Genomic DNA, 136,469 nt, shown 5'->3' on the forward strand with positions numbered 1-136,469 from the left:
AGCACAAATTGTAATTGGATGTTAATATATCTGCTTCCATGAAAGCAGGAAGTAGACCAACTGCAGGATTTGTATCAGCTGTAACAAAGAACGTTTTTTCTATAAAGAGACCCTGAGCAGTAAGAAAAAAAAGGAAATCCAGACTTACCTGGGGCTTTCTCCGCCCCTCCCCCCCCCCCCCCCCCTGTGAGGTCCCCCGGCATCCTCTTGGTCCCTTCCGTGGTCCCGCTGGCGGCTCCAGTAATCCGGCGACTTCAGCTGAGAATCGCACGTGCACAGCACTCATACAGCGACCGGTGTGATGGCGCGCATGTGCGACTTCTGCCGTAGTCAGGAATGATACCGGATCCACCAGTGGGACAACGCAAGGGACCAAGAGGACCCCGGGGGACCTCGTTGGAGGAAGCCCTAGGCTAGTCTGGATTCCCTTTTTTTCTTACTGCTCAGGTTCCCTTTGAAGAGTTATTATGCTGTTGCTTATCATTTAGAGCAGAGATGAAGTTCTGAGTTCAGGTCCGCTTTAAGATCTGATAAGACATTGGGGTTAAAAAATGATTTTATCAGAGACTAGACTACAGACTATTGGTTCAGGCAGTAAATGGCACATCATTCCCCTGACTATTCATTACTCTCCTGTACTCATTCTATGAATGCCTTTGGGTCCAAAAACAGGAGCAGCGTTGACCTCGCCATAGAAACAGATTGGAATGCGGTTCTCGGTTATTGGCTAATATTAAGTTATTGCAGCCATTAGTGCTCAGCTGGGATTAGCATATGAACACCCAGGCTGGAACACCTGATTGCAGTCATTTCTCACAGCCCAATTTACATTATGCAAATACACCTTAGGAGATACACTCTTCTATTCAAGCCATGGATTTGCATTAGGTGACTTTTTATTATGATTGTAATTACATGTATTTTTGGAGAGATAAAACAGGAGATACAGACTAGCGATGGCTTGCTATTAGTAGTCAGAATAATGTGGCACAGGAGCTTCAGGCAAATAAATACAAGCACATATTGGCTCTATTGTGATTTTTCATTAAAAAAAAAAGGGCACTTACGTATTATAGTGCAAAAAAGGGATCCGCAAACCAGAGCAGGATGAGGTAAAAAAGGCTGAAATGTTTATTTGAAAAATCCACAGACAAGGCAATAAAATCACAGGATCAACAAGTTGATCCTGTGATTTTATTGCCTTGTCTGTGGATTTTTCAAATAAACATTTCAGCCTTTTTTACCTCATCCTGCTCTGGTTTGCGGATCCCTTTTTTGCACTTCTCTACTATTATGGCCTGGCTTGTCTGATCCTGCACCGACTGGTATGATGGCTAGGGGTAGAGCGTCATGAACCTCCTCACTGCACTTACGAATTATACTGTCTGAAGAGTTTGGCAGTTCGTTGTTTAAGTTTTGTTTGCTCCACTACCAAGAAAACAGGAAGCAGTGTATGTATCAGCGTCTATGCAGAGCAGGAGACCGGCGGCTAGTGAGTGATCGGCGATTGGAACCAGGGAGGCGAGTTACTATTTACAGTGAGCGCTTCCCTGCAGTCCGAGGGGGGAGCACGGGGAGAGGAAGAGAGGGAGAGGTTGGGCTGTCCTCCCCGCGGCTGCGGCTCCCCCCTCCATTACAGCGCAACCAGGGCGGCCGCACAGCCCTAGAAACGGGCCTGAGCAGCGCACCCGGGAGGTAGTCTTCTGTTGCAGGGGTCTCATTACAGAAGACGAAGGAGCAGACACGCTATACACCACATGTGTCGAACTCCAGGCCTGGAGGGCCAGATCCATGCCAGTGTTTAGGATGGACTGAGAAAGAGAGGTATGTGTTCTACCTGATGGACCACACCTTTCCTGATTCAGACCCATCAATTCATTTGAGCTGTATCAAAAATGTATGAGGATCTCGGCCCTCGAAGGACCAGTTTGACATACCTGCTATACACCCTCCTGACCGCTCTGTGTGTTACTGGCCAGGGCTGGAGACTCTATTAAGACGAAGGAGCAGCCCAGCTATACACCCTCTTCACCTCTCAAGATGCAGGGGACACCCCTCCTTCAAAACCCTTTAACTTGGCAAAGGAGCATTACAGGGACACGGGGCCTGATGTAATGGAAAGCCAGGACTTTCAGCTTTTCAAAAAGAGCTAAATCTTGGTAGTGGAGCAAACAAAACTTAAACAAGAAACTGCCAAACTCATCAGACGGTATAATACGTAAGTACCAAAAAAAGTCATAAAATCTTTTTCAGTTTATTAACCGGTGCACTTATCTAAAATCTGTCTGTATAAAGGTGCCCATACATCTAGCGATAAGGGGCAGATTCGACCAAGAGACAAATCTCTCTCTGATCGAGTCTGATGAGAGAGATCTGTCAGCTGCCCATACAGCGCAGGCCAATTCCCGATCAATTCCATGCTAATATCAATCCGAAATCGGCCTTGTGAAGCCATATCCACCGCTGATCCCCTAGTGCAGGGCTGCCCAATAGGTAGATCGCGACCACCTGATTGGTAGATCACGGCCTCATGGCCGCGTCCCATTGAATTTTGCAGCCAGCAGCTTAAAACGCAGTTTCTGACCGTGCGGCCTATCAGGAGGAGAAAGCCGCGGCCAATCAGGGGAGGAGAGTGGCGCAGCCAATCAGGGGAAGAGAGAGGCGCAGCCAATCAGGGGAGGAGAAAGGCGCAGCCAATCAGGGGAGGAGAGAGGAGCGGCCAATCAGGGGAGGAGAGAAGCAAAACTTTCAACTCCACTCACGCTGCCCACCGGAGCCTCCCTCAGCCGCCGAATTTCATATCTGCCCTCCAGGCAGCCGCAGCTGAGGGAGTGAAGCCAGGACACCACCGAGGGAAGCAAGTTCAAACGTGTGCCCGGCCCTATACCCAGCTAACCTATACTAAAAGCACATATACCCAGCTAACCTATACTGAAGGGACATATACCCAGCTAACCTTTACTGAAGGGACCTATACCTAGCTAACCTATACTAAAAGCACATATACCCAGCTATCCTATACTGAAGGCACCTATACCCAGCTAACCTATACTGAAGGGACCTATACCCAGCTAACCTATACTGAAGGGACCTATACCTAGCTAACCTATACTGAAGGGACCTATACCGAGCTAACCTATACTGAAGGGACCTATACCTAGCTAACCTATACTGAAGGGACTTATACCGAGCTAACCTATACTGAAGGGACCTATACCTAGCTAACCTATACTGAAGGGACCTATACCTAGCTAACCTATACTGAAGGGACCTATACCTAGCTAACCTATACTGAAGGGACCTATACCTAGCTAACCTATACTGAAGGGACCTATACCGAGCTAACCTATACTGAAGGGACCTATACCTAGCTAACCTATACTAAAGGGACCTATACCTAGCTAACCTATACTGAAGGGACCTATACCTAGCTAACCTATACTGAAGGGACCCTAGCTAACCTATACTGAAGGAACCTATACCTAGCTAACCTATACTGAAGGGACCTATACCTAGCTAACCTATACTGAAGGGACCTATCCCTAGCTAACCTATACTGAAGGGACCTATACCTAGCTAACCTATACTGAAGGGACCTATACCTAGCTAACCTACACTGAAGGGGCCTATACCTAACTACATTTCCGGTGGGGGGGTCCGGGTGCATTTGAAACGTCGGTAGATCTCCTGGCCTCGGCGAGCTCGCGAGCCGAAAAAGTTGGGGCACCCCTGCCCTAGTGTATAAATGTACATGTATGTGTACATTTATACACTACCCGTCCTGTAGCACGTTGCCCATCTGAATCCTCTGCTCTTCCATTAGCCATATACATGCCGCCGGCATGGCGAGTGTGTGCTGTCACACACGCACGGCGTATAGGGCTAATGGAAGAGTGGGGCGACAGACAATGGAGAGGCACTGCAACAAAGGAAAGGCAATGTATAAATGCACACATCTACAAGTACAGTTATACACTGGGGAAACAGTGGCGGGGGGTTCATTGCGTTCATCACTCGTCCAGTTATTACTTGCCGTTACCGCTGCTCACCCGATCAACCATGACGGCCCGACATCTTGCCCAAAATTGGTGGCATGCACTTGTCTGCACTGATTTTCATCCGGTTCGATAATAATTATGGAATCGGATGGTTGATCAGCCCCCAAGTCGTTAGATGTATGAGTACCTTAACAGGTTGCCATGTCAACGAGTTTAAGGTGCAGTCAATTATCTGCTCTGTTGGCTCCTCAAGGAAGCAGATGAAGTTCTGCCACTATATAAGGGCTCGTTCACACTGGGGGCATTTTCGGCCTTTTTTCAAGCACAGGCGATTTTTAAAAATCGCCCACAGAACGCTTGTGCAATGAGTCTCTATGAGAAGGGTTATATCAGCGCGGTCGTGCACTGTGCATTCAGCAAAGCGGTGCCTGTACCATTTTGGGGGTATTTTTGCTATAATGGAAGGTTTAGGAAGAGCGCTAAATGCTCACAAAACCGTTCAGTGTTCTCTGCAGAATTTTTTCCCAGCCGGGTGGCATGAATAAGTAGCCGGGTGGTGCATGACAGGGGAATGTAGGGTTGGCATAGCTCTGCTTATAGCACAGGAGGAGAATGAGGAGGCAAGCCAATGACAGCCGGGTGCTCCCCAAAATTAGCCGGGTGGAGCACCCGGCTAAAAGGGCCTGGGGAGAACACTGCCGCTTTATGCGGCGATTGTGTTTGCATTTTTTAGAATGAATACATTGTATTTACTGAAGAATTCACTTCCTGACTTGCGTCAGGGAATGATCTCAAAACCATTCTGGCAAAGCGCTTAAAAAAAACACTTCTTCAAAAAACGCAGCACGCAGGGGAGCGCCGGGAGGGGGAAAAAAAAAACAGCGAACAAAAACGCAAAACACTTGCATTTTCGTTTTTAGGTGTGATTGAGGCCAAAGAGGTCATTTTTTTCTCTTTTTTTAACACCACTGGCCACTACGAGATCCAGCCAATACTCGATGACTGCGTGAAATGACTACACTTTCACTCGTTTTAAGGTGGCCACACACTTTACATTTTTTTAAATATTCAAGAATTGCAATCCATTTTTCTGACTGATAGTAACATTTCAAAAATCTGACCAATGTACCACACACGTTCAATTCTTCACCAATTATGAAAAAATTGCTTGGGTCTGTACATTAAACAACTGTCAATCTACCTTACATCATTCAATTTTCATAAATTGCTCAGAAAAATCCAACGCTCCCGATCTTGTTTGATCGAATAAAAACGGGAAATTCGATCAGATTTCACAAACGAATTAAACCTTTAGATTTTTGTGACAATGCAATAATTTGTATTTTATTGCTGTAAAATTGCATCATTTTATTGTATGGTGTGTGGCCACTTTTAGGGCCCATTCACACTAGAGCGTTTTGCCACGATTTTGGCAAAACGCTCAAACAATAGCGCTTTTTAAAAACGCTAGTGTAATAAAACCCTATGGGCCTGTTCTTACTTAGGCGATTTGCGCTAATTGCCGCAAATCGCCCAAAATCGCGAATGCAAATGCGTCTCCTGCACCATTTTCAGGCGATTTCCCGGCGATCGCGTTTCAGTGCTATAGAAGCGTTAAGGGCCTGTTTCCACTACACGCAGATTGGATGCAGAAAAACTGACTCCAACAAATGCCTCTGGGCTTGTTTCCACTAAACGCGATTTTTTTTTGATGCAGATTTTCCCATAGGCATTCACTGGAGTCAGTTTTTCTGCATCCAATCTGAGTGTAGTGGAAACAGGCCCTAAACGCAATCGCGGAAAAATCGTCGCAGTGTTCAGTGATTTCTCCGCTGAAGAATCACTCACGCAAAATTTTGTGCTTCCAAGTGTGAATGGGCTCTTAGCCTTGTTGCTGTCCTATCTTGGCAAGCTTAATTTTGATAGGTATCAGCAGAACTCTGTCAAGCTTCAATCAATCAAACTCCAAGCACTGTACTGTTCGATGCAGGGCAAAGTTATGGATTATCAATCCCCCACTGCTCCTGTCCTGCCCCCATCCCACAGAGAACAGCACAAAGCATAAACTGCACAGAATTGATTGTATGAACAATAGATTACTGGCAGATTTAATTAGTGATCAAAATCGATGTGTGTATAACCAGCTTTAGATATTTTTGTGCCTACTCTGGTGATAAAATTAAGGCTAAGGTTTAGCAATGACTGGAACCAACTGTGAACATCACAAACAGAACTCATAAACTTTTGAGCAGAAAAAGGCAGGGATTGTCTCCCGACAATGTGTCGGGCATACCACTGGCTGTCGCTGGTGTTGGGCGAACAGTGTTCGCCACTGTTCGGGTTCTGCAGAACATCACCCTGTTCGGGTGATGTTCGAGTTCGGCCGAACACCTGATGGTGTTCGGCCAAACTGTTCGGCCATATGGCCGAACTAAGAGCGCATGGCCGAACGTTACCCGAACGTTCGGCTAGCGCTGTGATTGGCCGAACGGGTCACGTGTAGTGTTGGGCGAACATCTAGATGTTCGGGTTCGGGCCGAACATGGCCGCGATGTTCGGGTGTTCGAGCCGAACTCCGAACATGATGGAAGTCAATGGGGAACCGAACTTTCGTGCTTTGTAAAGCCTCCTTACATGCTACATACCCCAAATTTACAGGGTATGTGCACCTTGGGAGTGGGTACAAGAGGGAAAAAAATTTAGCAAAAAGAGCTTATAGTTTTTGAGAAAATCGATTTTAAAGTTTCAAAGGGAAAACTGTCTTTTAAATGCGGGAAATGTCTGTTTTCTTTGCACAAGTAACATGCTTTTTGTCGGCATGCAGTCATAAATGTAATACAGATAAGAGGTTCCAGGAAAAGGGACCGGTAACGCTAACCCAGCAGCAGCACACGTGATGGAACAGGAGGAGGGCGGCGCAGGAGGAGAAGGCCACGCTTTGAGACACAACAACCCAGGCCTTGCATGAGGACAAGAAGCGTGCGGATAGCAATTTGCATTTTGTCGGCATGCAGTCATAAATGTAATACAGATGAGAGGTTCCAGGAAAAGGGACTGGTAATGCTAACCCAGCAGCAGCACACGTGATGGAACAGGAGGAGGGCGGCGCAGGAGGAGAAGGCCACGCTTTGAGACACAACAACCCAGGCCTTGCATGAGGACAAGAAGCGTGCGGATAGCAATTTGCATTTTGTCGCCATGCAGTCATAAATGTAATACAGATGAGAGGTTCCAGGAAAAGGGACCGGTAACGCTAACCCAGCAGCAGCACACGTGATGGAACAGGAGGAGGGCGGCGCAGGAGGAGAAGGCCACGCTTTGAGACACAACAACCCAGGCCTTGCATGAGGACAAGAGGCGTGCGGATAGCAATTTGCATTTTGTCGGCATGCAGTCATAAATGTAATACAGATGAGAGGTTCCAGGAAAAGGAACCGGTAACGCTAACCCAGCAGCAGCAAACGTGATGGAACAGGAGGAGGGCGGCGCAGGAGGAGAAGGCCACGCTTTGAGACACAACAACCCAGGCCTTGCATGAGGACAAGAAGCGTGCGGATAGCAATTTGCATTTTGTCGCCATGCAGTCATAAATGTAATACAGATGAGAGGTTCAATAAACAGGGACCGGAAACGCTAACCCATCACAGATGTTCATTGTTCATGTTACTTGGTTGGGGTCCGGGAGTGTTGCGTAGTCGTTTCCAATCCAGGATTGATTCATTTTAATTTGAGTCAGACGGTCTGCATTTTCTGTGGAGAGGCGGATACGCCGATCTGTGACGATGCCTCCGGCAGCACTGAAACAGCGTTCCGACATAACGCTGGCTGCCGGGCAAGCCAGCACCTCTATTGTGTACATTGCCAGTTTGTGCCAGGTGTCTAGCTTCGATACCCAATAGTTGAAGGGTGCAGATGGATTGTTCAACACAGCTATGCCATCTGACATGTAGTCCTTGACCATCTTCTCCAGGCGATCGGTGTTGGAGGTGGATCTGCACGCTTGCTGTTCTGTGTGCTGCTGCATGGGTGTCAGAAAATTTTCCCACTCCAAGGACACTGCCGATACCATTCCCTTTTGGGCACTAGCTGCGGCTTGTGTTGTTTGCTGCCCTCCTGGTCGTCCTGGGTTTGCGGAAGTCAGTCTGTCGGCGTACAACTGGCTAGAGGAGGGGGAGGATGTCAATCTCCTCTCTAAAGTCTCCACAAGGGCCTACTGTATTCTTCCATTTTGACCTGTCTGACTCTTTCTTCAAGCAGTTTTGGAACATTGTGTTTGTACCGTGGATCCAGAAGGGTATAAACCCAGTAATTGGTGTTGTCCAGAATGCGCACAATGCGTGGGTCGCGTTCAATGCAGTCCTAGGCCGAAGAGGTCATAGCCTAGGGTCACAAAAACCTGTTTATTTGGGCAATTTCAATGGTAGTGATGCTGACGTACATAAATCTCAGCCATGGCCGTTAGCAACGTCTGAATTTCACGAAATGTCTCATGCAGGTAGAAGACATATTGTTGGACTTGGATTCCAAAGATGGGGTCCCTACATCTCTGCAAACCAGAGTTACAGGGGTCCAAAATTGGTAAAATCCCCCATAGGCTTTCATTGCCTCTCTATTTCACTTTCCAAAATCTCACATCTTTTCAAAGGGCAATTGCTCAGCAGTGGCAAATTTTCTAGCATTGTAGGAACTGTTAGGGGGATCATGACTGGTGAGTTTCGGGCCCCTAGGCCGAAGAGGTCATAGCCTAGGTTCACAAAAACCTGTTTATTTGGGCTATTTCAATGGTAGTGATGCTGACGTACATAAATCTCAGCCATGGCCGTTAGCAACGTCTGAATTTCACGAAATGTCTAATGCAGGTAGAAGACATATTGTTAGACTTGGATTCCAAAGATGGGGTCCCTACATCTCTGCAAACCAGAGTTACAGGGGTCCAAAATTGGTAAAATCCCCCATAGGCTTTCATTGCCTCCCTATTTCACTTTCCAAAATCTCACATCTTTTCAAAGGGCAATTGCTCAGCAGTGGCAAATTTTCTAGCATTGTAGGGACCCTTAGGGGGAACATGACTGGTGAGTTTTGGGCCCCTAGGCCGAAGAGGTCATAGCCTAGGGTCACAAAAACCTGTTTATTTGGGCAATTTCAATGGAGGCGAGTCTGACGTACATAAATCGCAGCAATGGCCGTTAGCAACGTCTGAATCTCACGAAATGTCTCATGCAGGTAGAAGACATACAGGATCTTCTCAAAAAATTAGCATATTGTGATAAAGTTCATTATTTTTTGTAATGTACTGATAAACATTAGACTTTCATATATTTTAGATTCAAATACACACAACTGAAGTAGTTCAAGCCTTTTATTGTTTTAATATTGATGATTTTGGCATACAGCTCATGAAAACCCAAAATTCCTATCTCAAAAAATTAGCATATTTCATCCGACCAATAAAAGAAAAGTGTTTTTAAAACAAAAAAGTCAACCTTCAAATAATTATGTTCAGTTATGCACTCAATACTTGGTCGGGTAATTTTGGAAAGTGAAATAGGGAGGCAATGAAAGCCTATGGGGGATTTTACCAATTTTGGACCCCTGTAACTCTGGTTTGCAGAGATGTAGGGACCCCATCTTTGGAATCCAAGTCTAACAATATGTCTTCTACCTGCATGAGACATTTCGTGAAATTCAGACGTTGCTAACGGCCATGGCTGAGATTTATGTACGTCAGCATCATTACCATTGAAATAGCCCAAATAAACAGGTTTTTGTGACCCTAGGCTATGACCTCTTCGGCCTAGGGGCCCGAAACTCACCAGTCATGTTCCCCCTAAGGGTCCCTACAATGCTAGAAAATTTGCCACTGCTGAGCAAATGCCCTTTGAAAAGATGTGAGATTTTGGAAAGTGAAATAGGGAGGCAATGAAAGCCTATGGGGGATTTTACCAATTTTGGACCCCTGTAACTCTGGTTTGCAGAGATGTAGGGACCCCATCTTTGGAATCCAAGTCCAACAATATGTCTTCTACCTGCATGAGACATTTCGTGAAATTCAGACGTTGCTAACGGCCATGGCTGAGATTTATGTACGTCAGCATCACTACCATTGAAAGTGCCCAAATAAACAGGTTTTTGTGACCCTAGGCTATGACCTCTTCGGCCTAGGACTGCATTGAATGCGACCCACGCATTGTGCGCATTCTGGACAACACCAATTACTGGGTTTATACCCTTCTGGATCCACGGTACAAACACAATGTTCCAAAACTGCTTGAAGAAAAAGTCAGACAGGTCAAAATGGAAGAATACCAGCAGGCCCTTGTGGAGACTTTAGAGAGGAGATTGACATCCTCCCCCTCCTCTAGCCAGTTGTACGCCGACAGACTGACTTCCGCAAACCCAGGACGACCAGGAGGGCAGCAAACAACACAAGCCGCAGCTAGTGCCCAAAAGGGAATGGTATCGGCAGTGTCCTTGGAGTGGGAAAATTTTCTGACACCCATGCAGCAGCACACAGAACAGCAAGCGTGCAGATCCACCTCCAACACCGATCGCCTGGAGAAGATGGTCAAGGACTACATGTCAGATGGCATAGCTGTGTTGAACAATCCATCTGCACCCTTCAACTATTGGGTATCGAAGCTAGACACCTGGCACAAACTGGCAATGTACGCAATAGAGGTGCTGGCTTGCCCGGCAGCCAGCGTTATGTCGGAACGCTGTTTCAGTGCTGCCGGAGGCATCGTCACAGATCGGCGTATCCGCCTCTCCACAGAAAATGCAGACCGTCTGACTCAAATTAAAATGAATCAATCCTGGATTGGAAACGACTACGCAACACTCCCGGACCCCAACCAAGTAACATGAACAATGAACATCTGTGATGGGTTAGCGTTTCCGGTCCCTGTTTATTGAACCTCTCATCTGTATTACATTTATGACTGCATGGCGACAAAATGCAAATTGCTATCCGCACGCTTCTTGTCCTCATGCAAGGCCTGGGTTGTTGTGTCTCAAAGCGTGGCCTTCTCCTCCTGCGCCACCCTCCTCCTGTTCCATCACGTGTGCTGCTGCTGGGTTAGCGTTACCGGTCCCTTTTCCTGGAACCTCTTATATGTATTACATTTATGACTGCATGCCGACAAAAAACATGTTACCTGTGCAAAGAAAACAGACATTTCCCGCATTTAAAAGACAGTTTTCCCTTTGAAACTTTAAAATCGATTTTCTCAAAAACTATAAGCTCTTTTTGCTAAAAAAAAATTTCCCTCTTGTACCCACTCCCAATGTGCACATACCCTGTAAATTTGGGGTATGTAGCATGTAAGGAAACTTTACAAAGCACGAAAGTTCTGGTCCCCATTGACTTCCATTATGTTCGGAGTTCGGCGCGAACACCCGAACATCGCGGCGATGTTCGGCGAACGTTCGCGAACCCGAACATCTAGGTGTTCGCCCAACACTAGCTGTCGCCAGGAGTCCCCCAGTATAATTTTAACTGATCCCATGCCTGTAACAGCTTCAGCTAGCACCAGGCTAGCTGGTACAGCTGGCCGGCATATCCCCCGATTACTGATGATTCCCCCCCCCCGATCGCCCGCTAATACATTACCCAGCCTAGATCCAGATCTGTGTGTATAATTTATTTTCTCTGTAGTACATCATTTCTGCAGAGATAGTTTTTTTTTTTTTTTTACAGACTGAAGACCAAATATCCCTCTCAGTTCTGGTGCCCTTTAGCCATTATGGATTAAAATTGTTTTATATTTATACTTACGTCCGTTAAAAACCCATTGTTTTTTTTTTGCTGTGTGAAAAACATTGCTCTTGTGGCATGCAGTAATAAAGAAATGCGTAAAGCCTTCATACTTATTGTAATCACATATTAAAAATAGACAATACAAATCACACAAACTAAAATGTTAGAATCCTAATGAGCACCAGCTGGCATCCAGTTAAAGAAGGATGAGGCCATTAAACATAAATACTCTGTCCTAGATAATGGAATCCATGAAGATCTTAGCAGACTGAAAGACACCTCCAAAATATAGAGGCACAGGTGGGCAGATGTGACGCGTGTGCTGGCCTCTAATCTTTCCATACATGCAAAAGAAGATGTATCATTAAATACAGCAATAGGGCTGGTTCACACATGCTTTAAAAATCTTACTGTTTTCCAGACTGTACAGAATTGGATGAACAGACAGGAAAATGGATTAAAGAGGAAAGAAAAAGTATGTGAACCCTTTGGAATTACATGCACAAATTGGTCATAAAATGTGAAGTCACAACAATAGACAATCACATAATACCACACAAATAATGAAATGTTTCAGTCATCTTTACAGGATGGTTACTCCTAGGGAGAGTAGCAGCAGTGCTGAACTTTCTCCATCAATAGACAATTTGTCTTACCGTGGACTGATGAACTGCAAGGCTTTTGGAGATATTTTTATAACCCTTTCCAGCTTTATGCAAGTCATCAACAATTCTTAATTGTAGGTCTACTGAGAGCTCTTTTGTGCGAGGCATCATTCACATCAGGCAATGCTTCTTTGGAAAAGCAAACCCAAAACTGGTGTGCTTTTTATAGGGAAGGGCAGCTGTAACCAACACCTCCAATCTCATCTCATCTCATTTACTGGACACCTCACGGCAATTAGGCCTCAATTCATAAAAGGCTTTGCAGTAAAAAAATCTGGGCGGGAAAATACCGCATTCGATATTTTAGACCTTTGTGTGCTAATTCATAAAGATTTTCACAGCTGCCTTTGAAGTTCGGTAAATTACCGCAGCCCAGTGAGCGGTACAGCAGAAGAGTGGCGATATCTCTCTTTTGTTACAAGCTGTAATTCTAGTTCCTTGCACAGACTTAGAGACTTCGGTTCCCTGCACAGACTCACAGAGAGTTCGGTTCCCTGCACAGACTCACAGAGACTTCGGTTCCCTGCACAGACTCACAGAGATATCGGTTACCTGCACAGACTCACAGAGACATCGGTTACCTGCATAGACTCACAGAGACTTCGGTTCCCTGCACAGACTCACAGAGAGGTCAGCTCCCTGCACAGACTCACAGAGAGGTCGGCTCCCTGCATAGACTCACAGAGACTTCGGCTCCTTGCACAGACTCACAGAGAGGTCAGCTCCCTGCACAGACTCGCAGAGACTTCGGCTCCCTGCACAGTCTCACAGAGAGGTCGGCTCCCTGCACAGACTCACAGAGACTTCGGCTCCCTGCACAGACTTACAGAGACTTCGCATTGTTAAGACCTTACCAGAGGTGTCGGTAATTATCATCTGAAGGCTTTATGAATTGACATTTGCTGACAATTTACTGACATGTATTGGAGGTAATTACAGCCAAGTCGGTAACTTACCTCACTGCTCGGTAATTTCAGTTTTTCATGAGGTAACAGCCTTTATGAATTGACACTTTGCTAAGTGCTCAGGAAAGTCTGCTGTTTTCAGCATTACGACATGTGGTAATGCTTTATGAGTTGAGGCCTTAGCTCTTGGAGATGTCATTAGTCTAGGGGTTCACATACCTTTTCCACCTGCACTGGGAATGTTTACATGGTGTGTTCAATAAAAACATGGAAACGTTTAATTATTTGTGTGGTATTAGTTTAAGCAGACTGTGATTGTCTATTGTTGTGACTTAGATAGAGATCAGATCACATTTTATCACCAATTTGTACAGAAATCCATATAATTTATAAAGGGTTCACATACTTTTTCTTGCTACTGTTGTAGAATGCAGTAAATTATTCAGGATACCTAATTTTACATTAAATATCCCGGTTTCAGCATCAGAACCACATCCTATAGCTATATATTGGTATGTAACCCAATCCTCCCACTGAGGCTTATGCTACATACACACTTGAAAGATTAATGAAAGATCACAGACTAATTTTACCCCCTTCCATGTAATATGAGAGCCATACTCTACACAGTCTATTATATTGAGCTGAACTCCCTATCAGATAAGAATCTTTGCAAGATGCTGCACACAAAGATTCTGTACACATTCAAAAGATCAGTATCTGCAAAAGATCTGTTCCTGCAAAAGATCTGTTCCTGCAAAAGATCCGTTCCTGCAAATTGCATTCATAGTCTATGATATCTGCAGATCTTCATACACACCTTGTTTAAAGAGAATCTGTATTGTTAAAATCGCACAAAAGTAAACATACCAGTGCGTTAGGGGACATCTCCTATTACCCTCTGTCACAATTTAGCTGCTCCTCGCCGCATTAAAAGTGGTTAAAAACAGTTTTAAAAAGTTTGTTTATAAACAAACAAAATGGCCACCAAAACAGGAAGTAGGTTGATGTACAGTATGTCCACACATAGAAAATACATCCATACACAAGCAGGCTGTATACAGCCTTTCTTTTGTATCTCAAGAGATCATTTGTGTGTTTCTTTCCCCCTGCAGCGATCTTCCACTGAAGTGTCAGGCTGTTTCTTCCTGCAGAGTGCAGACAGCTCTGCCTGTATGTAATTCCTCAGTATGTGAAAGCCCAGCCAGCTCAGAGGAGGATTTATCCAGCTTGTAAAAGATAACAGAGAAGAGAGAAGCTGCCCTAATCCTAAATAATACACAGGCAGTGTGCAGAGAGGGGCCTGGAGGGGGGAGATGCATCACAGAACCACAACACTGAAGAACTTGGCAGCCTTCCAGACACAGGCTGACAAGTCTGACAAGAGAGAGATAAGTTGATTTATTACAGAGATGGTGATAGTAGAACGTGCTGCAGTAAGCCAGAACACATTAGAATAGCTTTTGGAACTTGTAGGATGATAAAAAACAGGATGCAATTTTTGTTACGGAGTCTCTTTAACAAACATTCATCTGCATATCTGACAATCATCTGCAGATCTGAAGATCCAACCTGGTGGATCTGGTCTACAGATAATTGTCCGTTAAACAAGGTGTGTATGAGATCTGCAGATATCATAGACTATGAATGCGGTTTGCAGGAACTGATCTTTTGCAGGAACGGATCTTTTGCATGTGTACAGCATCTCTGTGTGCAGCATCCTGCAAAGATTTTTATCTGATGGGGAGTTCAGCTCAATAGAATAGACTGTGTAGAGTATGGCTCTCATATTACATGGAAGGGGGTAAAATTGGTCTAAGATCTTTCATCAATCTTTCAAGTGTGTACACACCATTAGCCTAGGGTTTTCATTATGAGCAAATCTCTCTCCCATTCCCCTATCCCCCCCCCACCCCCCCAGAGCATTCCTGGAGATCAGAGATCTTTTCTACTGGCTTAACCTCCCTGGTGTTCAATTTCCCCAGGATTTCTGTGCAAAAAGTGATCTGATTAATTTTCATAACCTTTTTTTCCTGTAACTTGCCAAAATGTTTCAAGCAAGGGTCTAGTATACAGTGTAGGAGAGTATGGACGTGTATGCATGTCAATACCGTTCGCAGCATGTTTTGTATCGTCATGCATACACGTCACTACCGCCAGGGAGGTTTTAAGAACTCGCAGTAAACAAACATTCCCCAGTGATTACCTGACAGGACTAAAGTTGTTGCCATCTGTGATAAATTTCAGAATGTAAATTGGGTTAAGGCAAGATTTTACAATTGGCAAACACTGACTAAATAATTTAAACATTAATATTGTACAAAAAAAGCTATTTTATAGATTACGTTATTCTCATTACAGTTCCACTTTAAAGGACAACTGTAGTGAGAATATGGAGGCTGTCATATTTATTTCCTTTTAAACAATACCAGTTGCCTGGCAGCCCTGCTGGTCTATTTGGCTGCAGTAGTGTCTGAATAACACCAGAAGCAAGCATGCAGCTAATCTTGTCAGATCTGACAATAATGTCAAAAACATCTATTCTGCTGCATGCTTGTTCAGGGTCTATGGCTAAAAGTATTAGTGGCTGAGGATCAGCAGGACAGCCAGGCAACTGGTATTGCTTAAAAGGAAAGAAATATCACAGTCTCCATATCCCTCTCACTTCAGTTGTCCTTTAAAGGAAACGGAGATGTTGAAAACAAAAGATCTGATACTTACCCGGGGCTTTCTCCAGCCCCATAAGCACCGCTGAGTCCCTCGCCGTCCTCCCGCGTGCCTTCGTTCTGCCGCTATCAGCTCCGGTAACTGGCTAAGTCGGCGCCAGTCGTGGTCTTCTGGGCATGCGCTGACCTTCCGTGCATGCGCAGAAGACCACGACTGGCGCCGACTTAGCCAGTTACCAGAGCTGGTAGCGGCAGAACGGAGGCACGCGGGAGGACAGCGAGGGACTCAGCGGTGCTTATGGGGCTGGAGAAAGCCCTGGGTACGTTTTAAATCTTTCATTTTTAACATCTCTGGTACACTTTAAGCCCTCTATTTAGTAGAGACCTTGGTTTATTTCAGTGCAGGAAGAGCAGGTTTATGCTAAGCAGTGGTTTGGAGCTGCATTAGCATGACTGGGAACAAGTATAATTTATAAGCGGATATATGCAGTTGAGTATTTACCTGATCTTCAGCATTAACACTCATAGTTCACAGCTCTTTGCCTTCTTAAATTGTGTCATAACTTGTGAAACTTTTGTATGCATATTTATAGATGTTACCAGAAGTACCGAAAACCACTTTGCTAATTGTTACAGCTTGTAATTTGACTTCATTAAGGAAAGTGAAAGCCAAAGGCCAAAGTGTCACAAGTCCTGTGAATGTGTTGCTTCTCACCGGCTGGCCTCCGGGACAGGAAACCAAACTCATCACAGGCAGGTTAATTGTGTTTTTCAGATGCAATTGTTAATTTTCAAGACAGGTCAAATTATCGGGCTGGAAATTAAATTTCCATGAAAAAAAGTGATTCTGCTGCAGAGGGGTCAATAGAGAAGCAGATCTTAAGGCTAATTGTAAACATTTGTTAAAAAAAGGCACAGGTGATGTGTCCTTTTGTTTCATGTCATCAATCATAACTTAGACAAGACAATGATTAACAAGCACACTGTGATTACCTTACAGCAAACCTCAAGCCAAAATAAACTTAGGAGATAATGAATTGTCTGTGTAGTACATTTGATAGATAGAACATTAGTAGCAAAGAAAATCATCTCATTGTTTTCCAGTACAGAAAGCGTTAAAGTGAACCTTAAGCCTACAAAACAAATGAGTTTTAATCACCTGGGGCTTCCCTCAGCCCCCTGCAGCTGATCGGTGCCCTCGCCGTGTCTCTTCGATCCTCCCGTCCACGCCGGCGGCTACTTCCGGTTTCGCTGTCACCGTCCGTCAGCAAGGAAGGCCGCAATAGCAGCATAGGGGGAGATATTGTTGCTGGTAACGCGAAGAATCACGTTCCCAGCCTGACGGACGGTGACGGCAAAACCGGAAGTAGCCGCCGGCGGGGTTGGGAGGATCGGAGAGACACGGCGAGGGCACCGATCAGCTGCAGGGGGCTGAGGGAAGCCCCAGGTGAGTAAAACTCATTTTTTTTGTAGGCTTAAGGTTAACTTTAAGACACTCCATTTGTTATCTATGCAAAAGAGCTTTTCTGAGCTCTCACCTTGGTTGAAAGACAGTCCTGTTTTCTGAAGCACTCTCGCTGTTTCTTGTTTGTTTAAAATGGACCTGCATTTAGAAGTTCTTCTCTGCTCTAAAACACAACAGCATAATAACCTTTAAAGAAAAGCATTTCTGTGTTACAGCTGATACAAATCCTATATAAATACATCTGCAGTGTTTCTACTCCCTGCTTTCATGGAAGCAGACATATTGTTAACATCCTGTGCTTTCAAATGAGCTTATCTGCTGTGGCAGTCAGCTGACACAGGGGAGAAATCAAATTACAACTTGTGATTAGATACAGATGAGGGGGAATCAGACAGGCTAAACTCTCTAAATACATACAGAGTGCATTTCTCTAGGTTTTCCTTCAGTCACCGGGTCATTAGCTCTGCTCTGTTTTATAATTTAAATACAGAGTGGTTTGTAAACTGCAAATATGACAGAATGATGCAATGTTATGGGAAAAAAAATTATATATATATATATATATATATATATATATATATATATATATAATACTAATGTTCTATTAATTATCAAAAAGCACAATCAAAATAAAAAATACTTACCTCTGGCTTCCTCCAGCCCCTTGCAGCCATCCTGTGCCCTCGCCGCTGCTCTGGTGGCTCCTGGTCCCCTCCTGTGCAGATGCAGTTCGTCATCTACTTGCGCTTCACCATGCGGCTCACTAAGTCGCACTGACGTCATCCGGACTGAACTGCGCAGAACTACTGTGCCTGATCAGTACAGTCCGGATGACGTCAGCATGACTCTGTGAGCCGCTTGCACAGGCGCAGTGGGCAGCTTGCGCCGAAGGGGACCCCGGGCCACTGGTGGGGAGCGGGGCTGCAGTGAGGGCACAGGACAGCTGGCAGGGGCTGGAGGAAGCCCCAAGTAAGTGGATTTTTTTTTATTTTAAATGTGCTCGGATGTGTCCTTTAACTATATTACTGCAGCAATGTAACCAGCACAGGGATTGGGGAGCGAAAATAGTATAGTAAGTACTGTAGAGTCTAACTGCCTGGCTGTCACGCTAGTCATTTGGCTTCTACTATAAGTCATACGTCTACAACAAGCATATAAAGCTAGCTTAGTGAGAACAGCCGTTTGCATTATCAATCGGGGTCAATGATTTAGAGAGCATTTGTGCAGAGGATAACCACGACAGTCAGGAAAATAGCATTTTCAGTAAGGCGTGGCTTCATTTTTATTACTATCAATCCATAAAGCTTGGTACACAACTTGGCCAAGGCGGCCATGAAAGGGATTCGGAAGTAAAAAATGTAATTCAGGTTTTGTACATACCACTGTAGAGGGATGGCTCTGGCCACCATAGAGCAGGGGTGCCCAAACGGTTTAGGCCAAGGGCAAAATTGCCATTCTTGAGAGTGCTAGGCTGGGGGGCTAAATTAGTGAAATTAAACACAGTTCTTGCTGATTGCCGTTAGGTACACTATGCCTGCGACAGTTTGTCACAAAAAACATTTCCGCTGGAAATAACCCAAATACCATGTGCAGTTATTCTTCTCCTTAACCCTCCTGGCGGTAAGCCGCGCAGGAGGTTTTCTCCAGCCCTGCTGGGCCGATTTGCTGAATTTATTTTTTTTTTGCTGCACGCAGCTAGCACTTTGCTAGCTGTGTGAGCACACCGATCGCCGCCGCCCCGCGCCGATTCGCCACGCCGCAGAGCCCCTCCCCCCCAGACCCCGTGCGCTGCCTGGCCTATCAGCACCAGGCAGCGCTGAGGGGTGGATCGGGACTCCCTTAGACGTCACAACGTCATCCTGCCCCGTCGCCATGGCGACGGGGGAAGCCCTCCAGGAAATCCCGTTCTTTGAATGGGATTTCCTGATTGCCGATGGCGATTGAAGAGGGTAGAGGGATGCCGCTGCACAGCGGCTATTTAAAAAAAAAAATTTCAAAAAAACGGCTGCGCTGCCCCCGGGCGGTTTTTAATAGACCGCCAGGAGGGTTAACAGGCTCTTGCCCACTACCACTATGGACGCTATGACGACAGCCATCCGTTTTGCGCATGTGCGCCTCCAATCTTTACTTCTGCTCTAAGCCACCGTAGTGGTCTCTACAGCGCCTGCGTGGAAGTCCCCACGTGGTGGGCCGTATTCGGCGCACGCGCCCTTGCTAATATCTTATAGTGCGCTCCAACTATAGATATACGCCCGCTAACAGCCTATTGGCTGCACAATCCGTTGCCATGACGCCAAATCAGCGCATGCGCCCTTAATATTACTACATAGTGCGCCGTTTTCGGCGCACCAACTATAGTTGCACAGTTATCAGCAGCCTATTGGCTGCACGATTGGTTACCATGGTGCCAAACCCCTCCCACCCACGCCCGTCCGACCCTTCCGATTGGCACTAACAGCCACAGGCAGTATATTTAAAGCACCAAGCGTCCTCATAACATTATAGAGGCGCTATACGTGCTATTGCCGAATTTCTGGTAAGGATTCTATTTGTTTTTCATTCACCTATTTCTCACTTACTTACTTCTACAAAACCTTTATTGACAGTCTCTGCACTTCTGCACCTTATCATACATTTTACTATGTGTACCCCACACGGGCTCTTATTCTTATGTGTTGCCCTGTTTTCCTTATATCAATCCGGGCCTCTTTCTTCTCCCCCCCCCCCCCCCCCCAATAAGATGATGTTACCTATCATCACCACATTGCACTTTACTCTAATTCTTATCTCCATTTTTGAACTCTTAGCATTATATGCTTGTTTATTCAGACAGTTTTCGTGTCTGCTTTCCGGAGGCAAGTCCACCACTTCCTCCAAGCACATCTTTAAAATTTGTATCAATTTTTATCCTGCTGGCGCCTCTGTTCTCTTACTGCGATATCTGTGCAGATAGTACCCTGGCTGGAAATCTAATCGGGAACCCAGCCCTGCAAGTGCTAACCACTCCACCACTGTGCTGCTGGTTTCTTCTTTGTCAAAAATGATTTTAATGGTAAATAGTACAGCAGATAGCTGTAGGGCAATGACAATGTATTACCATAGTTATACAGGTGAAAGGCATTTGTTTTCCTGACTCATCACATTTATTTTGGAGGATAGTTATTCCTGTAGTATCCAAGATCTTAAACCCTTTTTACTTCGTGGCTTGAGGGAATATTAGAGTGGAGCTCATTGGCCTTATGCAAGTCGGATTTATGGTTCTGTGGAATCAGTATGCTATAGGTGTGTGCTTAACCAGTGACATTGGATTAATTCATTGGCTCACAGAGACAAAAAAAAAATTGCTTTTTTATGCTCACTGTTTTGAAGTGATGCATTATGGGTGCTCCATTTCAATGAAGGGGAAGTGACCATATGCAGTTCTATTTTAAGACGGCAATCCCATATTTTATGGCAATCCTTGAAACAGAAAGTGTGCCAGTAGGAAGGCCAGAATGCCCATAACTCAAATAGTCTGAACTTCCCTGTTACATAGGAAGTAGTATAAAAAACAAAATCCAAAGTTAAATATTTTAGATTTATTAAATTAAAAAAATAACGCATTTAAACCCTGATAACTTTCATATTGATCTCATTTTTAGAGTGCTTAACTCCGCTTAGATTTGTACTTTAGTCACTGCTCCATGTCAGTTTCATTTTGCAGGGTTTTCATAGCGAGTCCCCAGAGAGTCATACTAGAAAAAAATGGCCCATCTGAGCCTCTGTAGCCATTGGACGATGTTCGATTATTCAGTGACTCATTGCAGTTATTCTCCAGAGTCACTAAAGAGGAGCGTATCATGGAGATGTCAGAGTGCAGGCTCTCCTCAGACACCACCACCTGCGTGAAGGTGTAGGTCTCGCCTGTGTCCGCTAAGTGAGGTTTTGTGGCTTTTGTGCGCTCTGCACTCCTCTTGTCCTGGCCCGTATCGTCATGAATCATACTTTGTAGCTTGCAGTAGGAGTTTGCTGTGCCTTCCTCATAGACACTCCTGTCATTCTCCACAGAATGTCCCTGTTCTTGTATGAATGCCACTGAAATATTCTCTGTTAATGAGTCTGTATTCTGAGATTTGCTCAGACTGGAAGACTCCACAGGGTTTGTGAATTCTTCAGCGGCGTCCTGTCCACCCTCTCCGGCTTTGCAGTGCATCTTCTTATGCCGTCTGAGGACAGCCGAGCGAGAGAAACTTTTGTTGCATACATCACAAGTGTATGGCTTCTCTCCTGTATGCGAGCGGACGTGCCTGCGCAGGTCCCCAGAGCCGCCAAACTTCTTCCCTGGAAAATAGCCACAGGAGTAACGTTAAAGAGGAAGGCAGATGACTCTATATCTGCTCTATGGAAGCAAATGCTGTCTATGAACAGACCCAATATAAGGCCTAAACCTTAAATCAGAAGAAAGTGCTACTTTGCCTGAACCTCGAATCCTACACAGTTCTCTCAGCTGCTTCTTTTCCACAACCAACACTGTCCTCTTTACTGCAGCCTTATGGGCCAAATGGCAAGACTTCACAACTCTCTTTTTTTAAAGCTGCTTTTACACTTATGTGGTGATCCCTCGGCAGGGGTACCTGCCAGGGGATCACCGCACTGCACGACTCTGTATTCACATGACCTTGCAGCAGAGTGTGCAGACAGGGTCATGTGCATAGTGTTCCATACACAGACAAAGATTGTATCCTTCTCTCTCTTTGCACACAAAGGGTCATGTGCATAGGCCTGCCCCCCCCCCCCCACACACACACACACACACACTGACGTAGTCCCTGCCGGTGAGGTAATATGTCACCGGGATTCCCGTCAGTCCATGTAAATGTGCCGCACCACACTTCGGCGTTTACACTTCCTGCGTCGCCATAGACTTGCATTACTGCATAATCTGTGTGGTCGGCACACAGATCAAGCAGTAGTGTACAGATGACTTTGCAGCGGAATTGCTGCGAATTAACTACTTCTGACGCATCATAGACTTTCATTGCCCATGTGTCACAGGAGCGTAGCACATGGGGATGCAACACACTGCCTCAATTCACTAAGCTTATCTCCTGTCTTTGATAACATTTCTGAATGGTTTCTAGAGTTATCACCATGGTGATAAGGCATGTAGTATTCACTAAACAATTAACTCAGGCAAACCTAAACTTCTGTCTTCAAGTTAAGGCGAGATCTCTAAAGTTAACATTTCAATCCTTAAAATAACTACAGAATTCTAAAGTTAAAGTGGACCCAAACCAAACATTTTTTTTAATTCAAAATATTTAGTTGCACCACTCTGACACATACAAAGATAAATAAACACTCCTTCATGCCTATGAGCATTTCAGTGCATGCTTTTCACTCTTCTCTTTCCATAACGAGGGTTATACAGGTGGCAGACATTAGCAATTCCTCCTTTGCCAGACACCATCTACTCCACCAGTTTGCCGGATTTTGTCCCGGCAATATGAATTAAATGTAATTGCGACCTCCTGGCCGCAATAGCGGCATAGGGGGCGATATACAGGCTGGAAACGCGAACAATCACTCGCGTTCCCATGCCTGTCGGCCGGTGACGGCCAAACCGGAAGTGTTCGCTGGCGGGTGCAGAGGCATCGGAGCGGAGCTGCGAGGGCACCGATCGTCTGCAGGGGGCTGAGGGAAGCCCCAGGTAAGTTCATCTAATTTTTTTTTTTTTTGTGGCTTTAGGTTCACTTTAAAGGAATACTGTAGGGGGGTCGGGGGAAAATGAGTTGAACTTACCCGGGGCTTCTAATGGTCCCCCGCAGGCATCCTGTGCCCGCGCAGCCACTCCCCAATGCTCTGGCCCCGCTTCCGGTTCACTTCTGGAATTTCAGACTATAAAGTCTGAAAACCACTGCGCCTGCGTTGCCGTGTCCCTGCTCCCGCTGATGTCACCAGAAGCATATTGCACAGTCCCAGTATGGTCTGTGCCTGCGCAGTATGCTCCTGGTGACATCAGCGGGAGCGAGGACACGGCAACGCAGGCGCAGTGGTTTTCAGACTTTATAGTCTGAAATTCCAGAAGTGAACTGGAGGCGGGGCCAGAGCATCGGCGAGTGGCTGCGCGGGCACAGGATGCCTGCGGGGGACCATTAGAAGCCCCGGGTAAGTTCAACTCATTTTCCCCTTAACCTCCCTCTACAGTAGTCCTTTAAAGGAAACCTGAAGTGATAAGATAACTCTCTCACTGTGAACACTTATCTCTACACCTTAAAAAGATAAGCTTCTTTAGTGAATTAACAATGAAAATACCGATCGATGTGTGGTGATAAGTTTTCTTTTGCCTATTATGTCCAGCATGATTGAGGCCAATATGCATAAAAGGGGCCTAAAGGACAAGTGAGAGGGATATGGAAGATGCACTATTTCGGCCTACATCCAGGGGGCGCTGCACTCACCACATGTCAGGCAGGTGTACGGCCGCTCTCCCGTGTGGCGGATCCTGTGCTTTATCAGCTTGCGCTGCATGTTGAAGGACTTGCCGCAGTCATCGCAGGTGTACAGCTTGTCTGCGGCGTGAGTCTTCTCATGCTCTTTCAGGTTGCTGACATTGCTGAAGCCTAGAAGAAAGACGGACCTGTCATGTACTCATTCTCTCCTTCCTTCACAATGCAGAATAGTGTAACGAGTTACATTACCTCGCCCGCAGATATCACATAAGTGTGGCTTTTCCCCTGTGTGAATAACAATGTGGCGCTGGACATCACCAGAGACCGCAAACCTAGATAAGCAGAAAAGCGTAAGGTTGGACACATAATAATACACGGGCTCCATTACAGGAAATCTGTACTGAGAAATTGTGCACGACTGACGTCTTTTTAATTCTGTCATGCCGATCCAATGACTTTAAAGGTGGCCACTGACGATCCAATTTCTAGCTAAATATCATTTGAGCGATCAGAAATTCTGATTGGAAGTGAAATTATTCACTACACCATCAAGGAACCAATCTTTGCTTTCTATCTATCACAACCAACAAGAAAATCCAGATTTTGGTTTAACGAAAATACAATTGTTTTTATGATCATTCTTAATTGATTGTGCCCATCAACGGAGATTATGTACAACCAATCCCATTAGAATTTCTGATCGCTCTAATGATTTTTTCACTAGAAATTGGACCGTTAATGGCCACCTTTACACTACAGGAATAAAGTCTGAAGAAGGCTTATTATCTGAATAGATATGTAAGCAGGCAAAGTAACAAGGAAGTGGGGATCGTGGAGGACCGAAGAGAGCTCAGATCGCTCCCAGTTTCAGTTTTGTTGAGATCAGATGCTCTATTTTAAGTTATTGAGAGAGGAGAGAAAAACAGCTAGGAGAAAAAAAATGTTAAATATCCAATATCCTTCATTTAAAGGACACATCCAAGCTCTATGAAAATAAAAAAATCCACTTACCTGGGGCTTTCTCCAGCCCCTGCCAGCCGTCCTGTGCCCGCGCCGCAGCTCTGCTCACCGCCGAAGGCCCGGGGTCCCCTTCGGTGCAAGATGTCCACTGCACCTGAGCGAGCGGCTCTCAGAGTCGCATGGACATCATCCGGACTGTTCTGCGCAGGCGCAGTAGTTCAATGCCTGCACAGTACCCTCTGGATGTACAGTAGTTCTGTGCCTGCGCAGTACAGTCCTGATGTACAGTAGTTCTGTGCCTGCGCAGTACAGTCCTGATGTACAGTAGTTCTGTGCCTGCGCAGTACAGTCCGGATGTACAGTAGTTCTGTGCCTGCGCAGTACAGTCCTGATGTACAGTAGTTCTGTGCCTGCGCAGTACAGTCCTGATGTACAGTAGTTCTGTGCCTGCGCAGTACAGTCCGGATGTACAGTAGTTCTGTGCCTGCGCAGTACAGTCCGGATGTACAGTAGTTCTGTGCCTGCGCAGTACAGTCCGGATGTACAGTAGTTCTGTGCCTGCGCAGTACAGTCCGGATGTACAGTAGTTCTGTGCCTGCGCAGTACAGTCCGGATGTACAGTAGTTCTGTGCCTGCGCAGTACAGTCCGGATGTACAGTAGTTCTGTGCCTGCGCAGTACAGTCCGGATGTACAGTAGTTCTGTGCCTGCGCAGTACAGTCCGGATGTACAGTAGTTCTGTGCCTGCGCAGTACAGTCCGGATGTACAGTAGTTCTGTGCCTGCGCAGTACAGTCCGGATGTATAGTAGTTCTGTGCCTGCGCAGTACAGTCCGGGTGTACAGTAGTTCTGTGCCTGCGTAGTACAGTCCGGGTGTACAGTAGTTCTGTGCCTGCGCAGTACAGTCGGGATGTACAGCAGTTCTGTGCCTGCGCAGTACAGTCCGGATGTACAGCAGTTCTGTGCCTGCCCAGTACAGTCCGGATGTACAGCAGTTCTGTGCCTGCGCAGTACAGTCCGGATGTACAGTAGTTCTGTGCCTGCGCAGTACAGTCCGGATGTACAGCAGTTCTTTGCCTGCGCAGTACAGTCCGGATGTGCAGTAGTACTGTTCCTGCGCAGTACAGTCCGGATGTACAGTAGTTCTGTGTCTGCGCAGTACAGTCCGGATGTCGTCAGCGAGACCAGTGAGCCGCATGCTGGAGAACGTGGGGAAGCCAATCCGTAAGCCGGCCTGGCGAGGAGGGCATCTCCACCTGAGGGGACCGGGAGCCACCAGAGCTACGGCGAGGGCACAGAACAGATGCAGGGGGCTGGAGGAAGCCCCAGGTATGTGGATTTTTCTTTATTTTTAAAGTGCTCGGACCATCCCTTTAAAAAATGAATAGTATGAAAATCAGCTAGAAACCTTTGGGGCTTTTACTGCTGTCTGTGTCTCCACAAAGAGATTTTCCTTTGGGCCATGTAGCTTTGTAACTTTAACAAGGAAACTGAGAGTCCCAAGGGTAGGAAATCACTCCTTGAAAATTGTGCCTTTTGGCTAAACTCAAACTTTCTGACAGGAAGAGGCGTGCTTGTGCCAATGTTCCCTCCTAAAGGAGGACAAAGATCAGGACCAGTAGGTGGATCCAGCACCTCTGTGCTTGCCTTAAGGGGCCCATACACCTAACGATTTTCCCGCCGATATACAGCAGATTCGATCACTGTAATCGAATCTGCTGTGAAATCGTTGCGCACACGCTGACAGAACGATCGATTTCCGTCTGAAATCAATTGTTCCCGTCGATCCGTCCGTGCGGAAGATTTCGCTCAATCGACGGCCGGTCGGGAGTGCGTCAATAGCGGCGTTCGAACGGCCGACGCACTACAGCGGCAATACATTACCTGCTCCGGCCGGCGCGTGTCCCCACTTGCTCCGGTCACTTCTCCGCTCGGCTCCTCCAGCTTCACTGAACTTCCTGTTCTGGCAGGAAGTTTAAACAGTAGAGTGCCCTCTACTTTGTAAACTTCCCCGGACAGGAAATTCAGTGAAGCTGAAGCCGAGCACGGAGAAGTGACCGCGGAGAGAGCGGGGACATGCGCCGGCTGGAGCAGGCAATGTAAGCGGAGGGGGGGGGGGGCGCGCGGCAGCGAAAGCTCCACAGATTGTGATCGGTTTCATGCTGAAATCGATTCACAATCTGTTTGCAGTAAAGGCAGCCATACGATCCCTCTCTGATCAGATTCGATCAGAGAGGGATCTATCTGTTGGTCGGATCTGATGACAAATCGACCAGTTCATGGCTACCTTTAGGCAGCTTTGCCTGGGGTCACATTTACTTTACATAGTGGATGTAAATAAACATGGCAGGAAAGTGGAATAATAAACTGAGTCTTTTTATAGTTTGTATAAATTGTCAAGAAGCTGTAATAGCATAGAGCCGATACCTTTTACCGCAGATTTCACATATGTAGGGCTTGTCCCCAGAATGCCGTCGTAAATGAGTCTGAAGATTACCGGCCTGCAAAGAGACAACTGCGTCACACACAACAGACAAAAGAGACGCCAATGACCGATTTATAGAACAGGGAATTGGATAGTTTGCCTTTTTTTCCCCTAGGGGTTCCCTAAAGTTTGCTCCATCATGCATCACCACCATCATAGCCCCTTCCATCTCCTGCCTGGGTTGCTGTGCCATGTTCCCACCGATGTTCCCTTTACCCTATAGTCTCTTTTGTGACAAACATCCTCCAGTGGTAGACAGGTCATGTGTATGCTAGGTGGTTATTTTATGCCACAAGTGGGGCTTGCACTCTCTTGCAGGTAGGCACTTGTCTGTTTTTAAGTAGCGCTGTTCATTTCCTTGCCATGTACTAATTTAATTCAATTTTGGTCAGCTGCTCCCACTTAGCAGCTTTGCTTTTGGTGTATATGCAGAGCTTCTGTTTGGGTTCAAGGTGCGTTTGCAGTTTCTGGGGTGGCTCAGCGCATCTCTGAGCTGAGGCCATTCAGAGGCGGCCTGGTGTTGCGCTGATCCACCTTTTGCACAATTTTCAATTTTCGATTTTACTTGGTAGCGCACCCAGGCTATGCATATGCATAGGTTAGGATTTAGTTAGTGTTAGGTCCCCTCCCATCGAGGATGACTTCTGCGCAGTGGGAGGGACGAGTACTTAACAAGTTGCATGCAAGCTGTTACAGGAAACCAACATCCTCCTCTAGTGGTAGACAGGTCATAAGTATGCTCGGTGTGTATTTTATCCCACAAGTGGGGCTTGCACTCTCTTGCAGGTAGGCACTTGTCTGTTTTTAAGTAGCGCTGTTCATTTCTTTGCTATGTACTCTTTTGTGACAAATACAGTATCTTGCTTTAAAGAGCACCTGCAGCATGCTCAGCCAAGTAAGAAATATGCATGAAGGATCAGCAAGTAAAAATTCATACCGTATAACTTACCTGCTTTCCCTGAAACAAGCTATGTTCCTGAAACCCCGCCCCTCCACTGGCCAAACTACTACAGCAGTTTTGCCCACAGGCTTTCCAAACCTGCATGCAGCTCTGCTGCAACCCCCAGCTGTGTTAATGTGGCAAGTCCCCAGCTAGGGCAAGCAGGTAAGGTATATGAATATTTAATTGCCGATTCTTCATGCCTATTACATGTAGAACACTTTCCATATATGGCTGCGCCTGCTTCGGGTACTCTTCAAGATAAAACTCTTGTTTCTATGTATAGCTATTCATACACAGCACGGTGGCGTAGTGGTTAGTGCTCTCGCCTTGCAGTGCTGGGTCCTCGGTTCAAATCCCAGCCATGGCACTATCTGCATGGGATTTGTCTGCTCTCCACATCTCGGCGTGGGTTTCTTCCGAGCATTCCAGTTTCCTTACACATGCCAAAAACATACGGATAAGTTAATTGGCTTTCCCCTACATTTTCCCTAGACTACGATACATATATTGTATGTTAGGGATTAGATTGTTAGTAACAAGACAAAATACTCTGTACAGCGGTGCGGAAGATGTCAAAACTATATAAAGACTAAATAATAATAATTAGTGCTGTTTCAGACCACAAGTGTGCATTTGTGCTAACGCAGACTTTTTTTCTCTGTGTGCCTTTGTGCACATTTTTGCCCACTGCCAGTAACATTGAAATACATTTGCTTTCCATAAAAAAAATGCAGAATGCTTCACTTCTGAAAACACAACACAGTCCGGAAAAAAAAAACAGGTACAACTCAGACTAGATTTAGTGAAACGCTCCCTCTGCTGGGCATGCATTGGTAGACCCAACTTTAAGCTGTTATTGACAAAGGAACAGCGGCAAAACAGAATCCAACTTTTCATAATCAAGACAACAAATGGTTAACACGAAACGGATGTAGCGGTATATTATATAAATGTAAAACCATATCCAGTAAATATAATATAATATAAAAAAATCCATAATGCCAGCTACAGGCAGATCATGGTGGCTTTGAAATTCATTTTGTAAAAATGAGGTATGCACACCCAATATTCATAAAAAGCATGAGATCTGGGTGCTAGGTACTGTAAATAGGACCTGTGGTCCTGTAGACTAATAAAATCAATGAATTCACCTGCACACCAAAATTGATGCAACAATAAGTGTATTAAATATAGTATCAAATGTATGACAAATTCACATAGAATACAATACAATGAACACAATACAATACAGACTGAGGCACTTAACATCCAAAAAAGACACTCTGTGTATATGGTATACCATAGCAGCTTATACAATTACATTCCAATGTTCATAGATAACAGCAAGTCCAACCAGGACTATAGCATCACAGTGCAGAGGGGACCATCAGAAGGAGCAAGCTATGGTATTAGCCAAAACAGTTACTATAGCATAAACGTTGTGGATCTCAATGGAGCAAACTTGAGCATAGTGGAAGCAAGGGATGCCATAAAAAGTGTATCAGAGCGTCAAGAAAAGTCCATTACCCTGACAGCGCCGTTTCGGATTTAATCCTTCGTCAGAGGGTTAGGTTTGGTGGATTCCCACGGAGTGCTGTGCCCAAATGATGTCCTGTGCAGTCAATATACAAAACCTAAGTGATAGTACGCCCAGCCTGGACACTGGGGCCGGCCCTATGACAGTTTGCTCCATTGAGATCCACAACGTTTATGCTATAGTGACTGTTTTGGCTAATACCATAGCTTGCTCCTTCTGATGGTTTTTGTATTGTATTCTATGTGAATTTGTCATACATTGGCTTTGAAATTCATCACATCACGTTTGGACAACTGCAATGTTCTCTATACAGGCCTTCCAAACAAAGACTTACCCTGCCTGAAATTATAACAGAAGGCCACTGCAAGGCTGTTAGGAAGCCCACCCTGCGCCATTGCCACATAACACTAACCCTTCCCTCACTCCACTGGCTACCGATACAATAGAGAATTCTGTTTAATGTTGGTCTAAGCATGCATTATATTAGCTGAAAACATGCATCTGGCTCCCAAGTTTCCTCTGAAAGCTAAGCTGACACTGTCTCTAGCACAAAAGACCATGGAGGACTGCAGCATTTAGGTAAACAGAAAGTGCAGTCCATGATGATATAGTGCCTTCATTGCAAACCACAGGATATAACAGAGAAACTGTCAATATGGTATCATTTATCACAATTCAGTACACCTCTAAATAAAGAATAACCCCCCCCCCCCCAGGCTCATGTTATAGTGTTACAAGGTCTCAGGTGTGACTGGGGTGCAGGTTTGTTATATTTGGTGTCATCGCTCTCACACTCTTACATATTGGACACTGGAAGTTCAACATGGCACCTCATGGCTCCCTCGCCCTTTTGTGTCCTGCAATTTCTTACACACTTTATTTATGTTACTTTTTGTACCTGTAATGTTCAATTCTGTATTTTGTATATTAGTGTATACCACTGTACAATTATGTACCCCATGTTTGTTTCTTACTTTGTACAGCGACACGGAACATGTTATAAATCAATAAAAATAATAACTCTCTGAAGATCTTAAAAACAGAATTGTTGCTCTACATAAAGATGGCCTAGATCAGGGGGGTCAAACTCAATCATGTAAGGGGCCAAAATCTGCAACATGGTCTAAGTTGTGGTCCATATTTATTAAGATATAACTTTTATTAAACAATCTCAAGCTAAATGATGTAATTATATTGACCGTGATTGGCCTGCTCCTTCCCTTCCGCAGAGTAGCGCAGTGAAGCAGTTAAATACAGTATTTACCTGCTCCAGTGCTGCTTTGAGTCTCCTCTGATCTTCCTGACACTACGGTACTCTGCTATGTGGGTGGATTGGGGAAGATGGGGGGGGGGGGGGGGTAGATGTGTGTATGATTTACCAGTTACCAGGGGAGTCTTGGTTCAAAGTGGGCTTATGCTAATTTTGCTGGGGCAGTCCTGTGGGTTATTGCTGCACCCTGGCTCGAACTGACATAGTCAGAAGTCCTGTCACTGGTGTTCTCCTTTGGACTGGAAGGCAGTGCACTGTCTTTCTGCTTACAATGATGGATGTTGGAAGCTCTCACGAGCCACATAAAATGGCAAGGAGGGCCACATTCGGCCCGTAGGTTTTGTGTTTGACACCTGTGGATTGCATGGTCCAGAGGATTCACAGGTCCTCTTTGAGATCACCGCTCCTGCACAAAATCCTGTTTTCCATCTGGTTGCACTCCCGGAAGCATACAATCGCATCCAAACTGGGCATGTGCAAGTAAGGTTCACGTATGCCCAGTAGGATGAATCGCTCATGCAAGGAGGGAAACAGCTGATTGTATACAGCTTTGTTCTACTGATCATGCGCAGATCTTACTTGCACATGCCCAGTCCAGATATCCTTCTACACAGTGGGCGTGCAGCCATGAGAAACCTATTTGACAAACTCTTTTCAAATTTGTTTAGAGGAAGCCAGCCCTAGAACGGTGTACAGCAGGAGGATCCGTGAAAACTGGACTATTCAGAGGCTTTCCACTACTAAGTATCTCATTTTGTTTTGAAAGGCAAAAGATTAGGCTGATATTATACAACTGTGGTAACACTGAGGATCTAGTATTGGTTTACAGCAGCCAGTGTTCTCCCCAGGGCCAATTAGGTGAGCGGGCCGCCCGGCTGTTTTCAAACCCCGCCCAGCTGTTGTCATTCACCCACCTAGCTAGAAAGAAACCCAGGCAGGAGTGCTCCATTGCCTGCTAGCAATCAGCGCCCAGCTCTCGCACAATAGTGAAAGTTGATGCTGTACACTGCAGGAGCGCTCCTCTGCCTGTCATCTTACGCTTCCTGGTGGAGCAGGGATTGGCTGGGCGGGTTGTAAGGGGCGGCACCATGTACGTCAACTAGCAGCTGGAAACTCTCCCTCCCGCCCTCCAATGAATAACAGGCTTTATTTTATGCCGGCAAGCAAGCACGCCCACACATCTTTGTCAGCAGCCTGCAGGAGTTATGAGAGAGGAGACCATGTGGGTTCGGCAATCAGGGACAGTCACAGCTCCGAGCGGCTCATTCATTCTCCTTCCCCCCCAGACAGCAGATAACAACCATGCCAATGTATTTAGATAAGGAGCTGCTGGTCTAATCCAGCTACTGAGGCTAGGTTTCCATTTGTCCGAAAACGGGCCGATTCCCCGGCCACGAATTCGGATGAAATTTGGCAGCATATAGAAGTCTATGAAGAGCAACCCGAATTCGTGGCCGGGGAAAAATCTGAGGCCCTGCAGCAAAAATTCATGCGTCGCTGTCCGAATCCCATAGCCGTGCATAGCGCAGTTAGAGGGATTCGGCTGCGAGACAGGGCACAGCTGTGCCAGCATTGCATCTCCCAAGACTCATGCTGCGCACAAGTGGAAACGAGCCCTGAGAGCAGGAGAGGTGATATAACTTTAGAGCTAAGTCTGTTTTTTTTTTTTGTTTACGTTCAGTTCGGGGGGGGGGGGGGGGACCGAGGCATGTAAAGTGACAGGGTGTTTCTGAGGCAGCCTCCTGTGCACTGGTCTCTCCTCTACTTCCGAGTCCCAAAGTGAAAGTTAAGAAAAAAAAAAGTGCAATCTATTCTCCTGCTGTGTCTGTATCTCCTCCCAGCTTGCATCCTGTCTGTAGTGCTCCCCCTCCCCCTTCAACAATCACACTGCAGGAACAAAGTGGACCTGAACTCTTGCACAGAAGGAAAACAGTGAAATGTACCCTTCATGTATTTAGAGTCTAGCCTGTCTAATTACCCCTCTTGACTAATCACAATTTGTAATTTTATTTCTCTCCTGTGTCACCTGACTGCCATGGCAGATAAACTCATTTGAAAGCACAGGAGGTTAACAATATGTCTGCTTCCTTGAAAGCAGGAAGTAGAAACAGTGCAGATTTATTGTAGAATTTGTATCGGCTGTAACAATTAAATGTTTTTCTTCAAAGTCTATTATGTTGTTGCTTATCTTTTAGAGGAGAGAGGAAGTTCTAAGTGCTCATCTGCTTTAAAGGGACCTGAGCACCATAATCTGAAACAATTTCTCCCTAATGCTAGGTACACACGATGCAATTTTCTGACAGATTTACTGTCAGATGGACTATTTCCAACATGTCCAATCTGATTTCTGATCAAATTTCCGCTCGATTTCCCATAGAAGTGAATGGAAAATCGATTGAAAATCAGATTGAACATATTGGAAATAACTGATCTGACAGTAAATCTGCAACACACACAATTGCTCACTACCAGTTAAAGCAATTTCCTACCTCTATCTTGCCAGCAGGCCCCAGCCTCTCTCACTTGCTGGGGCCCCCCAAACCACCATGCGATACCCAGAGGGAAATGTGGGCGAGCCCTGGGAGATACCTACACGCTTACGTCCAACCAAGCCTCTCACCTGAATGCTAATTATGCAGATCCTGCTAGATCGGTATGGCAGGCAAAGGGTGTATGACCGTGCACCTGATTGGCTGACTGGCGCCTGCTGGCCAGATAGAGGTAGGAAAATGCCTGAACTGGTAGTGAGCAATTGTGTGTGTTGCAGTTTGCATTCAGTTTAGAGGTGATGGGGGTGAAGTCCCTGGAGGTGAAAGAGCCAGGGCTCGCCCACATTTCCCTCTGGGTATCGCATGGTGGTTTGGGGGCCCCAGCAAGTGAGAGAGGCTGGGGCCCCTGTCGTGCGAACCAGTGTTTGTAGTAAATCTGTCAGAAAATTGCATCGTGTGTACCTAGCAGGTACATTGGCTCGTCTCCTCATCCTCCCCCTGTGCTTAATGCAGAGTTGCACTGGTTCTGCTCTTCCCCATGGCTCCCCACCCGGCTACGTTTTCATGTCACCCAGCTGAAAAAAAAATCCTGGGGAGAACACTGAGCAGCACTCAGGTAAAAACGGGTTACAATACAGACTTCCCACCAAAACAAGTATGTGCTGTGTACTATGGAACATAACATAATGTAACAAAGGGAATAGTAGCTTTTATATAGCCAGGAAAAGCATCCTACCTGCGAGAAATGTTTCCCACAGACGCTACATTCAAACGGCTTCTCACCTACGTGAAAAGAAAGAAAAATCATAAGCATGAAGATGAAAGAAACATGATGTATTTCCGACTAGCTGAGGCAATCCAAGTTTAACAGCCTGATGAGCATTTCTGTGCCTGCTTGTATCTACATAAGCTCTGGTAATAGTTCTAAGTCTCCTGGGCAGATGTTTGCCCCACCATTTCACCCTTCCATGGGCACACTGCCTGTATTTATTTGTTTAAAGCGCATCTGAAGTGAGAGGTAAATGGAAGCTGACATATTTATTTTCTTTTAAACAATGCAGATTGCCTGGCTGTCCTGCTGAGCCTGTGTCTCTAAGCCATAGACCCTGAACAAGCATGCAGATCAGATTGTGGTAGAGGGTGATCGACACACAGAAGAGGGGCTCTATTTGTGGCTCTAGATACATCTCTGGCACTGTATTTGGCCTGAGGAAGTGAACGTTGGAACCCCGAAATGCGTTGCCTGTGCATAATTAAACTTCATATGTGTATGAATGTGTTATTTAGGAAAGCCACCTCTCCCTTTATTATTTTAGCTATTTTTAACACAGTTTTACATATCATTCAACTCCTCTTCCCCCCCTTTATGCAGATCAGGTGCTCTGACTGAAGTCAGACTGGATTAGCTGCATGCTTGTTTCAGGTCTGTGATTCAGCCACTGCTGCAGCTGAAGGATGCCAGGCAACTGGTATTGTTTAAAAGGAAATAAATATGTCCGCCTCCAAGGCATTCTCTTGGAGCCAATTCCTGATTGCTCTTACCTCAGTGGAAGGCTGGCTGGCAGAGACCAAATGCACTCTAAATGTGTTGCATTTGAATAAATGAGTGCCCTAAACCTCACCATAGGCTTAATATATTCTGGTACAAGTATGTAGTCCAATAGCGACCTGATTCTGATCATATATTTGATCATTTACCTGATCTATAACTAATCTATGCAAGAAAGGTTTAGTTCGCACACCTTTGAATAAATAAAATGTCTGCATTTATTGCATGATTATGCACAAGAATTGACAATTGTTTCTGGGCCACAAAGGGTCCTCTCCTTCAGAAAAGTGCAAAACATACCCTTCGTGGCCCCGAAACAATTGTCAATTCTTGTGCATAATCATTGGACGACATACTTGCACTAGAATATATTAAGCCAGATTCAGCAGAATTCTGATCTAATATCAAGTGAACCGCCACTGCCACTAGCTTTGTACTGCTTGATGCGGAACAAAGCTGTATAGCCATCAATCACAATACCCCGCCTCACAATCCTTCCACAAAGAGCACTCATTCCCAATCAATAGTTGATTATTTTGTTCATATATCAATCAAGGAAGCTCTAGGTTTTAATACATTTCATTCAGAGTAAATGTATAGATTAAGTTTAGCATAAATACATGCAAAACATGGCAAGACGTTATAGATTTAAAGTGGACCTGAACTCTTGCACAGCACACAATGAAAAGTCTTTATTCCACATATAGTTGCTGAAGAAACTGACTTCTCTTTGTTCTGTGTTTATTTAGGCAGATAAACATGTCTAATTAGTTCTTATCAGCACCTGTGAATAGACTGCAGGAGAGCTCTAAAAATAAAGTAAACTATGCCAGCTGGTGCATCAATAGCCACCGTAGTTCTCAAATGGATAAACAAGTCCAGATAACATGATCTACATAAACCATAGAATGATCCTTACCATGCAGAAGTCCCCTAAACCACATATTTCCATGCAAGACTATTGTGCTCGATCGTATATGTTTCATTCATCATAGGCAATCCAACAGTCATCACAATAACGGTATTAGAGGTTTAAGGATAAAATGTTTCCAATAGATACGCTGTAGAAAGACTGAAAGTCTGTTTATCAGCTGGCCAGCTAAACAAAACTCATGGGTTCCTGTTTTTTGAGCAGGCTGCATCACTAACCAATTCCACGCCAACCAGACCCCCTCGAACTCCCAGTACTGTATCAGGGGATTAATGATTTTTACAGGCCTACAACCTGTTTAGCGATCATGGCCATATGTCAACTAACCCCCGTGCAGAGAAGATTCTCCATGGTAAGCCCCCACTAGTGAATAGAGGTACTAATAGATTTAAGGGACACCCGAGGCGAAAATAAACTAAAGAAATAAACCATTGTATCTATCTTCCTTCTCCTAAAATGAATTTTTAAGATATTACACGGTTTTATTTTATGTTTAAATCTACGTTTTACGTTTTAACTGTTTTATTGTTTTTGCTTAATGACTCATTCATTGAAGTATGCCAGAGCTAAAATCTATTAACTACTGACCCTTTTTATCTCTTTCCTGCTCTCAGAAGCCATTTTCTGCTTGGAAAGTGTTTTGTAGTTGGAATTTCTTATCAGTGAGGGTCACACTGTAGTCACTCCCTGTCTGAGTCAGGGCTAAGTCAGCCACTTACATACCTGATATTTAACTCTAGAAAAAGAAAAAAAAAAAGAACACAGCATAGTTATTTGTGTGCAAGGCACTGTACATACCCATGTCTATCTCATCATGTCACATGTCACCTCGGGTACCCTTTAAACGTGGTGCGTGCTTGCTTGTATTAGTCAGAAACATCAACGTGTTTCATCTGTATATGTGGACTTCCTCAGGAAAAATGTAATATTTGGGTGCCCTCCAGTGGCTATTTATCTGTATGATAATGGTTGACACTAAAAAGCAGAGTTAGTACCTGCTAACGATGTTTTCAACAATCCTTCAGGGCAAAGGTGAGACGTAGCTCCTCCCAGAAACAGGAACAGACAGCACTTCCCCTATAAAAAAAGTCACATGGTTAGTCCACCCTCAGTGCGTTTAGCCAAGTACCCGACAGGTGAACATTCCACTAACCCATAACCGTGCAACTATCAGACACAGACAATTAACACCCGGGTGGGATTGTTGCCCTGAAGGATTGTTGAAAACATCGTTAGCAGGTACTAACTCTGCTTTTTCCCCACAATCCTTCAGGGCAAAGGTGAGACGATTAACAAGTAATACAACCTCAGGGTGGGACCACCGCTTGGAGAACGTTTCTACCAACCGCCTGGTCGTGTGCAGACATTGCATCAATTCGGTAATGACAGATGAACGTAGAAAACCTTGACCACGTTGCTGCTTTACATATTTGCTCAGGCGAAGCCCCTACATTATTAGCCCAAGAAGCTGCCCTAGCTCTAGAAAAGTGAGCTTTAAATGAGGCAGGAGCCTCACTTCCCATAACTCTGAAAGCTTCTATAATAGCTAACCTAATCCAATTAGCTATAGTAGATTTAGAAGCTCTCTGACCTACAGTTTTTCCTGAAATAAAACAGATAAGGAATCTGTCTTCCTGACATCTGCAGCTCTGTTTAAGTATTCCAGAACACATCTAACATCTAATGAGTGAAAAAATCCTCTCTTTTCCACAACTTGGATCCACACAGAAGGTAGGCAAAATAATATCCTGCGACCTGTGAAACCTAGACCTAACTTTTGGACAAAAGTTTGGATCCGTCTGTAATACCAACCTATCCTGAAAATAAGGACTTTTCATAGACAAGGCCTGTAGCTCACTAACCCTTCTGGCTGTAGTGATGGCTACTAAAAATACCGTCTTTAAAGAGTAACTGTCAGGCTGCAGAAGCTAATTTAAACCTCTATTCTCCTGTGTTAAACAGTTTAGAAGGAAGCCTAAAAGCCATTAGTGAAGATAAAAATCTCAGTTACCTTTGATGTGTGCTTATCAGCAAGTCTGTTACAGAGCCATAAGGACGCAAGCCGCATACTAAACTGCAAAGCATTCTGGGGCCCTCCCCTCGGCTGCTAATGAGACGTTACAGAAGCTTGTAATCAGTCCAGCGTGTAGCACTGATAAATCTCGGGGGAGAGTACTCTGCAGGAGTCAGCTATTGTTCCTAGCCACATGGCTCATTAATATTCACTGCACACTGTGTTGTTCAAGTAGGAGCTTATCTGTGATCAGGAAGCAGGCAGGACATGACGACACATTTGACAGAAAAACATGGAGCCTGCCATGAGCTGTCAGGAGCATCTATCTCTGCATATACTATATACAAATTCTGTGAAATCCAAACGTGGACAGTGAAATGCATATGTAATGTAAGTACAGCCAATCTTTAGCTACTGATATATGTGTTTATTTTCTCTGAGACCTTATACCTAACAGCTCCTCTTTAATGTAAGAAATATAAAATAACTGTCCCCTAGTGGCTCAAAAGGACCTTTGGACAGCCCCCTAATACTAACGATAAATCCCAAGGAGAAACGTATGGCTTGTAAACTGGCAGTTTCCTAGATAGAGCCTTCCGAAATCTCAGTATTGGAGAGGAAGACAAGGGGATACCTGAAAGCAGATAAGGTAGCAATCTGCACCTTAAGCGTACTCACAGAAATATTTTTATCCCAACTGTCCTGGAGAAACCAGGACTGCTGGGACTGACAAGCTATCTAACTTAGAGCCAGATAACCAAAGATGGTAAGTCTTCCAGTATTTCAGATAGATCCTCCTAGTAACTTCCTTACAGCTAGTAACCAATATAGAGGCTGCCTTCTCAGATACTCCCAACTTTTTGAGTAAGGCTAATTTAAGATCCAGACTAACAGATTCAATCTGCCTGGATGCGGATGCCACAGGATCCCTTGCAGCAGTAGATCCGGCCTGCAAGGAAGTCTCCAAGGGTTTTCTGATGCTACCCTCCTGAGAGCTGAAAACCAGCTCCTTCTCGGTCACCAAGGAGCTATCAAAATCATCCGATTTTGACAACCTCTCCATTTGCTGATGACCGCCGAAATCAAATTGAGAGGAGGAAATGCATACAGAAGTGGAAAGTTCTACTCTTGAATGAATGCATTCACCCCCCTCCGGCTTTGATCTCTTGGGTTGATAGAGAGAAAAAAAGTCTGAATCTGGGTATTGTCTTCTGTTGCAAACAGATCGATTGACTGTGTTCCCCATCGTTTTATGGTGTCTGTGAAAACACCTCCTTGTTTAGAGACCATTCTGATGACAGAATCCTGCTTCTGTTCAGTTTGTCTGCATCTATATTGAGTGTTCCCTTGAGATGAACAGCTCTCAAGGATGACACATTCTTTTCTGCCCCAGCCAAGATGTCCTCAGCTTCCTCCTGCAACCACAGGAATCGCGTGCCTCTCTGTTTGTTGATAAATGCTACTGCCGTAACGTTGTTTGACTGGATCAGAACATTGGACTGCAACCGTATCGATTGCACCTGAAATAAAGCCAGCCTTACTACTGTTAATTCCTTTCAATTGGATAACCTTTGAGACTGATTTTGTCCATTTCCCCCGAAAGGCTCTGTGAGCTGTATGAGCTCCTCAGCCCCAAGCGCTTGCATCCGTAGTTATTACGTTGTCTACAGGCCCCTTCCAAGGCCTGCCCTTCACAAGGTAGGATTCCTCCAACCACTGTTGCAGAGACAACACACAGTTGAGGGATTTTGACTTTGAAATCTAATGTTTGTGGACGACCGTCCCAATTTTCTAGGAGGAACCTCTGTATCTTCCTGATATACGCTAATGCCAAGGGAACTGCCACCATCGTGGATGACATTAACTCAAACACTGACAAAATCGTTCTTAGGGAAACTTTGTCTTCCCCTTGTAATGATTTTACTGCCAAACTTATCTTCAGAATCTCTTGGGAGGAAGGAAAAATCATCTGTTTTACTGAATCCACTAGCATGCCAAGAAACTGAGTTCTCTGACTTGGAATTAGAGAGGACTTCTCCAGGTTGATGATCCAACCTAGGGATCGGAGATGTTCCGATACCAGATTCAAATGGCTTCTCAGCTGTTCTGCTGAACTTCCTAGAATAAGCAAGTCGTCTAAATACGGAATGGTTAAAATCGATTGTTCCCTTAACGGAATTAATGCTTCTCTCAGAATTTTTGTGAACATTCTTGGGGCAGAAGTGATCCCAAACAGGAGGTAAACAAACTGGTAGTGTTCTACCATCCCATTTATTCTCACTGCAAAACTTGTGATTTTTGGTGAATCGGCACATGCCAATATGCATCTCTTAGATCCAGAGATGCCATAAAGGCCTCTGGAAACAATAACTCCCTTACAGATTCCATCCGAAAAATTTTCATAAACCGATTCAGGTTTGTTAGGTTCAGAATCAGGCACAGGATGAATTACATTACTTTGTACAGCTCCACGGAATATGTTGGCGCTTTATAAATCAATAATAATAATTCTGTCTTAGCATGTTCTGCAATATGCTCAAAATCTTTGGAACCAGAGTGGGATCTCTTAGGGCCTTTGAGATCACAAATCTTGATGGTGGAGGAAGGGCAAACTATTTGAAAACCAAACATTATTGTCTGGCAAATAAATGGATCTTTTGCCACTTTTGCCCACCTAAGAGAAAGTATCTTAGCCTTCCCCCCCACCGCCTGACACGAGCCCTTGGGATTCTGACTGGGTCTCTAGAGCTTTAGACTTAAAGCCCCCTTTCCTGGACTTGTCAAAAGTCCGCCTCCTGCCTTTACTTTGATCCTTAGAGGCATCCTTTTTGATCACTCCTTGGCTTACGAAAAATATTGTTACCACAGTCTTCTGTTTATTAACCAAAACTTTATTTTTATTCGATGTTCTTTCCAAAGCTGAATCCAGCTCTGGACCAAACAACAATTCACCTGAAAAAGGGACACCACACAGCCTGTTTTTAGATGAGATATTACCATCCCATATTTTAAGCCACAAGGCTCTAAGAGAAACATTAGAGCAATGGACCTGGCTGAAATCTAATTGCTTCAGCAGAAGGCATCTGCTAAATATGCAGCAGTATAAATGAGAATAGCAATAGAACTCAACAATTGCTAAACAGGTGCACCAGCCAGTATGTTAGCTTTGAGCTGATTAATCCACAGCTCCAAAGTTGTGGCCACACATGTAGAGGTAAAAGCTGGCCTAAACATAGCCGCACTAGCCTCCCAAGACCTTTTCAAATAAACATCCACCTTTTAATCAAGTGGATCCTTCAGCTTTGTATAATTGATTATGAATAGACAAAACAGCTACCACATCCTCAATACAGAATTTTAACTTTGAAACAGATTCAGATTCTATTTCTCTAGCGTCTGAATCCTCAGAACTAGCTGCAAACTCAGCCTGACTAATATCAACTTCAGTCACAGATACTCCAAATACAGCAACCTGAGAAGTGGAGGGATTAGCATTCAATAATGAAGACTTAATTGATTCCAATGAAGCATTAATCTCCTCTCTAAAGGATCTCAATGTATCCTGAACAGAGTGACCCGGCTCCTCCCTTACAACCCTCTGTATGCACAACTGACAGTTTTTGCATAGGGCCACATAAAATTGCACAAAGGGAATGTTTTATCATTAGGAGGATGCCTATGCTTATCTGCAGCCGCAGCAGCAGCAGATTTAGCAGAAGCCTTAGTATTGGCATAATTAACAACACAACAAGGCATGTAACTCTGCTCACAGCTATAGCACAATCAGCCCAGAAAGAGAAACCATTATCTCACCTTTTGGGCGGCCTGGTTGCTCTCAATCCTCTCAGCGTCTGACATGCTTCCAGCTGACACATCCAGCGCAGGACAAACTCTCTCTGAGCAACAGTGCTACAGGCCCGCGCAGCTTCCCCTTGAAACATACCTGGCCTGCCGCGAATGGATGAGTGGCGGCCCGGAAGCTGCAGAGAGAGTAATGAGCCGGCACTACAATTGTTACCTTCGGCATACCCGCCGGAAAGCACGCATCCGGACGCGGCCAAGCGTCCTAATGGCCGCAATGCGCTCCACGCTGCACATGGCCGCCGGCTTACCTCCGTCCTGCTCACTCCGCCGCAAGGCCGCCAAGGGGAACCCACGCCTTCCACTCTTGCTTTCCCTGGAAGCGGGAGAGAAAGGTAGGCAAACCCCAGGAAAGCTCCAGCCTGGGGCGCATGGCCAGACTGCCTCAGTACCACAGTCTCAGCCACCCAGAGAGATCCACCTGCAGCCCAGCACACAGGCTTCACCCAGAGGGGAGATGCCGACCTGCCTGGACGCAGGAACAAACAGCACTGTGGGTGGACTAACCATGTGACTTTTTTATAGGGGAAGTGCTGTCTGTTCCTGGGAGGAGCTACGTCTCACCTTTGCCCTGAAGGATTGTGGGGAAAACATTGCACTTGATCCTAAAAAAGCCCGAACATGTGTGTGAAACGCATTGAACTTTCGTGACTGATATGCTCCTTAGGAGATAGCTCTAGCTTTATTTAAAAAGTGTACCTGAATTGTGGTCAACTGTTAAACTAAACATGCTCTGTGGTAGTGATTTGGAAACTCTCCCAAACTGCATAAGTACTACAGCAAGTGTCCCCACAGTATAACCGTAAAAATAGCCCTTCTTCCACCTTTCTTTTCTCTTTTGCAGAAAGTGGGCAGGTCAGGTGTGGATGGGAGGAGGAGTTTTGCATTAGACTTACAGATCATGCGATTTGGAAAAAAAATTTAAGTAGCCACCAAGAGGATATTAAGTTTAATGAGCCTGATTCCCTAAGGGTGCTAACCTAGTTAGTACGCCTAAAGGTTTTTGGGCGTGCTAACTAGGGTGCTAAGTAGTTAGCATGCACCAAGCTGAATCAGATTGCGCGCGGTACTTTACCTATAAGGTCGCATTGGATGCGCCCTAAACGTTGCATGGGTGCGACGTTTAGGGCGCATACAATGCGACCTTATAGGCGCATAAGGTGCGCTGTTTTCGTCGCTCCCGGTGCAACGTTTTGCGTGCACCGGCGCTAATTAGCGCGTGCTAAGTTTCTTTAGGCGTGATAAGGGGCTTTTCACAAGCGTGCTAACACTTAGCACCTCTCTGTGAACAAAGTGAAATACACCCATATTGAGAATTTTCTGAAACCATGAATGGATGCTGTTCCAGTTTTTTTTTTTTTTTTTTGCAATTTAATAATTTAATGCCATTAAAAATGACCAGACCAGTTTCAATTAGCAGCCGGGTACACTTTTTACAAAACTGACAGGAAATTGCATTAGATTTCTATTATGAAATCTGTACTCTGGCTTTTACTATTTTTCAGTGCAGAAACCCTAGCTACATTCCTCTTCCTGCATTAATACTTCACTGTCCAGGGAAAATGTTGCTTGTTTTTCACACCTGCTCAAGCGGGGTGACTGAGAGAAAGCTCAGATACTCATGCTGGGAATACACGTTACGTTTCTCACGTTAGATTCGCAGCGCGATCTATTAGCCATTCGATTCCCTGCTCGATTATCTTATCTTCCGCTCGTTTTTCTTATATTTTTTCCCTTCACTTCTATGAGAAATCGAGCAGAACAGAATCAAGCGGAGAATCGGAAATGTCGGAATTTTATCATCGAAGGCATCTATCGGAAAGATTCTCCGCAAAAAACGTAACGTGTATTCCCAGCATAAGTCTTGACTAAATCTGGTACTGTCAGTGTGAAGCTGTTCAGCATTTGAATACAAATACACAAACTAAGCAATCTGAGTCAACATGCAGAATTAATCCTAGCAATATCTAGAGCTGAAGGGATTGCTTATTTCTAAACAAAGCTACTTACCTATGGGGAAGGGGGGGGGGGGGGAGGCTGCTCTGTAGCCCCTTGTCTATATGAGAGCCTCCCTCTTGCTGCTTCCTGTGCTGAAGAAACACAGGTTGAAGTACCTGCAGTGATGTGAAGTGTCACAAGCCTCTGCAATGCATGCCAGGAGATGTAGTCCATTCATGTGATTAAATCTAATGTCCAGGAGATGTAACCACATAAATGGACTACATCCCCCGGTATGTACATGCGCAACATCACTGCGGGTGCTCCACCCTGCAGTTCTGAGGCACAGGAAGAGAGAAGATGGATGCCCTCATATAGACAGGGGGGAGAGGGGGGTCGATAGAGCAGCCCTCATAGGTAAGTGAATGTATGCTGCCCACCCCAAAAGCCCATAGCAATTACAAACTTCCCTTAAGGGGAGGTTCATTTTATATATTTATTTTACTTAGGAGCACCCAGGTTAAGATGGCTTGGTTTGGTGGAAAGCATTATGAAACCAAAGCTTGGACCTTTTGCTTGTTAAGTCTACAGTTGGATTTTTTCTTTCACTATTACCTCACTGTACCTGTGTGAGAACGTTTGTGTAGCTCCAGGTTGCTGGGATGTTTGAAGCTTTTACCACACACATCGCAGGAGCAGTGTTTGGGTCCCGAAAGGTCTGTCTCTTCCAGGTTGGGACTTTCAGCTCGCTCTACCTCCACATTCTCAGCAACATTCTCCAGCATTTCAGTCTCTGCTTCTTTTTCTAAAAAGGTCTTCTCTGTGTTGTCCATTACCTCGTTGGTAAACACTGTTTCCTCTACAGTATTCTGCAGAACTGTGATGGGCTGAGCTGACTCTTCTGCTGCCTTCTGAGACCTAAGATAGTTTAATTTCTTCAGATGAATGGCTTTCTTAAGTCGCATCTCTGTAGGGAATGGAAGTGGTGGTGCCTCTTGATCCTGGGAGGAGACAAACGTATGGGAGAAAGCAGGCAATGGTTCCAGAGGCAAAGAATCTGATGGGGTCAATATAGACTCAGAAGGAGTCAAAGTCCATGGCTGCGACTCTGTCATATTGGAGGCAATGTTGGCCACTGTCGTCTGCTCTGCTGCCTTATCAGCATTTTCCTTGTAGAAGAGTTTACTGTAAAAGTCCCGCAGTTTGTAGGGCTGACCATACTGCTTTAGTTGAATCTCCTTATTACCTGAGTTGGTGGGGACAGGTGTAGGTTTGGGAACCTCATTTGAAGGCACACTGGCCTTATCTGGTAACACTGGTTGGGAATGTCTTTCCTCCACAATAGGATCTTCTATCAATGGAGTACTTAGCTGTTCACTGGGTGGTAAAGGTTGTATAGAGGTGGTAAAGGCTGGAAAATTCTCTTGCAAGGGTTCAGAGTTGCTGCACGGAATGGAAGCCACAGAGTCCACATTGGTGGTGAGTTTTAAGAAGCTGTAACACATATTCAGGACATTTTGTACTTGTAGGCACTGTGCGATGTCCAACATAGCTTGTATGTTATCGTTGTTGAGGTCCAGATGTGAGGTGTACATGAAGTCCAGTATCTGACCAATACCGCCAATGTTCTTAATGTCCAGATGAAACACGTCATTTTTCTGGACTGAGGTATTCTGAAACAGAGATCTGGTAAAGGAAAAGCAATTAGTTATGAATAAAAATAGAGGAAAGAATATTGAGCTATTTTCCTATCGTCAGCTTTTACTTCTGTCAGGTCGGTTAAATGTCAAGTTGTAACAAATGTCGAGACTTAATTTTAGAAAGGGAGGACACCTGAGTTTTTACACCAGGAGGGATGTAGCTGAAGAATCGCTGCAAACCACACTAAATGAAAAAGTTATTTGAAAAGATAGTTATTACATATATTAGTGTACCCGAAGTGACACGACATGGTGAGATAAACGTGTATGTACAGTGCCAAATTAATAACTAGGCTGTTTCTTTTTCTGCCTGAAAGAGTTACCCTTCAGGCATACAAGTAACAGTTTCTCTCTTATAGCGTAACCCTGAGGGCCCTTTCACACCGGGGAGGGGGGTGCGGTATTTTTACCGCACCCCACCGCTGGGCAATTAAAGTCAATGCTGACTTTCATACTGCCACAGTACAGTGCAATGCGACCGAATCAAGGTTTTTGCGCCGCATCCCGGATGCTGGTCCAGACCTATGTTACCACACAGCTTCTGCATCAACTTGGGGTAATCTGCGTCGGCCCAGAAGCCATGCTAGTCTATGACAACGCGGGAACTTTTAAAAATGACAGAGGCGATGTTGCAGCATGTATGCTTGGAAGCATATTTTTACAACATGCTTCCGTGCAGTTCCACATACCCCAAAGCAGGAAGTGACCGCAAGCTTCCCCAATGCTAGATGGGGAATGCCGTCGTGTAGTATCACTGTATTCCCCAAAAGGTCTGTTTTAGGGGGGTGATGCGGCTGCCGCACCGCCAATTTGCAGCGTGAAACCAGCCTTACCCTTACAAGTAAAGAGGAATTACAGCCATAAAAATCCTAGCAGAGAAAAGCGTCTGAGTGCAGAGGATAGATAACAAACGTCAATAGTTCATGTATTTTAGCTCTGGGATACTTAGCAAACTGCCATTAAGCAGAGACAATAAAGCATTAAAGGGAAGGTTCAGGGAGGGTGGGTAAAAAATAAAAATCAATTTCCACTTACCTGGGGCTTCCTCCAGCCCGTGGCAGGCAGGAGGTGCCCTCGCCGCCGCTCCGCAGGCTCCCGGTGGTCTCCGGTGGCCGACCCGACCTGGCCAGGCCGGCTGCCAGGTCGGGCTCTTCTGCACTCCAAGGCCCGGAACTTCTGTGTCCCACGCCGGCGCGCTGACGTCATGGGACGTCCGCCGGGCTGTGCTGCGCAGGCGCAGAACTACTGCGCCTGCGCAGTAGAGCCCGAAGGACGTCCGATGACGTCAGCGCGCCGGCGTGAGACGCAGAGGTTCCAGGCCTTGGAGCGCAGAAGAGCCCGACCTGGCAGCCGGCCTGGCCAGGTCGGGTCGGCCACCGGAGACCACCGTGAGCCTGCGGAGCGGCGGCGAGGGCACCTCCTGCCTGCCACGGGCTGGAGGAAGCCCCAGGTAAGTAGAAATTGATTTCTATTTTTTACCCACCCTCCCTGAACCTTCCCTTTAAGGTCATTTTAGGAGTAGGGGGATGGATACAATTTATTATAACATCAGTTTATTTTAATCTTGGGTTCACTTTAAAGATGCCCATGCATCAGACGATGTATGGGTAGATCGACCAAGAGAGAGACCTCTCTCTGATCGAATATGATTGGAGAGAGATCTATTGGGAGCCATAAATCGCATGCCGATTCCTGATCAATTTCATCATGAAATTGTTCATGAATTGTCCTCATGATGATCCACACCCCCAACTCCCCCTCTCCCCCCACCTCCGGTGCCTCGTGCAATTATACTTTCCCTGCCGCTGTACACCACAGCTATTAGCGGTTTAGCACAAGGGACACGTGTGTGACATCACACAAGTGCCCCATGTGCTATTACATAATGCGCCGTGAATCCGGAAGGAGTGTGCAGACAGCGGCAGGTAAAGTATAACTGCACGGGGAACCGGGGGAGAACATTCTAGACTGGGGGGACGGCAGCCAGGGGTTTCTGTCGTATTGGTCGTTTCCGATCATAACTTGCCATTATCACAGCGCGATCTTAACTTCAGATCCTGCTAGAGCGGGAGATTCAATGGATATTCAGATATGACGCTGATCAGATATAAAAGAAAGCCAACATAGGTATGTCATTTTTTTTATTTTATTTTCCGATATCGGTCTAAATGAATCAAGAGGGAAAATCGGACGATGGTTGGTATTTCAATTAATATTTTCCATCCTGTCCGATCTGCTTATGACCATAAAAAAAGAGAACAATTTTGAGCTTTGGATCAGTTGCTGGCAATTAATAAGCTGAATTTGCCTGTTCTGATCATTTACTCGATCGGAGATACCCCCTGGAGTGAAAACTGCATGGTCTGTACAGTACCAGGCATGAAGCTTCCACACAAGGATGCAGAAACACCACAGCTGGTGACTGGTTGCTATGGAAGGGTTTGTCAGCAGCAACTAGCAAGTAGGCCTTATATATATTCAGAGGGGAAAAAAAATCAGTAATGGATTATTAATTGCATTATTGATCACAAAGTAATTTGTTGCTTTAAACGCATTTGAAATATTCATAACTACATTTGTGCTTTAAATAGAAAAGGGAAAGAATTTATTGGCTGCTAGGATTTTACTGCTCCCCCCACGTCTCATCTTATCATCTGAGCTATTAGCACCGTATTAAGTGCGCTCTCCATATACCGCAATGAATAGCCCACTGAAAGGAACATGCTCTTTCCCATACCCCGAGAGCTCTACCCAATCAATATGCACATACATTGCTGTTTTGAAAAGCTTGTAGTTGTTAACATGCAGTATGCGTTTCAATGTCATTCTAAAAGAACAGAAAACAGTACAGTCTGTTTCCCATCATGCAACTTTCATATTCCACAATGTGCAACAAGCTTATGATCTTTTTCAAAATAGTCTACAGAAGTCTCCGACAAGACATTATGTGCAATATTTACACAGGAAGTGGTTCAGCAACATCCAAAATGCAATTCACTGCACTGAAAAACACACAGAGCCCTCCTGGTCCTCTCTTGGTGTTCTCACTTCCTGCGTACAAATTTGCCCCCTCCAGTAGCCCTTGGAAGGCTTCAGAAGCACTTATGTCCATGAATGCTTCAAAGGTTGGCAGCCCTGTACTGCACATGCATGAGTGTACACTTGCACATGCACAATAGGGAGCCACCTGGGAGCACTCAGGGACACAAGTGCTTCCAAAGCCATCCAAGGATCCCCAAAGGCTTATTTGACCAGTTGTTGAATAACTGCAATGGGGGTGACAGCGTTGGACTGAAAACATGGAGAGAGGAGCGGGGAGGCTCTATAGGATACAGAGCGTTCCATCTCCTTAGGTGAGTATATGACTTTTTTTTTTTTTACTTGAGCTGGCTTCAGTATTACTGTTCACAGCTTTTCTTAGAAGTTATATTATTGTGGCAAGACTATTGGAGTAAAGGTGAAAGTCATGCCACCTTAAAACTGATGTTTGGCTACTGTGCTCATCCTCTGCCTTTGCTAACCTCAAACACTTTTTTTTAGATCTTCCTCACATCTGTGTACTTTCCACAGCAAAGAGTCACAATAATAAAACACTTACCTAAAATACTGGCTGAAAGCAGCCAAGACATTTTTATGTGCCTTGAAGCAGACTCCCTTCACTACCAGCATGCAGTCACAGAGCAGGCCTTGGATTCGCTGCTCATGCAGCTGCTGGAGGAGGTGGCAACTGTGACTCGCAGCCGGGTCCATGCTGGAGCAGCAGCTACATATCCTGCAGAACACAAGGGAGACTTGTCAGTGACACAGCACAAGAAACATAGGCATCAATACAGATATTAAAATCAATCCAGCATTGTTACGTTGTTCGTTTACAACAGGCTGAATCAGTTAAATTTGACCTAAACCCTTGTATAGGAGAAAAAGAAACAGAGATAAATTCACCCTGTGTATGTTTACAGAGAACAGCATGTCTAATTCTTCCTTCTCAGCAAGTAATGAGCTAGTATAAGTTTGCTGTCAGCTGTCTGCCAAATTCTGAGCTGATATGTGAACAGAGGGAGTTAACACTTTCTGGGCTCCCAGAATACCAGGAAGTAACATCTCAGTCAGAGTTCTACTTGCTGTAACAAGTAAATGTTTTTCTTTAAAGGTTATTATGCTGTTGCTTATCTTTTAGAGCAGAGAGGAAGTTCTGAGTTGAGGTCCGCTTTAAAAGATACCTGAAGTGACGTGTGACATGATGAGATAGACATGTGTATGTACAATGCCTAGCACACAAATAACTATGCTGTGTTCCTTTTTTTGTTTCTCTGCCTGAAAGAGTTAAATAACAGGTATGTAAGTGGCTGACTCAGTCCTGACTCAGACAGGAAGTGACTACAGTGTGACCCTCACTGATAAGAAATTCCAACTATAAAACACTTTCCTAGCAGAAAATGGCTTCTGACAGCAAGAAAGAGATAAAAAGGGGAATTTCTTATCAGTGAGGGTCACACTGTAGTCACTTCCTGTCTGAGTCAGGACTGATTCAGCCACTTACATACCTGATATTTAACTCTTTCAGGCAGAGAAAGAAAGCAAAAGGAACACGGCATAGTTATTTGTGTGCTAGGCACTGTACATACCCATGTCTATCTCATGATGTCACGTGTCACTTCGGGTATCCTTTAAAAAAGAGAAATGACTTGCTGCATGCACTGCACAATTTACCAGCTAACTAAATGAATGCAATGCTTTTAATGCTTGCACGGATTTACCTTCTGCAGACTGGAGTTGTTAGGCAAGGTGCAATTCACTTTTTCTCCTGAGTTTTCTCCTAGGTGATATTTTTACAACTTGTCAATAAAATGATTGTTACATCACCAGCAAGCAAAACAAATACTAAAAATCATTTTGACAGAACTTTTTCACCTACATTTTGGTACTTTTTCCATTGTAAAGTGCTCAAAATGTATTCTAAATTGAAGATGAAATATTATCTCCTAGGAGAAAACTGACTTGCGTCAGGGAGTGAATTACAAAACCACTCAGGGAAAACGCTTAGAAAACCGCTTAGCACAAGAATTGCCCACTCAAGCGCCGGGAATCGAAAAAAGCGTCAAAGACCGCCCAACACTAACGGCCACGCAAATGGAACGCAATGTGAACAAGGCCTAAAGGAGCACAATCAGTAATATGATTACAGCTATACCACCGTATAGGACAGGCATGGGCAAACTCGGCCCTCCAGCTGTTACGGAACTACAAGTCCCACAATGCATTTGCCTTTATGAGTCATGACTGCGGCTGTCAGACTCCTGCAATGCATTGTGGGACTTGTAGTTCCATAACAGCTGGAGGGCCGAGTTTGCCCATGCCTGGTATAGGAGCAACTTATAAAGTATGCTGTTAAGAAAGCTTTCAAAGTTCCTCTTTACATCAAAGGACATAGTTAAAAGAAAAATTCCAATGCACAATCTGAATAAAAGTACTTGATATAATATTAGTTTTTAGAAGGCAGCACATTTCCTGTGCCCAGTATAACAACGCATACGTTTATGGACGCTGGAATGCAACCATCTCATCCACCAGGAAAACAAATGAGCTATGCCTCTAAATTACAGGATGCATTACTGAGTATGTAAGTGAACAGTGACGGCGCCAGACTCTCGGGAGTGAATATAAAAGACAACTATACAAGGATGAAGGGGAAAGTGACTGTCGTCATCAAATCAATAGAAAAGAAGAAAAGAAAAGACCAAAATACTAGAATTAGGCATATAAGTAATTACAGTCCAACGAATAACCAGGCCTGGACAGTGTAATCAGACAGAGGAGTGACTCTGAAGGACAGGAAGCATCACTGATAGCTGTGCTAAAAAAATCTACAAGATGGATGAGTGCTGGTGAGTTTAAAGGGGAACTTTACTGAAAGATACTTGTAGAAAAAAAAGGTAAATCAAGTGAGGAGTTAAAAAATGTGAGTAGTAAAAAATAAAAGTTATTGTAGATCAAGAAATGATAGATCAGAGGTGCCCACACTTTTTCAGCTTGCTAGCTACTTAGAAAAATTATGAATTAAAAATGATCTACTAGGTAGAAACTGCAGCACATGCACATCACTCCGGCAGGAGTGTGGGATCTACCCAGGAGCCCTTGCGATCTACGCAATGAGCACCCCTGTGATATACACTCACCGTGTAATTCATTCATGTTGTGTGATCCCCCCCAGCCTCCAGGTCAGCATTTTTACTGCTGGCAGGTTTGTAAAAAAAAAAAAAAACATTTGTAAACAATTGCCCTTATCTATAAACTAACAATTTAATAGGGTAAAAGTTGTTTGTTTTTAATATATGTATATGCACAGCAGCCTGCTCGCACTCTCCAGGAGCCTTCTGTGCAGGCGCAGTAGCGCTGCATCTGCGCAGAACACTCCCAGCGATAGGAGAGCAATCGTGAGCAGCGTGTGCACACAGACGCTCTCATGCAGAGGCCACCAACCTGGCCATCAGCGGCCGATACAGAGGGGACCCCAGAAGAATGGCTGTGGTGAAGGACAAAGAGGCTTCCAGGGGCTGGAGGAAGCCCCAGGTAAGTAAATCAGTAATAAAGTTCTTTTGCCTTATGTATCTTTAAGCAGTGTATTTTTGTTTTTTGTTTGTTAGCTAAAAAGGTCATTTAGAGATCCTGTCCATTGCTTAGCAACATGCACTCCCCCTGCTCACTTGGGCTGTGCTAACAGCTATATCAGCTCCTTTCCTCTCTCCTGGCTAAAGCTGTAACCGATGTTCCAAAGCAGCTGCTCTGTGAATGCTGTGATGTGCTGGGGAAGAACATAGGTAAATAAATAGGCAAGTTAAAATACTTGTTGAGACAGAGTTCAACATTACTTGCTGAGACCAAGTTTTGAACTCCTCATCTGCTCCAAAGAGAATTGCATTCTGGTTTCTGGAGGGCCCTCTGTACAGCCTGTCACACGAGGGGTCGGGTCCCAAAGCTTAAAGGAGAACTTTAGTGAGAGGTATATGGAGCCATGGAGAGGATGACAGGCATTGTTTGCCTTCGGGTGCTGATACTGTCAGACCAGCTATTTCCAATCGATTTTCCATAGAAGTGAAAGGAAAATTGATAGGAAATCAGATCGGACATGTTGGAAATAGTTGATCTGACAGTAAATCCAGGGCTGTGGAGTCAGTACAAAAATCTTCCGACTCCAACTCCGACTCCTCAGTTTATGAAACCACCGACGCCAGGTACTCAAAATGGCTCCGACTCCTTGACTCCGACTCCTTACAAAATCATCTGACTCCGACTCCTCAGTTTATGAAATCACCGACTCCGACACCGGATACCCAAAATTGCTCCGACTCCAAATCCTCGACTCCGACTCCACAGCCTTGAGTAAATCTGTCAGAAAAATGCATTGTGTGCACCTAGTATTAGACTGTAAGCTCCTCTGATACACAGTGGCATGGTTAAATACCCTCAAGTGCACAGGATAATAGCCAGTGCAGTAGAAATGTATGATTGATTGCAACAATTTTGCACTGTTAAAAAGAACCTAAAGCAAGAGGGATATAGAGGCTGCAATATTTATTTTACACAATGTATGTTGCCTGGCTGTCCTGCTGATCATCTGCCAGGGGTTTCTGACTGAAGTCTGGCTGGAGCATAGTTGTTTTAGGTGTGTGATTCAGACACTATTGCAGCCAAAGAAGTCAGCTGGATAGCCAGGCAACTGATAATGCTTAAAAGGAAATAAATATGGAAGCTTTGCGTTAGGTTCCCCTTAATTAAGCTATCAGAAGGTAGGTGGACTGGTGGAGTTGGTAATTCAGTGCCATGTCATTAGAAAACAAAAAGGCATGTCCCTTCTATTTTTTTTTCTTTGAAAGGGGGGGGGGTGTTAGCAAAAGCAAAATCTGTATTTTCTATAATTTTGCCCATCCTTTCCTAGCGTGCCCCCATAACCAGTATCAATACTACAGTACTTTAGAGACCAATGATGTGTGACACCCTCCAGAGCTGCAAGACAAAGGGTGACATAAGATCTGATCAGAGCTCACAGCAAGAACACTGCGACAATACACAGAACAGAACACAGCAGACATGATTCTTTCTCACCCGCTTAGCTCCACCCTCTGTCACCGCTGTATGGGGACAACAGAACTACACTCTGCGCAGAGCACAAGCGTCACTTCCGCCCTCACAGTGAAGCCGAATCTCTGCCACAGCCGGCGGTCAGGAAGTGACGACGCGCAGTGCCTAGTTACACCGGTGCTGCCTGGACACGTGGTTATCATCAGGGGGTGAGTTTGTATGGGCTGAGTGAGCTGATCTGTCCGTTGTGTATTGGAAAGCAGTGAAATGTTTCTGCTAATTGTGAGGGGTTGTGCATTACGGTAAAAGGAGGGTGACTTATTATTGTATTTAGTTATGTGCGTTCACCTTTGCAAACTGGGAAGGAAAGCGAAAGAACCATAGTGTGTGCAAACTACCGTAATGACTATGATTAGCCATTTTTGTGTCTGCACAAAAAGCTTACATTTAAAGTACGCATGCACTGAAAGGGATGTGGAATTAAATATATCAGCACACTTGCTTTAAGACGCACCTAAAATGAGAGGAATGATGAGGCTGCCATATTTATTTCCATTTAAAGTGAACTTTAACTGTATGAAAAAACACGGGTTTAATTTACCTGGGGCTTCTACCAGCCCCCTTGCAGCCACCCTTTGGCCGCATCAGGACACTAGATCCTCTGGTCCCCTGCAGCTCCCTACTTCTGCTTTGATGAGTGGCACTGGTCTGCACGCCTCCCGTGGATGGGAGCACTCTGCGCATGCGCAGAATGCTCCTGGTGACAGGATTGAGGACATGCGTGGCCACACGTGCGCCAACCAAAATGTGAAGCAAAACAAAAGTTTACCTTCTTAAAGGGACCTAGAGCTGACATTATTAAAAAGCGTTTATACATACCTGGGGCTTCTTCCAGCCCCATCCGCCTGGATCGCACCCACGCCACCGTCCTCCTCTGCCCACAGCTGTGAGAACTGGGTCCCGTCACTGACGTCATCGGAGCCAGCCTACGCAGGAGAAGTGCGCCCTCTACGTATCACTACAGCGACTGCTGGAGAGATATGCAAACAGCGCACTTCTCTTACGCTAGACTGCCTCCGACTGACAGAAATGTGGGGACCCGCTTCTCGTAGCTGTGGGCAGCGGAGGACAGCGGCGTAGGATCGATCCAGGCGGATGGGGCTGGAGGAAGCCCCAGGTATGTATAAACTCTTTTTAATTTACAGCTCTGGTACACTTTAAAGGAATTATCAGCCTTTTTAAGCCCGCCCCCCGATCTACTTACCCATGGTTCAGTGTCCCCGTCAGTACTGAGGCTGACCTCAGGGTGGGCCTCGTACTGCGTGAGCAACCCTGTCAATCACGTCCACATTGTCCGTAATGTACTGCGCAAGCGCAGTAGTTTTGCGCCTGCGCAGTACACCACGGACAACTTGGCCGTGATTGACAGCGGCGCAGGTACAGTACGAGGTTGGCTTCAGTACCGGCGGGGACACTTGGCTGTGAGCGGAGCTGTGTCGTGCGACATGTCGCCGGGAAGGAGCCGGAGGAAGCCACGGGTAAAGTAGATTTGGCTTAAAAAGGCTGATAATTCCATTAAAACAGAAGGTATTTGCAATAATTCAGGTTGGAGTGAGCATATGATGTCTCCCACAATGCATCACTGCTGAATATGCAAATAATCTTTTGTTGTCCCTGTAAGCTAACCACACCTCCCGAACCGCTGGAGTGCAATGATGTGTCAGCTGTCTGTAACTCTGGGTTTTTCAAGTCCTTTTCCATAGAGCTACATTAATTCATGCCATGCACTGATGGAGATCAACCAATGCGAAACGGTCAATCTGCGTGTTGGATTATTGTGGCTCTGTACAGTTAACAAGCTGACACACATTGCATTCCAGCGGTTCTGGAGGTGTGGCTAGCTTACGGGGACAACAAAGGATGATTTGCATATTCAGCAGTGGTGCATCGTGGGAGACATCATATACTGGCTCCAACCTGAATTAACGCAAATGCCTTCTGTTTTAAGAAGGCAAACTTTTGTTTTGCGTAACAGCTTACTAGTAAGAGGGCTTTTTGGTACTTTGTAGCCTCTTGCATACTCCTAGGAGTTCTAGTTCAGCATGAGCTTGCTGGGTAGTTTATAGCTTAAATAAAAAATAGAAAATCTTTAAAAAAAAAGCTGTGATGGTCACCTGACAACACATATGTGTGCTCCTTTTTTAATTCATTTTTTCATACAATTTGTATAGCACTGATATCTCCTACAGCATTTGGCACTAGTCTACTTAAGGGCACCCAGCAGGAAACCTCATAGGAAAATTCTGTTAATGGGTTTGGGTGGATGGCACCTTCTTTAACCACTTCAGGACCACAGTCTTTTCGCCCCTTAAGGACCAGAGCCTTTTTCTCCATTCAGACCACTGCAGCTTTCACGGTTTATTGCTCGCTCATACAACCTACCACCTAAATGAATTTTGGCTCCTTTTCTTGTCACTAATAAAGCTTTCTTTTGGTGCTATTTGATTGCTCCTGCGATTTTTACTTTTTATTATATTAATCAAAAAAGACATGAATTTTGGCAAAAAAATGATTTTTTTTAACTTTCTGTGCTGACATTTTTCAAATAAAGTAAAATTTCTGTATACATGCAACGCGAAAAATGTGGACAAACATGTTTTTGATAAAAAAAAACCCATTCAGTGTATATTTATTGGTTTGGGTAAAAGTTATAGCGTTTACAAACTATGGTGCAAAAAGTGAATTTTCCCATTTTCAAGCATCTATGACTTTTCTGACCCCCTGTCATGTTTCATGAGGGGCTAGAATTCCAGGATAGTATAAATACCCCCCAAATGACCCCATTTTGGAAAGAAGACATCCCAAAGTATTCACTGAGAGGCATAGTGAGTTCATAGAAGATATTATTTTTTGTCACAAGTAAGCGGAAAATGACACTTTGTGACAAAAAAAAAAAAAAAAAGTTTCCATTTCTGCTAACTTGCGACAAAAAAAAATGAAATCTGCCACGGACTCACCATGCCCCTCTCTGAATACCTTGAAGTGTCTACTTTCCAAAATGGGGTCATTTGTGGGGTGTGTTTACTGTCCTGACATTTTGGGGGGTGCTAAATTGTAAGCACCCCTGTAAAGTCTAAAGGTGCTCATTGGACTTTGGACCCCTTAGCGCAGTTAGGCTGCAAAAAAGTGCCACACATGTGGTATTGCCATACTCAGTAGAAGTACTATAATGTGTTTTGGGGTGTATTTTTACACATACCCATGCTGGGTGGGAGAAATATCTCTGTAAATGACAATGTTTTCATTTTTTTTACACACAATTGTCCATTTACAGAGTTATTTCTCCCACCCAGCATGGGTATGTGTAAAAATACACCACAAAACACATTATACTACTTCTTCCGAGTACGGCGATACCACATGTGTGGCACTTTTTTGCACCCTAACTGCGCTAAAGGGCCCAAAGTCCAATGAGTACCTTTAGGATTTCACAGGTCATTTTGCGACATTTGGTTTCAAGACTACTCCTCACGGTTTAGGGCCCCTAAAATGCTAGGGCAGTATAGGAACCCCACAAATGACCCCATTTTAGAAAGAAGACACCCCAAGGTATTCCGTTAGGAGTATGGTGAGTTCATAGAAGATTTTATTTTTTGTCACAAGTTAGTGGAAAATGACACTTTGTGAAAAAAACAATAAAAATCAATTTTCCGCTAACTTTTGACGAAAAATAAAATCTTCTATGAACTTACCATACTCCTAACGGAATACCTTGGGGTGTCTTCTTTCTAAAATGGGGTCATTTGTGGGGTTCCTATACTGCCCTGGCATTTTAGGGGCCCTAAACCGTGAGGAGTAGTCTGGAAATCAAATTCCGCAAAATGACCTGTGAAATCCTAAAGATACTCATTGGACTTTGGGCCCTTTAGCGCAGTTAGGGTGCAAAAAAGTGCCACACATGTGGTATCGCCGTACTCGGGAGAAGTAGTACAATGTGTTTTGGGGTGTATTTTTACACATACCCATGCTGGGTGGGAGAAATAACTCTGTAAATGGACAATTGTGTGTAAAAAAATCTAAAGATTGTGATTTACAGAGGTATTTCTCCCACCCAGCATGGGTATGTGTAAAAATACACCCCAAAACACATTATACTACTTCTCCCGAGTACGGCGATACCACATGTGTGGCACTTTTTTGCACCCTAACTGCGCTAAGGGGCCCAGAGTCCAATGAGTACCTTTAGGTTTTACAGAGGTGCTCAAAATTTAGCACCCCGCCCACTTGCCAGGACAGTTAACAAACCCCACAAATGACCCCATTTTGGAAAGAATACACGCTAAGGTATTCCATGAGGGCCATGGTGAGTTCATAGAAAATTTTATTTTTTGTCACAAGTTAGCGGAAAATGACATTTTGTGAAAAAAAAAAAAAACACAAAACCACAATTTCTGCTAACTTGTGACAAAAAATAAAACATTCTATGAACTCACCATGCACCTCACGGAATACTTTGGGGTGTCCTCTTTCCAAAATGGCATCATTCGTGGGGTCTGTCCTGGCATTTTAGGGTCTCTGCAATCATTACATGTATGGCCAGTATTAGGAGTTTCTGCTATACTCCTTATATTGGGCATAAGGGTAATGCACTGTGGGCTGAAAGGAAAAATGAACGTCAAACAATCAATCAATGTGGATGAAAAAATATCTGCCAAAAAATTTTGAAAAAAAAAAAGAGAGGAGGAAGGCGCCTGCCAGGACATAGGAGCTGCCGCCCCAAAAATCCAAACCCACCAGCTCGTATGCCCTGGCAAACCTGATTTATCCATTCACACCGATCGATGTGGATGAACAAATCATTGCCAGAGTTCTTTTTTGATACAAAGTGTTTGCCAAAGCATATGAATCCCCAACACCACTCCTCGGCCCATATGCCTCGGCAAACGTATCTTTTTGACTGCGGAGGAGAAATCTCGTCCTGCAGCGCTGCATGCACCGACTTGTGTGTAAGCTGACAGACGCGCAATGTTCTGTCAGGATGCACCATCAGTGCTGCAGCTGATTGGTCGGTCTGGATAGAAAAAAAGAGAGAAGAAAAAAAGACAAAACAATACAAAAAGGAGGGGAAGGCGTCTGCCAGGACATAGGAGCTGCCGCCCCAAAAATCCAAACCCACCAGCTCGTATGCCCTGGCAAACCTGATTTATCCATTCACACCGATCGATGTGGATGAACAAATCATTGCCAGAGTTCTTTTTTGATACAAAGTGTTTGCCAAAGCATATGAATCCCCAACACCACTCCTCGGCCCATATGCCTCGGCAAACGTATCTTTTTGACTGCGGAGGAGAAATCTCGTCCTGCAGCGCTGCATGCACCGACTTGTGTGTAAGCTGACAGACGCGCAATGTTCTGTCAGGATGCACCATCAGTACTGCAGCTGGTTAGTCGATCGCTCGGTCCACCTGGAAGGTTATTGGATGGAAAAAGAGAAAAAAAAAATACAAAAAAACCCAAAAAACAAGCAAGCAGCAAAGCAATTACTTCATTAACATTAATAACCTTTGAACTTTTTTAATAAAAAACTTAACATTGCAAACCAAACATTAACTTCTTTGCTTACCTGTTTTTTGTTTTTTTTTAACTTACCTCCCGAGGACAAACCTCTCCTCCCCCATGGAACAATGTGCGAAGTGCAAATCGCACAGAGTTGTGGCGAAATACATTACGCAATTTGTCCCAAGTGAAAGGAGAGGTTTCTGGCAGCCCTGTGTATCAGGGTCTCTGGAAACCCGATGTTTGGTTTCACACTGCATATTGACATATCCGGTGGGTCGAGCCCGCCGCACCGTATCGTCCAAAACAGACCTTCAGGCAATACCACAAGAGTAGCATTCGGCCTAGTAATGAACTGCGTCGCCATAGACTAACATGACTTCCGGGCCGATCGATATTGCCACAGAAGCCACGCAGTAACGTAGGCATGCACTAGCATTAAGTCAAGCACTTCCGGCGTAGGGGGGGACCGCAAAGTGTGACTTTTGCTAGGCATTTTGCCCCAACGCATCGCAGCAGTGTGAAATAGCACTGAGAGACCCTTGTGTGCCTACCGCTGTGTGTGGAGTTCCCTACTCTCTAATAGTGTACCTGCTCGTGGTACCTCTCAAAACACTCCCCTAGGCATAGGCCAGGCTGGTCAGGACAGGTGGGACAATAAACAGTGGTGTCACGCCTTATTCCAGCCCTGCTGCAGACACGACAGCGTTTTCTTCGGATTCGTTGACCTGGGGTAGTCGGAATTGGATAGGCATAATGCCTTCCATGCAGCCGGCTAGTTGCATCTTGGGGTTGGGCCACGGCACCTCCTGGATACAGGAGTTCCATCACGATCTGTTTATTAAATTGAATAAACGATCCAGTTCTCCCAGCCTTACTGTAGAGAACAAAGCTGTTGTAAATTGCCAATTGAATGAGGTAAAAAGACACTTTTTTATACCAGCGTCTTGTTTTTCGGGCAACTAAATAGGGCGCTAACCTCTGGTCATTGAAGTCCACCCCTCCCATGTTAGTATTGTACTCGTGGACGACAAGGGGTTTTTCAATGACCTCAGTTCGCCGTTGAATTTCAACTGTCGTGTCTGCGTGAATGGTGGACAGGAAGTAAACCTCCCTCTTGTCCTTCCATTTCACCGCGAGCAGGTCGTTAGCACACAAGGCGGCCCTCTGCCCCCGTTGAAGTCTGGTGGTAATGAGGCGTTGGGGGAAGCCCCGGCGACTAGGCCGCACGGTGCCACAGCATCGGATTTTTTCTATTTTTAAGTGCTGAAAGAGGGCCACACTTGTGTAATAATTGTCCACAAAAAGATGGTACCCCTTTTGGAACAAGGGTGACACCAAGTCCCACACAACCTTTCCACTGCTCCCCAGGTAGTCAGGGCATCCGACCGGCTCCAATTTTGAGTCTTTTCCCTCATAGACCCTAAAATAAGATGTATAGCCTGTGGCCCTTTCACAGAGCTTATACAGTTTCACCCCATACCGGGCGCGCTTGTTTGGGATGTACTGTTTGATGCGAAGGCGCCCGGTAAAGCGTATGAGGGACTCGTCTACGCAGATGTCCTGGTCAGGGGTATAAGCATCTGCAAATCTGGATGACAGGTGGTCTATGAGGGGTCGAATTTTGTGGAGCCGGTCAAAAGCAGGGTGGTCACTTCGATGACAGGTTTCGTTGTCATTGAAGTGCAGGAAGCGCAGGATGTTCTCAAATCGTGTCCTGGACATGGCAGCAGAGTACAGGGGAACATGATGTGCTGGGTCCGTAGACCAATAAGACCGCAACACATTCTGCTTTACTAGTCCCGTGTGAAGGAGAAGGCCCAAAAAAATTTTCATTTCGGAAACTTGGACTGGTTTCCACCGAAAAGGCTGGGCAAGGAACTTTTCCGGATTGGCGGTTATATATTGTGTGGCCTTACGGTTGGTCTCTGCCACAATTAAGTCCAAGAGATCCTGGGTGAAGAACAGATAGAAAAAGTCTAGGGCCGATCCTAGATTATCTGTCTCCACCTTGACTCCAGACTGGGCGGTGAAAGGGGGAAGTACGGGTGCGGCGGAATCAGGGGATTGCCAATTTGGGTTTGCCAGCACCTCTGGTAAATTAGGGGTAGTACGGGCCCGTCTTCTTGGTGGCTGCGACTGGGATCTTACTGCACGTGCCACCGAACCAGTTTCAACTTCCATGCTCGCCACTTCACCAGGGTCTACGGAAGTACTGGTGCTAGGTCCAGGAGATGTTGTGCTGCTGGTGCCTGCCCCACCATGAAATCTCAGACCAGCACGAACACCACTCTGCTGTCCTTGAGGCTGATCCTGCGCCACCTGCGGTCCAACAACATGGGGTGTGGTACGCCTGGCTTTAGCCGGGACCTCAACCTCGTCATCACTATCGGTCAGTGAGCCACTGCTCAATTCAGGTTCAAACTCTGACCCGGAAGATTCGTCGAATGAGGCGTCCCAATCGTCCTCATCCGACTGGGCCATGTACCTGAGAACCTCATCATCGGAATACCCCTTTCTTGCCATGGTGGGCTGCTAAATTTAGGGGGTATTCCTCTGAGACTACCCAGAAAAAAAGAGCACCTACCTAGCAAAAGGGAGTATTTGAGAGGTAGAAAGCTGTGATCACTGAGTTTTGATAAAAAAATAAATCAAAACTGAGGTTTACAGTGCCACAGCTATTGTACGGTGTTTTTTGCAGTGATCAGAAAAAAAATTCTGTCACTGCGGTGGGGCGGGCTGAACGCAAGTGCAGGCGAACGATCAGGCCTGATCGGGCAAACACTGCGTTTTTTTTTGTGGATCCTAGTGACCCTAATAGATCTGACTGCGATCAGTAATGATCACTTACAGATACTATATAGTACCAATGTTGATTAGCGACAGTGATGACGCTAATTGGTGACTGTGGTGTAGTGGGCTGAGCACTAACTGACACTTACAAAGGGGCCTAGCTAACTGGCTTAACTGCTAACACTAGTGATACTAAAAAAGTGACAGTTTTCACTGATCACTGTTTTTAGATCACTAGGATAGTGACAGGGGGGTGGTGGTGAGTGGGGAATCAGAGGCAATCAGAAACAATCACAGGACAATCAAAGGCAATCGCAGGCCAATCACAGGGCACTCAATTCACGGGACAATCAAACCCAATCACGGGACAATCAAAGCCAATCACAGGCCAATCAAACCAATCACGGCACAATCAAAGCCAATCACGGGACAATCAAAGCCAATCACAGGCCAATCAAACCAATCACGGCACAATCAAAGCCAATCACAGGCCGATCACGGGACAAAGCCGATCACGGGACAATCAAAGCCGATCACGGGACAATCAAAGCCAATCACAGGCCAATCACAGGCCAATCAAAGCCAATCACAGGCCAATCAAAGCCAATCACAGGCCAATCACGGGACAATCAAATACAATTACAGCACAATGAAATTGAATGTCAGCACAATCAAATGCAATTACAGCACAATCAACTACAATGCACTGGGAAGGTGATTGGGGGGGGGGGGGTCTGAGGGCGATCAGAGGGTGTGGGGGGTTGACTAGGTTTCCGCACGGGGCAGACTGGGTCCTGATCTGGTGGGTGGCAGACACAGGGGGTGACGATAGGAGATCAGTGAGGGATTACAGTGGAGAATATATGTAAACAATGCACTGGGGAGGTTATCAGCAGGGGGGGGGGGGCTGAGGGCAATCTGAGGGTCTGGGTGGGTGATCAGGTGCCCCCAAGGGACAGTTTAGGGTCTGCTCTGATGGGTGGTGGTGACAAGGGGTGATAGGCAGGTGATAAGCAGGTGATAGACAGGTGATCAGTGGGTAAGGCAGCTGTATACAAACGTATACAGTATACAGGGGGGTGGTCTGGGGGGGATCTGAGGGTAGGGGGGGTGATCAGGGGACCCTAGGGGCCAGTTAGGGACCTAACCTAGGGGATAGCGTCCCTAGATAGTGACAGGGAGTGATTGATGGGTTTTTGTGGGGGTGCTTGGGTGCAAACTTTGTTGTGCTGGGGTGAGCAGGGGGGGTTCTGAGGGCTGGGGTGGGCGATCGGGGAGTCTGTGTGGGTGAATATGTGTTTTTTTTTTACTTATCCTAATGGCTGCCGTCCTCTCTGATGGTCGCACGACGAGTGACCATCAGCGGAGGAGGCAGCCAGTATAATACACTTTGTTACAATAACAAAGTGTATTATACACTCTGATTGGCCAGATCGCGCACGTTTGAAACCCGCCGGCGCTGCTGATTGGCCGGCGGGTTTCCGAGTAGGGTGGGCGGAGCCTATTGCCGGCGGCGATCGCGTCATTGATGACGCGATCGCCGCACAGCCACCGCTGATGCCGCCGCCGCCGATGGGCGTATTGCGGTCGTTTGGGCCCAGCCCTTGCCGCCGCCCATCGGCTTAAGGCGGTCGGCAAGTGGTTAACTGCTACAGTAGGTTTCAGATAGGTTGTAGAAAACTACATCCATGCTATTCAGCCAATCCCAACGCTTGGTTCTGTAGAGGGCGCTCTGATTGGAGAACTGTTCCCTATGAGGTTCTCTGCTGGGTAGAATAGCTCCCAGCATTTTACACAGCATATACAGTAGTCTTGTTACTGTCTTTCAGATGTGGCTCACAATCTAACCCCTACCATAGATCTCTGTCCAGCATAGTCTAAGGACATTTTTTTTGAATGTGGGGGCCAGTTAAGTTGTCTGTATGTTTGTGGGATGTGGGAGGAAAAAAAGAGTGCTTTGAGGAAACACACAAACATGAAGAGAACATTCAAACTGTGGGAAGGGAGGCATGGTCACTCAACACCCTCCAAATCAAGAGTGTGGGGGAGTTGTATGCATGACTCTCAACTCCTTTTCCACAGAGGTCTACAGGGAAGGAAGGGGGGTTGGATTTGGGGTGGCCGACTCTTGTACTATCGATATGAGTGTCTGACCATCACTAGGAGCAGAGCAGTCCATACTGAGGTGAAGTCACATTACCACTGAGTGACTGATGTTAGCTATGAGTAAGTGAGTACGTAGCTACTTGTAATCGGGTAGCACTGCCCGTGGCAGAGGAGGGGGTTAACTTGCCGATGCGTTCCAACTTGCGGTCCACGTAACTTCACTATTTTCTCCTCCCAGTTTTAAAGGAGGATGTAGTGGAGTTACGTGGACCGCATTGGCTATAGGTGGATTGGGTTAGTTAACCCCCACTCTGCCACGGGCAGCTCTAATTTAAATTTCGAATATGAGTAGCTAGATACGTGTAGCTAATATCAGTAACACTGAGTGACTGATGAGTATGGAAAGTGGAGAGCCAGGCAGTGTGCTAAAGCTTCGTACACACGCTTCATGAAACTCTGTTGTCCCTGCCGAGAATGTAGCGCGAAGAGAGGGGTCCCCGACGTCTCAGCCAGCGATCATCCTGGTGAATTGATTCAGTGCTCCCCACTTGCTTAGTATTGTCAACCTTTCATCTGTATCAGGTTTACTTTGTTACACAGTAGTACTATAATCTACATAAGCACTCCCCACAGGGCTGCAGGGAATCCACTGAGAATGTTGTGCACATTGAACACAGAGGTGTTGTCTATCACTCATAAACCTGGTTCAGATTGTGCGTGAAGAATGTGTAAATAGAGGAAGAATCTCCTCATTCCCCTGCAGAGTACCTGCACATCACTCTTACATGTACCCACAGTGACATTGCCTAGGGCCTGATAGATGTTCTTTGTTCCGGTCTGTACCTTTTACAAGTACTCTTACCAAGGACTAGTTTTAGTCTATGACTAAAGGGAATAAATATAGTAGTCTACATATCCTTCTCACTTCAGTTGTCTTTTAAAATTCCTAAGCATTGGCAGTTAAGAGAGAAATTTCATGTTACATACTTTCAATCAACAAGATTGTAATATGCAAATTAGAGGAGTCTGAGTCGGTGGAATCCAAAACTGAGGAGTCAGTGCATTTTTGTACCGACTCCACAGCCCTGAGATTTTTACCGGAGGCAACCATAAATTAAATCTGGTATTTGCGTGTAGCTTTATTTTTTATGGGGATTTGGTTATATTAACTTGGAATACATTTTCTTTTTCTCTCAGGGCAGCAGAAAAGTGCATGCTGTGTCAGTCCGCGTCACCATGGTGTTCTTCACTTGCAATGGATGTGGGGAGTCCCTGAAGAAAGGACAAGTAGACAAGCATGCAGCCATGTGCCGGAACTGTCAATGTCTCTCTTGTATTGACTGTGGGAAGGACTTCTGGTAAGTCTCTAAATTTACCCAATACAGGCGTCGAAAGGTCCGTACACACGCCGGACTTTAGGCAACGACGGGTCCGTCGTTGCCTCCCGCTGAGTGGGCGTGCCAGCGACAGTCCGGCGTGTGTACGCTCTGTCGTCAGACTGATACGGCTGTTTCTGAGCGATCCGCCCGGCGGATCGCTCAGGAACAGCCGTATCAGTCTGACGACAGAGCGTACACACGCCGGACTGTCGCTGGCACGCCCACTCAGCGGGAGGCAACGACGGACCCGTCGTTGCCTAAAGTCCGGCGTGTGTACGGACCTGAAGTCTATCCCTAATTTCTACAAGAATAAGGTTATCCTTTTAAAATCAGATCTCTGCAATTAAAGTTTTTTTTAAAAGCTGTGTTTATTCTGGTGTTTCTCTGTAGTCGCAACTCGGGAGCTCTGCATTTGCTTTACTGAAAAAGTGTCTCATCACTGTTAGCTGTAACTGAGATGGAAGCAATGGATCTAAGGATCTCACTGAACTCAACTGAAGTGAGAGGGATATGGAGGCTGCAATATTTATTTCCTTTTAAGCAATACCAGTTGCCCAGCATCCTGGTGATCTCACTGACGTGTATCTTTCATTGCTTTCTCAAGCCTGCTGCTTCTTGTTATTGTTTTATCCTAAGGACACACACAAATAATCCTATAACACACGGTTCAAAGGCTATGCGCACACAGAGGGGATTTGTGCAAACAAAGCTGCATTGCTGTATTCCGTTGCCGTGCGATCCCTGCGCACGCCAACTTTACCATACTTAAAGGACAACTGAGGGGAGAGGGATATGGAGGCTGCAATATTTATTTCCTTCTAAAGGATACCTGAGGTGACATGTGACATGATGAGACAGACATGGGTATGTACAGTGCCAAGCACACAAATAACTAGGCTGGGCTAACTTGCTAATCCTCTGCCTCTCATACTTTTAGCCATAGACCCAGAACAAGCATGCAGCAGATCAGGTGTTTCTGACATTATTGTCAGATCTGACAAGATTAGCTGCATGCATGTTTCTGATGTAATTCAGACGCTACTTCAGCCAAATTGATCTGCAGGACAATCAGGCAACTGGTATTGCTTAAATGGAAATAAATATGGCAGCCTCCATATACCTCTTACTACAGTTCTCCTTTAAATATCAGATATGTAAGTGGTTGACTCAGTCCTGACTCAGACAGGAAGTGCAGTGTTCTCCCCAGGATCAATCAAGTGGGTGGGCCGCCCAGGTAAAATCAATTACCGCCCGGCTGGCTGCGTTCCCAGCTGCCATCACCACGTGGACAGCTATCGCACTTGGTTACGTAGCAAAAACCAGCGCAGCTTCTGAATCTGCACAGAGCAGCGCTGCAGAGTAGCAAAGTAGTCGTTACCCATAGCGTAGCGTGTCCGTCCCTTTCCTGCACATACAGGCTCTATTAGAGTGTACGACGGAAGCTAGCTTTCACTCACCGCTCCTCGCCGTTCGGGGTTACCCTGCTTGCATGTCACCGGCTCATACCTATGATGCCCTCTAGTGGCGAGGCGCCACTGCATAGCGACATAGATGTGAGTCGGTGACATGCAAAGCAGGGGAATCCGAACGGCAAGGAGCGGTGAGTGAAAGCTTCTTTGCTAATAGAGCCTGTATGCGCCGGAGGGGGACGGACACGGTGCTGCCCGGTAAACGACTACTTTGCTACTCTGCTCTGCCGGGTTATGTTTGAAAACTCGTGGGGAAGAGGAGAGGGGGCGGGACATCTAACACATCAGCTCACTGAGCTGAGATTGTGTCAGCATGGAGAGCCAGTGACAGGCAAAGCAGGGGAATCCGAACGGCGAGAAGTAGTGAGTGAAAGCTTTTCTGCTAATAGAGCCTGTATGTGCAGGAGGGGGACGGACACGCTGCTGGTAAACGACTACTCTGCTCTGCCGGGGGATGTTTGAAAACTCGGGGGATGAGTAGAGGGGGCGGGACATTAACACATCAGCTCACTGAGCTGAGATTGTGTCAGCAACACGTCACGATTCTGCTCGGCATTTGGCAGAGGGGGTCAGGGAGGGTTGCACTGGAAATATGGCTGGGTCACTCGGGGGGGCGGGTCCAGGCTGCTATGGATCTCATGGCTGGAGCAGCAGATGAGTCAGTGGAGCTGTGAGAAGCTACATGCACAGCTTGATGATACTGACATGCTGTCATAGCAATGTATTCAAAATAAGATGTCATCAATGCTGTGTGCATACCTGAACCACAATGCAGTGTTCTCCCCAGGATCAAACAGGTGGGCGGCCCTGGTAATATCAATTACCGCCCGGCTGGCTGCGTTCCCAGCTGCCATCACCGCGTGGCCGGCTATCGCGCACGCACGCTGCTCCTGAATCTGCACAGCTCTGTGCACAAGATCTCGTGCAGTCATTGGCTCAGCGGTAGTAAGAGGCGAGACCAGCGCCCAAGGCTAAGCCGACAGTCTGTAGAGGCTGTCATAGTGCACGGACACTACTGTCAAGCCTGTAAGTATCCGCATCCGCTGCCACCCCCTAAGTGTGCAATGTGCCCCCACCCCTACACTTTACCATCTGTGTGCACCACTAGCTCCAGGCTGTGTCCATCATCCATACACATGCCTCATGTGGTTGCCAGCGTACACATGGGCGCATGTGTAGGACCTAATTAGTGCATATTTAATTTTCCACACCGCCAAATTTCCCCGTGCCGCCCCACCCGGCAACTTTTTCATGCCACCCGGCTGGAAAAAAATCCTGGGGAGAACACTGAAGTGACTACATCGTGACCCTCACTGATAAGAAATTCCAACTATAAAACACTTTACTGGAAGAAAATGACTTCTGAGAGCAGGAAAGAGATAACAAGGTTCAATAGTTCATAGATTTTAGCTCTGGCATACTTCAATGAATGTGTTACTGAGTAAAAACAATAAATAAGTTAAAACTTAAAAAAAATAAAACTGTGGAATATCTTAAAAAGTCATTTTTAGGAGAAGGAAGATAGATACAATTTCATTTGTTTATTTTCGCCTCGGGTGTCCTTTAAGCAACACCAGTTCCCTGGCTATCCTGCTGATTTTCTGCCTCTAATACTTTTAGCCATAGACCCTTAACAAGCATATGCAAATCAGGTGTTTCCACTTGTCCTCCGCGTCAGGGACCATGAGACTGCTGCTCCTATTTGAGGGACAGGCAGCACGTAACAGTTTAAAAAGACAACTCCCACCCCTTAGTGCTAGACCAGTCCCTTGGGATAGGAGGAAGTAAACTTCCTACGGGGCTCTGTGAAGGATTCCTAGGTAAGTGTGGACGATTTATGTCACTTTTCCAGGGGCATCCTGGTAGGTGTATTGCTGGAGAGACACGGTAAAGGAGTAGAACTCATCTTACAAGTAAGAGTAAGCTTATATTTCTTACGTTAGCCTAGACAGATCTGACAAGATTAGCTGCATGCTTGTTTCTCGTGTTATTCAGAGACTACTGCAACCAAATAGATCAGCAGGGCTGCCAGGGAACTGGTATTTTTTTTTTAACCTTCCTGTCGGTAAGCCCGAGCTGAGCTCGGGATATGCCACGCAGGAAGATAACTCAGCCCCTGGTGGGGCTATTTGCACCATTGAAAGTGCTGTGCGCGCAGGTAGCACTTTGCTAGCCGTGCGCACAGCTTGATCACCGCCGCTCTGCGGCGATCGCCTGCACGCAGCGGCGGAAGAGGGCCTCCCCCCCCCCCCCCCGCCAGAGCGCTGCCCGGACCAATGAGTTCCAGGCAGCGCTATGGGCTGGATCGGAGGCGTCTGACGTCCATGACGTCATTCCGATCGTCGCCATGGCGACAGGAGAAGCCAAACAGGGGAACGCGTTATATACGCGTTCCCCTGTTTGCTATTGATGCCGGCGACGATCGCACTAGAGGGACACATGCGCCCTCTAGTGGTGTTTCATGTAGCTACCACTCTGGTAGCTTTACATGAAACTAAAAAAAAAATGTATTTCTGCCTATTTGGCAGAAAAAATTAACCGCCAGGAGGGTTAAAAGGAAGTACATTTGGCAGTCTCCATATTCTTCTGACGTAAGTTGTCCTGTAAGTGCATCAAGCCCCTGGATTCTTAGCCTTTACATTGAGAAAAAAATGTAGGCTTGGAACTGAATATGGAAAAGTTTTTCATTGTTGCATGCAATTTCAAGTACTGAGTGAAGAGGGTACCATATTAAACTTTGGGTGAACGTACATTGCATGTTTCTTTTAGATATTTATAGCTTTTGTTTTGTTTTTACTATTTTCAGGGGAGAGGACTATAAAAACCATCTGAAGTGCATCAGTGAGGATCAGAAATATGGTGGAAAAGCATTTGAAGCAAAAGCCAACAAAGGGGATGTGAAGCAGCAGCAATGGATTCAGGTGTGTTTTCATGGACTATGAGTAGAAGGGAATTGTATTGATACCATCATACTGTGCAGTGCTGACCAAGTAGGCACTAGATGGATTGTTGCTTATGTGTACCAGATTATTGGAAGAAATCTAGAATTAAAATTTCCCCGGATGTGAAAGTGATGAGATAGCAGAGCAGACACTGAACTGCCCTGCTCTATGCCAAATGGACCGTCACAAGCGCAGCAAACTCCCTGTTTGGAAATTGATCAGAACATTTAGAATCCTTCACCACTCGATCTTAAAGGAATTTCAGAAATATGAGCATGAATAGGTTGTACTCTTCACCTGGTAGATTTGGACCTGTCGATGCCTTACAAAGTAACAAGTCCAGTTCATCATCTGCTGCTTCTCCCCGCCGCCTACACAAATACATCTCATTGTCAGACCCAGCCATGCTTCCCATCAATAAACTGTTACCAATTGATTGAAAGTTTATCAATCTGACTTATGTGGTTGGTAGATCATTGATCAAGATGATTGAATCTGTTGGAAATATTGCCCTGTGTATGGCCACCGGAAGATCCAATAGTTATAAGTTAATATAAGAGGTTTGTAGTGGGTTACAGTATAAGCTTGGGTAGATACTAGTTACTGTCGCGGTGCCTTAGCTGCTGCACTGGATAACATTTGTAGATTTGTCGCTTTTTGCTTTAAAGGATACCACAGTCGAAAAAAAAAAAGTTTGCAGCAGTGTGTGGGGGGTTAAGATTACATACCGTTAGCCAGTCCTGCCCCCTCCGTCTGCCGCCGGTAGTCTCCTATAAGTCCCGGTGCCCGGCGACTTGATTGACCCACCCACCCGGACATACTGCGCCCTGTGCGCGCAGTATGTCCTTCCCTCTTCACTTCTGGCCGGCGCATAACGATCGGCTCAGAAGCACGGTCATTCCTCTCCATCCTATGCGCTGCGTGTGCCCTCCATTATACTTAGTGTCACATGCTAATCATGTGACGCTAAGTGTAGTGGAGCGCACACGCAGCGCAGAGGAGGCAGAGGAATGAACGTGCTTCTGAGCCGATCGTTATGCGCCGGCCAGAAGTGAAGAGGGGAGGACATACTGCGCGCACAGGGCGCAGTATGTCCGGGTGGGGGGTCAATCAAGTCGCCGGGCACTGGGACTTATAGGAGACTAACGGCGGCAGACGGAGGGGGCAGGACTGGCTAACGGTATGTAATCTTAACCCCCCACACACTGCTGCAAACTTTTTTTCGACTGTGGTATCCTTTAAACATGTTTGTGTGATAACCCATACAGGGAGTTTCCATGACCGCTCCAGTAACATACATTATAAGTTGGTAAAATCGGGTACCGATTCAAAATGATGATGGAAGTGCGTAATTTCATGATGTCTGAAGTCAGACGTAGGGTTGAAAGTCAAGGTCTATTTGTGTGAAAATATTTAGGCATAGTTTGCAGTGTTAATTAAAACAAAATATAAGGGGTCATTCACACCTATTTAAATTTGCGTATGTTTTGCATTTCGCCAAAATTGTGCTCGTCGGACATCTGAGTCCAGATTTTTTTTTCATGCATGATTCGTGTTCATTGCAAGTCGGTGGCAGTGCAAAAAAACTAAAAAAATCACATAAAAATTGTGTTTTGCATGAAAGATCCTACATAATTTTAAAGCTAATGAGGTTATTTTCATGTAAATTAAATTCATTGGTATGCGCATAAAGATCACACACACTGACAAATGGCATACAAACATGCATAAAAATTGCAAAAGCTAACCCAAAGTTTATTAAAAAAAATACCCCAGAAAAGCAAGTGGGAATGGCTCTCTTTTTGATATACCAAACCAGAGACGAAGCACCCTCATGTATTTCACCATATATATATATATATCAGTGGGAACATTAGAGAAAACACTTTTTATCAGGGCTGATAACAACAAGCAGGCTGAGCAGTGAATGATGAAACCGAGAGCAGGGTAGGTGTTTCCTCTAATGTTCCCACTGATATATATGGTAAAATACATGAGGGTGTTTCGTCTCTGGTTCACTTTAAGGATTTAAATTCTAGTAAGGACATCTTGTGATACATACATGTACTGTTTCATCACATTTTCACGCACCACGCTGCTGATTAGTTGTCTGATAAGACAGGTGAGACGGTTTGCTGAAAATGAATCTGGGCGATAGGGTATTGCATGTAGCACAGCAATCCAGAGGAGTGTGAATTGCTAGACCATCTAAACGGAATAGTTTTTTTTATCAAGTAAAATCATTTCCATATGTTATCAATACTTTTATTTCACCTGCCTTTCAGGTTGTGTCCCTTTTAGCTTTATGTAGGGAGACCATGCATGGCATCATAGTTATACTGTAGACAGGAGGATGGATCTTACTTCTTGTACTTTAAAAGTGATCTGTTTGGGTTTCCTGTTACAGAGAATACAGGAGGTGATGAAGAAGCCTAGTATTACTCCAAATTTGAAGAACATTTTAACTCAAGTGAGCACCTATGATAACATCCCAAGAAAAAAGGCCAAATTCCAAGTAAGTCTAATTTCCTTTTATTGATGCCTATTAGACAGTTATAAAACTGCAATGCATAAAACATGTTAGCAATATTTGTGAATACTCAACCATTTGACGACCGCAGTGTTACCCCCCTAACGACCAGGCTCTGTTTGGCTGCACTGGACTGTGCAGGCTTTTCAACCTCCTGCATAGCCCAGCGATCAGACTCTCCTCCTTTTTTTGTCCCTAAGGGGACATGCCGCCTGAGGTGTCCTATCGCTATGGCCGTTTTTTTTTTTTCCTTAGCCTCTATGAGGCTCTCTCTCCCTCCCCTTCCCTCCTCCCCTCCGAGATCCTGTATTGAACAGGACGACTATCCGTCCTGTTCCGCCTCTCATAGGCATTAGCCTATGAGAGGACGGCGCTCCCCGGCCAATCAGAGGCCGGGGATCGCCGATCTCGTACAGAGCTGCCGGGGACCGCAGCGCTGTACGGATGTAAACAAAGGGGATTTATTTCCCTTCGTTTACAAACAGCCTGCTAGCGCGATCGGCGGTTAGCAGGCTAATCGCAGAGCTCCGTGCACTGGCAGGGAACGATCGCACATGCACACAGCAGTTCCCTGGGAAACTACAGCCCCAGGACTTGACGCCAATTGGCGTTATGCGGTCCTGGGGCTGCCGCCGCGGCCACGCCCATTGGTGTTAGGCAGTCCCCAGGTAGTTAAAAAGAATCATGCAGTGATCTTATTAGCATCTACATACACACAGGGCCGGTTCTAAGACCTTTTGCCACCTGAAGCAATACATTGTGAGGACGCCCCCACCTCCCAATGTGTATGTGCAAAGCCAGACTGGAGAGGAGAGACACATCGGGCTGTGCATTTCAGGCACCAGCACTAGGCTTACCTCCCTCTGCTTCCTCCAAGACAGCATCTCCTCCCTGCTGGCCCTCAACAGCCCAGCTCTGATCCTCAGGATGCCAGATATGTGCTGCACTGACTCCGCCTCACTCACCTGCTCTCAACAGATTAGACTACAGCGGCGCCTCAAGTGACCCGGGGACACATAACAGGTCACATGAGGCACCACTGTAGCCATGGATGCAGGTTGCTGGACGAGTGGATGGAGATTCCATCGCTGGAACCCTGAGAGTAGGTGAGTGAAGCGGCGCCGTGCATCTAGGAATAGGGAGACTGGGAGTGCAAAGAGGCGGACATTTGGGGAAGGCAGCCACGTCTTGATGCCCTCTAATTGTTGCTGCGCTGAAGCATGTGATTCATGTTGCTTCATGGAAGAACAGCCCCTGCGTACTCAACATCATAAAACGTAACTATAAAATGGTGATCATAAAGGACACGATTAAAATTACAGTATAACACAGGTAAAAAGGTATGTAGTCCTAGTGACTCAAGCCAACCAGCTTCTTGGAAAGTACTGGGTCAGTCTATCACCAAAATAATGCCGGTTTCAAGAGGTTCACTGGGCGTGCCTTTACATGATTCCTGGTCAATGGACAGCTTCCTCAGAGGACCCATGAACAGCCCAGTCAGTGCCAGCCTCAAATACAAAGACTCAATTCCTTCACATCAAAAATAAGCAAGTGTGTGGAATCACATACTGCTCCAGTCAATATAACAAATGTCATATGTCAGTGTAAAGTTTTGCTGGGGGGCCTCATGATTTGTAATCACGCCTCTGACGTTTACACATGGTTCTGGTTTTGCGAGATCAAATTTAATCACAGGGTAACATGTGCAGCCTACATTATTCGAAGGATTGCAAATGTAAAGGCACGTACCCATGACAATACTTTTATGACGTGGGTACATGTGTGCGATTAAATGAACAATGTTTTGCGACATGCGCAGATCACAACCTTGACGGCGGATCTTGAAGATCCCCTAAGACTCCCGGGGAAGGTGCCACGATCATTTGAACGTTCGTTCTTTCCCGTCGTGTGCCATCCGGTGTTTCCATAGTAGGAAGATAGATTGCGGAACGCTCATTCGTTGGGTCACGTCGCCGCGAGTTCTCCGATCCATCTTCTGGTGAGTACGTAGCTTTGGATGTAACAGCTGCTGGATTGTAATTTATTTATTTATTTTATAGAAATATCAGTAATTCAGTACATTTTCATTTCATGAAAGTTTTAAAACTATAATTGTGCTTGTAGATTTTAAATTCTATATACGGTATGTCAAAAGCCTTCATAATGTCTTTTTTTTTTTTTTTCTCCTCCCAGAACTGGATGAAAAATAGCTTAAAAATCCATAATCAAGCTCTTCAGGATCAAGTATGGGAGATCTTTTCAGAAGCAACCAGCAGCGTAAGCATTGGTTCAAATTCTGTTCTACTTTGGAATTCAATTTACAGATCTTGAAGCAGAGCTCTAGTTTTTACTCACATACATTTACATTAAACCTGTAAATAACATCCATGAATGATCAGTGCTTGCTTGTATGCTGGATTATTTGTGTACTTGGGGCCCACCATATTTGTTGCTTGCTTAGGTTCCACATCATTGGAGTGTCTTACAGAACTTCTTATTTTACTTCTTTTGTTATATCATTTATGCCTGGTTTGCGCATCCTAGTAACACAAAGAGACGGCACACCACTGGCTGCAACCAATTTGCTGTATTCAGGAACAAGTGCACACTACATGTTACGAATATAACATTCTTCTTCAGGTCTCTTTGTGTTACTAGGACGTTTCCTGAGGCTGTAGGAGCAATCCGGCCGAGATAGGGCACCGGCAGCTACACAGGTCCAGCAGACCTGATACACTTGTTCACCGTGCACCAGTTGATGTGACTGGTTTGCACATCGGCTGCCAGGCAGATTCCGAGCCTCTTTCAGTGGAATGCCAATGTATCCATGTGCACTACAAATACATGCAGCAGTGCATTGATCACAGCAATGGTTGTGTTGCTGTTAAATTGAATGGTACAACATCTGGCTGGTAACAGACACTGACACAGCATTGTAAACCTATGCTTAATATTTTTGTCTGCCTTAAAGCAGACCTGAACTCAGAACATCCTCTCTGCTCTAAAAAAAATAAGCAACAGCATAATAACCCCTAATTTGTTACAGCTGATACAAATCCTGCAATAAATCTTCAGTTTGTCTGCTTCCTGCTTTCATGGAAGCAGACCTATTGTTAACATACTCTTTGCCATGTCAGCTGACACAGCTGAGGGATCAATTTACAACTTGTGCTTAGTCACAGATGAGAGGGAGTTACACTAGGCTAAACTCTATAAACATACAGGGTGCATTCCTCTGTTTTACTTCTATCCTGTGCAAGAGTTCAGGTCCACTTTCAAGTAACCAAGAGATCAAAAAGTTGTTTTGTTTTTTTTACTTACCTGGGGCCTCCTCCAGCCCCATAAGCATGGATGAGTCCCTCGCCGTCCTCCCGTTGCCCTCCGTTCATCGGTAATTAGCCCCGGAGACTGTCTCAGTCGGCACCAGTCTGAGTCAGCCGGGGTCTTTTGCGCATGCGCATAAATCCCCGGCTGAAATCACTGAGCTGAATACTGGAGCTGATTACCGCTAAACGGAGGACAGCGGGAGGACGGCAAGGGACTCATCCATACTTATGGGGCTTGGGTAAGTAAAAAAAAAAAAGTGGTGAATCGTGATCTGGTACGCTTTAATCAAACACTGGTGAGTCACTTTTGTTCCTGTGTGAAACATCTGTTGCTCTTTATTAATCCAGAGGGTCCGCACACTCCACTTTAGATAAATCTGCTTTATTTACAGAAGTGCCAGATATCCATTCAACAAACCAATGAACAGCTTGGGGGCCACAGAGGATCCCCTTTGTGTGATCGTCGTTTTGATCTATTTCCAGGAAAAAAAATTGATGTAGATAATCAATCTGGCATGCTGGCTCGTTTGGGTGTACAGCGGTAGTAGCATTACATTTTCCTGACGACTGGCGGCTCCCCAGCTGGTCTCTCCCCCATGTAATGTTAAAGTGTACCCGAGGTGACATGATGAGATAAACATGTGTATGTACAGTGCAAAACATATTAATAACCAGACTGACCAGGTGTCACTGATAAGCAAATTACAGCCTTATGCCGGGCATACACGGCTGCGATTATGCGCCGGATCGAGCCGCTGGCTCGATGCCGGCGCATCCCCGCTTGTCCGCACGGATCGATCCCCGCTCGTCCCCGCGAACGGCTGCTAATCAGCCGCTCATTTCTTCTGTTATTCTCCCCGCCGGTATCGAGCACACTATCGATCCGCCGGAGTATCGGACACGTCGGATATTATCAATCAGGCTCGATTGATAATCCTCCCAGCAGCCGTGTATGCCCAGCATTAAAGCGGAACTGTAGATAGAAAATAAACACATTGTTTCACTTACCTGGGGCTTCCCCAAGCCCCCAGCAGCTGTCCTGTCCCGCGCCGGTCCTGCCCGAGCCTCCGTTCTCCCGCCGCCACTCCGTCCCCTACCTCGACTTGTAAGTCGAGACCAGCGCAGCCCTGCCAAGCGTATCCTTTCTTCGCGTTCCCCTCTGCAATAGCGGGGAACGCAAAGAAAGGATACGCATGCCCAGAGCCGCGCAGGCGCAGTGGCCCGGCGGCGAAACTGAAAATAGCTGGCGGCAGGAGAACGGAGGCTCGTCGAGAAGCGGTGCGGGACAGGACAGCTGCTGGGGGCTTGGGGAATCCCCAGGTAAGTGAAACAGCGTGTTCATTAGGAATCTACAGTTCCGCTTGAAAACTTTACCTGGCAGAACTTGTGAGAGCAGGGGAGATAGAAAAAGGTCAATAGTTCATGTATTTTAAGTCTGGGACACTTAATAGACTTCCATTCATCAGAAACAATAAAACATTTAATCTGCTTTGTAAATGTTTGAGTATAAAATAAAACCATGGGATATCTAAAAAAAAAATATATATATTTTTTTAGGAGGATAAATACAATTGTTAATCTCATCAGTTTATTTTCGCTTCGGGTTCACTGTAAACCCCGGGCTATGCGGAGTGTTGCACCTACTCCTGTGTCCAGTGTGTTCTCGTCATTCGGGATCTATCTGATGGGTAATTTGGTGGCCATTGAATGAGGTATGGCCACCTTTACATAAAATATGGTAGATTGATTGATTGTCCTCATTTGAGAAGATTGTGATAGTTTAGGAGTAAAATCAATTGACATCCTTTAGCTATTCCCTGTGCCAGATACTCCTACAACAAGCGAGCTCTACTATTTAGCATCTCCTGCTCACCCATCTTTTGTAAAGTGTGGCTTTACGCAGTATGGGCTTGATTCACTAAACCGTGATAACTGATATCACGGGCCCGCTAGCGGTTTTGCACACATTTTCACGCGTAAATTCGTGATTGCGTGCAAAAACGCTAGCACGGCGGTGATATGAGTTATCACGGTTTACTGAATCAAGCCCTATGTATGTAATTTACTACATTCATTTTGCTAACTGAAAGCGGAACTGAAGATTCCTGAAAAACAAACCATTTCACTTACCTGGGGCTTCCCCAAGCCCCCTGCAGCCGTCCTGTTCCCCGCCAGTCTTCTATGATCCTCTGTTATCCCGCCGCGGTGCAGTTTCGTTACCGCCAACTTGTAAGTCGATGGTAACTACGTTTGTGTTGCCTTTTCTCCATGTGTATCCTGCTTCGCATTACCATCCTGCAGCGGATGGTAACATGAAGGATACGCGTGACCCGGACTGCGCTGGCGCAGTTGTCGTCGACTTACAAGTCGGCGGAAACAAAACTGCACCGCAGCGGGACAACAGAGGATCATAGAGGACTGGCGGGGAACAGGACGGCTGCAGGGGGCTTGGGGAAGCCCAAGGTAAGTGAAACTTTGTTTTTCAGGAATCTTCAGTTCCGCTTCTAGGTCTGCTTGAAATTACATGACATGTATGACGTTAGACTTTAGTGTCTGAAGTGTGAGTTCATTATGAAGTGCTTTTTTTCTCTCCCAGAAAAACGAGGTTGCCAAAACAGAAGCATCAAAGTCTGCTGACATGGCTGCTTCTGAGGGAATAACGGAGTCTGAAGGCGCCACAGAAGAGAACAATAAGAAGAAGAGCAAGAGGGAGCGGAAGGAGGAAAGACAGAAGAAGAATAAGAAAGAGAAGAAGAATAAGGACTCAGAGGAACAAATGGAGAATGGAATAAAGAAGAAAGGCAAGAAGCGTAAGCTGGAGGATGAGGATAATGATAGCGCTGATGTGCCCAGAGCGGAGGACAAGACAGAAAAGAAGAAGAAAAAGAAACATGAAGATGAGCAGGAAGAAGGTGAGGAAGGGGAGAGGGAGGAGCCAGTAGCATGGAAAAGGAGGAAACCTGACCAACGCATCACTTTTGCCACATTTCATGTTACAGCCTTATTCCAAAATGTATCAATTTAATTTTTTCTCAGAATTCAACTAATTTTTTTATTTTATCTATAATACATTTGCCAAAACCTCAAGTAAACTTTTTTTCACGTTGTCATTATGGGGTGCTGTGTGTAGAATTCTAAGAAAAAAAAATTAATCAATTTTAAATAAGATTGTAACATAACAAAATGTGAAAAAACTGATGCGTTGTGAATACTTTCCCCGGTTGCACTGTATATTGTTAGCTAACTTTGCATCACGGTCATCTAAAGCTTTGGCCATTGTCTGTCTGTGGTACTACCTCAATGAGCAAATATTGTTCCCGCAAGACAAATGGACAGAAAAACGAAACTGCATAATAATTGCCATATGTTTCGGCCATGCTTTTGCAGAGTTTATTGAACCATTCTAATCACTCACAGTCCATCAATATGATTATAGGGCTATAGTTGGAAACCTTAGTGCCTTAAAGAAACTCCTGCAAAGTTGTGAACACTGGGTGAACATAGATACTTCATGCATGGAAAAGACAGCTGCCCAATGGGGAAAGCATGCAGGAACGCCCCTAGTGGGGGTTTTGAGCAAGGAATCCCTCTCCTCCCGTTACCCTCCGAAATAGCGACAATCATTGTTCCTTAATTGCGGGGGGCTATAGCTCGGCGGTGGAGGGGACGGGGACACAGAGGCATGTTATGAGGCAGGGAACATGCCTCTTGTCCCATCTGCCCCCCCCCCCCCCACCGCACCACCTCAGGTCCTCTTTAAAGCCTTGTTTACATCTTTATTTTATACAGTACAGTACTTTGTATTAAATATTTGTCTATAACTGTTTTGGATTGTGGAACGAATCACTTGAATTTACATTAATCTTTATGGGCAAATTTGCGTTGATATAAGAGCGCTTTGGATTACAAGCATGTTTCTAGAACTAATTATGCTCACAAACCAAGGTTCTACTGTATTTAACTCTAGACAGCTGTAACTAAAGCCGAACTCTGGGTGGTATAAACCACCAAATAAGCGGTACAAATTAATAATAAAAAAAAACAAAAAACAGCCAAAGGGTAACCAACTATCTTTAAAAGTTAGTGCAGCACTGCATCACCCAAAGAAACGATATTGAGAGGTTATGGTCAAATGAGCGTAGAGAACTATACATCTACAGTAGCATAATATAAAAAAATAAAGTTTATTAACATAATATACACAGTTTAACCACTTCGTCCACAGGTCAGTAGATATACGTCCTCTGGGACTTCATCTAAGCCACAGGTCAGTAGATATACGTCTTGTAGCAGAAGCAGTGCTGTGCAGGATTGGGCTTGCTCCTGTGCACATTTCTGGCACTATTTGATGCAGGACTAATTGGTGAATGGGAATATAAGTTTCCTGAACTAATGAGATTGATTTTTACTATTAAAAATACTTGTATTTTCTCATTTCATAGTGAAAAACACACTTTGTAGCACTATTTCAGAATCAAATATCTTCACCATAAATTGTGACAGGAACATAATCGAAGTTTTGTGATAAGCAGTAAGAATAGCCAAACAAAATGTGTGTTTTTATCGACAGTAGCACTTTTTATTTTTAAACTAGAATTGGTAAAACTGAGAAATACATGTTGTTTTTCTATTTTTTTCTTTGTTTTCCCATTAAAATTCATAGAAAACAAAATTGTTTGAGGGAAAAAATGGCATACAATGAAAGCCTAGTTTGTCTTGAAAAAAACAATATATATTTAATTTCTGTATCATAAGTAGGGATAAAGTTATTTCTGATTAAATAGGGACATAGCTAAACTGTCAAAACTGCTCTGGTCAATAAGTTGAAAACAAGGTCTGGATGCGAAGTGGTTAAAGAGACTGCAATATAATATTAATGACCTGCTCTTAATAGTAAACATTGATTGAAATGATAATGGCTGGTCCACCTGTGGACTGCAATGGCCTAGCATGGACCTTGACCTAAATGTAGTGGTTCTGCCTTCGCCAAGCAGGCGGATGGAGATGTATGAAATTGATCAGCGCATTAAAGTCAAACTCCGCAGCCATTCTGATGGTCTGATTTACACCTCACCTAATTAAACTGAAGAAACGGTAAGATACCAGCCATCCTCCCTACCAACTTGCATGCTAATTTGTCAGACTTGGCAACTGCCATTCAGGAAATGCTTTTGAAAACAAGGAAAACACAGAGAATCTCCCATGAGGAGTTGGTTCAAAACTGCTTACTGTTTTTGCTTATTTATCAGTTGCTGTCCATGTTTCCCTATGGCCTCTTTCACACTATACACTGAAAAACTGAAGCTTTTTAACAGTGCACTGCTATGGAGAGATAGAACATACTGTATTATATTATAACACAACGCATAGCATTTCATTAAAACACATTAAAGGAATTATCAGCCTTTTTAAGCCCCCCACACCCCCGATCAACTTACCTGTGGCTTCCTCCAGCTCCTTCGCGGCGACATGTCCGCTCGTAGCCCGGTGTCCCTGCTGGTGCTGAGGCGGACCTCAGGGTCGGCCTCGGACTGCCCCTGCGCGAGGGCCGCTGTTAATCACGGCCACATTGTCCATGGTGTACTGGGCAGGCGCAAAACTACCGTGCCTGCGCAGTAAATCGCCGTGGTTGACAGCGGCGCAGGCGCAGTCCGAGGCCGACCCTGAGGTCCAGCTCAGTACCAGCAGGGACAACAGGCTGCGAGCGGAGCTGCATCGTGGGACATGTTGCCGGGAAGGAGCTGGAGGAAGGATCTGGAAGTAGATCGGGGGTGGGCTTAAAAAGGCTGATAATTCCTTTAAGTGTAAAAGCACAACAAGAATCATGTAGCAGACAGCATGGGGCTATTTTTAATCACTTTCATTTACATTTTTTCTAAACTAAGTAATTTTCCTTTTGGCATCTTAATCCTTAGCTTTTCTGTATAGGCATGTCGTGATAAAGCGGTATTCTCCCGGTCATCAATTGTGTCATCAATTCATCTGAGAATTTAGAAGCTTTAATAATCATTTCTATTTTGAGAAATAATAAAAGCTGGCAGAAAAGATTTCAATCTCTCCATTCTTATGTGATTTATTTCATGGCAAAGTGTTGAATTGGGCACTGAAAATGGTGATGTGTGGTGACCATTAGCGCTGCAGTAACTGCTGTTTTGTCATTATTTGTAGAGTCCTCCATCTCACATAATATCCCCATTTCATTTCAAACAGAACCAGAGGAGGGAGATGAATTAGAAAACACCATGGAAGAAAATGAAGAAGAGAACAGAGCTGACAAAGGTAAAAAGCCATTCAATGGCGGATTTTACTTGTTTATGTCCAGATTTCATTAAAGCAATACTAGAATGAACTTGTAAAAACTGGATGGAAGGCTCTGGATCTCCTAGAGTCTTCTCGTGTCCTTTCTCTGTGCCTTCTCAATCCACTTTTGTGTCATGACACCCCCGCCCCACCGCGAAAGATTGTTCTCACAAGGCTTGGAAGTGCCCATGTCTCCGAGTGCTTCTGCAGATGAGCAGCTCCATACAGCGCATGCGCAGGCTCACACTCAAGCATGCTCACACTCAAGCATGCTCAGTACGGACACGCTCATCTTCAGAAGTACTTGGGGACCGGACTACTTCTGAAGCCTTTACAAGGACTCCATAAGGTGTGTTTGATCAGTTGGTCTGTTAACTTTCACGTGGGGTGGGGGTAGCAGTGGACCGAGGAGACAGAGAGAAGATATGGAAGGTTCTGTGGGATTCAGAGCCTTCCCTCTACATAGGTGAGGTTTTTTTTCCCCAGGTTCACTTTAGTATTCCTTTAAAGAGAATCTGTAATTTTAAATTAAAAAACAAAAAACAGATACCTCGGGAGGGGGAAGTCTCATTAGGATCCAGAGGTTTTTTGTTTTTTTTTTCTTACTCCTCAGCCAGTCTTAGTCAGCGATGAGACCCCCAAACGAACCAAAACAATAATAATGATAGTAGCCTGCCTGCACAGGCGCAAAAGCAGCCTTCCGCTCGGGCTCCGGCAGAAATAGCCATGGCCATTTGCTCTATTCAGCTGCGCAGTAGAGTGGACCCGATCAAGCTCGGTTATTTCTGCCAGAGTCTGAGCGGAAAGCTGGCAGTGCAGCTGCGCGCAGCAGCGACTAGCAGATTTTCTGAGCCCACACCCCCGGATAACCTCTGCTGAGGAGCATGGGGGTAGCCTCTTTAGGATCCAGAGCCTTCCCGCTCCTGAGGTAAGTACCTCCAGGGGCACTTTTTTCCCTTCAGGTTCACTTTAAGATGGAACTCTAGCCCATACTTGGGAAAAAAATACTGAGGCGGCAGACTTGCTTTCCTGGAGCTTCTTCTAGTCCCATGCAGTCTATCTGGTCCTTCAATGCAATTCTGATCCTTTCCAGGGTGCTGTTGTCAGCTCCAAAAGATCCGGCTACTGCAGTGATGGCTAACCTTGGCACTCCAGCTGTGACAAAACTACAAATCCCTAAATTGCTGCTGCTGGTCATATAGCCATTGTCTATATGCAACTGAAGCCCTCTCCTACTAATTGGCTGACTTGCTCAGCTTTTGCTTGATTATCACTGCAAGCTAGGTGTATTATGTGTGCACTTCTCATTGGCTTATAAGCAGCCTGCAGGCTTTATAAAGCAGCAGAGAACTGTTTGGGAGTGAGTTTCTCCAATTGTGTGTTTGGTAAGTTTTAGAGCAGTAGGAGACAGGCCTTGGAGGTGGCAGCTCCAAGGTTTTGGCTGCGCTCACATATGGTGTTAGATGCTGGTTCTGGGGCCCCGGGCAGTGAGAGTTCCCGGGGCCCCAGGCTGGCTCATGCACCATTGTTTTTAATTATTGTAGTATCCCATGCAGTTTAGTTAGGAGGGGGGCAGATGAGAGGGAATATCCTGCACGCTGGTGCCTCCTGCTGGTCATATAGCCATTGTCTATATGCAACTGAAGCCCTCTCCTACTAATTGGCTGACTTGCTCAGCTTTTGCTTGATTATCACTGCAAGCTAGGTGTATTATGTGTGCACTTCTCATTGGCTTATAAGCAGCCTGCAGGCTTTATAAAGCAGCAGAGAACTGTTTGGGAGTGAGTTTCTCCAATTGTGTGTTTGGTAAAACTACAAATCCCATCATGCCTCTGCCTCCCTGAGTTATGTTTAGAGCTGTCAGAGTATTGCAATGCCTCATGGGACTTGTAGTTCCACCACAGCTGGAGTGCCAAAGTTAGCCATCACTGGGCTACTGTGTGCCTGTTTGTAGGCCGCCACAATCCTGATCCCATGGCCTCTGTGATTGCTTATTGAGGATGCACACGGATGGGACTGTGCATGCGCAGTAGCTGCAACCAGAGTTCTGGTCAGGGATCTTGTAGAGCAGACAGTGGCACCCTGGGAAGGTTTAGAACTACAGCGATGCAACTGATCTACTGCGAGGGGCTGAAAGAAGCCCCAGGTAAGCAAATTTGAACACACAGACCACGGTATTCTTTTACGTTTTAGTTTTGTGTAAATTGGGGAGGGGTTAAGACCTCTGCTAGATAGTTATTGTTGTCTGTGTTCCCATTAGAAGAGAGTCCTTCACTTCCTGTTACAAGTGACAAAACTAATGGAAAGAAACCACCTCTAGGAACACTTTACTGTTTTTAAACTCCTCCCCTACACTACAGGAAGTATTTGTTTAGCTGTATTTTTCCTCATTGTAGAGATTCCTATCACATCTTGCCTGTGGTCACACAGCTGGTAATATCACAAAGGACATACACCACACTAGAGATCGGACGCATATTCTAAATCTGATTATTTTCATTATGTATCCATATGTACTCATTATGGAGCATTTGAAGGACTGAAGGTTTGTATTTTTCTGATTAGTTTAGATATGGCTAGATAGTCTGTTTACCTTCTGTATTTTGCAGGGAAATTTAACTGGAAGGGAACAATTAAGGCATTACTGAGGCAGGCTCCTGACAATGAGCTTCCTATCAAGAAGCTGCGCAAGAAGGTAAGTGAAATCTATATTATCCAGTGTGAATTATTTCCTTTCAAGAGCAACTATATGTTTTTTTTTTTCCTCATAAAACTTGCTAGTATAAGCATGGCCTCTTTGACTTTCTTGGGAGACTCGAGCCCAGAATACCACCTCTTGCATGAGTGATCCACTCATTCTATATACAGGAAATTCTCCTACAGGAGAAATTCAGGAAACGTGGTTTCAGGAAACATGGTTTCTAGGAATGGTCATCGAGGTGCAAATATTTCCAAGTTGATACAGGATTATGCACGGTCTGTTTTCAAATTTATGCAACTTAACAGATCAGCTGACTCCTGCCAAGGTGGAATTTGACTGGCCCATTTTCAAGCTGCATACGTTGAATTCCACCTTGGCGGGATTCAATGGTCTGTTTCGAAGGAGCATAAATTTGCATACATATTTTGCATAACCCTGCATCAACTCGGAATAAGATTATCCCATGTGGTCTCATGGATTTACAAGTCTTTGATGGGCTCAGCTGGTCTCATGGTAGAAATGGCTTGTCTTTTTACATGATGAGTAAAATATAATTATTGGAAAAGTATCTTATTTGCATTACATCCCCAGGTTTGATCATTTTGAAGAAATAGTTTTATCACTCCTCTTTGGGCCCAAAAGCAGATTTTTGTAGGCTAAAATCTGTAAAGTGTATCTCTGTGTGAAATGATATAAGCCTCTGGCAGGGTCCTCCCTTCCCTAGTGTATGATCGTGTGCTCCTTTCCTATGACTGCCTGTGCTTGTATTACTGGGCCTACCTAACCAGCCCAAATCGCATGATCATATATCTTGTACCGTTTGCCTTGTATAACTTTGTACTATGTTGTATAACCTTGTTATGTCTGTCATCCTTGTATCATTGTATATATTTATTGTCCAACGCTGCGTAATATGTTGGTGCTTTATAAATATAATAAATCATAATAATAATAAGCATGTTTTTGTGTTCCTAGGTTATCTCTCAGTATTACGCTATATCTTCTGCACAACACAAGTCAGAGGAGGAGCTTCTCGCCACTTTCAACAAGAAGATACGCAACAACCCAAAATTCCGAGTTTTGAAAGAAAGAGTAAAATTAATAAAATAAAACTGGTATAAAAGTATTTCCACCTCAGTCACTGGAGGTAGACCCCAGTCACAGGTTTGAGAGGCTGTGTAGTCATTATGGGATGATAACTGCATCAAAGCAGATTTACTACTCTTATAGGAGTAGTTTTTGGGAGTCGCTGTTTCGTCAGATTGCTTGAATCAGTACTGACTCGTGTAATCGGAAGATAGAAGCAGCTCCTGATATCATTCTATAACTGTTCTTGTTTGTGTATTTATAGCATCCAAAAAGGTTGAGTATCGAATGTGATGCTCTCTTTATTGGAACAAAACGCGATTTACAGTCATGTGCATAATACGCACCAGGCTCCTCTCAAACAGTTGGCTCAAGTTTCCCCACTAATTCTTACTAAAATAAAACGGCGTTTAAATGACCACTTTTGTGAAGAACTGAAAATGTAAGACATATAGGATTTTCTCCCAGAGTGAAATGCACTATACATTACTTTGTTTTCCTATGTAGCTGGCACTTACAGTAGGTAGTAAAACGCTGATTCCTGACTAGTCTGTCTCTTCATCCATGGGGTTTTCTCAGTATTCCCTTCATTTTTTACAAAAGGACTCCCTGCAATGGATCTATACAAAATTTCTGGCAAGCCTTACTACTTGCGTACTATTCTAGCAGTTGCACTGAGCAACTGATGTTCAGTAAGTGCGTTTGAAAATAATCCCCAAGTATCCACGGTGAGGAGATAGACTAGTCTAAATCCTGTCAGATTTTTACTTCCTTATCAACAGCAACGTAGGAAAAAAAGTAATTTATGGTGCATTTTATTCTGGGTCAAATGGACTTTTTATATGAGTGCATACACATGTTTTAAATGGTATTTTTTTCATGATCGTGTTCACTTAAAGCGTCTTAACTTTTCTTTTAAGTTACTTGTGCCCTGAATTGTCCAGTGGCCACTTGCTGATTCCTGTGCCCAGAGGCTGCTGGGATATTAGCAGGTGTTGCCAGTTCTCCTCCTGTGTCCTCCATTTTGTACAGCAGATGATGGAAGGCAGTCATAGCAGCAGCATCATTTTAAAATATTAAGTGTATATGAGACCTGGATCTGAGTTAGAGTTTTAAATACAGACTTGCCTCAGGCTGTGATAATTACACTGTGACCAATAGAAGTTTGTACATAATTCAGAATTGCAGTAAATGTATATGTAATATTTACATACTCGCTGAACATATAGTGATTAGTCATATTTTTGTTCTGCTGCTAAGACAAGTGTGATGAGAGAGACTCTAAACAGGTCACACTAAGGCCCGGTTCACATTAGCGGACTATAACGGAACAGATCCCATGTTAATGATCTGTCGGAATGGATCCGTTCCGCCGAACGGACCGCAAGATTGATTTTTCTGGATCGACAGACTCATTCACAGAGCGCTAACCGGAACTGGGGTTCAACGAATCAAAAACGAATGCCCAAAAAAACTGACCACTGATCAGTTTTTGATCTGTCTAGTGTGAAACGACCGTTACTCATTTTCCGTTTTGCAAAGAAAGGCCATCTGCAATTATGTAATTGACTCAAATACTTGGACCTGCTAAGTGTATTGTTCCTCTTTTACAATTTTGATTAGAATTTTAAACTTGCTCAGTGAGTGTAGAGATTTAAAGTTATAGTTAGTTTTTGAAATCTCATATTCCTCATTTGTTTTTTACAGTTAAAAATGTAGTTTTTAGAGTACTGTCTCTGTCCTATTGGACACTTCTGTTCAGTCCTTGCTCTGCCTGCTGTCAGACATGACCCAGAAGTTTCATGACCTTTTATCAGGTATCAAGGAGATAATAAGCAGGTCAGACTCCGTCCCATTGGAGTGATTTGTATTCTAGCACTTTTACTAGAGCAACAGGAAGGGAAGAAAGCAGGCAAGTTTGCATAAAATAGCATTCATAAATAGTATTAGGGCCGATGTAATGTCTGATTGTGCTGCCCGGAAGCTCCCTTCCACACTGAGAAGCACGCATGCTCAGTGTGAAGTTACTGATGCTGCTGGAGGTAAAATACTAAATATCTCCGCTTCCACACATCATACACTCCCCAAATTTTTAGGGTAGGGAGGGGATACCCAGAACAACCTCTATGCCAAATTGCAACCCCCGAGCCCCGCTGGTTCAGGAGACAGATTACAGAAACCTATCTCGGGAACCAGTGGGGCTCAGGTGCCGCAATTTGGCATAAAGGTCGTTCGGGGGGGGGGGGGGGGGTTCGGGTTTTTTTTCTTATTTCACAAAATTTTTACTAAGATCAGAAGTAGAATAAGACAATTACTTGAACATGAGCAAATATCATCCTCCATGATCATCCTCCGCACCCATGCTCCCTACCCATCCTTCGTACCCAGGCTCCGTACCCATCTTGCGTCACAGGGGAAATTACACATATTTAAGTTACTGTACACGTTTAATATAAAATGTTGAGTTGGGTCAGCTGTATTGTTTGAATTACACAAGTTGTTTAAAATGACACAATTTAGGCAAGTGTTTGGAGAATGGTAGAGTGGGTGGCATGGTAAGGCAATATTTCTAAAGACTCTCCTATACAGCTCCAGGCCTGTGCTATATGTAAGAAGATTGTCATCTGGTGCTCCACATACGGTAGATTCTGTCTCATTCTTGGTACACTACAGAGATTTGGAGACTTAGTACTTTACAAATATCTATTCTGCAGTTTAGTTGAAATCTGTTCTGTCAGCAAATTACATCAACTCTCAGTACAGTCTGCCCAGCAGTGTAGATGGTAGGGATGGTCCATAAAATGCAAATAATTCCAAGGTGATGTAGGATTATGTAACTTTTAGATGTAAAGGTAAAGTGAAGTGCTGATGAAAAACATCATTGGCATCTGCACCATTCAGGGTTGGTGGCTCTTTAATACCAGAGCATGCTCAGACTATAAGGAAAGAATGTAGAAAATGAAGGGTGGAAGTGGAGGTCAGCACTGCTGTACTGGTATTTATTGGATGTCAAAATCATGCATAGGCATATCAGCATAACCTTATAGAGGTGAGCATGCTAAATGTGCAAGCTGAGGTGCACATACCGGTTGGTGGGCAGACTGTCCACCAGGACCAGTATGTGCACCTCAGCCTGTGCATTTTGCAAGCTCACCTCTGACGTTATGCTGATATGCCAATGCATGATTTTGACGTTATGTAAATTTTGGTTGCATGTTTCTACAGTTTGGAAATGGACCACCAAGATGGAATTTGGTTGACCTGTTTTCAATCTGTATACATTTTGATACAAGATTTGCATAATCCTGCATCAACTTGGAATACTTTGCATCTCATTGACCAGGGCTGTTGGAGCATTTTTTGGGTACCTGTAGTCGGAGTCGGTGGTTACATAAACTGAGAGGCTGGATGATTTTTGTACGGACTTGACAGCGATGTCAGCTTTATGTACAGATAAGGGAGAGTTTTAGTCTCCTGCGTTTTCTGTGTTCTCAGCAGGAAATGATTAGTGCCAAAGGGGATCGGTTGGTTGTGGCTGCTTTTTTTTTGTACGAGGTATGCTCAAGTCTGACCCAAAGTAAACCGTAAGTGACCATAAAATGAATAGCTTTTCTCATTAGCATGGCAGCTACCCTTATGTCATAATGGGCATATGTGTTTTTAGCATTGTCTTGGAAACCTTTTCTGCTGAATGGTGTACGTTTTATCTCAAAGGCAATGTTCAATGAATAACCACAGTCATTAAAATGAAGAGAAACTGTCCTGCTGTATTGGTACCAAATGTACAACGCAGCAGTCATCTGTTCAGACCACATGAAAAAAATAAATAATGTAAAGGTTTATTTGAAAGTATGTACGGTATCATACAAAATTACTCTCCAGTTCTTTATAATAACAAAGCTGCTGCTGGAAATGTATTTCAGCTGTGTTTCTGTTATCTGGAAGACATGCATACTGTTGATTATTCCGTCAATTTCCCAATAGGCAATCAAATGGGAACACTGGTTGAATGCACACACATGTATAGTTTATTTCCTGCAGGAACTTTTCTGCTGTCACATTATACTGGTCACCTGCATTTCCACACATCGTGAGGTGCACGGCTGTTCACTATGTCAGTTCTTTGTCATTTCTGATTGGTCTGCAAAATAATTAACTTCCAGTCAGGGGCGTAACTACAGGGGAGAGCAGCCCTTGCGCAGGAGGGCCCAGAGCTGTAAGGGGGCCCCAACTACTGCTTCATTTCCTCTGATAAAGGGTCTATCCTTTAGATCAGGCATTTTTGGGATGGGACCCCAAGCTGTGAGGGTTTCTAAAGGTTGACAAGGGAATGGGTGTGAACATTGGGGGGCATCAAAGTTTTGCTGGAGGGCCCCATGACTTGGAGTTTTGTCCCTGCTTCCAATCAACAGACAATCCAACTTTATTTTTAACAGCTTGTACCTCAATTGGAAGTGAATACAGACTTTTGTGTGTAAAGCAGGGGTCTCAAACTCGCGGCCCGCGGGCCATTTGCGGCCCGCGATACAATATTTTGTGGCCCCAAGGCCCCAGAGCTTGTAGGGGCCCCCAGTGGCTACAAGAGGAAAAAAAATTTTTTCAAATCGGCCTTATAGTTTTTGAGAAAATCGATTTTAAAGTTGCAAAGGAAAAAAATACACATTTAAAAACCCGCCGACTTTAATGGTTAATAGCAAATTTACCTTAAATGCTAGAAACCCTAAATTTGCAGGATATGTTAAGGAGATCATTAGGAATAAGAGGAAAAAACAATTTTTCAAAAAGACCTTATAGTTTTTGAGAAAATCGATTTTAAAGTTTCGAAGGAAAATAGTATACTTTTAAATGCGGTAAATGTCACTTTTAGTAGCAAGCCTAACGGTAGTGTAATTTTACATGTATCAAAAGAAAGAGCAATACATTTCCTGACAGAGTTTCCAGGGGGTCCATACGCAGCCGCAGCGCTTTGGCCAGGTATCGCTATACAGCCGTAATATGGCTGTATGAAGATTCCTGGCATTTTTTCCTATTTTCCCAATTTTTTTTTTTATGTTTAGAGTGGGCGGGCAGAGGCGGCGATCCGCCGCGATTGACGTCAGGAGGGGCAGAGCTGAAGCTGAAAGCTCTGCCCCTTCCAGGAAATGCCGGCGGATTGCCCCCGGGGCAATTTGGGGGCTCTGCAGCCCTCGTTTTGCGGCGGGGACACGTGAACTCCCTTATGCGGCCCAGCCTCATCCTGACTTTGCCTCCTGCGGCCCCCGGGTAAATTGAGTTTGAGACCCCTGGTGTAAAGCCTTAAAGTGTGCCTTATCCACCCTGGCAGGCTTGGCAGGGTATGCAGAGTGGGCGGCAGGGAGCTTTTATAGTTACCTGATTGGACGGCTGGATCAGCTGCTTCTTTCTTCACCACGGCAGCAATGTAATCCCGACATGTCGACATGTCCTCTCTTCATTCCAATCACATGATATGACTTGATCGGGATCCAGGAGATCATGTCAGCGTTACAGCACCACCTGGTGGTGGAAGAGGGGTGATGTAAGAGTCTCTGCCCTCACCCCTCTTCCACCATCGGGCGGCGAATGTCATGTCGTGATCGGGACCCAGAAGACATGTTGGAAGTTCAGAGCTGCCGGTGGAGGAAGAGAATCCGGAAATTAGATATGCCGGCAGAGGTTTAGACTGCACCAGCAGCGTTCAAATGAATAATTTCATTTAAAGCTACTAATGGGTTAAACGTAGATACTTACCTATGAAGAGGGGAACCTCCAGAGGCTTCCTGTGTCCTTGTCGCCCCCACTGAAGCCGCTCTCAGACCTCCCAAACATGTATGACATAAGCGGCTCTGTGTTACTGCGTAGCCACACTCATGCATGAAGCAGAGCGCAGTCATAACCTTCCAGAGGGTTCCGAGCAGTGGTCTCGAGGAGGACACTGGAAGTCCCAGAAGGTTCCAGGCAGTAGTCTCGGAGGATACGGGAAGCCTCTGGGTCTGGAGGATTCAGAGGCTTCCCTCTTCTTTGATTAAGTGTCCATCTTTTTTTGTCAGCCCCTGCCTCGGTTCTGGTCACATTTTTAAACACCGGCTGTAGCTGAATGCAGTGCTGTGCAGCAGATATTGATGGAAGGCCATGGCGGGGTATCCCCCTTACACACCATCAGAATACCATACTTGTCTGGAAAATACACAGGAGGAGAATGCAAACCTGCATAGCTTGTTGCAGTCAAGGGTCAGTGTGGTCCCAGGGTCTGAGCCCCTCTGTCTGATCCAATGTAAGGCTTGTTTCACAGTGGAAATGATTGTCGTTTTGATTTGGAAACTGGATGCAATGTATATTTGCTTAATGTAAAGTCTGATTGCATAAGTAAGTTGTATACATATTTTACAGAATGTTATTAAACCCAAGGTTTTATACTTCTGGCATCTTGTTTTTATTTCTACACCTGTGTCTGAGTAGAAGCCAGCTATTTGAAGATCTCTTTTCATTTGTATTGGTAACCCCCGGCTGTAGGAGTGCTTAGTTATGATTCATCTTTGCATACAGTTTCCCCTTCCTTATAATCTGCTTTTGAACTCCTTTAGCATGTCTGCTACTGTAAATGGTGTGTATTGTGACATGGGCTTAGAGACCAACTTAACCATCATTGAACAAGGCAAATTTTAAGAGCAACCTACCGTATTTTCCGGCATATAAGACAACCCCCAACTTTTCCAGTTAAAATATACATTTTGGGATATACTCGCCATATAAGACTACCCCTCTTGACTGTTGGACATTTGTACACTGTACTGTATGAACTGGTGCTGTACTATATAAACAGGCGAAGATACTGATGCTGTACTGTATGTGGTACCCAGTATACAACAAACAGTCAATCACGACAAGAGATGAACCTTACCGGCGATTGGCTGGTTGTTGGATACAAAGCCTGCTTGGGTTGGTCATCTATCCCGTCTCCACGACTATCAGAGCCGATAGCGCAAACACGCCTCTCTCACCCGCCTGGCCTGTCTTTTTTTATATTATTACCTCTTTCTCTGTCTTTCAGATCTCACACATGTGTGCCTGCGCTGCATCACTGCAGTCCTCAGGTGCGAGATCTGAGAGGCAGAGAAGGAGGTATGGTAATAGGATATAAGGGCAGGCCAGACAAGTAAAAGAGGTGCTTTTTGTGGGCACATTGCCGCTCTACTTCTTTTTACCATATCTCGGGCGTCCTGGGCGCCTGCAGCTTGCTCTGCCCTTCACTTACACCTTCCCAGTGAGGTGCCCCCCTCACCTCGTCATCGGGACCGCGCTTAGTCACTTCTTTCCAGGAATCCTGGTGAGTGGATTTTCTTCTACCATACTTATACAGCACCACCCGTGCTGCTTTCCTATGGTCGCCGCATATGACAGGGATGTGGACAGTTTTTAGCTCCCCGACCATATGCGGTAGCCGCAGATTCTCCAGTCCGGCTCAGACGACACCCGGCGTATAAGACGAACCCCTCCCCCGACTTGAGAAGATTTTCTTGGGTTAAAAAGTAGTCTTATACGCCAGAAAATATAAACTAAATAATTGAATATAAACTGCATATAGATAGAGTGGTGGAGAGGATACCTTTTATGGGCCAAATATACTTGGAACTGCACAACTTTCTTTCTGGCTTCTCTGGATTCAATTGCTGAGTGGGTTAGTGGCTCAGTCAGTTGTGACCATGGCCCATATGCAATTCACTTTTTCTCCTAGGAGATCATTTTTCGTCTTCTATTTAGAATAACTTATCAGCATTTTGCAATTAAAAAAGTAGGTGGAAAAGTAAATATTTTCTTGCTTTCTGGTGATTTAAGGCTACTTTCACATTAGGACGTTGCAGTTTGATGCACCGCAAACTAACAACGCAACGCAGCCAAAAAGTCGCAGCGAAGCGTTACAAATGCATATACAGTAGAAAATACGGGCAATAAAGAGTATGTCGCAAGTCTTACTGAGCATGTGCAAACAGTCTAACGCAGCTAAAAACGTATATAACGCACAGCATGCAGCACTTTTATTTCACATGCAGTGTTAGACACCAATGCAACGTCTGCACTATGAACAGGCCATTGATTTTTCCATTGCTGTGACTTATTCTGCGTTACGTGTTGTTTTAACGTGCAACTTTAACATCGCACTGTGAAAGAGGCTTAAAGGAATACTGTAGGGGGGTCGGGGGAAAATGAGTTGAACTTACCCGGGGCTTCTAATGGTCCCCCGCAGACATCCTGTGTTGGCGCAGCCACTCACCGATGCTCCGGCCCTGCCTCCAGTTCACTTCTGGAATTTCTGACTTTAAAGTCTGAAAACCACTGCGTCTGCGTTGCCATGTCCTCACTCCCGCTGATGTCACCAGGAGTGTACTGCACAGACACAGACCATACTGGGCCTGCGCTGTGCGCTCTTGATGACATCAGCGGGATCGAGGACACGGCAACGCAGGCGCAGTGGTTTTCAGACTTTTAAAGTCTGAAATTCCAGAAGTGAACTGGAGGCGGGGCCGGAGCATCGGTGAGTGGCTGCGCCAACACAGGATGTCTGCGGGGGACCGTTAGAAGCCCCGGCTAAGTTCAACTCATTTTCCCCCGACCCCCCCCTACAGTATCCCTTTAAAGGGTATTTTATTGACAAGTTTGAAAATATCACTTAGGAGAGAAGGTTAATTGCATATGGTCCCATGTGGCTTAAAGGAGTGGTCTGAGGAAATTAAAAATAAAATATCCACTTACCTGGGGCTTCTTCCAGCCCTTGGCACCCATCCTGTGTGCTCGTCTCAGCTCTGGTGGCTCCCGGTCCCCTCCGGTGGCCAAGCCGACCTCCTCAGGTCGGCTTCCGCGTCGGCTCCCTCTGCGCTCCAGTGTGCGATTCACTGATCGTGCTGACGTCATCTGGACTGTAGAACTACTGCTCCTGCACTGTACTGTCCAGATGACATCAGCGCAACTCTGGGAGCCGCTCACGCAGGCACAGTAGGAATCCTGCGCTGGAGGGGACCCAGGACCACCAGCGTGGAGCGAAGCTGTGGCGTGGGCACAGAACGGCAGGCAGGGGCTGTAGGAAGGTAAGTGGATTTTTTTATTTTTAATCTGCTCGGATGTGTCCTTTAAGCCCAATCTACACGATACGATTCGATTACGATTCTATTTACGATTCAATTAAATCCAACATGTCCGATTCTGATTTGATTCAATTCGATTTGCAATTGCAAAACAATGGCAAATCGAATCAAATCCCGATCGGACATGTCGGATTTAATCGGATCATAAATAGAATCGTAATGGAATCGTACAAAGAATCGTATCGTGTAGATGGGGCTTCTAGGTGCAAAAAACTTGATGCTCACAGGCCCCGCCCCGTAAAATATATGCGCTCCTCTAAATGCACAAGCTGAATAGCACTCCTGCATGTGGAACCCGGGCGGTGGCTGTGGTCTGGAGGAGGACGTGGGAAGTCTTTGTATCTGTATTTTTTTTGTTTATTGAGGCCTGAGGTTTATGTAAGTTGGCCAAACACAATACAGTAATTCTATTTAATTTTATTTTTTAATTTTTTTTGGGGGGGGGGGGGGGCGTGAGAGGAATCGCACACCCACAGACGTGGGTTTAAAAAAAATGGTACGGTGTGCCCACCTTTACAAAATAGGAAGACCAATCATTGCCAGACTAAAGTTCTCAGATTCCCCCCGCGTTACTGGTAGACAGTATGGGCCTTATCCAATTGACACTTTCTTCAAGTTTTCTCCTTGGTGTTCTTTTCACATTATAAATACAAAGCCTTTCAAGCCACCAGCAAGCAAGAAGATACTTTTAGCAGTACATTTTCACCTATATTTTGGTACTTTTGCAGAGGTTTGTTTTGTTTAAAGAGTAACTGTCAGGCTGCAAAAGCTAATTTAAACCTCTATTCTCCTGTGTTTAGAAGGAAGCCAAAAAGGCAATACTGAAGTTAAAAATCTCTCTTACTTTTGATGTGTGCTGACAGCAAGGCTCTGTATTCCCAAGCCCTTAAAAAGGACGAGAGGCTGCATACCATACAGCAAAGCATTCTGGGGCCCTCCCCTCGGCTGCTAGTGAGAAGTTACAGGCTCAAGTTACAACAGCATGTAATGCTGGGCTGCTCACAGCACTGATAAATCTCTGGGCAGAGTACACTGCAGGAGTCCGCTATTGTTCCTAGCCACATGGCTAATTAATATTCACTGCACAGTAGTGTTATTCATTACGAGCTTTTCTGTGAGTGGAATCATCAGGAAGCAGGGAGGATATGACATCACAATTGGCTTCATAGGAGACAGACAAACATGGAACCTGCCATGAGCTGTCAGGAGCATCATTCTCTGCAAATACTATATAAAAATTTTGTGAAGTACAAACGTGGACAGTGAAATGCATATGTAATGCAAGTACAGCCAATCTTTAGCTACTGATATGTGTTTATTTTCTCTGAGACCTTATACCTAACAGCTCCTCTTTAAAGCTAATGGGAACCCATGTGTAAATAAAAAAAAGTCAGATACTCACCTAAGGAGAGGGAAGGCTCGGTCCTAATAAGCCTACCCTCGCCTCTCCCGGTGCCCCGGTGCTGCGCTTGCTCCCTTGTTCACATCCCCTGCCGAAGGCACTTCGGGAGCCGAGTCCTCCCGAAGACAGGCGGCTCCATACTGCGCACACGAGAGTGCATCATAGTGGGCGCTCACGCATGCGCGGTGTAGAGCGGCCCGTCTTCGGGAGCACTCAGGCTCCCGAAGCATTTCCGAAATCTCCCTTCGGCCAGGAAACAGTGGTATTTGAACGAAACGGTCGAATACCGCTACGGGGGAGCCAGCGCAACAGCGGGGATCAGGAGAGGAGAGGGAAAGCTCTATGGGACCCAGAGCCTCCCTCTCCTTAGGTGAGTATCTGACTTTTTTTATTTTAAAACTGGTTCCCATTCACTTTAAACAGACAATGAAAAAGTTTCTCCTAGGAGAAAACTTAAGAAAAAAGTGAATTGGATTGGGTCATATACTGTATGTCTACAGGAGGAGGGGGGACAGTTTGATATTTGTGCAGGGGTCGCTCATCCTTTGTAGCGGTGATTTCAGCATCTGTCAGGCTTGGACATTGGACATTTCTGACTGATTGCTGTTGTATTCTCATGCAGCAGAAGGCCACTTTCTCTTCCTTCCCTTCTGCACTTGAGGGCTGACATCATTCCTCCCACCCTCTCCTTAGGCCCCCCTCCTGTGTCCCTCTGAAGAGTACGGCACAGCGGTGCGTCAAGTTAAAATTTCACAAAAATTTTGCTTGTTTTTGCAGGGTGCTTTCAAACCAAGTTACTCTCAATTTTTACAGTATATGTAAATAAAGGTTAGGGCTAGCCTAGTGCACACTGGGTGATTTTTCAGCGATTTTCTGATCGCTGTCGATCAGCAAAATGCTGCTGCTAATGCAAGTCAATAGTAGTGTTCACACTATAGCGATCGCCAGTGATTAGCGATGTGCTGATGGTGCATGCAGCATTTTTGGAGCGATTGCATTTCAATGTTATAGAACAAGAAAACGCAATCACTCCTAAATCACTTTCCTGTGCAGTGAAAAAGCAGATTTTTTCTGATCGCTGGCGTTCAGCAAAATGCTAATAAAGCGCCTAGTGGGAACTAGCCCTTAGGGCTCATTCACACTACAGAGCGCATACATGAATGCGATTTTGTGCATGCGTTGCCGTCGTGCGGCCATCGCACAGAATACACGTTGTGGTGCGCTAGGAGCGCAGGCGTCGGCAGCCAACTCTATAGGAGAATGTATGCTTTGTGCGATTAGATGTTCCCAGAAGCGTTACGTCGTAACGCATGGGAACGCACACCTGTAATGTGAATGGTAATATGAAAGTCTATGGACTTTCATGTTGCCATGTAGATCGTACACTATGTGCGTTGCGTCAAAACTGACAGCGCAGCACATAGTGTGAATGAGCCCTTAAAGTGAATGGGAACCCGTTTCTTTAAAAAAAAGTCAGATACTCACCTAAGGAGAGGGAGGCTCTGGGTCCCATAGAGCATTCCCTCTCCTCTCCCGATCCCCGCTGTTGCGCTGGCTCCCCCGTAGCGGTATTTGATCATTTCAGTCAAATATCGCTGTCTCCTGGCCGAAGTGAGGCTTCGGAAATGCTTCGGGAGCCCAAGTACTCCCGAAGACGGGCCGCTCTACACTGCGCACGCGCCCTCTATGACGCACTCGCGTGTGCGCCACCTGTCTTCGGGAGGACTCGGCTCCCAAAGACTTACGAAGTCCCCTCGGCGGGGGATGAGAACGGGGGAGCCAGCACAGCACCGAGGGCACCGGGAGAGGAAAGGGAAGGCTCATTAGGACCGAGCCTTCCCTCTCTTTAGGTGAGTATCTGACTTTTTTTTATTTACATCGGGATTCCCATTAGCTTTAAGGTAGCCACTAACAGTCCAATTTCTAGCGAAAAATCATTTGAGCGATCAGAAATTCTGATCGGAAGTGATATAGTGTAATAAATCGTTCTCTACACTATCAACGAACCAATCTTTACTTCCTATCTATCGCAACCAACAAGAAAATCCAAATTTTGGTTCGATGAAAAGTCATTCGGGCGACATTTTTTTCACTGGTTCATAATCAATTGTGCCCACCAATGGAGATTATTTACAACCAATCCGATCAGAATTTCTGATCGCTCGAACAATTTTTCACTAGAAATTGGACCGCTAGTGGCCACCTTTAGAGATTGAGTCCCTATGCATCCAATTCTATCAGTCAATGGGTGCAGTTTTTGTAATAGAATAGACACAGCATGACCTAGCTTGTAACCGTGTACCTGGTCTTGTGTGTCTTCTAAGGAAAGCCATTGTTTTACTGGTCATTTTTACATGAGCTGTAATTAAACCTTATCCGGGAGCATTGAGAATCTTTCCTAAGCCGTGCTCTGTTTTGCATTGCGGACAGCATAGCTTACAAGGCTTTATAACAAGCAGACAACCATATAGGAGCAATCTGTGAATGTCATGTGGTCTTCATACAAAGATATTGTAAAGTGCTAAAAGGCTTTTCCTATTGACTTGGTCAGGCGACACATGGCTTTCAGGTCCTTGTATAGAGAAATTCAATTGTGATTCAGGCTGGAAAGGGAAGCATATTGGTAATAACTGTGTGAATGTGTAACATTAGAAGTGCTGCTGTGTAGAATTACTCCTTGCATCATCCGTGTATTGACATGCCGATAAACAATGGTCAGCGCTCCTAACACACGATAGAGAACTGGCTACATGTGCTCTATTTTTAGTTGCAATTTTGATGAACTGATAAAATCGTTCTCATGGAGCAAAAATATAAATAGTATACAAATTAGGTGTTCTAAATTTTTCGTCTGAGCACTGACTGATTCTAGGTGACTAACTCAAAGGCCTGATTTACTGAGAACCATTTTAAAAATAGTCTATTGATTAACTCTTTTAGGACAGACGACTCTGGTCCCTCTGAGCACCAGACGCCTTTTTTGGTTTCTCCCCTTCCCGATCACTGTGATTGGCTAACAGTGATCAGGAGGTCAGGAGCCAATGAAAACGGTTCCTGACCGATAGGAGGAAGCTCGCTATCACATGACAGCTGAGTTCACTTCCTCCAGGAACAGCGCTCAGCTCGAGACTGCTGTAACCTGTGCCGTAGGATCTACGCCGCATCAGAGTTAGAGAGCCACTGATCTGGTGTTGATTCTACTTACCACGGTCCTGAACTGGTTAAGGTTGAACACTCAAATACAGTACACAATGTTATATGGCACTTACTCCTGAAAGTCTTCCTCATTTTCTTCAGGGTCCTTCCAATTCCCTGTTATCCTCCTCCTTAATATCTGACTGGCTCGTCAGTCGAATCCTCTCCACAGGAAGTGCCTGTGGTCATGTACGAGCACATATGAACTTGGCATTTGTGAGTTCTGAACCATGCATGCTCACCCCAGATGTGCTTGTTTACCGCTTGGTGAACTTCCAGGATGCTGTAAACAGAAAACTTTGTGGAATGGGCAAGGTGAGCAAGCATGGAATGCTTGGAGTAGGAAGGAACAAGGAGTGTCACTAGCAAGTGGTCTGGCCCACCAAGTTTTTATTTTACAGTTCCAGCACACTTCTGGTGTGCTTTAAAGCAGAGTTCCCGGTATGCGTTCCAATACCAGGCCACAGTCTGTGCTGAGCCGGGCCACTCCCCAACCTACTTCACAGTGCTCAGAACGTTTAAGAGTAGTGTGCTCAACTCTGCAGTATGCAGGAGAGAAGTAGAGATGTCTACAGCCATTTTTACTCCTGCCACTTGGTGTCTGTACTTTGTAAATCTGCATGCTCTCTGTATGTGCGGGCACTGGGTGGCAGCAGTTAGGATGACTGTGGGACGCACTGGTCTCTTGCCAGCCACAGAATTGCACTGAGGTGAGGTGAGCAGAGAAAAATCACTGCGCAGGAGCTCCTGGTGGTTATTGTGTAGTAGGAAAAGGTTAAAAGTGAGTATAGGAAGGATGGGAGGATAAAAGTGTGGGTTAGGGAGGACGAAAAGTGAGTGGGGAGGCAGATAAGGACAGGTAAGGTTGGAGATGACTGTTCCAGTAGATAGGGAAGCCCAGGCAGTACCCCCTTCTTCCTCATCACCTGTGAGACTAAAATGTATCTTCTGCTAAATGATATGCACTGCTCCATACTCCATCAGTGAATCATGGTGGTTTATGCTGAAGTGCTACCCCATTCCGTGCAGATGCATCTTTTCTACAGTGCTCAGGATGGTGGTGGCCTGGAGCCGGTGCTGCCAGGACTACTTTAGTACTGACACTGCCAGGACACCTCCCACACCAATTCCCAGTGGTCCTTGCGAAAATTGGCTGCTGTAAAGGAGGTCCTTGTGCTAAAAAGTTTGGAAGCTGCTGCTTTAAAGTATACCTGAGGCAAGTTTAGACATTGCAAGCTAAAAATACAGCCATGGGCACTTAAGTGACGTAAACCTCACATCAGTCTTCATTAGTGTTTGAATCCGGTTTTCTTTATTTGGAAACCCAAATTCCACCGTATACCACACTTCAGCACCAAAGCTAGTGGAGAGGGTCCCGGTGAACCACTGAACCTAAACCACTGGTGTTGGGCACCCAAGGCTTATGTTATGATCATGTCTGCAGCGTTTACTGCTGGCTGCAGTGGTATTGTAACCCAAGCAGTTCTGATGTCATTACATGCATTTTCTTGCATAGTTTGGTTTGCACTTAAACTAGTTGCTGATTCCATCTGCAGTCGCTCTGAAGTTAATGACAGTTTAATATGCTTTTGTGTAAACAAACATTGTCTGCTGCAATGGAGGGGCAATCCCTTTCCTGCAGGCTGCATATCATTGTCTGCCTTTTCCTGCTGTCAGCCTGTGATTAATTACCATTCACTTGTGTGGGAATCTGCAGGTCTGCTCCCATTGGATGACCTCAGTATAAAGAACTGCTTCCTGCAATGCTTGATGGGCTACCATAGTCTCAGATTCTGTCTGTTACTCTGCTCGTGCCCCACCTTGTTCCTGGTCCGTGTGGACTGCGCTGACTCCTGCGAAGGGGTCAGCGAGTCCTCCTAGTTCTGCTCTTTTTCTAGAAGTTGTTACTTGCTTGTCTTGTGTCATATATTGGTTCATCGCCAATATATACGCATACTTGCGCATTTTGTTATTTTCCTTGTATTCGTGCTACGTTGATACATCAGTGTCGCTGATATATACGTACACGAACTGTTTATTTCCTGTGTTCAGTTAGTCAGCCTTCCAGCACGTTTTGGTAGTTTGCGCGTATCGTGAGCACCCGTGCTGAGCTAGTATCCTGCTCCTGGTCCTGTTTGTGGATTGCGTTCATCTCTGCGAGGAGATAACGAATCCTTCTGAATCCTGTCCTGTTACCGTTTGTGGATTGCGTTCATCTCTGCGAAGAGATAGCGAATCCTTCTGAGCCCTGTTCCCTGTATTGCTCTAGTGCTAGTCAGTGTTCCTGCTTATGTCATATATCGGTTCATTGCCGATATATACATATGTTAGTCAGACGTTACAAATAGTTTCATTGATAGCTGTAATTGTAATACGCTAGGAAAACATACTTATTGTATATTTGTCTGTGTTACGTTCATCTATCTTGATCCTGCTATTTCCTGACTATCTTGTCCTGTCTTTGTGAGGCACGCCATCGCTGCAAACGCATTGGCTGCCTCATTCCAGTCTGTCTTATTGTGGACGCTTGCTGTCACTAAGTAGTGGCTAGTTAAGCAGGCATTCATTCTGTCTACCTGTCCTGATCTCCTCAGTCCTGGTTTATGTGCTCAGCGCTACTTTGCGCTGAGACGTTATTACGAAAGTGTTGTTTGTGGCTTTACGGATCTGCACCGGCTCTGTGCACCACAATCTCCTATTGGAGTCAGTCCTCTCCTCCACTAAACTGGGGATATCCTGATCCCTTGTGCTGGTGTGTGTGCCTCCTTCACGTCAGCTTATGTGTCGTATGCTGACTGTGGAGATTACACCTCCAAGCTTAACAGCTTACTGATATGTGTCGAGAGTGAAGGTTAACTTGTCTGGTCCAATCTCATAGAAGAGCTACTATAGCAGAAGTTGTTGAAAAACAACAATAGGTGGTCAACACGCAGTGCATTGCAGCTTACTGAGTAGTTGAGTGACCATGCTCATCCCTGTCCACAACTGAAAGCACCTACAAGGGGCATATAGGTGTAAAATCTGTACCTTGGAGCAACTGTAGAAGAGGGCCTGGTCTAATAAAAGTTCCCCAGATTTCAATCTGATCGAGGAGATGTGGGATGTGCTGGAATAACAAGCTCAACCACTCAGCTCACAGGATTTAAAGGATCTGCTGCTAATATCTTAGGGCCGATATCACAGGACACTTCACTTTGAAGGGTCTTGATGAGTTGATGTCTTGATGGATCAGAACCATTTTGGTGGCACGGTTGGGCTGATGGATTTAATACTGCTACCCTCATCTCTGTTTTATAGCAGCAGAGTGGTAAGCTGTGACCACAAGGAGAATGATATGGCAGCCTTCTTGCTGCTATCCTTGAAGCTGCTTGTCACTGTCTGTTTACGGAACTGCATCATATCACAGATACAGACTATATGTGGGCAGAGCGGCTCTGCTGTGGAGTAGGTGAGTATGAGCCTCTCTCAGATAGATAGATAGATAGATAGATAGATAGATAGATAGATAGATAGATAGATAGATAGATAGATAGATAGATAATATATTTTTTTTAATCTCATATGGTAAATGAATGTATGTATTGTGTTGTATGGACTTCTTAAATGACTTGAAGCAACTATACTCATTACTTTCATATCCAGCAAGGAAACCTTTTCAAGTATTTATTCATGAATATCATGAGTTAAATTGTGTTTCTATCCTTATATTTTTTAATTTTGACCTGAAAATATTGGATTAAGAGCACTAAGTAGGGAAGTATTGAACGTATGTGTTAGAGGAACTTTAACCCAAGATTGAAATTGAACTTCATCCCAATCAGTAGTTGATATCTTTTCCCACGAGAAATCTTTACAGAAAGGTGAGGGGGGGGGGGGGTGTTCTGTATAGCGGATATTGTGTTGAAACACCTCCAGTGTGATGTCAGTGCCAACGCCCTGGCAGAATACTGTCTGTGAACCTCACTGCATTGTGGGAATTAACAGGCAAGTAGTACCTCCCTCTGTGCATATACGTTTGTGTGTGTATATATGCAGTGCTGCCCATAATTATTCATACCCCTGGTAAATTTTGACTTAAAGTTACTTTTATTCAACCAACAAGTATTTTTTTGATGGGAAATGACATTGGTGTATCCCAAAAGATAATAAGATGATGTACAAAAGGCATTATTGTGTGTGTGTGGGGGGGGGGGGGACATTTCTCAGCTTTTATTTACATTTGAGCAAAAGTGTCCAGTCCCAAATTATTCATACTCTTCACAAACTGTCACAATCTGTGGGAAAATCCAAAGGTCTATACCATTCCAAATAGTCCAAGCTGTTCTAAAGCATCCTAATTACCCTGATTAATTGGGATCAGCTGTTTTAATCAACTCAACTGATGGAAAAAAGCAGCTCTCTGCAGCTGGTTTGTGAATAGTCATGGCTAGGACAAAGGAGCTCAGTGAGGACCTGCGGCTGCACATTGTGGCTGCTCACAAGCCAGGAAAGGGCTACAAGGCCATTTCTAAATGTTTTCAAGTTCCAGTGGCCACAGTATAAAGTATTATTAAAAAAAATACAAGAAGTTCCGAACTGTGGAAAATCTGTGCTGGCCAGGAGGATAGTGAGAGAGGTGAAATTAATCCAAGGATCACCACCAAGGCCATCCTGGTGAATCTGGGCTCTGCTTGTGGCAATGTCTCAAGGCAGACAACCTTACTGTCACTGCACACTGCTGGGTTCCACGGATGCGGACCAAGAAGGATGCCACTTCTCCAGATAAGCCACACAAAAGCTTGCTAGGCCTTTGCAAATGCTCATCTGGACAAAGAAGAATACTTATGGTCTTCTGTGTTATGATCAGATGAAACAAAATTGAATTGTTTGGTCAGAATGATGTTTCTTTCATTTGGTGTAAAAAAAAAAAAAAAAGAAGAAGCCGACAACCCAAAGAACACCAACCCTCACTGTCAAACGTGGTGGGAACCTAATGCTTTGGGGGTGTTTTTCAGCCATTGGACCAGGGAACCTAATCACAGTAAACGTCACCATGAAAAAAGATCAATACATTATTATTATTATTATTTATTGTATTTATAAAGCGCCAACATATTACGCAGTGCTGGGCATTAATTTAGGTTACAGACAATATTTAGGGGTGACAAGCAGCAATATGACAATACAGGAATACAAGAAAACCAGATCACACAGCACAGTATGAGTACAAGGTAATGCTTAGTCAGTCACTGGATGGGAGCATGGAGATTAGGCAAGTTAGGTTCACTCAAATGCATAGCATGGGTGCACAGTAATGGAGGTGCATGATCAGGTAGGACACAAAAGGAGGAGGAACCTGCCCAAAGGCTTACAATCTAGAGGGAGAGGTAAGGACACGAGAGGTTGGGGACCAGAGTTCAGCTGTGGGTTTAGAGCAATTGTGAGGGGTGGTAGGCCAGAGTCAAAAGGTGAGTTTTGAGGGCCTTCTTGAAGGTGTTGAAGGAGGGGGCTGCCCTAATGGGTGGAGGTAGGGAGTTCCATAGTGTTAGAGCGGCTCTTGAGAAGTCTTGGAGGCGTGCATGGGACTGGGTGATGCGAGGGACGGTCAGGTGAAGTTCATTGGAGGAGCGGAGTGAGCGGCTTGGTGTGTATCTCTGAGTAAGATCAGAAATGTAGGTTGGACAGGTTTTGTGGACGGATTTGTAGGTCAGACACAATATCTTAAATCTGATTCTGGACTGGATAGGAAGCCAGTGGAGGGATTCACGGAGGGGAGCCGCCCTGGTGGAGCGATGGGAGGAGTGGATAATTCTGGCTCCCGCATTCATGATGGACTGCAGTGGGGCTATTCGGGTCATAGGGAGACCAGACAGAAGGGCATTGCAGTAGTCGAGGCGGGAAATTATGAGGGCATGGATGAGGAGTTTGGTGGTGGCAGAGGTCAGGAAAGGGCGAATCTTACAGATTTTACGAAGGTGGAAGTTGAAGCACTTTGTGAGATTTTGGATGTGGGGAGTGAAGGAGAGTGTGGAGTCCAGAGTGACACCCAGACAGTGGGCTTGAGAGGTAGGGCGAATGGTAGTGTGGTTAACAGTGACCTGCACATCTGGGAGGTCCAGGGATGACCGGGGTGGGAAGATCATAAATTCCGTTTTGTCTAGATTTAGTTTCAGGAACCTAGCGGACATCCAGGAGGAGATGGCAGATAGGCAGGAGGAGACCTTGTCCATGGTAGTGGTGGATATGTCAGGGGTGTGGAGGTAGATTTGGGTGTCATCTGCATACAGATGATAGTTAAAACCCATGGAGGAGATAACCTTGCCAATGGAGGATGTGTATAGGGAGAACAGTAGGGGGCCAAGGACCGAGCCTTGGGGGACTCCCACTGAGAGGTGGTTGGGGGTGGATGAGGACTCATTGAAGGAGGTCGTGAAGGAGCAGTTGGAGAGGTAGGAAGAAAGCCAGGTCAGGGCGAGATTGTGAATGCCCATGGACAGGAGGGACTGGAGGAGTATGGGATGATCTACTGTATCAAAAGCTGCTGAAAGGTCAAGGAGGAGGAGAATGGAGTATTTACCTTCAGCTTTAGCTAAGGCAAGGTCATTGACCACTTTGGTGAGAGCCGTTTCGGTTGAGTGGGCAGGCCGAAATCCAGATTGCAGTGGGTCTAGTAGTTAGTTGGCATTGAGGTACTGGGTCAGGCGTTTGTGAACCAGACGCTCAAGGAGTTTTGAGGCAAAGGGGAGGTGGGAGATCGGGTGGTAGTTGGAGGGTAGCGAAGAGTCGAGGGAGGGTTTCTTGAGCAGGGGCAGTACTGTGGCCTGCTTGAAGTCTTGAGGGGAAGGTGCCTGTGGATAGGGAGAGGTTAAACAGGGTAGTGAGGACTGGGGCCAGATCCGTGAAGTGAGGCTGAAGTAGATCAGAAGGTATAGGGTCAAGGGGGGAGGTAGTGGTATGGGAAGTCTGCAGTAGGTGGTTGACTTCCTCAGTGGTAGTAGGAGTGAAGGAGGTGAGGGGAGGATAGGGTGGAGGAGGAGTTGGTTGTGAGCGGGTGGGAGGTGAAGATTGAAGATTGGATATTTCCTGACGGATGGAGACTATTTTGTTGGTGAAGTGGGTGGCTAAATCTGTGGCAGAGAGGGAGGAAACAGAAGGTGGGGGGTGGGTTTAAGCACGGAGTTGAAGGTGCCAAAAACACGCCGGGGATTGGAAGCTTGTGCTCCGATGAGCTTGGTAAAGTATTCCTGCTTCGCATGAGCAAGGGCAGTGTGGAACTGCAGCAGGTTAGTCTTGCACTGTAGGAAATCCTGGTTTAGTCGAGTTTTCCTCCATTTTCGTTCAGTGGCACGTGTTTCCCTCTGGAGGTTGCAAGTATGGGTAGTGCGCCAGGGCTGGGGGTTAGGGGGTCGGTTGCGGCGGAATATTGGTGGAGCAGCTTTCTCTAGGGCTGATGAGAGAGTTTGGTGATACTGAGCTGCAGCAAGATTAGGACAGTTTGGGGTGGGAAGAGTGGAGGAGAGGGCATGGAGGGAGTCAGCAAGGACGCCAGGGTTGATCTAGCGTAGGTCTCGCTGCCATCGACCAGGTGGGTGGGCGGGTAGTTTGGAGGTGCCTTCCGTGAGGAGGTTGAAGGTGAGAAGGTAATGGTCTGAGGGTGGAAATGGTGCGATGTCAAGGTCTGCAATGGTGGTGGATTTAGTGAATATAAGGTCGAGAGTGTGACCTGCAGTGTGAGTGTGGGGGCGTTGGTGTGTTGTACTAGGCCATGTGAGTTGGCTATGGTGAGTAGCCGGGTCACAACAGAGTTCTTAGGTTCATTGATGGGAATATTGAAATCCCAGAGGATGATGGTGGGGAGGTCAGAGGAGAGGATGTGAGGGAGCCAGGAGGCAAGGTTGTAGAGAAATTGTCGTGTGGAGCCCGGAGGGCGGTATAAGACTGCAACAATGGCTGGGAGGGGATTGTAGAGGTGGATAGTGTGGGCCTCAAATGATGTGAATTGTAGGGAGGAAGGTGGAGTGAGGACACGGAATGTGCAGGATGGGGAGAGGAGCAGACCCACCCCTCCCCCTGGCCTGTTGACTGGTCTGGGGGTGTGACTGAGGTGAAGCCCCCCGTAGGAGAAAGGGGTGAGCCATGTCTCAGTGAGTGCGAGGATGGTGAGGGATTTGGAGAGGAAGAGGTCGTGGACCGCTGTAAGTTTATTGCGGACGGATCTGGCATTCCAGAGACCACAGGGTAGGGGGAGCATGTGTTTGTGAGTGGGATGGATGGAAATGAGGTTGGGGCGAGGATGGATGTTGAGGTTATTTGTGGACAGAGAGCTGTGAAGCGGGTCAGCAGGGGATGCTTGTCTGGCAGCAGGCTGTGGTCCAGGGTTAGGTGATATATCACCAGCAGCAAGTAAGAGTAGGAGGGAGAGAGTAAGCAAATGTGAATACATGAGGATTCTCAACGACAAGTTCAGGCAGTCTGCAGAGAAACTTGGCCTTGGGCACCAGAGGACATTTCAGCATGACAATGACCCAAAACACACAGCAAAAGTGGTGAAGAAATGGTTAGCAGACAACATTAATGTTTTGGAGTGGCCCAGCCAGAGTCCTGACTTGAATATAATTGAGTATCTGTGGATGGAGCTAAAGATCAGGGTGATGGCAAGAAGACCCTCCAACCTGAAAGATTTGGAGCTCATTTCTAAAGATGAATAGGCAAAAGTACCTGTTGAGACATGCAAAAAGCTGGTCTGTAATTATAGTAAGCCACAAAAAGGCTTTTCTATTGATTATTGAGAAAGGTATGAATAATTTTGGACTGGACACGTTTTGCTCAAATGTAAAATTGGGAATTTTAGTTTTCTCACAATAATGTACATCGTCTTATTATCTTTTGGGAGACAACTATGTCATTTCCCGTCAAAAAATGACTTGCCGGTTGAATCAAAGTAACTTTAAGTGAAAATTTGCCAGGGGTATGAATAATTATGGGCAGCACTACATTATTAGTAGGTGTGTTTATAGGTAATGAAATTTGGTGCTGTCTTTTTTTTTTCAATGTCTGCTAGTAGTAAAGATGATGACCTGCAGACTCACGGTGGATCAAGCAGCAATAATAAATTACACAGCTAGTATCAGACATTTCTTGACCTATCATCTATTTTTTAACTTCTTACCTTGCAATGTATTCATTTATTTTTTTAGCCCTACTACTCTCTTTTGGTAAAGTTCCTCTTTCAATGATATACAGTACTTCCCATATATATATATATTTTTTTAAATGTGCTAGTTATACACGCATGCATACATATACTCCGTAGCATGGAGGTATCCCCTTTCTTTACAGCCTTCTCCCCTCTCATCTTCCCAGCGCTCCTGTGACCCTCCTCTATTCCCACTCTCCCCCCTCCACCACCTTCCCATACAACCATTTCTTGTTCCCGAATTTATTTCCCTTCTGAGAACTCTGTGAAAACGATGTCACACTCTGCCTCTTTGTCCTACAGGGAAAATGATCCGGTAACCTGGAGTTGTAGTCCCATAGCATCAGGACAATGAGTTTAAACCCCAACATGTCTGGGGGAACGGGATCCCATGACCAGTGAATGGAGAGAGGCAATGCATCATTTCATTCAGACTCTTGTTGAGCTGAAACACTCTCCCCTACAAAGGAAATTAGAGATCAAATATTAAACTTAGTGCAAGATAAGCAAAGAAGGCATATTGTTCCATACGTTGAGCGCTAGCCACAGGTTACCAGATCTCACAATCAATATATTCAACATTTCTTCCTAGCTTCTCCCAATTAAGCATTCAAGAAATGACAAGAATAAGTCCCCTTAAGTTCTTTTTTCTGCTCGGCCAGCCAAGAAGAGAGTATTGAGTTTCCCATTAGTACTTACATGGAAGTTCACCTTATACGACATTCTAAACTTCTGTGGGTTCCGTGACATTGTAGTAAGGAACATTTCCTCTTACCTGTTTAAGTTGTTTAAAAAAAAATCTTATCTTTCATCATTATCTTTAATCCATTTTAAACTCTTGTCAGCGGTAGATTTATTACACCTGAACACATGTAGCTGTGTTGTAACCTCTCTGATAGCAAATCATTAAAACTACATTTTGAAGTTATTTGCTGTAGGTCTAGTATTTTAATCAAGGAAACTACAGGAATGAATTAAATTACAGGCATTAGGAAGTTTGAGAGGAAGGAACGATTAGAAGGGACGGACATAAACAGCAAAAATTGCATGTTTGAGTAAATCTCATATGTTTGATGCTTTGCAATTTGATGTTCCATGACGAATGAGGATGGGGAGAAATAGATGGCCAGTTTGATCTATGTAAGGTAGCGGATGTGAATGGCTGTCCAGCAATTACATTTGAACTTAAAGAGGGACTGTAACTAAGGATTGAACATCCCAATCAGTAGCTGATACCCCCTTTCCCATGGGAAATCTTTACCTGTTTTCAAACAGATTATCAGGGACGTCTGTATGGCTGATATTGTGGTGAAACCCCTCCCACAGTGTGATGTCAGGACCTAGGTCCTGACATCACACTGTGGGAGCCTTGTTGCATTGTGGGAAATAACGGCTTTTGCCAACTGCCAAGCAACCAGTATCTCTCTCTGTGCATTTGTATATCTATAAAAAACAACCTTTTAGCCTATCTCATTGTTAGTGGGTGTGGCCACAGATAATGGCAGTTGGTACTGTTTTTTCATGTCTGCCAGTAGTAAAGATGATGACATACAGGCTGATTGTGGATTAAACAGTATGTACAAATTACATGGTGAACATCAATCATTTCTTGATCTCTCTTCTACTTTGTAACTTCTCCCTTTGCAGTGTATCGATTTATTATTTTCCCCTTTTCACTAAAGTTCCACTTTAAGGTATTCACAATGAAACACACCATTGCGTTCTGTCCCAGTCCGGATTGTGCAAAGACATTTGTTCCAGGATGTTTCATGTCTGCAAAATCAGTTATCAAAATGGTTCTTCATTGCTTGGGGCAAAGTCCTGCTTGAAAAGTGGTGATATTGTTGTGAACTCGACTTGCCTAATCTCCATGCTCCCATCCAGTGACTAAGCATTACCTGGTACTCATACTGTGCTGAGTGATCTGTTTTTTCTTGTATTCCTGTATTGTCATATTGCTGTATGTCACCCCTAAATATTGTCTGTAACCTAAACTAATGTCCAGCGCTGCGTAATATGTTGGCGCTTTATAAATACAATAAATAAATATTGGGAAGAATCTTTGCTTGTTGAATAGGGTAATGATGGGAAAAGATCTCGAGCATGCTGACCTCCTCTTATCTAAAGTGGAAATTAAACTGAGCTGATGAATAGCTCTATCTAATGGTCAGTTAACCAGCTAAAAGACCAGCACAAGGGGAACTCTATACATTTCAGACTCCACCACCCATCCACAACCGCCCACCTGGAATTTAGGGGCGTGACCAACTTCAAGTGAGCATATTTTAGACATAAAAAGTGGCTAGTAACAATGCGGTGTGGCAAAGGATCATCATATACATAACTAGGCAAAAGGTTCCCCCCCAAAAAAGTAAATAAATAAAATAGAATAAAAAATAAATATATATATAAATAACAAGATTATGGTAGCATAACTTAAAAATAACAAAATTAGGATGCCCCTCAAACAACATAGTTAAGCAGCATGTCCTCAGTGACAGACAGAGACCCCTATGAGAGACAGTAACAGATTACTCCATTAACAAACAACAGATCCCAGTAAGAGCAACAAAAAGATTAGTTTGAAACGCCATTATACACATGCTCTGGGATATCTGTGATGTTCCTGCTTCTAAGTATGCTCTCTACAGTGTATTTATATGACAGACTATCTATCAGGTTCCTTGCATTATTTACAATATGGTAAATGTACAGCATAGTATCTGCATACCTCATACATTGTGGTGTGACACAGTTTCTTGCTTATGCCAATGATAAAGTGGGCTTGGTCAAACAACGTGCATCAGGCAATATTTACCATACTGTCATATGGTAATGGAATTCAGATGCCTGTATGATTCATAATTTCAAAGTCACAACAAGTGAGATTTCACTCATGGGTTGAGGTCATATATGAAGGTTGTACTGTAGATATATGTCAATTTTTTCTTTCTTTCTTTCCTTTTTTATTTATTTTTTGCGCTTTATAACGTGCATTGTATGCAGATGTTTTATTAGATGGTACAAAGAGGGAAAGAGGTGCCCTTAAATTGATAAAATGGTTAAAATGAATGGGAATTGCATTTAAAAAATGAGACAGATACTTACCCAAGGAGAGGGAAGGCTCTGGGTTCTATAGAGCCTTCCCACTCCTCTCCTGGTCCCGTCGTTTCGGTGTTGGCTCGCCCGGTAGCAGTATTTGACGAAATTAGTCAAATATTGCTTTACCCGGCCGAAGGAGGCTTCAGAAGTCTTCAGGAAGCTCGAGTGCTCCTGAAGAAGAGCGGCCCTGTACTGCGCCTGCACAAGCACGCTCTCTTGCACGCTCACGCCTGTGCAGTATGGAGCCGCACGTCTTCGGGAGGACACGGCTCCCGAAGACTTCCAAATACCCTTTCGGTGGGGAATTGAAATGGAGGGGAGCCAGCACAGGATAGAGGGCACCGAGAGAGGAGACGGAAGGCTCTATATGAACCAGAGCCTTCGTTCTCCTTAGGTAAGTATTTGCTTCATTTTTTTAAAAATGCGGTTCCCATTCACTTTAAAAACAAATAAAATGAAGGAAAAAGAGGTGGCTTACACAATCATGTACACTGTAAAAAGTTTTTAATGACACTGTGGTGACACATTTTGCAGGACTAAACTCCAGCTTCCTCAGGCCAATATCCTGTGCCCACAAAATTGACATACACAATCACTGGCGTAACAATAGGGGATGCGACCCCTGCCGTCGTGGGGGGCCCGGATTTTTTTTTTCGCCGGGGGGCCCGGGAATTTCTAGGTACGCCCCTGTGCACAATGCTCCAAAACTTGATCTGGCCCATATTGCTAGAAACGTTTCCACATAAAACACAATAACATATAAAATATCAACATTATATCTATATATATAGTTTATAATATAATTTAAACCATCTGACATGAGCATTGCGTATGTCGATTTTTATGCACAAGATATTGGCCCAAGGAAGCGGAAGTTTGGTCCTACAAAACCTGTCGCCACAGTGTCATTAAAAACTTTTTACAGTTTACATGATTGTGTCATCCTTGAAGTTAGCCACCTCCTTTTTCTTAATTGTGTATATACGGGTCATCCAAAAAGTAACAACTTTTTCCATTTAAGGAAACATTTATTTATTTTATTTTATGTATTTATATAGCCCCAACATATTACGCAGTGCTGTACATTAGTTACGGTTACAGACAATATTTAGGGGTGACATACAGCAATAAGACAATACAGGAATACATGCAAACCAGATCACGCACCACAGCATGAGTACATGGTAATGCTTAGTCAGTCACTGGATGGGAGCATGGAGGTTAGGCAAGTCGAGTTCACTCAGATCCATAGGATGGGTGTACGGTAATGTAGATGCATGATCAGGTAGGAGACACAAGGAGGAGGACCCTGTTGAAGGTGTACAATCTAGAGGGAGTGGTGGGAACACGAAAGGTAGGGGACCAGAGTTCAGCTGCGGGTTTAGAGCACTAGTGAGGTGGTGAGGGGGGGGGGGGGGGATGTAGGCCAGAGTGAAAAGTTGAGTTTTGAGGGCCTTCTTGAAGATGTTAAAGGAGGGGGAATCCCTAATGTGGGGGAGGTAGGGAGTTCCATAGTGTTGCAGCAGCTCTTGAGAAGTCCTGGAGGCGTGCATGGGATTGGGTGATGCAGGGCACAATCACGCGAAGTCCATTGGAGGAGCGGAGTGAGTGGCCAGGTGTGTACCTCTAGGTAAGATTGAAAATGTAGGTTGGGCAGGATTTGTGGACAGATTTGTAGGCCAGACACAGTATCTTGAATCTGATTCTAGACTGGATAGGAAGCCAGTGGAGGGATTCACATAAGGGAGCCGCTGTGGTGGAGCGATGGATGGATGGAGTGGATAATTCTGGCTTCCGCATTCATGACGGACTGCAGAGGGGCAATTTGGGTCATAGGGAGACCAGACAGAAGGGCGTTGCAGTAGTCAAGGCGGGAAATTATTGGCGCATGGATGAGGAGATTTGTGGTGACAGAGGTCAGGAAAGGGCCGATCTTGCATATGTTACGGAGGTGGAAGTTGCAGGACTTTGTGAGGTTTTGGATGTGGTGAGTGAAGGAGAGTGCGGAGTCCAGGGTGACACCCAGACAGCGGGCTTGAAAGATAGGGCGCATAGTAGTGTAGTTAACAGTGACATTCACATCTAGGAGGGTCAGGGATGGCCAGGGTGGGAACATTTTATGTAGTATTTTACAAGCACTGGTCCATATACAAACGTGAGTATGCCTCTCACATTTTTGTAAATATCTTTATATGTTTTCATTGGAAACACTGAAGATATGACACTTTGATACAATGTAGTCAGTGTACTGCTTATATAACAGTGTAAATCCGCTGACCAATCAAAATAACTGGTTCCTTGAATGAAGTGCAGTTCCCCAGTGCTCCTCCTCATGCAGCCCCAGACTATAACACTCCCACCACCATGCTTCACTGTAGGCAAGACACTCTTGTCTATGTATTCCTCACATGGTTGCAGCCACACACCTTTTACACCATCTGAACCAGATAAGTTTAGGTCTCGTCAGACCACAGTACATGGTTCCAGTAACCCATGTCCTTCATTTACTTGTCTTCAGCAAACGGTTTGCAGGGTTCTTTAGACAGCCATGCAGACCAATTTGATGCAGTGCATGACGTATTTTTCAGGAACCGGCCCGCGGCACGCCTGCGTATACGGTTCCCAACTGCGGGTTTGACCAGATCAAGCGGGGAACAGCCTTATTCAAGCTACAGACAAGGCTAGGACCCCTCAAACGCTCCTTACTGCCACCACTAGCTGTTGCTAGAAATGTCCACTCTGCGGTCGAGTGCTCATGCAATCCGCGTTTTCGTATTCGGGTCAGCTTTGCGCTTTAGGCCGAATACAGGAACGCCACGCACGCACACTCACAATTGCAATCTTACACTGTAGTGAAGCAAAACCACTAACAGTCATTCCGAACGATACTGTTAGCCACTCTGCTGTCAAACTACTCACACTGGTGTTTTCGTACGTTGGGTCAGCTGCGTGCTTTAGGCCAACGTATGACAAACGCCTCACACACAATGCAATCACAATCTTATACGGTAGGGTTGCTCAAACATACAATTAGGCATGGACTTATACACAGTTACACTTCAGTCTCTTCTAGGCTATGAGTGTTAGTTCAGTACAACAGAAGTCAAACTTATTAAATAACGATTTAATATTCCAGGAAAAAGTGGAACAATGCAGAAAATAATATATACAAAAGATTTACAAAAGCAAAGTAAAAAGTTACAAAATTAAGAGTTTACAAAGGTACACACAAAGCTATTTGCTTACCGAAATAAACGGGGAAAAATAAACATTATCAGCGTTGTTTGATTGTCATTGGCGGGAGAACACTGCTTCGACCAGTAGTCGGGCAGCCCTTAGCGTCCTTGTTATCTCCAGAGAGCTACGATTTGTGACTGTCCCAGGCTGCTGTTTTTTAGCAAAATGTGTGCCCCGGGGCCACCCCAATGTCCAGATCCAGGAATATCCAATTTCCTGTTTTAGTGTTTGATCTTTTCAGAGATTTCAGAACACTTCTAAAAAAAATCCAATTTTCCCAAAGTGTGACATCACCGTCTGCCGAGCCATCTGTCACATCTGGGCTAGTTGTGACATGCTAAGGTCAAGGCTTTTCCTGTCCCAATATTCAGATCATCAAAAGGGACTCCCCCCCCCCCCCCCCACTCCAGGTGACAATTGATTAAGGCTTCCTTGTTACAGGTGACAATCACATTGTTGACATTATTTCCTAGCATATCAAAGTGAAGGATTTGACTGGCTATTGACTAAGTAGCCATCTCCTTGCCAGGGGCTAGCAAATCCATTTAGCATTAAGTGTTCCCTAATTAGCAGTAGACACCGCTTCCCCTGCTGGACAATGAGGGGCAGAGGTAATGTACATTTACATACAGATTTTACATGTACATTCAGGCTCCCATTTACCGTTTCCTGGAGCCAGGTGACACCTTCAAGAGCCAGACTAGCTTTTAGCAGACTTTGGCCTCAATTCACTAAGCTTAACTCCTGTCTTTAATAACTCTTCTGAGATGTTTTACAGTTATCACCATGGTGATATAATTGTGATAACTGTAAAACAGCTCAGAAGAGTTATTAAAGACAGGAGTTAATCTTAGTGAATTGAGGCCATAGTAGCCAGAAAAATGAAAGAAATATGTTCCTGTATTATCCTAACATCATCAGCACCCCAATATATCCTCACAGTATTGTCTGAGCACTGACAGGCTGCCCCCACCTGTTCAACCTCTGCAGCAATGCTGCCAGCCTTAGTAGGTCTATTTGCAAAAGAATACTTCTGAATATGACTCTGAGCATGTGCAGTGTGCACTCATCTTCTTTGGTCGACCATGGCGAGACCTGTTCTGTGTGAAACCTGTCCTGTTAAAGAGACTCTGAAGCGAGAATAAATCTCGCTTCAGAGCTCATAGTTAGCAGGGGCATGTGTGCCCCTGCTAAACTGCCGCTATCGCGCCGCTAAATGGGGGTCCCTTCACCCCCAAACCCCCCACTGCAACACTTGGTCGCAGACTTGGTCGCTCCTGGAGGCAGAGCTAACGGCTGCAGCCCTGCCTCCAGTCACGTCTATCAGCGGCACATCGCCGCCTCTCCCCCGCCCCTCTCAGTGAAGGAAGACTGAGAGGGGCGGGGGAGAGGCGGAGATACGCGCTGACAGACGCACGTGGGGCAGGGCTGCGGCGGTTAGCCATGCCCCAACCAGGAAGCGCTCCCCGGCTGTACGGAGGAGATTTGGGGGATCAGGGACCCCGTTAAGCCGTGGGATAGTGGCGGTTTAGCAGGGGCACACATGCCCCTGCTATCTATGAGGTCTGAAGCGAGATTTATTCTCGCTTCAGACTCTCTTTAAGTAGAGATGTAGTGAAAGTTTGAGTTTGTGCGAACTGCCGTAGACAAAACTTGTTTCAAAGGGTCTGACAGCTGGACAACGGCATGCCGGAGGGGGAACCATGCCAAAAGTCGGGTTCTAATCCCTAAAGGGCAGAAATCACAATACATTTCTGCATTTGAGGAATAAAGGGCTGAAATGTCCAGAGTGGTAATGTAAGGGTTATGCGTACTTCACATGATAACAGAGGCCCTGGAGCAGTAGTGATAGTACTCTGCTTGTGTTAAGTGGCACACAATTATATCATTAAAAGTGGGCACAGGTGTGGGTCAGTACCAGTGGGTAGAGATGGCCCGAAACTCTGATTTTCGGTTCGCGAACCCTCACCAAGCGTTCGATTCGCGCAAACTTTTGCGAACCGCAATAGACTTCAATGGGGAGGCGAACTTTGAAAACAAGAAACACTTATGCTGGCCACAAAAGTGATAGAAAAGATGTTTCAAGGGGTCTAACATTTGAGTTTTTTCATCAATGAGTGGGATAGACGCCAAAAGTCCTGGGGAAAAATCTGGATTTGACGCAAAGCAGCGTTTTAAGGGCAGAAATCACATTGCATACTAAATTGCAGACCTAAAGTGCTTTGTATAATCTTGCTTGTGTATACACCAATCAGGGAGTGTAATTAGAGTACTGCTTCACACTGACACACCAAACTCACTGTGTAACGCACCTTTAAACAGCTGTTTGTGTTGTGACGGCCGTGCTGGACTGATGCGCACCATGGCAAGATTGTTCTTCCTCTGTGATATCAGGTAATGTCTGACTGCCTTAATAACTTTCTATGGTTTTTTTCTCTACCTTTGTTAAAGCTTACATCTATTTTTTTAAATACTTGTTCTGCTTGCTGTTTAGTACCTGCAACAAGAATCTGTTATGGAGGGCAAGTCTGCCATTGAGAGTGACCACGGGTAATGGCCGGGGAATCAGGGTTCGATTCAGGTCCGGAGTGGGAGCCTAAGAAGTGGCTACCACCACCGCACATCCAAGTAAGGACCTATTTGCTGTATAAGTAATGTACCTGCCCTGACCGTGCTATGCAGACCAGGCATCTGTAGTCAGATGGACCCTTGACCCATCGCTGTGTGCCAGAGATGACACCACTTGCCTTTAACGAGAATGTATTATGGAGGGCAAGTCTGCCATTCATTCAACTGTATGAAACTTAAGATGGTACTTTCTCAGTAGCATGGTGACCACGGGTAATGGCCGGGGAATCCAGGTTCGATTCTGGTTCGGAGTGGTAGCCTAAGAAACTGGCTACCACCACCACACATCAAAGGACGGCAGCAGGCACGCTGTGGGCAAAGGAGCAGGAATGGCTACCACACATCCAGGGAAAGCAGCAGGCATGACATGCATATCCCGAGGTAGTGACCAAAAATAACAATACAGGAGGACTTTCGAGGCCCTGCTGTATATGTGAGATGAATCAACTTTAAATCCTTCAACGAGAATCTGTTATGGAGGGCAAGTCTGCCATCCATTCAAGTGAAAGGTATGCACTGACTGCCAGGTATAATACAATGTGCAGTCAAAGATGCAGTGAAAGGTATGCAGTGACTGCAAACAGCTGTTTGTGTAGTGATGGCCATGCTGGACTGGTGCGCACCATGACAAGAGTGCAGGTGATGGCGGCTTTCCAGCCCATATAGTCGGGCTAAGGTAGCTGAATGACAGAACAGTGACTGTCCAGCTGATCAAATTTGGTCTGTCCACAATGAAGCAACGACCTTATTATCTTTGGCGTGCCACCCCCCGAGACACTCATATAGCCGGCGGTCATTGCTTCAATGTGATACGCAAGCCCCTTCACCGCGGCAAGGTAATGATCACGAAGGGGAATTGGCACATGTACATGCCTTATGTTTTGTTGTTGCAGCTGCAGTGCTGCCAGAAAAATTAGGCAGGCATGTACACGCACCAGAAAAATTATTATAGTGGCCGCTGCTAGTAGCGGCCTTAAAAATTCAGGAATCCGCCTGGAGTCCTGGATCCTGTTGGTGGTGGCGGAGAAGGCAGTCAATCGGCCTGCGGGCACAGGTGCTGTGTGGGGAGTGACTTAGTCTTGGGGCAGGCAGCCAGTCACACGGCGTGCAGGCAGAGATGCTGTGTGTGGGGACTGACTTAGTCTTCGGGCGGGCAGTAGCCCCCCGGGATCCATGCCTCATTCATTTTGATAAAGGTGAGGTACTGAATACTTTTGTGACTTAGGCGACTTCTCTTCTCAGTTACAATGCCTCCAACTGCACTGAAGGTCCTTTCTGACAGAACGCTTGAGGCAGGGCAAGACAGAAGTTTGATGGCAAATTGGGACAGCTCTGGCCACAGGTCACGCCTGCGCACCCAGTAGTCAAAGGGTTCATCGCTGCTCACAGTATCTACATCCACACTGAAGGCCAGGTAGTCGGCTACCTGCTGGTCCTGGCGTTGGTGGAGGGTGGATCCGGAAGGGCCAAGGAGAGGCATTGGACTAAAGAATGTCCGCATGTCCGACATCACCATGAGATCGCTGGAGCGTCCTGTCCTTGCCTGCGTGGACATGGGAGAAGGATTACTGGCAGTGGTACCTTTATTACACTGTGTTGTGACATCACCCTTATACGCATTGTAAAACATAGATGCCAGCTTGTTCTGCAAGTGCTGCATCCTTTCTGCCTTCTGGTGATTTGGAAACATCTTTGCCACTTTGTGCCTATACTGAGGGTCTAGTAGCATGGCCACCCAGTACAGCTCAATTCCTACTAAATTTTTTTATACGGGGATCCCTCAACAGGCTGGACAGCATGAAAGATGCCATCTGCACAAAGTTGGATCCAGACGTACTATCCATCTCCTCTTGCTCTTCCTTAGTGGCGTCAGGTAAGTCCTCCTCCGCCCCCCAGCCACGAACAATACCACGGGAACGTCGAGCAGCACAAGCCCCCTGCGACGCCTGCTGTGGTTGTTCTTCTGCCGCTGCCTCCTCCTCCTCCAAAGAAACACCTTCCTTATCATCCTAGTCTGACTCCTCTTCCCCACACGACTCTTCCTCCCCCTCCCCCCTCTGTGCTGCCGGTGGTGTTGAGGAAACATCTGGTTCTGCTGAAAATTGCTCCCACAACTGTTCCTCCCGTAACTGTTCCTGTTCACACTCCTCCACAGCTTGATCCACCACTCTACGCATGGCACGCTCCAGGAAGTAAGTGTACGGGATCAAGTCGCTGATGGTGCCTTCACTGCGACTCACCAGGTTGGTCACCTCCTCAAACGGCCGCATGAGCCTGCATGCATTTCGCATCAGTGTCTAGTCTTTGGGCCAGAACATCCCCATCTCCCCAGATTGTGTCATTTTACTGTAATTGTACAGGTACTGGGTGACGGCTTTCTCCTGTTCTAGCAGGCAAGAGAACATGACCAGGGTCGAATTCCAGCGAGTCAGGCTATCACATATCAAGCGTCTCACCAGCAAGTTGTTTCTCCGCTGAATGTCCGCAAAGCGTGCCATGGCCGTGTAAGGCCTCGTTCACATCTACCTAGCGCAGATGGCCGTGCGATCCGAACGCAGCGCATACGATCGCACGCCATCTGCGCCGCTGCGCTGCTGATCCCATCCATTGACAGTGATGGGATCAGCTCTGCGCTTCCGGGCAAAATGCATGCAGCAGTACGCAAGTGCTTCCAGTCTATGCCCTTCTGCCGTTCCTGCGTCTTAGTACATCATATGCGCTTCCAAATGCGCATGGAAGCACATATGATGTGAATGAGGCCTAAGACCACCTGAAATGCCTACACAACTTCCTGGCCTGCTTCAGGACATCCTCTAAGCCTGGGTACTTTGACACAAATCTTTGAATGACTAGATTCAGCACATGTACCATGCAGGGTACATGTGTCAGCTTTCCCAAATTCAAAGCGAAAAGAAGATTGTTGCCGTTGTCACACACCACGTTGCCAATCTCCATCTGGTGCGGGGTCAGCCACTGATCCACCTGTTTGTTACGAGCAGCCAGAAGAGCTGCTACAGTGTGACTCTCTGCTTTGAGGCAAAACATGTCTAAGATGGCGTGACACCATCGTACTTGGCATGCAGCATAGGCCCTGGGGAGATGGGGCTGTGTAGCTGGAGAGGAGATCGCAGAACCAGTAGAGTTGAACTGCCACTCAGCCAAGGAGGAGGAGCGGGACAAAAGCGAAGAGGATGTAGCAGGAGGAGTAGGAGGAGAAGGAGAGGAGGTGGCAGGAGGCCTGCCTGCAAGCCATGGAGGTGTCACAAGTTGGTCCGCTGCACAGCCACGTACTATCTGCTTGTCAGTGGTCACCAGGTTGACACAATGGGCTTTGTAAGTAATGTACCTGCCCTGCCTGTGCTTGGCAGACCAGGCATCCATGGTCAGATAAACCCTTGACCCAACACTGTGTGCCAGAGATGACACCACTTGCCTCTCAACTTCACGGTACAGTTTGGGTATCAACTTTTTAGAGAAATAATTGCGACCTGGCATCTTCCACTGCGGTGTCCCAATGGCCACAAATTTACGGAAGGCCTCAGAGTCCACCAGCTGGTATGGTAACAGCTGGCAAGCTAACAGTTCCGCCAAGCCAGCTGTCAGATGCCGTGCAAGGGGGTGACTGGCAGTAATTGGCTTCTTCCGCTCAAAGAGTTCCTTCACGGGCACCTGACTGCTGTGGGCAGAGGAGCAGGAACCGCTCAGGGGCAGCAGAGGCGGAGTGGAGGAGGGTGGCTGTGAAGGTGCAAGGGAGAAAGTGCCTGAAGATGCTGCACCTGAAGGAGGAAGAGGAGAAGGAGGGTGACTTTGCTTTTGTGTGCTGCTTTGGCTCAGGTGCTCTTCCCATTGCAGTTTGTGCCTTTTCTGCAGGTGCCTTTGTAAGGCAGTTGTCCCTACATGGGTGTTGGCCTTTCCACGGCTCAATTTTTGGAGGCAGAGAGAACAGATGGCATTGCTCTGATCTACGGACAACACACTAAAAAAATGTCCAAACCGCTGAGCCCCCCTGGGGTGATGGCACTATGGTGACATCAGCAGCTGACGTTGAAGGGCATGTTGGCTGGCGCCGGACACTGCCACCAGCTGTTTCTGACGTCGTGCTCCCCCTGCTTCTTTCAGCAACTTGTCTCCTCCTATTCCTCTCTGGCTCCCCCTCTGAACTGTCCCCTTGGTCATCTTGTCTCTTAGGATCCCACGTGGTATCCGTTTCATCATCATCATCATCATCATCATCATAATCATCCTGCCCAGCTTCGCTTGCCTCAGTCACCTCCAAAACTGCACCAACAGCAGGTACTTCATCATCCTCCTCCTCACATGTTACGTCCGTAGTGACGTCTAACTCAGACATATGAGGTGGTGTAACTTGCTTAGCGCCTTCATCTGGTTGTAACAATAATGGCTGTGAATCAGTTAATTCCCCACCAATTAACTCCTGCGAAGTGTCAAATGCAGTGGATGTGGTGCTTGTAGTAGCGCTGGTGGCTGCAGAAGATGAGGTGTTCTGTGCTAAATAGTCAACCACGTCCTGACAATCTTGGGAGTTGATGGGACGTGCCTTCTTCTGAGCACTGTACTTTGGGCCAGGGCCGCACAAAATCACATCAACATGACCTCGCACAGACCTGCCGGGTGGCCTTTCTCTGGGTCTGCCTCTACCTCTGCCTCTACCTGTTTGTAATGATCTGCTCAGCTGCCTGTGCAGGCAGGCAGCTTTTTGACCATTGTTTAGGTTTGCATGCTGCAGGACTCTGGAAAGAAGAGCTTCTGTCAGTTTTGCAGCTTGTGCTTGCTGAGGAATTTGCATACGTTGTCATGCAAATTGCCTGGCCACATTCATTGGAGGCGTGTACTATAAGTACTATGTGTTTCCCACAATGCTTGGCTGGTCACAAGGAGTCCTTCCTGTGAAACACTCCTGGAGGAGTGTCAGCCTTACTCTTTGTTTGAAGATCAGCTTAGAGTAATTCCTGAAACTGCGCTAGGCAGGTTTCCTTAGTGCAGTTAGGATTGCTTATCTGTTTGTTTGTTCTGTTGCGATTGTCCTGTCCCAGCGGTGGTCGACAGGAAATGGTTCTGATCTCTGTTCTTGGAGTATAGCTGGTGCAGCGGTTGCAACCAGCAATCTCTTCTGATCTGTCTCACTTGGATCGCACTAGCATCTTGCGCTAGCGCTGTGGATCCTTCTGTTCTGTCTCCTTGGATCGCGCTAGCCACTTTCCGCTAGTGCTGTGGATCCTTCTGTTCTGCTACTCTGTACCTGGATCGCGCTAGCCACTTTCACTAGTGCTGTGGATCCTTCTGTTCTGCTACTCTGTCTGCCTGGATCGCACTCGTCTAGCGCTAGTGCTGTGGATCCTTCGGTTCTGCTACTCTGTACCTGGATCACACTAGCATCCTGCGCTAGTACTGTGGATCCTTCTGTTCTGTCTTCCTGGATCGCGCTAGCCACTTTCGCTAGTGCTGTGGATCCTATCTCTCGCTTGTCCCTGTTTTCATGTGTCTGTCTTGTCTGCTACGAACGCTTGCTGGAGGCTCGGTGAGGTAACCGTTAAGCAAGCGCTCGCGTCCTCTGTTACATGTTTGTCTGTCGATGGTTAGTTAGGCGTGCTTGTCTCTATTGTGCTTATCACATGGAGACCGCGCATGAACGCGTGCACTGTTGCGAATGAGTGCGGTGTTCGCGTTCAGTTAGCGTTTGTTATTTTCCGTATCTCCTCATTGTATGATTTGCTGTGCCCTTGCTACCCTCGTATTCTGTTCTGATTTGCTTTGTGTCACTTTTGGCAATCGCCTTTCTTGCGGTTGCGTTTCTGTTTCGTATCTGCTGTTGTCTGTGCGCTGTCGCGGGGTGGCGACTAGATTGGCGCACACACATACAACCTGTCCCTTTGCTCGTTCTCATTCACAATCGCTTCCCTTGCGATTGCGTTCTGCGCTTCGTACAATTCCTGTCTGGCATTTGTGGAGGTACAGAGGATTGGTTCCTCTGCACTCCTCAGCGCCATCTGCCGACAGGAATTTCCCTCTACGGGTGCGTAGCACCTTTTGCTGGGTTCCTGCAATTATACGCTTGTGGAGGATTTCCGCCGTATCAGCGCACGCGTTGTGCACTGATCATGGAGAAAGTTCCACAATCGTTACACTGTTTTGTCCGTTTTGTCCATATGGGGGGGGATGAAGTGAAAGGTATGCACTGACTTGACTAATACAATGTGCAGTCACACAGGTGCAGTTAACAGGTATGCACGGAGTGGTTTATCACACTGCGTGCACTCACGTAGGTAGGTGGGTGCACTGTGAACAACAGGTAGGTATATGCAGTGATGGCTATTACAATGTGCACCTGTCAGTCACACTCAGATAGGTACCGGACAGGCACACTGACACTGCGTGCACTCACGTAGGTGGGAGGGTGCACAGTGAACAACAGGTAGGTACATGCAGTGGGTATTACAATGTGCGCCTGTCACACACAGACAGGTACCGGACAGGCACAGTGACACTGCATGCGCTCAGCTCACGTAGGTAGGTGGGTGCACTGTGAACAGCAGGTAGGTATATGCAGTGATGGGTATTACAATGTGCACCTGTCACACACACACAGGGCCGGATTTCTGCAAAGGCCACAAAGGCCACCGCCTAGGGCGGAAAAAAATCAGAAGGATAAAAGGGCGGCAGGACCTGAGAGAGATAAGAGGCTGCATGTCAAAATATATCATTTCTCTTGCTCCGAAGCCGCCCCGGCTTTGCTGCACACACAGTCAGAATTCCAGAGCTCTGTGTATTTTACTTACTTCGTGGTGTGCGATGAGACAGTGCTATCTCCTGAACATACAAGATTCAGTTTATTGCCAGGGGTGAGAGAAACATGGATCACAATGTAGACACAATTTCTGATCCAGTAAAAGTAAACATTTTAACAGAATTATTTCCACTTTACAACTCAAGCTGGGCTAAACAATGTATTGCTGGTCAGACTCTGTTAATGACTTGAGCCATTCCTTCTCCTCTCTCCCCCTGGATTGTAAATCTTAAACAGAAAGATACGTTTTTTTTTCCTTAGAGAGATTTATGACAGCCCCTTCTAAGCTAAATCTTAACCCCTTGCTGGCTCATTTTAAAGGCAGCAGTAGTCTAGTATGAGATAGACAACTTCTCTATAATTATAATTGCAAATGTACTGTTGTATACTTTTGTATTGTTACATTCTGTTTTGTATACCAAAAGTAATAACATACACTAAAAATTTAAAAAAACATATGTTTGTACCGTGTTGGCAAACAGTAAAAAAAAACTGTGAAAGAATCAGTACAATAAATACTATAAAATAAATGCAACAGATCTGTGATTACAGAAGAGCAGAGAGGGAGATGAACTGCTCTGCTACTTCATGCCTGGTACACACCATGCAATTTGCCATCAGATAGATGGGTTCGAATTGATTATTTCTGACAGGTCTAATCTGATTTCTGATCATTTTTCTAATCGACTTTGTATAAGTGATCGGAAAATCGAATCAACCCATCTATCTGGTGCGTACCAGGCATTAGGGACTCACTGCTCTGACAGGAAAAACAATAATTCATCATTTTTCAGAGAGAAAACATTCATAGGTATTCACGAGTCACTAAAACAGGCATTTCCTCCTGCAAACAAGTGATCCTTAAAGAGACTCTGTAACCTCAAAAACATCCCCTGGGGGGTACTCACCTCGGGTGGGGGAAGCCTCCGGATCCTATTGAGGCTTCCCACGCCGTCCTCTGTCCCACGGGGGTCTTGCTGCTGCAGCCCTCCGAACAGCTGGTGACAGACCCGACTGTAAAATCAATCTTTACCTTTGCTGGCTCCAGCGGGGGCGCTGTGGCTGCTTTCCGCTCTGAACTACACGGAAATACCCGATCTCAGTCAGGTCCGCTCTACTGCGCAGGCGCCGAAAACTTGCGCCTGCGCAGTAGAGCAGGCTCGACGGCGATCGGGTATTTCCGTGTAGTTCGGAGCCGACAGCCGTCAGAGCGCCTGTGCAGGAGCCGGGAAGGTAAATAATGACGTCATCTTGTACGGAGGGCTGCAGCGAGACCCCCGTGGGACAGAGGACGGCGTGGGAAGCCTCATTACGATCCGGAGGCTTCCCCCACCCGAGGTGAGTACCCCCCAGGGGATCTTTTGATGTTACAGATCCTCTTTAAGGCTCATACACACATCAGACCATAGTCTTTGAAAAATGAAAGATCACAGACCAATTTTACCCCCTTCCATGTAGTATGAGAGCCATACCTACACAGTCTATTCTATGGAGCTGATCTCCCCATCAGATAGAAATCTTTGCAAGATGCTGAACACAAAGATGCTGTACACATTCAAAAGATCGATATCTGCAAAAGATCTGTTCCTGCAAAAGATCCGTTCCTGCAAAATGCATTCATAGTCTAAGATATCTACAGATCCTCATACACACCTTGTTTAACAGACATTCATCTGCAGATCAGACAATCATCTGCAGATCTGAAAATCCATCCTGGTGGATCTGATCTGCAGATGAATCTTTGTTAAACAAGGTATGTATGAGGATTTGCAGATATCATAGACTATGAATGCATTTGCAGGAACGGATCTTTTGCAGATACTGATCTTTTGAATGTGTACAGCATCTTTGTGTGCAGCATCTTGCAAAGATTTCTATCTGATGGGGAGTTCAGCTCAATAGAATAGACTGTGTAGGTATGGCTCTCATACTATATGGAAGGGGGTAAAATTGGTCTGTGATCTTTCATTTTCCAAAGACTATGGTCTGATGTGTGTATGCACCCTGAGTGTGTGTGTGTGTGTGTGTGTGTGTGTGTGTGTGTGTGTGTGTGTGTGTGTGGGGTGGCGCTTGGTGGTACCGGGCCTAGGACACTGGGAAGTCCAAATCCGGCCCTGCACACACAGGTAGTAGTCACTGCATGTGCTGGGCCTGCCAGTGGCACACACAGTAGGCATTACCAAGGCTGTCTATGCAACACAAGTGTCACCGGGATACACACACAAAAAAAGAAAAAAAATAGATTACAAGAACAAGATTATCTCTCAAAAGAGCTGGTGAGGGGTGCTTTTTAGCAATAAGAATCAGCAAGGAGCAAGCTAACAAGCCTACAAGAGCCTAACTAATCTTTCCCTATGAGAGTCTGCAGCAGCTTTTCCTTCTCTAATGACTGCAGGCACACGAGTGAGTAAAATGGCTGACGCTGCCTGCCTTTTATAAGGGGGGGGGGGAGTGGCTCTAGGAGGGAGTGTAGCCTGATTGGCTACAATGTGCCTGCTGACTATGATGTAGAGCAGGAGTCTCAAACTCAATTTACCTGGGGGGCCGCAGGAGGCAAAGACAGGATGAGGCTGGGCCGCATAAGGAATTTCACGCCGCCTCTGCCCGCCCATCTCACTCTTCCTTCACAGAGAGGGGCGGGAGAGGCGGTGATCCGTGCGGCGATTGACGTCAGGAGGGGCAGAGCTGAAGCTGAAAGCTCTGCCCCTTCCAGGAAATGGCGGCGGATTGCCCCCCGGGCGATTTGGGGGCTCTGCAGCCCTCGTTTAGCAGCGGGGATGCGGCGGATTACTTGGGAGCACTGAAGCGAACTATAAGGAAGCTTTTGCCGGCGAGGGCCACAAAATATTGTATCGAGGGCCGCAAATGGCCCCCGGGCCGCGAGTTTGAGACCCCTGATGTAGAGGGTCAAAGTTAACCCTCATGATGCACTATGGGGGCGAATCGAACTTCCGGTAAAGTTTGCGGTTCTCCGCGATCGCGGACCTTGGAAGTTCGCCGGGAACCATTCGTCGGCGAACCGTTTGGGCCATTTCTACCAGTGGGCTCTGTCTGTTGAGTATTAGACAGACACTGAGATATGCAACAGTTCAAACACAATACAGTGATAACAGAGGCCCTGGAGTACTATTCTGCTTGTGTGTAATGTGACAGACAATTCTAGAAGTGGGCACAGCAGAAGGATGAATTAGCCCTCAGAAGGGCTGTTTGAGGTGCTTTAACAGCAAGTCAGGTAGTGAGGATCAAAATAAACAGGCCTAGCTGACGCTTTCGCTATCTCCAGCAACCTCTGTCCCTTTCTCTCACTATTCCAGCCGAAGACAGACTGGAACATGGCGGGGGGGGGGGGGGGGATTTTTATAGGGGGAGGGGGGTTCGTGAGGGAGTGCAGGCTGATTGGCTGCCATGTGCCTGCTGACTGTGATATAAGGGGTCAAAGTTTAGCCCAATGATGATGTATATGGACGGTAAAATATAGCTATGTGCACGCGGTGAGCAGGAATACCTGATTTTCTCTGAATAGTACTCGCCGGCGAAGCATTCGGGCCATCTCTACTGTTAAACCACTGTATGGTCTTGGCCAATGGCCACCATGCTGCAGCTCAATTTCAGGGCTGTTGCCATTCTTCTTATACCCTAGGCCAGTGGTTCCCAACCCATGTGCCGCGACACATACATGTGTCGCGGCAGCTTCTGGTATGTGTCACAGTGTCAGCTCTCGGAGGAGAGCAGCACAGTGGAGGGAGAGCTGTGGGCAGCGGCGGAGAAGGGGGCCATCTCCCCCCCTTCTCTCATCTTAGGGTGCTCTGCCTCCCTTGCTCTCTCCTCCGGAACTAACTGCGGTCAGGCGTTTGCAGCGGGCGGGACTTACCTTCCGTAAGTTCTGGTGCCGCAGCCGCTGCTCTGGTCTAGATCAGACTAGAGTAGTGGCAAATCATCCCGCGCCTACGACGAGACCAGACGGAGACACGGAAGGTAAGTTCCGCCCCTCTGCCAGCCACCGCACTTCGTTCCGGAGGAGAGAACGAGGGAGGGAGAGCACCCTGAGGTGCCGCTGTCCTTCCCTCGCTCTCTCCTCCTGGGGGGGGGGGGGTACCTGGCTACATATACTGGGCACATATGCACCTGACTACATATACTGGGGACATATACCTCTGGCTACATATACTGGACACATATACACCTGACTACATATACTGGGCACATATACACCTGACTACATATACTGGGCACATATACACCTGACTACATATACTGGGCACATATACACCTGACTACATATACTGGGCACATATACACCTGACTACATATACTGGGCACATATACACCTGACTACATATACTGGGCACATATACACCTGACTACATATACTGGGCACATATATCCCTGGCTACATATACTGGGCACATATACCCCTGGCTACATATACTGGTCACATATACCCCTGGCTACATATACTGGGCACATATACCCCTGGCTACATATACTGGGCACATCTACCCCTGGCTACATATACTGGGCACATATACCTCTGGCTAATTATACTGGGCACATATACCCCTGCCTACATATCCTGGGCACATATACCCCTGCCTACATATACTGGGCACATATACCCCTGTCTACATATACTGGGCACATATACCTCTGGCTACATATACTGGGCACATATACCCCTGGCTACATATACTGGGCACATATACCCTTTGCTAAATATACTGGGCACATATACCTCTGGCTATATATACTGGGCACATATACCCTTTGCTACATATACTGGGCACACATACCTCTGGCTACATATACTGGGCACATATACCCTTTGCTACATATACTGGGCACATATACCCCTGCCTACATATACTGGGCACATATACCTCTGGCTACATATACTGGGCACATACACCTCTGGCTACATATACTGGGCACATATACCCCTGACTACATATACTGGGCACATATACACCTGCCTACATATACTGGCCAGATATACACCTGCCTACATATACTGGGGACATATACCTCTGGCTACATATACTGGGCACATATATCCCTGGCTACATATACTGGGGACAACTGGCTGTTTGTCATTATGTGCATTTACTGGTGAAAAGCTGTCTCTTATTATGTGCATTTACTGGTGAAAAGCTGTCTCTTATGTACATTTACTAGTGATAAACTGTCTCTTATGTGCATTTACTGGTGAAAAGCTGTCTCTTATTATGTGCATGTACTGGAGAAAAGAGGTCTCTTATTATGTGCATTTACTGGTGAAAAGAGGTCTATTATTATGTGCATTTACTGGTGAAAAGAGGTCTCTTCTTAGGTGCATTTACTGGTGAAAAGCTGTCTCTTATGTACATTTACTGGTGATAAGCTGTCTCTTATGTGCGTTTACTGGTGAAAACCGTCTCTTATTATGTGCATTTTCTGGTGAAAAGAGGTCTCTTATTATGTGCATTTACTGGTGAAAAGAGGTCTCTTATTATGTACCTTTACTGGTGAAAAGCTGTCTCTTATTATGTGCACTTACTGGTGAAAAGCTGTCTCTTATGTGCATTTACTGGTGAAAAGCTGTCTCTTATGTGCATTTACTGGGGAAACGCTGTCTCTTATTATGTGCATTTACTGGTGAAAAGCTGTCTCTTATGTGCATTTACTGGGGAAACGCTGTCTCTCATTACGTGCATTTACTGGGGAAACGCTGTCTCTTATGTGCATTTAGTGGGGAAACGCTGTCTCTCATTACATGCATTTAGTCTACGTGTCACGGAGATCTGAAAGTTTGGTTTGATGTGTCACAACGCCAAAAAGGTTGGGAACCACTGCCCTAGGCCATCTTCATGTAGAGCAATAATTCTGCCATGAGGATCCTTGCTGAGCTTCTGATGACCAGTATGAGAGAGTGTAACAGCAAGGACACCAAATTTAACACGCCTGCTCCCCATTCACACTTGAGACCTTGTAACTAATGAGTAACATGACCCTGGGGAGAGAAAATGTCTAATTGGGCAGTTGGACATTCTTCACTTAGTCATTTTGATAGTACAGAAAATGTACACAGTTATGCAAGCTGTGTATTGAATCAATGTCATATCTTCAGAGTTATACCATAAAATACAAATCTTGGGATCTGAGCTGGATGGCATCATATTGAATTGCAAAGATTATGATAGCTGCCTTGAGGCTGAATCTTGCCAGCTCTTTTCATGAATATTAATTTTCTGCAGGTACCCAAGACAGGTTGCTACCCACAGACATACTGTACAACATGCCCAATGCAATGGTGGAATCAAGCAGCAACTGAATAGCTCTAGGTGTCTAGGTTTGTCCGTCTGTCGCACAGCCTCTCTTGCAGAACAATGCTCCAGAGACACAGAGCAGCCAGGTTGGACTTTACCAACTGATCTTTTTAGGATGTTTCCTATTCTAGGAGCATGGATGGAAGAAGTTTAAATTTACCTAAAATTTTGACACAGTCAAGCAGCCTCAGTATTCTTTTGTAAAAGAGATCAGTTGTAGCCAACGGTAGCATAGCAATAGGGGATACAGAGGTTACAACCACATCAGTGCCCCTGAACCAGAGGGGCCCAGTAAGGGCCCTCCTTCAAGCTCTTTATTTGTACTGTACTGGTATGATCACCTTTATGTGCTTCGAATAAATGTAATCATTAACCAACTGTTCCCATCCACTTGCTTACACCCCAACTGTACTTTTGTTACATGGTGACATGGTTTTGGTGATCCATATCCATTGTTATCTCTGTATAGGGTACTTGAAAGGGTTCAATGTAAAACTCACACTGGGGGACATAGCTCCTTAAAGGACAACTGGAGTGAGGAGTGAGAAGTGCCATATTTATTTTCTTTTCTAGCCTGGCAGCCCTGCTGATCTGTCTGGCTGCAGTAGTGATTTGAATTACACCAGAAGCAAGATTGCAGCTAATCTTGTCAGATCTGACAATAATGTCAGAAACACCTGATCAGCTGCATGCATGTTCAGAGTCTATGGCTAAAAGTATTAGAGGCAGAGGATCAAGAGGATAGCCAGACAACTGGTAGTGCTTAAAAGGAAATAAATATGGGAGCCTCCATATCCCCCTCACTTCAACTGTCCTTTAACCATGCCACTGGTACCCATTTAGCCAATATGACTATCATTAAATGCCTGTAGATGTATGTGGGTTGATTCGGTATAAACTACAGCAACCGTCAGCGGGCGCGAGTTACTTGAGGGAGTGTGAGGTCATTGTAAGGAGTGCACTCTATGCACGGACCTGTCTGCGCTGTGTGCACTCTAAACTTACACGAGGTAAACCTAATTGCCGTGCTATACCATGTAGCGCGATAGTTAATTAGCGCAGTCTCTATTATGTTAATTAACAAACTAGCGGCCCTACTAGCGGAATTTCGCGTTCTCTCACTACATGGTATCGCGCTGCAATTAGTTTACCTCTCATAAGTGTAGAGCATACATTACGCACAGAGGACAGCGTGTACCATGCGCTCATTACAATTATCTCGCGCTCCCTCAAGTAACTTGCGGTGATGGCCACGGTAGTTAGAATGAATCAACCCCCTTTAGTTTAAACATTTTAAAGAGGAACTCCAGCCTAAACAAACATACTGTCATTAAGTTACATTAGTTATGCTAATTAAAATAGATAGGTAATATAATCTCTTACCCACCCTGTTTTAAATGAACAGGCAACTGTTTGATTTCACGATGGCAGCCATCTTTTTGGTTGAAAGAAGGTGACAGGGAGCATGAGACACAGTTCCAACTGTCCTGTGTCCTGAGCACCCCTCCCAGTTGCTAGGCAACGTGAATAACAACATAGGAAATCCCATCATGCTTTGCACAGCATCAGGGAAAAACCGCCCTGACAGATTTCTTTGATGGGGCGGAGCTTAGCTAAAAATGCAGCTAAAAATTATGCCTGGGTAAGAAAAACAAAGTTCTGATGCTGTGAAACTGTTAAAGAAACACCAAGGGCTTGATTCACAAACCCGTTAGCACGGGTGTGGTAAAGTTAGCACGTGAAGTGCCGCTCACCGGACTTTTGCGTGCGCAAAGTACCACGATCGCAGACATTTGCGCGCGATAGCGCAGACTTTTGCATGGAAAAGTCCGCGATCGTGGCACTTTGCGCGCACAAAAGGTCCGCGAGCGGCACTTCACATGCTAACTGTTTAGCACGCCCGTGCTAACAGTTAGCATGGGTTTGTGAATCAAGCCCCAAGCCTTTTCAGTTCTGCTGAGTAGTCCTGAGGTTCACTTTAAAGTAGTGGAGACATTTTTCTATATAGGTCCCAAATACTGGAATAGCTTCAATAATGATATTGTTTGGCTAGCTGAGATATTGCTTTTCTAATTCTCTCTAAATTAAAAGATGGACTTAAAATTCTTGTTTGTCCCCATCCCTCAACTGGAACCAGAACAAGCGAAACATTAGACAGGTTACTTCATCTTTGTTGGTCAGACACTGTTTAACGTTTTCCATCTTCTTAGTTCAGTCTATTGTTTCCCTTGATTCTGAAGTACATTAGGAGATGGCCTATTAATTAGTTGTCTCGTTTTCATAAAGCTTGGGAGAAGATGCGGTCGCTGAAGACTCAAGATTATCTTCCGTAAGCTGATTTGCACACGTGATGCATTCTTTTGGGTTCATCAGATTAATCATAGCTTGATGAAGGAAAGGCGATTTGCACATAATGAAATTAAAGGTCATCCAGAATGAGACGTTATTCATAGGATCATACGTACTCATAATAATAAACTGATTATTCCAGAAGAATTTAATTTAATTAGTGATAGAATCATGACCATAAGTAACAAGGAACCAGTAGAGGGTGAACCAGCGTGCGCTATGTAGGACTTCTAGAGGACAAACATGATTGCCGAGGCTTGTTTAAGCCATCACCTTAGTCTGACAGCACTAAGACATGTAGAGGTCCTCAACTTTGTACAATGACTTGTTGAGGAGTATAAATAGGCTCATAGTTCAGAGGTAACTTATACTAGTTGTCATTTACATATTTAATGTTTACACTGTGATTCCTTATGTTATTTTTTTGATTAGCTTCTTTCAAACTTTGTTTTATAAATGCTGGATAAGAAAGAACAGACTCTGGCACTCTCCAAGCCCAGCTTCTTTATTTAGGCCACAAAGAACAGGTATAACAAATGCCCCAACATTTGTATTATAAATTAATGTTTAAGATAAGGGACACTCATATCATTAAGTTTCAGGGCCGGGCCGAGGCGAGAGTGGCTCCAGCCTCAGGGCGCAGTGTAGGAAGGGGTCTACAAGTCACTCAGCTATCATTCCCCTTTTGTGTCTGACAGCAGAGAGAAATAAGAAAAGGGGATATATGGCAGTGACTGCAAGCCAGATAACTAGAGATTAAGCTGTTGGGGACCCTGGGGAACTTCTCAGTCTAGTAGCAGTAAGTGTGTGACGGCTGGGGTGGGAGGGATGGAGGGGCGCACTTTGGTGTCTCAGCCTTGGGCGCTGGAGGACCTAGTCCCGGCGCTGCTAAGTTTGCAAAGCCTTGTGGGAAAATACACCATGTCGTCATAGAGGTGTAGTGGATTGCACTCATGAATTACAACGCTGGGTTCCCAGTATGAATCTGAGCCAGGACGCTATGTGCATAGAGTTTGTATTTTTTCCCACGTGTCTCAAGTGTTTAGGTTTCCCTCTCCACATCCCAAAGCTATACAGATAACTTAGAGGAACTCCAGTGACCTATAACGACATATGGTAGAATGTAGTAAATTATTCAGGATAGCTATGTGGAATTGTCTCAGAGCATTCTGGGAGACCAGGTATTATTTCTACTGACTTCGGAACACACAGTAAACATTCTGTAGTGATGCACCGACCAAAAGTAAAGATGTTGCCACTTGTGATACATTTCAAAATGTAAATCAGGGTGAGGAGAGGGCAAATAATGACTAAATGATTTATTTATTACAGTTTCTCTTTAACTACTTACAGCCCACGCTAATTGAAATCTACACCCTGTTTTGATGGCTATCTGGCTGCCAGGGCGTAGATTTCAATTCACTGCCGCTGCGTGCATCCACCGTTTTCGTCGCTCCCGCCATCTCCTGTCGCAGCTCACTCGCTCTGCCTGTCTCTATGACGGCAGAGTTCCTGTGAGCGGGTCATGAGCCGATTTAATTGGCTCCTGACCCTGTCTTTCAATGTAAGCAACTCAATGAAAGTATGATGACCGTGCTCAAGTGTCTAAAAATTTACACAACAAAGATTTAGATGGCGCTGCCTGATATGTAGCTAAAAAGATTGCTTCTGCCCACCTGCTGCTTCCCAAATAAAGGTGGGTATCCCCCTCCTCCCACCTCAAAAAGCACTATTCACAAATCCTGATTATGGGCGCGCAGGTGCTTGGATAATAAAAATGAAAGGTTGATCGATAATAAATGAATCAATATTTTATTGTAAAATCAAAAATGCATATATACTCCACATGCATTACCCTCAATCACACTATACCAACACATACATGGGAGTCATATGGTGTCCAATAAAAATGTGTTAATTTCATATATGCTCAGAGACCCCACGGGGTTTTGTTTAAAAAAAACCTTTAAGGCTAAAAAAGTGTCTCTGAATGATCCCACAGTTCCGTTGCTACTGTCAAAATTCCTTGTATACGTACCCCAGAAAAATGTATTGTCCACAAATGTGCGCTATATATATATATATATATATATATATATAGCATTTGATATGTATTAAAAAGAAGAGGTTTATATCACCTGTCACTGTAGTATTTCATATGCCTTATACGTTATAATCTCCCAACCTGGATAACAGCGGTCTCCGCTGTGATCTCCGTGGCTCCACGTAGGTATTGGACGGTGTCACCGGCCGAGTTCCCCTAGAGTCTCGCGGGAACTAGCCGGACTCTCCAGTCGCACAACTCAGAGCGCTCCTGCGCGGTGATGTCACGTCTCTTCCCAGTGGTATGGGCCTGCGTATTGGTCCGCTCTGTTTTGTATTCAAATCCAGGTTTTCGTCCAGCTACCATGCGTTCCACAGCGCTTCCTGGGTTAGATGCGTTCCACAGCACTTCCTGGATTACGGAAATTGGAATAAACAGCGGATTTTTAGCATTAAGCTTCAGGTGTCAGTAAAACCTCCTAGTTCGGTACTTCAGCAGTCGATGGGGCGCCCCTACAGACTGACTTTGATTGACATGTTTCGACAATAACTATTGTCTTCCTCAGAATCAGTACCTCCTATTCACTAATGGTTTCCATCTTTATAAATCCTGTTAGGATCCTCCTCTTCCTCCTTTCTTCATACCTCCCCCTTTCCCTTATTCCTCTCTAGATAGAGTTCTTCAATCACTCGAATTAGCATGTAATACAAAAATTCTTGAGTATATATGTATATATGGAACATGCCTCAATAGGTAGATACGTAATACTATATATATAGATATATCCTGCAAGTCCATATGTGGATACTTGAATTCCATAGTGGATAGAAAGAGTGAAGATAAATCAATAAACAAATAAATAAATAAAAACCAAAAGACACCAATGCTCCTCAGAATCATCATAATGACTCCCCTTACATACCACTACATAACTCACTCTATCATGTGTAGTCCTCATAAAAAACCCAAAAATTTCCATTTCCTCATTCAATCCCTTAGGGGCAAGGAATTCAAGGTTAAAGATCCATCTGCTTTCAGCTCTAGACATCTTAGCTATAAAGTCCCCTCCCCTTGTGTCCCGCCTAACTACCTCAATACCAAAATATACAATTTTATGTACACTACAGGCATCCCCTCTCCAAACATTTCAAGAAGTACCATGCCTGTAGTTGGGAGATTATAACGTATAAGGCATATGAAATACTACAGTGACAGGTGATATAAACCTCTTCTTTTTAATACATATCAAATGCTATATATATAT

The 136,469-nt window shown here is 45.4% G+C and overlaps 2 protein-coding genes across 3 annotated transcripts; one reads left to right on the forward strand and one right to left on the reverse strand.

Moving 5' to 3' along the window:
• Positions 1-21,018: 21,018 nt before the first annotated feature.
• Positions 21,019-53,745, reverse strand: ZBTB49 (zinc finger and BTB domain containing 49). Its single transcript, XM_068277386.1, has 8 exons — positions 53,666-53,745; positions 49,161-49,334; positions 44,488-45,548; positions 34,306-34,352; positions 27,273-27,346; positions 24,136-24,218; positions 23,896-24,057; positions 21,019-21,775 (listed from the first exon to the last, which is right to left on the reverse strand). Exons 2-8 carry the CDS (start codon positions 49,310-49,312, stop codon positions 21,129-21,131), a joined length of 2,226 nt encoding a protein of 741 aa, XP_068133487.1. The 5' UTR covers positions 49,313-49,334; positions 53,666-53,745; the 3' UTR covers positions 21,019-21,128.
• A 19-nt stretch (positions 53,746-53,764) lies between these two features.
• LYAR (Ly1 antibody reactive) lies at positions 53,765-85,869 on the forward strand. Of its 2 annotated transcripts, none has more exons than XM_068277399.1 (9): positions 53,765-53,850; positions 65,294-65,454; positions 69,751-69,865; positions 72,294-72,401; positions 74,610-74,693; positions 78,339-78,654; positions 81,953-82,021; positions 84,652-84,737; positions 85,719-85,869. In XM_068277399.1, exons 2-9 carry the CDS (start codon positions 65,333-65,335, stop codon positions 85,851-85,853), a joined length of 1,035 nt encoding a protein of 344 aa, XP_068133500.1. In that variant the 5' UTR covers positions 53,765-53,850; positions 65,294-65,332; the 3' UTR covers positions 85,854-85,869. The 2 variants fall into 2 exon arrangements, with proteins under 2 accessions (XP_068133500.1, XP_068133509.1); XM_068277408.1 differs by lacking the exon at positions 53,765-53,850 and adding an exon at positions 53,924-53,943.
• Positions 85,870-136,469: the final 50,600 nt, after the last annotated feature.

The sequence above is a fragment of the Hyperolius riggenbachi genome, chromosome 1, assembly GCF_040937935.1.
Source record: "Hyperolius riggenbachi isolate aHypRig1 chromosome 1, aHypRig1.pri, whole genome shotgun sequence".
Classification (NCBI taxonomy): domain Eukaryota; kingdom Metazoa; phylum Chordata; class Amphibia; order Anura; family Hyperoliidae; genus Hyperolius; species Hyperolius riggenbachi.

Bases quoted from the DNA above. Each gene is read 5' to 3' on its own strand.
- ZBTB49 (XM_068277386.1), bottom strand. From the start codon at position 49,312: ATGGACCCGGCTGCGAGTCACAGTTGCCACCTCCTCCAGCAGCTGCAT. The intron at 27,347-34,305 runs GTAGGATGCTTT...GTCTCTTTGCAG, and splicing joins GTGGGAAACATTTCTCGCAG to GCCGGTAATCTTCAGACTCA. The intron at 24,058-24,135 runs GTAATGTAACTC...TCTTTCTTCTAG, and splicing joins ATGTGATATCTGCGGGCGAG to GCTTCAGCAATGTCAGCAAC.
- LYAR (XM_068277399.1), top strand. From the start codon at position 65,333: ATGGTGTTCTTCACTTGCAATGGATGTGGGGAGTCCCTGAAGAAAGGA. The intron at 78,655-81,952 runs GTGAGGAAGGGG...CATTTCAAACAG, and splicing joins TGAAGATGAGCAGGAAGAAG to AACCAGAGGAGGGAGATGAA. The intron at 84,738-85,718 runs GTAAGTGAAATC...TTGTGTTCCTAG, and splicing joins TCAAGAAGCTGCGCAAGAAG to GTTATCTCTCAGTATTACGC.